A 144,179-nucleotide genomic window follows, 5' to 3' on the forward strand; every position below is an offset into this window, starting at 1 on the left:
CAGCTGTTTTCCAGGATGCTAATCTGCCTGCTAACCTACCAGCTGTTTCCCAGGATGCTAATCCGCCTGCTAACCTACCAGCTGTTTCCCAGGATGCTAATCCGCCTGCTAACCTACCAGCTGTTTCCCAGGATGCTAATCCGCCTGCTAACCTACCAGCTGTTTCCCAGGATGCTAATCCGCCTGCTAACCTACCAGCTGTTTCCCAGGATGCTAATCCGCCTGCTCACCTGGCAGCTGTTTCCCAGGATGCTAATCCGCCTGCTAACCTGGCAGCTATTTCCCAGGATGCTAATCCGCCTGCTAACCTACCAGCTGTTTCCCAGGATGCTAATCCGCATGCTAACCTACCAGCTGTTTCCCAGGATGCTAATCCGCCTGCTAACCTACCAGCTGTTTCCCAGGATGCTAATCCGCCTGCTCACCTGGCAGCTGTTTCCCAGGATGCTAATCCGCCTGCTCACCTGGCAGCTGTTTCCCAGGATGCTAATCCACCTGCTCACCTGGCAGCTGTTTCCCAGGATGCTAAACTGCCTGCTAACCTGGCAGCTGTTTCCGAGGATGCTAATCCGACAGCTAAAGCATCCTGCAGTCAGGTCAGGATGACGGCATCACCACTTCCCTGTCAATGAGAGCTATCTCAACAGAGGCATCACTAGCCTCCTGATGGACTAAAGTGGGTGGGAGAGCAGGTTAGAGACTAAGAGTCATCTTTCATACTCTTTGATTATATCGACTTTGATTTACCCCATATGGCCAATGGAAAACAAATGGAGGCAGATTGAATGGTCATTGACTATGATACGATGATTCAAAAATAATGTATTATTTGTCTCATAATCTTACAGTATGTACAGGTGTAACTAGATGGATTCTCCTCTAAATTGGGGATATATGTCATTTTAATCTTCAAATTATTATTTAATGGATTTAATTCAACTCTTAAATTATATATGGGCCATTGTGGGGTCTAGTAAACAAAGTGAAAAGTATGTGATTATATCACTGAAGGGTCCAACTGCAGATGAAGACACCACTCATTTGTGCATCATGAGCAATCAGTGCATTTTATTTTCCATCACAGTACAAAAATAAATTAAAGTAAGCAGAAACAAACTGGAAAAGGTTCAATTACAGCAAAGGCTTTTTCAAAATAACTAGTAGCCTATCAGTGTAGAGTATCCTCTTTTTCCACTTCCTATTGGTTATAAGAAAACAAACTTCACACATTCTTCTGTACAAATAAACTCTCACACACACACTCACACACTCGGCACACATGCAGTCAATGAAATACCCTTTTGAAGTTCTTTAACACTGTTTCTTTTTTGTTCTACAAAGTACGTAACAAGATACAGAAAAAGTCAACAGAAATGTTCTATCACGTCTTTTTTCTCTCTTTTTGTAAGGTTTTTCAAGTCTTTTTCAAACAACTACTCAGTGATACAATTGAAAAAAATGGCACATTTTAGTGAGTTGGGGCGAGAGGGTCAAGATTCCCTTGCTTTTGACCCTTGACCCCATATGCCCTGCCTTTTCCCCAGAGCAGTAGCCTGTCAAGTGCATGTCCCCCCCCTATTGCACCACACAACACCCAACAACCCATTTCCCATTGCATTTCATCTCCCCATGACAAGGAACAATGTCACAGTACTGCTCCACAACACATGTACACTTGCACCATTCATTTTTCTCTTTGACTCCAACTGATACAGCAGAGGAGAGAAATGATCATATCAACCAACAGTCCCTAAGAACAACCTTCATCACATGAGGAAAGAGAATAGCCTTTTTTTCAGCATTAATTTTTTTTTTTTTAAACCACAACAAAAAAGAATTGTCTGCGTATGACTGTCAACCATTTTGCATTTCCAGAAAGAAATTTGAGAAACAACTATGAAACAAAGCATGCATCATTTCTCAGTTGAGATGATGAAAAGCGGGCATATACTCTTGTTATCATAATTATTATTTTGATTTTTTTTCTTTTTTTCCCCCCAAGGTCCAGTTTAGTGTATGTATACTATTGACAACTTACTCCTGTTAAATTGTAGATTCAATTCCACATCTCTCACAACATATACTATAGCAGGGGTTGACAGAAAAACCTACCAGCTCCCTTTATCTTATTAGTTATTGGAGATGGAGGTACTATCATTCTACCCGTTTCTAGCCTTTACAGTTATTCAATGGAAATGTTAGCCATGTATCTTGACTGCTCCATTTGCTCTCATGTAGATGTAGTCATGGCTGTCATGGTGTTCCTATTGCCCTCTATGCTCGTCCATTTCTCAGAGTGGCTTCAGCTGATTGAAAACCTGATTATATCCATGGAGGTCAACTTGGATATAACCTACAGTTTAACCTAATCTCATCTCCTCCCCAGCTGAATAAATTGTTGTCTTAGATTTGATTAATATTGGCATTGAGAGATTATTCCAGGGGAGGCTACGTGTCATATTCTCTGGTGTGACTGAGTGAAATGGCCTGCCATTGGCTGATGGTTATGTTGTCTTGTTGATATGTGGAGCTGGGTGGTGTGTTGGGTTTGGGATTGCTCTGTGTCTAGGGTTCTAGGGTCTTGATCTTTACTCAAGGTCTCTCTGATGTGGTAGTTACTTTGGCGATGGTCAGACTTTTTTTTTATTGGTTTTTAATCTAGGGTCAATCTATAGCTTATTCCCTGCAACATTCATTTGCAACAACCATTTGATCTTCACTCCCAAGGTAAGCTCACCAGTTACTCACAAAACCCACTCTTTCACATCCGGTTCTTTTAAACAGACCAATTTATCATTCATTCATGATCTTTTGAATACATGGGATGTGCCAAAATAACCAATTGAGTTTCAATTAGTTATAAGATGGAAATCCACCCAATCGCTCAACATGTGGATGTGTTTTCAGACCTACAGGATTTTCATCAAAGATATGGCACTAGCTAAACATTTGTTCAAGTTAAATGTCTTGTAGCAGAATATGGACCTTCATTCCAAAGTGTTTTTAGATACAACCTTTAGACAAAAATACACAATTATTCCTTGGTAAACAAATAGCCTATTTTAGCAAGCATAGCTAAATAAACTAGTTTTCACTTTTCTCACAGCATTCTCTAATGGAGATGCAGTTGGTTTAATTACAGATCAAATGGAAAGAAGTAAAGTAATTATTGTCATCAGAAATTCAAGAAAAATTGCATGGCACACATGCATTAGTTTATTTAAGTAAAAATTAAAAGCTTAAGAAAATCAATAAATAAACCACCCTGGGCTTGAGCATTTGAAGAGTAAAACATCAATTTTTTTCTGAGATGAAAATAAAGTAGGTCTTAACATGAAGTGTGATAATCAAGCCTTGTGTTTGATGTTGTATGTCCTATTGTCTTGTTGTAAAAAATAAAAAAAAACCCACAATGCAATTCAGGCCTGTTGTCAAGTCCTTCTGAACCAATCTTTCTCCACCAAACCCCTCTAGCCAAGTCACAAACAATAAAGACACAACAACATGAATCCAGCATCCATGCCCCCACTTTTCCATTCAGATCAGATACTGTTTGCACCGCAGCAGAACTGTCGAGTCCATATCCTTCCTTGCAGTGGGGGTACATGGGTTTTCACTTCAGTCTAAAGAGCCAGCTTGTCTGTTGATGTGAACACTAGCCCAGTCACGCAAGGGCCCTTGACCATCCCCTTGTAGGCAGTGCATCTCAGACAGTCAGAATAAACAGCAGGTAGTTGGTAGGGTGCTGCAGCCTCAGTCCTCTCCACATTCATAGCTGTAGATGTGTTCCTTTTCTATTTTTTTTCCCCCCCCATTGTCGGTTTTGTATTTCTCAAATGTATTTATACATGTGCGTAAGCAGAGAATGTACCCGAGTCTGGCATTTTTGTTAGGTGTCAAAAGTGAAGTGAAAATGCAATTCTCTTTCCTTCGAAAAATATTAGTTTGGTCTTCAGAAAACTTGAGATAAATAAGATTTTTACCATAAAATGTTAGATTTTTTTTCATCAAACGGCGTTCTGTTGTACCGTTAGCTCTCAAACATGCTTATAATCTAAAATGTTTTGGCTAGATCTGAGCCAAATTAACCCTAAAAATGAATCTCTTCCCATCAAAACTTCCCCTCCCCACTTCCTACTCCCTCAACCAATCTCCCATTTTGAAATACTAAGCTGGTGTAGGCCCCTCTCCCCTGGTTTCCCTCCCCTTCCCTGAGCCCCGGGACCCTCACCGGTCCAGACCAATGAGCAAGCGGCTCCTCTCCTCCTCCTTCTGGCTTTCGTTCTTTAGGTCGGCAAACACCTGGGTGAAATAGTGCGGGTCCGAGTTGATCTGGAGCATCTTAGCGCTCATCAGGTTGATTATGGACAGGCAGCGGTCCCAGAAGGTCTCCTTGGAGCTCTCCACCAGGAAGGGCTTGAGCGGGTAGGAGATTTCATTGCCCATGTATGAGTAGGACAGGTAGAGGCAGGTGAGCAGCACGGCCTGCAACTCGTGCTCATTGGCCACCTCGGAGGAGACCACGTCGCGGCACAGCATGTAGACAAACACCACGTTGGCCGGGGTGATGAACCCCTGATCTTGCCAACCCTGAAGAAGCAGCGAGCGGTCCACGCTCCGCAGCCACAGCACCGGGTCAGTGGGGGGCAGGTGTTTCAGTCGGTAGCAGCGCCGGCACAGGAACTCACCCAGACAGCGCAGGAGCTCGCTGGTGGAGGCCTGGACGATCACCCTCTTGGGCGTGCCGGGGGCTGCATTAGAGTTGGTCAGGGGGGCCTTCTTGACTGACGAGGCGGCATTATTGGAGCTCTTGACGAGGGCCGGGGTGCTCTGGTCCTGAGCGAAGGTGGACAGGTTGGCGCAGGACTGAGACTTCTTCAGGTTCTCGTTGTTGAAATGGGTCACATTGTTCTGGTATGTAGCGTTGGGCTGCACCTTCTTTGAGCTTTTTTTCTTGGCTGACACAGCCACGATCCGCTTCCATGGCAGAACGTTGATGAGCGAGTGACGCTTCAGGTTCTTGTCTTTGGCGTTCTTGCTGTTCTGAACGGCCGCGTAGTGGCCCACTGTGGCTGGCCCATCTTCGCAGAGGGCCGCCTTCCTGTAGCTGGGCGAGAGCGACAGCACGGTTCCCATGGTGACTGAGTAGCAATATCCAGGGGCGTTAGCCTCTCTAGGTTAGTGGATGACCGACCAGAGAGAATGGCAGGGGAGGTCCTGAGGATCTCAATGCTTCTGAGCTGAGAGACCCTGGCTACAAGTGTCAGTTCCTTTCAGGCATCTAATGCCACAGTAGGTCCTTGTTGTCCTGACAGGAAGGTACGTACTGGATGGATCAGGAGTCGGTCTGAGCAGATTCTCTCTTTGCACTTGGCTCTCCTTCTCAGCTAGGTCAAAAGTGCCTGTGGAAAACAAAATGGTTCAATGTTAGCAAAAATTAAATGCATGTCTACAGTAGCTATCAGCTATATTTTACCACTCATTGCGTGTTCATAAATATGAGCAATATACAATGTATTTGATGTTGAGAATGAAATAGGCCTATCTTGATTGTGATAATTAAATAAATGCAAAGATATTTCCTAATTGAAAATAATTATGGATTATTTGGCTGCAAGCATTGTTTGGCTACATTCTGTTTTGGTTGTGTACGTCTGCTGCTGTCCAAGGTCCTGAAATCACCTGTCTGTGTCCTTATAAAAGGAGCATGTCATAAGTGATGCTGTGAAGGCTATTGTGTTGAGATATCTTGGTTGGCTCTAATAATTCACAGGAATTTCCATAACATTCAGATATGCTTTCATAAGCATGGACCCCCTCCCAGGCAAACCGGCAACCCAGGGACCGCCATAATACGTTAGCAAAAAAAAAGTAATCCACATTTTTAAAATGAATAGATTTGGTAACATATCTGTTTTGACATACCCACATTATAATTGGAAGAGGAAGTGTAAACTCTCAATTCCTTTTAGCTAGAAAGGTAACTCCAAACACATTTTCACTCAAAGCAGCTGTTTAGCTGGTTTTAAACAAAGGTTAGCCATGTGTTGGAAAATTGTATGTCCAAGTCAAGAAAGCTTACCAGCGGCACATGCCGCACTGAGGGCGGTCATGCACCTATTATTTTAGAGGGAGCACAAAGTAGGTGGGGGTGATTGGAGAATTCAGATTTTTATTTTAAACACCTGAAACATTTTTCCTGCAATCTAGAGCCATAATAATTATGTCTAATTCTAATGATTTAGTAACTAATTTTACATCTGAACATTTTAAAAACAGGACATCTGAGGGGGCATGTGCCCCCTATGGGCATGACACCTCTGGCACTGGAAGCCTAATCGCTGGTGCTTTTTCAAAGCCTATGTCAGATACTCTAGTAAGTGTAATTTCCTCAATAATAGGATTTGAGAAATAAAGAAATCAGAAACAAGTTATTTTACTATTTTCTACTGTAGATATGTAATTCAAAATTCGTTTATTCTGTTGTTGATAGAGATATTCATAAAAACAATATGACCCTTAGGGGGCAGCGGGCCCTCGGTGGAATACGCCTGGTGTATACAGTAGATTTTATATCGACAAGTGCTCGGTGGTCCAATTTGAATGATCTAATTAAGCTGTATTGTTTTTACTTGGTAAATGAAAAACAGACGGGTGAATCTAGGCATATACCAGGGAATGTTATGGTGCCTTCAAAGCACTCAGCAGTTCTGACAGCAAATAACAACAACAAGTTGGATTAGCAACTACACTGCTTGCTTGTCGACTATCCGCATGGTAAACCACAGTAAACACATCCGAAGGGCCCCTATGCCTTTAATTTGTTTTAAAATCAAACAGCCGTCCAACTTACTCAACTTTTATATTGATCTCAACACATCCAATTCCTCTTGAATTATACATGGACATGCTTTAATTCGATCGAAGCCTAACGAATGATGGATGTATCCATGCTCATACAGTAGTACCGTTTTAAAATGGAAGCCTGAAATGTAAACACCTTTATGTGAAGGTCACATTTGCTATAGCCTACGAAATCATTGAGAATTGAAGACGATGTTTGTAAAATTATATAAACGAATTATTGCTATGCACTGTTCCTTAACTTTTGCATCTATCGGCTAGCCTAATAATAATAGTATATTGTTGAGGAGTCATGTGCGCTGAGAAACATTTCAACGCGATAAGATTAAGCCATAACAAAAAAGTGATTGCGACTCAAAGATTTTAAGTTGATTTCAAGCAGGCTATTCGATTTGTCAGAAAATCCCATATGTTTTGCTATTTTACTTGTTAATTGAAATAAAGACAGTTTGTCTAGCTGCAAGCGTTGGTTTCAAGGCTGTTACATGTGGTTGTGTAGATCGGCTGCTGTCCATGGTTCTGAAATCGAGAGTCCGCGTCCTAATAAAGGCGCAAACTCGACGCTGCGTAATATGGAATTCCAACAAACCCTTTTGACATGACTCCTCATTATGGTGCATATGGGCTTCCTGCAAAAAAAATATAGGATACCTCAAAATCTATCAGTTTAGCCTATTCTCACATGTTGATGTTTACCATTTATAATTCAGTATGTTATCCTTCGAAATAGGCTACAATATTAGACAAATTATACAATCATTACTTACAGTGTGATATTTGTCCTCCAGTAAATGAAAAAATAATGGCACTGCAGTGATGGCTTCTTAAACAGTAGCAGCCAATTCATTTGATATTGTGCACATCAAGGTGAAACCTCAAACCATCTTGGAAAATGCTGATTAAAAAAACAGTACAATCCAAGGAAAGAAAAGGCATTAATCAAGCAAAAGCATCGCACGCCTTGACATATCCTAGTTATCGCCCGTCTCTGGTGCGCAGCCAATGGTAGGCAACTGTGGAATGGATGCTGATATGAAGATGTGTTGTTGGTCCTCACCGCGAGATGCGCTTTCAAGGGTTGCAGTGCACTCCCACTGGCTCCCTGGTGTAAAAAGGGAGAAAGGCAGTGGTCGAGCTCTGTCCGTGGTGCTGTAATTTGCAACTCCGTCCAATCACAACAAAGCTGCACTCAATGAATGGATTTTTCAGCATGCAGCCCAACTGTTTTAATTAAACAAGAAAAGTAGCCAATAAATAAATATCCACAGTTATGAAAGATATTTTTATTTATCAATAACCTACATTTCAGATCACATCTAGGCTGTCAAAATGAGTCGCATAAATCTAAATGTAGGGATAGCCATGGTAGAATTAAAATAAATTACATTTTGCAGTATGAAATCTCTTGAGATGCACCATCCTGTTTCTAAGTGTCCAATTTATCATTGTTCATACCTAGTAAGGGTATATTAATCTCCTTTTCACTTTTTTTTCCATGAACAGACCACTTTAAATTAAATGGTGTAGGCCCAGTGGTGTAGTGGTGCCTGGAGAAGGGGGTGTACTCCAAAGTTGCCAAACATTTCTCAAATGGCCCACCCCGCAAAGGAAAGGCGCCCTGTGTGAAAAATAATTTGAGAATAGTGACATAGACCAATTTCAGAGTGTTTCACAGTCAGGCCAACCGACGCTGTACTGGGTAAGTGCTAATAGTAGGCCGTGTCAGATTCAGTTTTTCCAGATTTTCACTCTCAAAGTCACACTTTTTTAATAGAAAAACAACCTAATTTAATGTTCTAAATCAATAACAATGCTTAAAACACACCAGGAGACCACTTGAGGTCTGGGAAAAATCGAAGGTATTTATATTTTTGAGTGTAGTTACCCTTTAATTCAAGTGAGCAGGCACCTAGTACTGTTGTTTGTTAGTGGTATTTTTGTAGCACATGAAGGAGTTTGCAAAACAAATGGCCACTGGATTGATGCAAATAATCATGATATCATTCTGCCAGGTAGGCATAGGCTACTTTGTAGCTAGTTAACATTTAATTGAGAAGGTTTTTGGGAAAGCCTTTCCATCTACCAGAAGATGGTTAGGCCTATTATTATCATAGCAAGGCTATATTTCCTGTTGTTTGAAACCTGTACATTTTACTTCATATTATAATGAAGTCACCTAGTAAAATACCACTTGAGTAAAAGTCAAAGTATTTGGTTTTAAATATACTTAAGTATCAAAAGTAAATGTAATTGCTAAAAAAAAATACTTAAGTGTGAAAAGTAAAATAATTTCAAATTCCTTTTTATTTAATCATTTACAGTATTTAACTAGGCTAGTCAAATTCTTATCTACCAAAAGGCAAAAGTCCTCCTGCGGGGACAGGGGCTAGGATTATAAATATAGGACAAAACACATAATGACAACACCACATAAAGAGAGAATAAAGAAAACATAGCAAGGCAGCAACACAACATGACCACAACACGGTAGCAGCACAAAACATAGTACAAACATTATTGGGCACAGACAACCGCACAAAGGGCAAGAAGGTAGAGACAACAATACATCATGTAAAGCAGCCACAACTGTCAGTAAGAGTGTCCATGATTGAGTCTTTGAATGAAGAGATGGAGAAAAAACGGTCCAGTTTGAGTGTTTGTTGCAGCTCGTTCTAGTCGCTAGCTGCAGCGAACTGAAAAGAGGAGCAACCCAGGGAAGTGTGTGCTTTGGGGACCTTTAACAGAATGTGACTGGCAGAACGGGTGTTGTATGTGGAGGATGAGGGCTGCAGTAGATATCTCAGATAGGGGGGAGTGAGGCCTAAGAGGGTTGTTATAAATAAGCATCAACCAGTGGGGTCTTGCGATGGGTATACAGAGATGACCAGTTTACAGAGGAGTATAGAGCGCAGTGATGTGTCCTATAAGAAGTGTTGGTGGCAAATCTGATGGCCGAATGGTAAAGAATATCTAGCCGCTTGAGAGCACCCTTACCTGCCAATCTATAGATTATGTCTGCGTAATCTAGCATGGGTAGGATGGTCATCTGAATCAGGGTTAGTTTGGCAGAGGGGGTGAAAGAGGTGCGATTACAATAGAGGAAACCAAGTCTAGATTTAACTTTAGCCTGCAGATTTGATATGTGCTGAGAGAAGGACAGTGTATCATCTAGCCATACTCCCAAGTACTTATGAGGTGACTATCTCAAGCCCTAAACCCTCAGAGGTAGTAATCACACCTGTGGGGGGAGGGGCATTCTTCTTACCAAACCACTTTACCTTTATTTTGGAGGTGTTCAGAACAAGGTTAAGGGTAGAGAAAGCTTTTTGGACACCAAGAAAGCTTTGCTGTAGAGTTTAACACAAAATCCAGGAGGGGCCAGCAGACTATCATCTGCATATAAATGGATGAGAGCTTCCTACTGCCTGAGCTATGTTGTTAATATAAATTGAGCATAACATGGGGCTCCGGATCCAGCCTTGGGGTACTCCCTTGGTGACAGGCAGTGGCTGATACAGCACATTTTCTGACTTTATACACTGCACTCTTTAAGAGGTAGTTAGCAAACCAGTTCAAAGACCCCTCAGAGACACCAATTTTCCTTAGCCGGCCCACACGAATGGAATGGTCTACAGTATCAAAAGCTTTGGCCAAGTCAATAAAAATAGCAGCACAACATTGCTTAGAATCAAGGGCAATGGCAACATCGTTGAGGACCTATAAGGTTGCAGTGACACATCCATTACCTGAGCAGAAACCAGATTGCATACCAGAGAGAATACTATAGACATCAAGACAGCCAGTCAGTTGATTGACAAGTTTTTCCAACACTTGATAAACAGGGCAAAATAAAAATAGGCCTATAAAAGTTAGGATCAGCTTGATCTCCTCCTTTAAATAAAGGATGAACCGTGGCTGCCTTCCAAGCAATGGGAACCTCCCCAAAAAGGAGAGACAGGTTAAAAATAGGCTTGGCGATGATAGGGGCAGCAACCTTAAAGAAGAAAGGGTCTAAACCATCTGACCCAGATGTTTTTTGGGGTCAAGTTTCAGGAGCTCCTTTAGCACCTCAGACTCAGTGACTGTCTGCAAGGAGAAACTTTGTAGCAGGGCAGGGGGGAAAGTGGGAGAAGCATCAGGGATAGTCGCATTAGAAGGGGTGGGAGATGAGGAAATGTTGGACAGGCAAGGAGGCATGGCTGAGTCAAATAGGAATCCTAACTTAACGAAGTGGTGATTAAAGAGCTCAGCAATGTGCTTCTTGTCAGTAACAACCACATCAAATTAAGGGACATGGGCAGTTGTGAGGAGGAGGGTTTAACAGGTCTTTAACAGTTTTCCAGAAGTTCTTGGGGTTAGACCTAGAGAGAGAGAACTACTCCTTAAAGTAACTAACTTTGGCCTTCATGATAGCTTGGGTGCACATATTTCTCATTTGCCTAAACGAGAGCCAGTCAGCCTGAGTATGCGTGTGCTGAGCCTTTCGCCAAATGCAATGCTTGAAGTGGAGTAACTGTGCAAAATCACGGTCAAACCAGGGGCTGAACCGGTTTTTAATTCTAATTTTCTTTGGGTCATGTTTAACAATACCACTGAAAATATCAAAAAAGGTCCAAGCTTCTTCGACAGAGGGGATCAAGCTAATTCGATACAATTTTAGGCCAGTTCATGAAGGAAGGCTAATTCATAAAAGTTTTTTAGTAAGCGTCTATGACAAATCAGGACAGGTCGTTTCACTGAGCAGCCATTACGAACACAGGCTGTAAAACAGTCATTCATTCTGTAATGACTAAGGTCATTACAGAAAACACCAGATGGATACCTATCAGGATAATTGTGAGGATAACATCGAGTGGCCTTTTCTGGGTGTTAAACCAGAAGGCACAATTGTCTTGTTTTTTATTTAAGGATAGCCAGGGGCACACTCAGACATAATTTACAAATCAAGCATTTGTGTTTAGTGAGTCCGCCAGATGACCAGGGATGTTCTTGATAAGTGCATTAATTTGACCCTTTTCCTGTCTTGTTAGCCATTCAAATTGTAACGAGTACTTTTGGGTGTCAGGAGAAATGTATGGAGTAAAAAGTACATTATTTTCTTTAGGAATGTAGTTTGGTAAAAAATACAAATTGTCCAAAATATAAAGTAAAGTACATATACCCCCCCAAAACGACTTAAGCAGAAGTACTTTACACCACTGATTGAGGCATGTCTTACCTTGCTTCAAAGTAGCCTATAGCCCAAATTCCACCATAGCAACTTGGACGCAATTATTTATAGACATCCTCAAATGCGTTTTCCTGTTTCTATTAGTTTTCTTTAAACTTTCTTTCATTTGTCAAGCAGCCAACATGGGGATGAAGAAGTGAATGTATAGCGTACCCTCGCTACACAACTGTGTAGGCCCTATACTAAATGCTGATGATTGGGCCTAAGTGAAATTGGCATCACATTCTGCTCCTACAATTTAATTGATTGGGTGAGTCAGTCAGCACGGCAAAATATAACCGTAATATAACCATATACTGTTTACTATAAATACTGAACTACAAATCCCCAAAACGTATATTTGGCTCCCTCTCCCGTGATGTAGCTGCGTAGTCCTTGACGTATTTCCTTATGGCATTGTTGATTGTTGTAGGCAGGCAGCTTTTGAATCGGTAGCTGGCTAGCTAAGATGGCGGCTGCGGCAGTGGTTGAGTTTCAGAGAGCTCAGTCTCTCATTAGCACGGATCGTAACGCCTCTATTGATATTCTGCATTCTATCGGTAAGTAATGGTGGTGGGCATTTAGACGAGAAAGACCCGTATTGTTGTTGTATTTATGTTCGAATTAAGTCACCGCAAAGTCAGTTTTATACACTGACGAGAGCCGGTTTGTGTGCGGTGCTGACTCACTGTAGACTTGTTGGGTTGCTAGCTAGATAGCTAGCACGGTGGTCGTTGGGATGACTGGTTAGCTACAGTAGGCCATGATGATCTGGAACGCCCAGACTGACTGCAAAGACGTTAGCTAGTTATTATGTTGTTTTGTATGCAACATGTTTGTAACTAACAGTTATCACAATATAATTCAAAGTCGCTAGATAGCTAACGTTAGGTAGCTAGCTAGTGTTGTTGGCTAGCTAGCTAGCAGCCTTGTAATAAAAGCTAGTTAGCCAACTATAGTAACCAGTCAGCTAGCTAACTAGCTACCTCAATGCACCTGCTAATTGAATTAATCTTAGTTAGGTATGTAATTTGGTGTAGACAATGTGGCTACTGTTAGACACTCTAAAATTAGTTACTAAGTTTGCTTGCTTACGTTGCCAAATGACCAGTGAGGTCAAATATATCGCTAGGTAGCTAATTAACTACCAACCTGTTGTTGACAGTTCTGTAGCTAGCTTTGTAGCATGCTATTCCCTGTGTTGTAGTTGTCATCAAATTGCATTAGTCACAGTGCCCCAGGTAGCTGTTGACTTGCAAGCCTAGTAGACCCAGATAAGCAGTAACTAAGACAGACAAGGAACACAGTAGTGTTAGCTAGGACTAGGAGACTGACATTGTCAGTGTATGAAAAGACAGAGCCAATCTGTGCATTATTTTCCTTGTCGAACAGTGAGGAGAGATATCCAGGACAGTGATGAAGAAGCCGTTCGGGTTAAAGAACAAAGCATCTTGGAGCTGGGGTCACTCCTGGCCAAAACAGGACAGGCTGCAGGTGAGCCTCAACACAAACACCATATCTGGTCTATTATCCTGGCTGCTGACCTAGACTAACTTGGAGTGTGTAATCCATTAGCTGCACAATGATTCACAGTATTGCTTAACTGTTCAGTAGTACCCAATAACAGATTATTTCCAGTTATGAAGCTAACATCACTATTTTGACAGACACAACACAGTCTTGGATAGATAGGCTTATTGGCTAGACAAGATAGGCTTACTGTTGTAATTCATTTAGCCCTAATTTCTGCGGTGGTCATTCCTCTACCCCAGAGTTGGGGGGTCTGCTGAAGTTTGTGCGGCCATTCCTCATCTCCATCAGTAAGGCTAAGGCAGCCCGGCTGGTCCGCTCCCTGCTTGACCTCTTCCTAGACATGGAGGCAGCTACAGGCCAGGAGGTGGAGCTGTGTCTGGAATGCATTGAGTGGGCCAAGGTGGAGAAGAGGACCTTCCTCAGACAGGCTCTTGAGGTAAGCTGGCCTCCTTCACCTAGAAGACGAGCTGTTGTAGACTGACGATTTAGTTTGAAGACCATATGTGATTTAGTCTCTCTCAACATGTTTCCCTACCATCCCAAAGTGATATCATTCATATTTTTACACTATGATGTGTTTCAATGGTAATCAATTACACATTACTCTTCCCCTCTCCCCAGGCCCGTCTGATCTCGCTCTATTTTGACACCAAAAGATACCAGGAGGCCTTGGCGCTTGGTGAGTGACAGTTCTATCTGTATGGACTGACAATATTATCCCTGCTCCATGAGCTCAGCATCTGTCTGAGCGTGGAGGGCTAAGCATTGGATATGATCACCCATAGCTGTATCCAACGCTATGTAGCGTGACTTAGTATCCCATTCACCCCCGTCTCCTGGACGCCTTATAATGAGCTGTCAAACAGGTCGAGACTCATGACATTGAGTTGATCTTTAATATTCCACAACACCAAGATTGTGGGCCACACACGTATACTAAAGATATGTTAACTAGAAGGCACTTTAGATAAGTGTCCGCTAAATTACTATATGACCATTATATTATGTTTTTCTGGTGTTCAGGCACCCAGCTGCTCCATGAGCTGAAGAAGATGGATGACAAGGCGCTGCTGGTGGAGGTGCAGCTGCAGGAGAGCAAGACGTACCACGCGCTCAGCAACCTGCCCAAGGCCCGTGCCGCTCTCACCTCAGCCCGCACCACGGCCAACGGCATCTACTGTCCCCCCAAGCTGCAAGCCGCCCTGGACATGATGTCAGGTCAGTCCCAGTGAACGAGCCTCCATCCATAGCCCCCTACAGTTGCTAAGCCATTGAGGAACACTAATGGCAGCTTATGTTGTCATTTTGTCAGAAACATCAAAGTTATACAACAGAATAGAATACACTCTGAGCTCTTGTTTTCTTCTATCAATAAAATAAGCAATGAAGCTGTCAATTCATCAGAAAAATTGCCTATATTCATTGTGTATTAATTTACAAAGGATTTCAATGTCAATACCTTACTCATTTGTAACACCCAGAATTAGTTTATTGACCCAAATTTAAGAAGTTGAGGTGGTGAAGTGCCATGCTTAGTGTGGATGACTGACCATGCTTCCTCCCTGCAGGGATTGTCCACGCAGCTTCGGAGAAAGACTGGAAGACTGCCTACTCCTACTTCTTTGAGGCCTTTGAGGGCTACGATTCCATCGACCACCCTAAAGCCATTACCGGTCTCAAATACATGCTGCTCTGCAAGATCATGCTCAGCCTGTAAGTGATACTACCTCCTAGCTGTGTCGCAATGATATGAAGCATACAGGTATGGCTTGGGGTAGCGTTGATGTGTTCTGACTTGGTTGACCCTCTGGTGCTGGTCTCTTTCAGACCAGAAGAGGTGCAATCCCTGATCAGCGGTAAACTGGCCCTGCGGCATGCGGGCCGACAGGTAAGAACCCACCATTTGCGTGTGTGGGGGTGGTTTTTCCTCAACTTGCATTGTGTAACAAGTTTAAATTGGTTGGTACCTGGCTGACCGTAGTCTCTACCTCCCTTTGCAGACAGATGCACTGAAATGTGTTGCACAAGCCAGCAAGAACAGATCATTAGCAGACTTTGAAAAGGTAACAACTCTCTTTTGCCCTCATTGTTGGTGCAATGTTTCTTTTTTTGTGTGTGTCTGTCTGAGGACCTCTATTGTGACGGGCCCATTTGTATCCTCCCTCGTCTCACCTTCCCTCTCCTCCCCACTAAGCCTCTTTCTTTTCTCCCTCTTTCTTTCTTTCCTCTCTTTCTTTCCTCTCCGTCTCCTCCTATTTCCCCCCCTCCATCTCTAGGCCCTTACAGAATACAAAGCAGAGTTGAGAGACGACCCCATCATCAGAACCCACCTGGCCACACTGTATGACAACCTGCTGGAAGGGAACCTTATCCGTGTCATCGAACCCTTCTCCAGAGTACAGGTATGTACATCCGGGGACGGTAAATATGGCTTGATGTTGGATTTCTAACTAACCACTCTTATCATAATCCTTTATGGTGTTTCTCCTTTCCAGATTGAACACATATCAGGTCTCATCAAACTGTCAAAGGTATAGCGGTTTCTGCTTTTCTACCTTAATTTCTTTGGTATTTGAGAAGGGGGAAAATCGGCAAGCATTTAGTCCTGTGTTATAATAGTCACACATCTTATTAATCCTATATGCCTTGATGTATTGTCAGTAATCGGTGGATATGTGTTTGTTTTTTTCCCCTTAGGCGGATGTCGAGAGGAAATTGTCACAGATGATCCTGGACAAGAAGTTTCATGGTAAATCAATTCTCTACTTGCTTGATACATGTCTGGTATAAACTACTGTATCACACCTCTACTTGTATTCTGTTCAGTGAAATGTTGTTTAGTCTAAATTGCCTGTATGACTCATTATAGGGATCTTGGACCAAGGTGAGGGTGTCTTGATCATATTTGATGAGCCACCAGTTGACAAGACTTATGGAGCGGCCTTGGAAACTATTCAGAACATGAGCAAAGTTGTGGACTCGCTTTACAACAAAGCGAAGAAGCTAACATAGGTGGGGCTCTTCAAGAGCGACACATGCACACTTGCCACATGTTCTGTCAGATTGCATAACTCACTGCATCCTTCCAAACAGGAAAGGATGACTTTTCAAACCACTGTGCTTACTGTAGATCTTGTGTATTTTTTGTCCTCAGAACAAATGTCGGGACCACAGCAGCACAGTGGCGGGTGTGTGTGTGTGACCAGAGTGTGTAACGTTTTAAGAAGGGGACATGGGAGAGCGACCAAAAAAGTCAACAGGATTCCCGGTTCCCCCTCAACGGACAATTCCATCACCCCTCTAATTCGCATTATTTTATTTTTTGATGTTCTTTCAGGATTCTGTTAATCTCATCGGCCACAGCAGGCCATCAGGGAATATTGTACAACCACAATAAAAGTTTAAGAAAGAGAAATACATGTTTATCTCCTGTAGAATAAAGATTGGGCTTACAAAGCCTACAGCTGACTCCGTTGCCACAGGAAAAGATGCAATATCGAGCGCCACCAACACTGCTTCTTTTACGGGCCCGGGACAAGGCTTTTGGTCAAGGTGGTCTCTTCATTTCTCTCTGTTCATATCTTTCTGAAGCAGATGGGGTTTTAGCTAGTTGAAGGTAGGTTAGAAAACATTGGGATAGCCCAGCTGTTAAATTTGCATGTTGACATTTCTCTTGAGTCTTGTCCTGGAGGAAGAACTGTGCAATTTCCCATTAGACGCGCCAGCTGAAAAGTCAAAGGGGGGCTATACTGTAGGTATTCATGAAAACAGAAATTAGCTTTTTGGTCATAATTTAAGGTTATGCATTAGGGTAAGCATCGTGATTAGGTTTAAAGTCTGAATTGTGCGAGCTAGTGACCACTCAGAGCTGCCTCCAGAACAAGATTCATGATGACAAATGCTAACCTGTGTTAAATTTAGTCAAACTAGCTCCCTCTAACTCTTGCTGTGCTCATCATATTCATGCCAAGAGTCAGTCAATAACCCTTCATGAAATTTCAAATGGTTGTCAACATCACTTTATTTGGTTTGCATTTTGTTTTTAACTCAAATAAATCGGACACTTTTGTCCCCTTCATACTGTGAGTACATAGTGCAGAATGGATGCCATTTCACACAACTAGTGCCCTCTTTTGGCCCTCTATGCCTCAACGTTTGGCTACATTTATATAATTTAGGGGTGCAGAAGTGGCGATGTATTGATTGCCTCTGAGCGTCTGTCTGATCCCGAGTGACCGATTAATCCATTGTTAGATCCTGGTATGCTAATAACCAAACAACAATTTGTATGGTTTAGATTTTTTTTTCATTTGTCATTTTCAGAAATAAACATTTTTGTATTTTTAAGGATTTCTGTCTGCCTCTTGGAAAATATCCCTGACCCTGGCAGTTCGATTGGGCCAGTTTAGCCCAATGATGTGCTCTTGTGCTAAGGCCATTTGGGTTGGGTGTCCCTTGTTGGACAAGTGACTTCAGTTGATTTGGACGCCAGTGTAGAAATAAAGGTCTAATAGATGAAGGCCTGCGAAGTAAATGTGTGCTGGGACTAGCAGCTTCAACTGGGTGGGGAAGAATGAATCTCTCCAGTTGCTGACTGGGTGGAAGTAAGGAAGAAGGTCAAAGGGAAGAGCTGTGTAGGAAAAATCCCTGTCAAGTCAACTCTGGGATTGCCATGTTGTGAACTGCAATTGGAGGGTTATGAATACTTTGGCATTGTGTATTGTCTATTCTCCTGCTGGGCAAATATTCCTGTGTTGGAAAATGGCCTTGTTCCATCAAAGGGCATTAAACCACAATTTCAATGACATCTTTGGATTGTTTTTTACAGAAGGCAATGTAAATATTTTATGAACCTGTTTGTGTAATGAAATGTAGTCATTGAGTTAAAAAAGGAAGGATCTGTATTCTGACATGGTGTTTATACACTAAATAAGACCATTATATTCCGTTTTAGCCCAGTCTTGGTTCAGAGGGTGCATCGTTGCAAAGAGTTCATGATTTCTGCACCAGAGTTCTCCAATATTGTGCCATAAACTGCACTGAACTGACTTTCCCTCATTTTTTGTCAGTGAAGCATTTGAGTTTTTCAGTATGTTAACAAGGAGCAGTCACTAAACATTAGTGGGAGTCCCATTTCAGGAATGTCCACATCTACATTTATCTGTTAGGTAGGTGCCAAATGTGTAAAACCATACATTTTGGGACAAAGTCTGAGGTGAATAGATGTAATGCACAGTACCAGTCAAAAGTTTGGACACAGCTACTCATTGAAAGGTTTTTATTTTTTATTATTTCTAGATTGTAGAATAATAGTGAAGACATCAAATCTATGAAATAACACATATGGAATCATGTAAGCAAAAAAGTGTTAAACAAATCAAAATAAATGTTTTTTTGAGATTTTTCCAACTAGCCACATTTTTCCTTGATGACACCTTGGCACACTCTTGGCATTCTCTCAACCAGTTTCACCTGGAATGCTTTTCCAACAGTCTTGAAGGAGTTCCCACAAATGTTGAGCACTTTTGGGCTGCTTTTCCTTCACTCAGCGGTCCAATCCACCTCACACAATCTCAATTTGGTTGCACTCCATCACAGCCGGGAGGTGTGTTTTGGGTCATTGTCCTGTTGAAAAATAAATCATAGTCCTACTGAACGAAAACCAGATGGGAAGGCGTATCGCTGTAGAATGCTGTGGTAGCCATGCTTGTTAAGTGTGCCATGAATTCTACATAAATCACTGACAGTGTCACCAGCAAAGCACCATCAAACCTCCACAGTGGGAACCACACATGCCGAGATCATCCGTTCATCTACTCTGCCTCTCACAAAGACACTGCGGTTGAAACCAAAAATCTTAAATTTGGACTCATCAGACCAAAGGACATTCTACCTGTGTAATATCCATTGCTCGTGTTTCTTGGCCCAAGCAAGTCTCTTCTCCTTATTGGTGACCTTTACTAGTGGTTTCTTTGCAGCAATTTGACCATAAAGGCCTGACTCATGCATTCTCCTCTGAACAGTTGATGTTGAGATGTGTCTATTACTTGAATTCTGTGAAGCATTTATTTGGGCTGCAATCCTCTGCAGCAGAGGTAACTCTGGGTCTTTCCTTTCCTGTGGCGGTCTTTATGAGAGCCAGTTTCATCATAGTGCTTGATGGTTTTTGCGACTGCACTTGAAGAAACTTTCAATGTTCTTGAAATGTTCCGGATTGACTGACCTTCATGTCTTAAAGTAATGATGGACAGTCGTTTCTCTTTGCTCATTTGAGCTGTTCTTGCCATAATATGGACTTGGTCTTTTACCTAATAGTGCTATAATATGTATACCCCCCCCCCCCCCCCGTCACAACACAACTGATTGGCTCAAATGCATTAAGAAGGAAAGAAATTCCAACAAATTAGGGTGTCTACTTTTGAAGAATCTCAAATATAAAATATATTTAGATTTGTTTAAGACTTCTTTGGTTACTACATGATTCCATATGTGCTATTTCATAGTTTTGATGTCTTCACTATTATTCTACGATGTAGTACATAGTACAAATAAAGAAAAACCCTTGAATAAGTAGGTGTGTCCAAACTTTTGACTGGTACTGTAAATCTACAGGTAACTTCCAAAATAAAAGAAACACCAACATAAAGTGTTTTAGTAGGGCATTTGATCACCACGAGCAGCCAGAACAGCATAAATGTGCTTTGGCATAGATTCTACAAGTGTCTGGAATTCTATTAAAGTGGAAAACCACACTACAAGCTCATCCAACTTTGATGTAATGTCCTTAAAACAAGTCAAAATGAGGTTCAGTAGTGTGTGTGGCCTCCACGTGCCTGTATGACCTCCCTATAACGCCTGGGCATGCTCCTGATGAGGTGGCGGATGGTCTCCTGAGGGATCTCCTCCCAGACCTGGACTAAAGCATCCGCCAACTCCTGGATAGTCTGTGGTGCAATATGGCGTTGGTGGATGGAGCGAGACATGATGTCCCAGATGTGCCCAATTGGATTCAGGTCTGGGGAATGGGTGGGCCAGTTCATAGCATCAATGCCTTCCTCTTGCAGGAACTGCTGACACACTCCAGCCACGAGGTCTAGCATTGTCTTGCATTAGGAGGAACCCACGGCCAACCGCACCAGCATATGGTCTCACAAGGGGTCTGAGGATCTCATCTCGGTACCTAATGGCAGTCAGGCTACCTCTGGCAAGCACATGGAGGGCTGTGCGGCCCCCCAAAGAAATGCCACCCCACACCATGACTGACCCACCACCAAACCGGTCATGCTGGAGGATGTTGCAGGCAGCAGAACGTTCTCCACGGCGTCTCCAGACTGTCACGTCTGTCACATGTGCTCAGTGTGAACCTGCTTTCATCTGTGAAGAGCACAGGGTGCCAGTGGCGAATTTGCCAATCTTGGTGTTCTCTGGCAAATGCCAAACGTCCTGCACGGTGTTGGGCTGTAAGCACAACCCCCACCTGTGGACGTCGGGCCCTCATACCACCCTCATGGAGTCTGTTTCTGACCGTTTGAGCAGACACATGCACATTTGTGGCCTGCTGGAGGTCATTTTGCAGGGCTCTGGTAGTGCTCCTCCTGCTACTCCTTGCACAAAGGCGGAGGTAGCGGTCCTGCTGTTGGGTTGTTGCCCTCCTACGGCCTCCTCCACGTCTCCTGATGTACTGGCCTGTCTCCTGGTAGCGCCTCCATGCTCTGGACACTATGCTGACAGACACAGCAAACCTTCTTGCCACAGCTCGCATTGATGTGCCATTCTGGATGAGCTGAACTACCTGAGCCACTTGTGTGGGTTGTAGACTCCGTCTCATGCTACCACTAGAGTGAAAGCACCGCCAGCATTCAAAAGTGACCAAAACATCAGCCAGGAAGCATAGGAACTGAGAAGTGGTCTGTGGTCGCCACCTGCAGAACCACTCCTTTATTGGGGGTGTCTTGCTAATTGCCTATAATTACAACTAACATTGAGTGGCTGCTGCCAACACACTGACTCAACTCCAGCCACTTTAATAATGGGAATTGATGTAAAATATATCACTAGCCACTTTAAACAATGCTACTTAATATAATGTTTACATACCCTACATTATTAATCTCATATGTCTATGTATATACTGTACTCTATATCATCTACTGCATCTTTATGTAATACATGTATCACTAGCCACTTTAAACTATGCCACTTTGTTTACATACTCATCTCATATGTATATACTGTACTCTATACCATCTACTGCATCTTGCCTATGCCGTTCTGTACCATCACTCATTCACATATCTTTATGTACATATTCTTTATCCCTTTACACTTGTGTGTATAAGGTAGTAGTTTTGGAATTGTTAGTTAGATTACTCGTTGGTTATTACTGCATTGTCGGAACTAGAAGCACAAGCATTTCGCCTCACTCGCATTAACATCTGCTAACCATGTGTATGTGACAAATAAAATTTGATTTGATTTGATTCATTTCCACCTGTTGTCTATTCCATTTGCACAACAGCATGTGCAATTTATTGTCAATCAGTGTTGCTTCCTAAGTGGACAGTTTGATTTCACAGAAGTGTGATTGACTTGGAGTTACATTGTGTTGTTTAAGTGTTCCCTTTATGTTTTTTGAGCAGTGTACTTTGTATCCCTAATTTACTCATGTGTTGTCTTTATTTTGGCAGTTACCTGTGGGTATGACGTTGAGCAAAAACATGATGGACCTGTTTCACTAGAGTGTTTACAGAAATACAGTGTCCACCAATATTCCACCAAAAGCAACTTGTGTATTTAGATTTTATATATTTTTTTATTGATATTTCGCAGCATCCACAGCTTCACACAGTTTTCCAAAACCCCAAAAGTATTTCTTGTTTTGGTTTCTATACACATCAATATCAAATGTGCAGACGGTTCTTGCTGACTAACAATTACCAAGTATATCTGATGTTCAGATAAATTCAAATAAATATGTTTTCAAAAGTGTTTGCGTTCTCTTTTCTGTTTAGTATTTTTATGATCGGCCTATTTGCAATACAGTATTCACTTTTCCATTTGACTTCATAAAATAATCTCTCTGACCATTTGTATACTAGCAAACTTGGAAATTCACATATTGAGAATAGGCATAAAAAAGTAATCCTGATAATGTACAATATATTTTTTTAGTTTATGAGCGTGTTAAAAACAACTACTTATGCTCATAGTATTGAAGCAGTTTATTAGATAGTTTTATTGTGCAGTTTCCGAAATATGTACACACCTGGAATAAATTTACCTGCGGAGTGCATATTTATATGCTGTCCCGCTGGCAAAAAATTCCAACAGTTTGGGTAATCTGTAGCTTGTCCAAACATTGCAACACCAAGGTGTGCGTGATGACATCACTTTGTAAGTCACGTCGATCCCGCCCACTTAGCCTGTGTAGCATTAGTGGAGTTCAACGATTGTGCTGTCAGCAGTGCTGGGAACATTTACGCTGAATTGTATTTGAAAAACGACAACAAACAGCAATATGGCCGGCCGGGTGAGTTTCCTTTAAATAAATGGCTTTAGGTAAACATATTTAGTCATAGATGAGAATGATAACAATGCTGTGTTTTAAGGATGTTTCAGCTAATACTAGCTACCGTTAGCTAGCTAGCTACCTCCAACACACACACACACAACCTACTAGCCTGTGTGGCAGAGTACGTCATTCAAACCTCGGCCCGGAAGACGAGTGAGTATTTTAGGGATAGTGTCCACTGCAAGCCATGTAATATCAAGCTAGCTACACAATACACTCAAATAGTATCTCTCTATGCTGTATCTCTAGTCAGTCTCGAACAGGAAACCCCTTAGTGATAGTAGCTTGCTAGTTAAGCCAGCTCAGTATGAAAGGATACATCTAGCGAAACAAGTTTCATCTCTACTGCCAGCAAGGTTTGACCGCTGACCAACTTGTTGACTAGCTTTCAATGCCACAGGCAAGCTAGATAGATAGTCCAGTGCCCACACACACACTAGTCCCACCAGGGAAGTGAAATTGAAATGTCCGACTGCTGGGAAAGAGGCACAACAACAGAAAACGAACTCCTTTTTAGTCCTAATATAATTCAACATTAGCTAGAGCTTTCCACTTTCAAGATACTTGAACAATGTGGACTAGCTAGGTATCCACTGGCTGACAGTGGCACTGTAGCACAGATAAAATGGGTTTCATTCATCTTTGACTGTAGAGTGTGAAATCTGTGATTGACACAATGTTATGATGAAGTAACTGGGGCCCCTATAATGCAAAGGCTGCAGCTGTCAAACAGTCTTGCTCACGTCTAGGGGTTGTTTTTCCTATAAGTATTTTGTGTACATTTAGACCGTTTGAGTTGATTACATTTGGATAGAATGTGAGGAATTCCCTTAAAGGTAGACTTAGTGATTATGACTCACTACAGGTCAAATGTTTTAGAACAGGGTTTTTCTTTATTTTTACTATTTTCTACATTGTGGAATAATGGTGAAGACATCAACACTATCAAATAAAACAAATGCAATCATGCAGTAACCAAAAAAAGTGTTAAACAAATCAAAATATTTTTTATATGATTCTTAAAATTACCACCCTTTGCCTTGATGACAGCTTTGCATACTCTTGGCATTCTCTAAACCAGCTTCATGCGGTAGTCACCTGGAATGCATTTCAATTAACAGGTGTGCTGCCTTAAGGTACAGGTATGCCAGCAGCATACCACCCTGCATACCACTGCTTGCTTGCTTCTGAAGCTAAGTCCCTGGATGGGAGACCCAGATGCTGCTGGAAGTGGTGTTGGAGGGCCAGTAGGAGGCACTCTTTCCTCTGGTCTAAAAAAAAATATCCCAATGCCCCAGGGCAGTGATTGGGGACATTGCCCTGTGTTGGGTGCCGTCTTTCGGATGGGACGTTAAACGGGTGTCCTGACTCTCTGAGGTCATTAAAGATCCCATGGCACTTATCGTAAGAGTAGGGGTGTTAACCCCGGTGTCCTGGCTAAATTCCCAATCTGACCCTCGAACCATCATGGTTACCTAATAATCCCCAGTTTACCAATGGCTCATTCATCCCCCTCCTCTCCCCTGTAACTATTCCCCAGGTCGTTGCTGCAAATGAGAACGTGGTCTCAGTCAATTTACCTGGTAAAATAACGGATAAATAAAATAAGTTTATTTGTGTTATTTCTTTTCTGTGTTTGAGCCAATCAGTTGTGATGTGACAAGGTTGGGGGGTATACAGCTATTTGGTAAAAGACCATGTCCATATTATGCCAAGAACAGCTCAAATAAGCAAAGATTACTTAAAGACATGAATGTCAGTCAATACGGAAAATTTCAAGAACTTTGAAAGTTTCTTCAAGTGTAGTCGCAAAAACCATCAAGCTCTATGATGACATTGGCTCATGAGGACCACCACAGGAAAGGAAGACCCAGAGTTACCTCTGCTGCAGAGGATAAGTTCAATAGAGTTACCAGTCTCAGAAATTGCAGCCCAAATAAATCCTTCAGAGTTCAAGTAAAAGACACATCTCAACATCAACTGTTCAGAGGAGACTGTGTGAATCAGGCCTTCATGGTCGAATTTTTGCAAAGAGACTTGCTTGGACCAAGAAACACGAGCAATGGACATTACACCGGTAGAAATCTGTCCTTTGGTCTGGAGTCCAAGTTGGGGATTTTTGTTCCAGACAGCGTGTCTTTGTGTGGGTGAACGGATGATCTCTGCATGGAGGTGTTATGGTGTGGGTGTGCTTTGCTGGTGACACTGTCTGTGCTTTATTTAGACTTCAAGGCACACTTAACACAGCATTCTTCAGCGATTACACCATCCCATCTGGTTTGGGCTTAGTGGGACTATCAATTATTTTTCAACAATGACCCATCACACCTCCAGGCTGTGTAAGGGCTATTTGACCAAGGAGAGTGATGGAGTGCTGCATCAGATGACTTGGCCTCTACAACCCCCTGACCTAAACCAAATTGAGATGGTTTGGGATGAGTCGAACTGCAGAGTGAAGGAAAAGCAGCCAACAAGTGCTCAGCATATGTGTGAACTCCTTCAAGACTGTTGGAAAAGCATTCCAGGTAGCTAGTTGAGAGAATGCCAGGAGTGTGCAAAGTTTTCATCAAGATAAAGGATGGCTATTTGAAGAATCTCAAATATTAAATATTTTTGGATTTGTTTAACACTTATTTGGTAACTAACATGATTCTATGTGTTGTTTCATAGTTTTGATGTCTTCACTATTATAATGTAGAAAATAGTCTTATAAATAAACCCTTGAATGAGTAGGTGTTTTAAAACTTTTGACCGGTAGAGTAGATGCAGAAAGTAAACAGCATAGTAGGTACATTTCCCCTAACAACTCAGAGCGTTGAAGCACTAACCCGTGCACATGCGCAGATATCGTGTGACTGTGTGAGAGCAAAGTCTTGCGTCTCATTCATCTCAATGTCATGAGCAGCACCACAGACAATCTCATTTTATTGAGTCTACCTTTAAACACAATCAGCAACTTAAAACAGCTGCTTAGCTAAAACTGTGCTTGCAGTGTTCCACAAATCATTTGAAAGTATTTGCCTTAGAGTGGAAAAGCTCCAGAGATTTGCTCCGGTCAGCCCAGTATCCAACTCAGTTTTCCATGAGGTTTATTAGCATAATTGGATTAGTTCCAAAATATAGACCTAAATAACAGTAGTATCTTTGATGTTGGTTGGTAACAGGGCAGCTCAAATGTACTCAACCTAAGCTTTTTTTCTGGCTACTTTTGCACCAAAGTGGTTTCTCAGAAAATCACTGACTGTAAGCATCACATTTTATTTTGATTTCAGTAATAGCATCCTAAAAATATAAAAGATTGAGTCTGTATTTGGGGAAACAGCGCCGCTGTTCACCCCAGCACCTTTGTTATTTTTGGGGGGGTTGTTGAAATGGAAGAGAGTAGCGTGTGTGTTCCCCCCCCCTCACAAAAAGGTGTTATTATTAAAATAAATTATAGTGGCCCTTGTGTGCACATCAAATAATACCGTATACCCCGGTATGGTACAGTATGACGGTATGAAAATCTGTATACCGAAAAGAAAATCTGTATATATTTTCACATGGACAGGGTGTAGTGGAGCGGGTTGAAAGATTCCTTGGTGTCCACAACACTAAGGATCTATCACGGTCCAATCACACCAACACAATCGTGAAGAGGTCACAACAATGCCTCTTTCCCCCTCAGGAGTCTACACCCATTGTTTCTCCTCTTAATTTATTGGTGGGACGCCACAGTTAATGGCGCCGGAGGAGATGGCTGCCATTTTAATGGGCTTCTAACCAATTGTGCTATTCTGTGTGTGTTTTCATGTTTCACTTTTATTTGTACATAATGTTTCTGCCACTGTCTCTTATGACTGAAAAGAGCTTCTGGACATTACAACAGCGATTACTCACCTCTGACCAAACAAAGATGTTTTATTTAATGAATCGGTGGTGAGAAATGTACGGCTCCTCCCGGACCAGGCCCAAATCCCCATCATTCGCATGAAGAGGAGATGCCGATACAGGGGGTGCATATCTGGGTGCTTGGTAAGAATTAGTTGGTGAGTGGATAATCTGCCTTTACCATCCGTCCTACTGGCAACCGTGCAATCCCTGGAGTATAAACGGGACATATCTTCTGTTTCGCATACAAAGCTCTCCCTCGCCCTCCATTTGGCAAATCTGACCATAATTCTATCCTCCTGATTCCCGCTTACAAGCAAAAGTAGGAAGTACCAGTGACTCGCTCATTACGGAAGTGGTCTGATGATGCGGATGCTAAGCTACAGGACTGTTCTTTTGCTAGCACAGACTGGAATGGGTTCCGGGATTCATACGATGGCATTGAGGAGTAAAGCATATCAGTCATCGGCTTCATCAGTAAGTGCATCGACGACATCGCCCCCCCCCCAGTGACCGTACGTACATATCCCAACCAGAAGCCAAAGATTACAGGCAACATCGGCACTGAGCTAAAAGCTATAGCTGCCGCTTTCTAGGAGCAGGAGACTTGTAAGAAATCCCCATATGCCCTCTGACGAACCATCAAACAGGCAAAGCATCAATCCAGGACTAAGATGGAATCTTATTACACCGGCTCTGATGCTCGTTGCATGTGGCAGGGCATGTAAACTATTACGGATTACAAAGGGAAACCCAGACGCAAGCTGCCCAGTGACGCGAGCCTACCAGACGAGCTAAATGCCTTTTTTATGCTCGCTTTGAGGAAAGCCACACTGAAGCATGTATAAGAGCACCAGTTGTTCCGGACGACTGTGTGATCACGCTCTCCGTAGCCGACGTGAGTAAGACCTTTAAACAGGTAAACATTCACAAGGCTGCAGGGCCAGATGGATTACCAGGGCACGTACTCGGAGCATGCGCTGACTAACTGGCAAATGTCTTCACTGACATTTTCAACCTCACTCTGGCCGAGTCTGTAATACCCGCAATGTTTCAAGCAGCCACCACCATTGTCTCTGTGCTCAAGAACGGCAAGGTAACCTGCCTAAAGGACTACCGCCCCGTAGCACTCACGTCTGTAGCCAAGAAGTGCTTTAAAAAGCTGGTCATGGCTATCGTCAACACCATCATCCCAGAAACCCTAGACCCACTTCAATTTGCCCCAACAGACCCCAACAGATCCACAGATGATGTAATCTCCGTTACAATGCCCATTCCCACCTGGACAAAAGGAAAACCGACAGCATTCTCACATAGGTTGACTACAGCTCAGCGTTCAACACCATAGTGCCCTCAAAGCTTATCACTAAGCTAAGGACCCTGTGACTAAACACCTCCCTCTGCAACTGGATCCTGGACTTCCTGACGGGCTGCCCCCCCCAGGTGGTAAGGGTAGGCAACAACACATCTGCCACACTGATCCTGAACACTGGGTTCCCTCAGGGTTGCGTGCTTAGTCTTGTCCCCCCCCGTACTCCCTGTTTACCCACGAGTGCGTGGCCATGCATGTGCATGACTCCAACCCATCATTAAGTTTGCTGATGTCACAACGGTGGTAGGCCTGATCACTGACAATGATGAGACTAGATGTCGACCGATTTATCATTTTTCAACACCCTTTACCGATCGGAGGACCAAAAAAAGCCGATACCGATTAATTGTCCGATTATTGTTTTATATATACACACACACACACACAGTTGAAGTCAGAAGTTTACATACACTTAGGTTGGTGTCATTAAAACTAATTTTTCAATGTCAATGTCTTGTTAACAAACAATAGTTTTGGCAAGTTGTTTAGGACATCTACTTTGTGCATGACACAAGTCATTTTTCCAACAATTGTTTACAGACACGTTCAATTTTACGTGAAAGAATATATCACAATTCCAGTGGGTCGGAAGTTTACATACACTAAGTTGACTGTGCCTTTTTAACAGTTTGGAAAATGTCATGGCTTTAGAAGCTTCTGATAGGCTAATTGACATAATTTGAGTCAAATGGAGGTGTACCTGTGGGTGTATTTCAAGGCCTACCTTCAAACTCAGTGCCTCTTAGCTTGACATCATGGGAAAATCAAAAGAAATCAGCCAAGACCTCAGAAAATAAATTGTAGACCTCCACAAGTCTGGTTCATCCTTGGGAGCAATTTCCAAATGCCTGAAGGTACCACATTAACTTGTACAAACAGTGCGCAAGTATAAACACCAATGGACTACGCAGCCATCATATCGCTCAGGAAGGATCACAAAGTCAGCTAATTTCCACTCCATTCATATGCAAATAATTTTGATTCATACACTGGCTTTTCTTTCTGCCATGTTTTTATTTTATACCTGCCCTTCCCTTATCCCTTACCTTCCCTTATCTACACTGAAATAATATAATTTCAGTAGTCTTCTATTTACCATGGATTTTTTTGTTTTATATTTCGCATTGCTCATTAGTACACCCTTGTGGTAGAATTCATATGTATCTATCGTAGGTCCTAGGATACAACAAAGAATAATGTGGAACAAATAAATACCACCAAAGGTTTACCTTCCAATAATGAACACCTTGTGAAACAGCTGTAAAATCCAACCTGGCATTTAAGATTAAGACAAACTTTTGATATGTTTTGGTACAGTTGTGTTATTCATTTGTATTTCTAAATCGATATATAGCATTAGAATTGTTTTATAACTGCAGACGTTCAGGTTATTTCCAAGGACTTTAAGTAAAATGACTGCCATGAAGACAAGAATTCTCACGAGTAGAAATTGATGATCCCATAAAAGTTGATCCCATTGATGCTGTTGACCCGGATCACTGGTTGCTGCGGAAAAGGAGGCGGTCAAAGGGGGTGAGAGTAACCGGTGTGAAATGGCTAGCTAGATAGCGTTGCTCTGCAAGGGCCGCGGCTTTTGTGGAGCGATGGGTAACGATGCTTCGATGGTGACTGTTGTCGATGTGTGCAGAGGGTTCCTGGTTCAAGCCCAGGTTGGGGCGAGGGACTGAGGCAGTAAGTACTGTTACAAAGTCTGTATGATAGCGCCACTAAATGTGAAGGATATTTCGCACTGGCCAGCTATAATTCAACTATTTGTGTGATGAACGGATGTACACTGCAATAGTGTTGCAAATACAGAGTAATCTTGAGCTTTCAATTATTTAAGTTGGACATACTATGGTTATGTATATGATTAACTCTTGGAACTCTAGGGGCAGTATTTTAATTTTTGGAAAAAAATGTTCCCGTTTTAAACGGGATATTTTGTCAGGAAAAGATGTTAGAATATGCATATAATTGACAGGTTTCTATAGAAAACACTCTAACGTTTCCAAAACTGTAAAGATATTGTCTGTGAGTATAACAGAACTGATGTTGCAGGCGAAAGCCTGAGAAAAATCCAATCCGGAAGTGCCCGTGACATGTCACTATATCAGTGGAGGCTGCAGAAGGGAGGATGGCTCATAATATTGGTTGGAATGGAGTCAATGGAATGGTATCAACCACACCACTTGCTTGATACCATTTCATTTACGCCATACCTTATTATGAGCCATCCTCCCCTCAGCAGCCTCCACTGAACTGTATAGCTGTAACTGTATATGTATAGCTAGCAACATGTAGATGACCAACTAGCTAGATAGAAAATGGTTGAAAGATTGTTGTACATAGACAACTGGACAGATTTAGCTAACAGAAGTTAACTTCTTAACGTTACCCTGAATTGTGAATTTCTCCGAATGTTGCGCCTCTTGTCGAGATCAGTGGTGCCTTCATAGTACTTTGCCTGATTGGAAAAATAGAAGAATCTCAGAGGGATGCCATTTGAAGTGCAAGCTAAATACAAACAAAGCTACAATAAGTTACAGTAGCTAACTAGCTAACGTAATCTAAATAAAACTGTCTAGCTAGCGAGCGACTGTAGCTGGATAGCTGACTAGGCAGGCTGAGGTTAAGTACAGTAGCTAACGTCAATCTAAAAACAGATTAAATTATTTATTCCTATTTAAATCAGATTTTCTTGAAGCAGCAGGTTGTCACTGTCAAAAACACTGTTTTTGGAGAGCTATTTTTTGATAGAACCCAGCGACTCCCACTGTGACGTGGGGTTGGGGGGGGCACTTTTTGACAGGGGGACACTATTTGGCATGACAGGACACCATTGATTGTGTTATGTTTGAGTCACTCGGACAACATAGGGACACAGTATAAGCTGTTGAAGGAATTGCAGGAAATCCCCCGGCATGATAAAAAAAATCAGACTGTAGCTGGCTCGTTGTCAGTTTAAGCTAGAGACCTTTGCATGGGCTGCGTCTCAATCCACTGCATCCGCCGATGTCGCTCTTCCACATCTGCGGTGAAAGGTGGCAGAACTAGTGTCGCAGACCATGAGACATCCCAAAATTCGGTCTTCTCACAAAAATGATCCCCACAATTGTTGGTACATCCGATCTGCCAACTTCTGTCTGAACAGTTTGGGATACACGCTAATATATGACCCCTCTATGGAAAGGTGACTCTCACGAAAACGTATAGTGCATTCGAAAAGTATTCAGACCCTTTGACTTTTTCCTCATTTTGTTACATTACAGCCTTATTCTAAAATTTATGAAATTTAATTTTTTTCCCCTCAATCTACACACAATCCTCATATTGACAAAGCAAAAACAGGGCTGTAGAAATGTTTGTGAAAAATAAATGGAAATTTGACATTTTACATAAGTATTCAGACTCTTTATGCAGTACTTTTGTTAAAGCACCTTTACAGCCTCAAGTCTTCTTGGGTATGACACGACAAGCTTGGCACACCTGTATTTGGGGTGTTTCTCCCATTCTTCTCTGCAGATCCTCTCAAGCTCTGTCCAGTTGGATGGGGAGTGTCGCTGCACAGCTATTTTCAGGTCTCTCCAGAGAAGTTCAGTCAGGTTCAAGTCCGGGCTCTGGCTGGGCCACTCAAGGACATTCAGAGACTTGTCCTGAAACCACTCCTGCGTTGTCTTGGCTGTGTGCTTAGGGTCATTGTCCTGTTGGAAGGTGAACCTTCGCCCCAGTCTGAGGTCCTGAGCTCTCTGGAGCAGGTTTTCATCAAGGATCTCGCTGTACTTTACTCCATTCATCTTTCCCTCAATCCTGACTAGTCTCCCAGTCCCTGCCGCTGAGAAACATTCCCACAGCATGATGCTAACACCACCATGCTTCACCGTAGGGATAGTGCCAGGTTTCCTCCAGACAGGCCAAAGAGTTCACTATTGGTTTCATCAAACCAGAGAATCTTGTTTCTCATGGTCTAAGAGTCCTTTAGGTACCTTTTGGCAAACGTCAAGCGGGCTGTTATGTGCCTTTTACTGAGTGGTGACTTCTGTCTGGGCACTCTACCATAAAGGCCTGATTGGTGGAGTGCAGCAGAGATGGTTGTCCTTCTGGAAGGTTCTCCCATCTCCACAGAGGAGCTCTGTCAGTGACCTTCGGGTTCTTGGTCACCTCCCTGACCAAGGCTCTTCTCCCCCGATTACTCAGTTTGGCCGGGCGGCCAGCTCTATGAAGAATGTTGGTGGTTCCAGACTTCTTCCATTTAAGAATGATGGAGGCCACTGTGTTCCTGGGGACCTTCAATTCCCCAGAGCTGTGCCTCTACACAATCTTGTCTCTGAGTTCCTTGGACAATTCCTTCAACCACATGGTTTGGTTTTTGATCTGACATAACTGTCAACTGTGGGACCTTATATAGACAGGTGTGTGCCTTTCCATATCATGTCCAATCAATTGAATTGACTAAAATCAAGTTGTAGAAACATCTCAAGGATGATCAATGGAGCAGCATGCACCTGAGCTCAATTTTGAGTCTCATAGGAAAGGTTCTGAATAATTATACAAGGTATTTCTGTTTTTAATTTTTAATACATTGGCAAAAATGTCTAAAAACCCGTTTGTTTTGTCGTTATAGGCTGTTTGTAGATAATCGATTTTACATTAAGGCTGTAACGTAACATGTGGATAAAGGGAAGGTGTCTGAATGCTTTCCCGAATACACTGTACATGTTTGCTCTGGGATGCCTCACAAGACTTGTCTGAAGTCTGTTAAAAAGATGATTGCAAAAAAAGTAATAATTTTAGGCAATAAACTAATTGTTTCCTGCTCTTTCTTATATCGCTCAGATATAGGACAGACACTTCAGAACAAACTTCCTTTAGATTTTTTTAGGGACTCTGTTTATCCATGGATAAAGCTATTATTCAATGGGCTAATGGCAGTGAATCCAAATCCAATGTTTCATGAAATAATTTATATTATTTTGATACCTTGTTTAAGGGGTCCTAAAACTAAATCAAATAGCTAAAGGATCCTTGGTATGACCATCTTAAAACAATTCCATATGTTCGCTTAGTAGAACTGCCATTGGCCATGCCCACTTTGCCGCCGCTGCTTAAAAAGATCCTAGGGAAAACACTGCTGTACTTAGTTCCCTATTGCAATTGCATATCTCTCTCAATATATATGGTCAAGCTTTCTATAGGTCGTTGGTAATAAAACGTCACAATAACTTGCAGTGTTCGATTTGCCTGCTGCGTGGCAAGGAGACCCCCCCCCCCCCCAGCTCCAATAAAACCATTGACAGCTACGTGCCGTTTTCAAGGGATTGTTAAATAAATGTTATCTATTTGGTTGTAATATCATCACCTCTTCAGTGATTCTCTGGTTTACACAGGTGTGAGTGTTGATGAGGACAAGGCTGGAGATCACTCTGTCATGCTGATTGAGTTCAAATAACAGGCTGGAAGCTTCAAAAGGAGGGTGGTGCTTGGAATCATTGTTCTTCTTCTGTCAAACATGGTTACCTGCAAGGGACATGCCGTCATCATTGCTTTGCACAAAAAGGGCTTCACAGGCAAGGATATTGCTGACAGTAAGATTGCACCTAAATCAACCATTTATCGGATCATCAAGAACTTCAAGGAGAGCGGTTCAATTGTTGTGAAAAAGACTTCAGGGCGCCAGAATCGTCTCCTAAAGTTGATTCAGCTGCGGGATCGGGGCACCACCAGTACAGAGCTTGCTCAGGAATGGTAGCAGGCAGGCGTGAGTGCATCTGCACAAACAGTGAGGCGAAGACTTTTGGAGGATGGCCTGGTGTCAAGAAGGGCAGCAAAGAAGCCACTTCTCTCCAGGAAAAACATCAGGGACTATTCTGCAAAAGGTACATGGATTGGACTCCTGAGGACTGGGGTAAAGTCCTTTTCTCTGATGAATCCCCTTTCCGATTGTTTGGGGCATCCGGAAAAAAGCTTGTCTGGAGAAGACAAGGTGAGCGCTACCATCAGTCCTGTGTCATGCCAACGGTAAAGCATCCTGAGACCATTCAGGTGTGGGGTAGCTTCTCAGCCAAGGGAGTGGGCTCACTCACAATTTTGCCTTAGAACATAGCCATGAATAAAGAATGGTACCAAAACATCCTCCAAGAGCAACTTCTCCCAACCATCCAGGAACAGTTTGGTGACGAACAATGCCTTTTCCAGCATGATGGAGCACCTTGTCACAAGGCAAAGTTGATAATTAAGTGGCTTGAGGAACAAAACATCTATCTTGGGTCCATGGCCAGGAAACTCCCCAGACCTTAATCCCATTGAGAACGTGTGGTCAATCCTCAAGAGGTGGGTGGACAAACAAAAACCCACAAATTCTGACAAACTCCAAGCATTGATTATGCAAGAATGGGCTGCCATCAGTCAGGATGTGGCCCAGAAGTTAATTAACACTCAGAGCCACTGAGTGTACAAAACATTAGGAACATCTTCCTAATATTGAGTTGCACCCCCTTTTGCCCTCAGAACAGCCTCAGTTCATCGGGGCATGGACTCTATGGTGTCGAAAGCATTCCACAGGGATGCTGGCCCATGTTGACTCCAATGCTTCTCACAGTCGTGTCAAGTTGGTGTTATGTCCTTTGGGTGGAGGACCATTCTGGATTCACACAGGAAATGGTTGAGTGTGAAAAACCCAGCAGCTTTGCAGTTCTTGACACACTCAAACCTGGCACCCACGACTATCCTTTGTTCCAAGGCACTTTAAATATTTTGCCTTGCCCATTCACCCTCTGAATGGCACACACAATCCATGTCTCATTTGTCTCAAGTCTTAAAAAGTTTCTTTAAATCTACCTGATTTGAAGTGGATTTAACAGGTGGCATCAATAAAGGATCATAGCGTTCACCTGGATTCACCTGTTTTAGTATGTGCCATTTGAAAGAGCATGTTCCAGTTTATACTGTGAATCGCTAGGAAAAAATTTAGATGATTTTTAGGCCATATCATTCAGCAGAAGTTGGAGAGTGGAGGCATGGGTATTTGAACTCTTCAAAATATATTTTTCTGGAGACTTATAACATGTTACACTTGTAGCTCTTTGCACTGTGAGAGGCTATGGCTTGTATAAATCACCATCATCCCTGTGGAGAACTTATAGCTGTGATATATTACAAGGTTACTATCAACCGTTATGAGAAAGTTGCGTAGGCCTGGAAAATAGCCTGAAGTCAGAGGTGTCACGTTGCTAGAATTTTACCATAGCTCCTCAAAGAAGTAGCTAGGAGTAATGACTTTATTCTCAGGAAGATGCAAAACAACAACCCCGGCCTAGACAGTTGATTTCTTTCTTGAAATGTGCAATAGTTTGAGGTACACTGTTGGTTTAAACAGAATCCCTCAAGGGAGAACTTTAGCCTACACTTTATGAAATGGGGTCCATTTTTTGTTTGTTTTTTTGGTTAACAAACCTGAGTTGTTTTGCATCTGTATGAGGCTTGTCAACCATCCTACATGTCTTCACTACCTACAAAGCCCTATTCCTCACTTGTTATCTCTTTTCAGTTTACATCAATATATTTTCAATGCTTCCCTCCCACTTCTGGGGATATGTATGAATGGATAGCCAATAGCAGGAAAAGCTTTTCCATCCAATCAAATTAGCTGGAGTGGAGGGACAACCCCATTCACTGCCTAGGCTAAATTGAATTCGTCTTAGACCCACTAACTCGCACAGAGGCAATATGGGAAGTTTGCCACACAGGCAAAAAAAACAATGTTTATTTGAAAAGAAGCGATCTGGTTTTTAAGGAGCGTAGGTTGACAATCGACATGGGAATGCAGTTTGTCCCACATGTAGCCTAGGCCTATCTGTTTGTTTGCTATACGACTCAAATACACTTACTTCAATATTTTATTTAACCTGTAACTAGACAAGTCAGTTAAGAACAAATTCTTATTTGCAATGACAGCCAAACCCGGATGACGCTGGGCCAATTGTGCGCAGCCCTATGGGACTCCCAATTGCGGCCGGTTGCGATACAGCCTGGTTTCGAGCCAGGGTGCCTCTAGTGAAGACCTCTAGCGCTGAGATGCAGTGTCTTAGACTGCTGCGCCACTCGGGAGCAATGTTGAGGAAATGACGCAGGTCCTTTCTACTTAACTGGATTGGAGCAGCCTTTAGTAGTACAATCTTTTCAAATAGCTGAAACTTACTAACAGGCATAGGCCATGTGATACCACAGACAAGGGGTGTGAAAGAGGAAATATTTTCATTACACTATATCAATTGCAATTGGTATGTCAATTGGTATGTTCCTTTTTAAAAACAATTTTTATGGTTATTGAGTCTCTTTTTTTTCTGTTATTCTCCTTGCCAGACTATGCAAGCGGCGCGATGCCCAACAGACGAACTGTCACTTACCAACTGCGCAGTCGTGAGTGAGAAGGACCCACAGTTTGAACAGTAAGTAATGTGTGTGTGACCACTATATGGTTGTATGCTGTTTGTGCATGTACGTGTGTTTTGATCCCCAGCCCTGAGGTGCCTCTGCCACATCAAAGGTGTGTGTGTGTGTGTGTGTGTGGCGGTAGATCACAGTGGATCACTGGGGCTCAGCTCTCTAGCCAGGATGCCAAAAGCCCCAGGGCTGTCACATTCTGTCTGTGGCTGCTCTGATTTCATTCTCTATCACCAAATAATGTTGTTCTGTCTTTTCATCTCTGGCCTTGCACCTGTCCCTCTGGGGCAGGTGTGGGACTCACCAAAGCTCTTACCTGGTGAAAGAAGTAACCCACCCCAGCAGAAAAATGTCACCATGGAACATATGGTCCCGCTGTGTCTCACTGTCGGGTCTTGACCCAATAAAGAGGATTCAAAAATTCTCTCAATATCATGCTTGCTATCCATGTAAACATACAGTGGGGCAAAAAGTATTTAGTCAGCCACCAATTGTGAAAGTTCTCCCACTTAAAAAGATGCCTGTAATTTTCATCATAGGTACACTTCAACTATGACAGACAAAATGACAAAATAAAATCCAGAAAATCACATTGTAGGATTTTTTTGGAATTTATTTGCAAATTATGGTGGAAAATAAGTATTTGGTCACCTACAAACAAGCAAGATTTCTGGCTCTCACAGACCAGTAACTTCTTCTTTAAGAGGCTCCTCTGTCCTCCACTCGTTACCTGTATTAATGGCACCTGTTTGAACTTGTTATCAGTATAAAAGACACCTGTCCACAACCTCAAACAGTCACACTCCAAACTCCACTATGGCCAAGACCAAAGGGCTCCACGCAAGATCTCACCCTGCGGGGTAAAAATGATCACAAGAACGGTGAGCAAAAATCCCAGAACCACACGGGGGGACCTAGTGAATGACCTGCAAAGATCTGGGACCAAAGTAACAAAGACTACCATCAGTAACGCACTACGCCGCCAGGGACTCAAATCCTGCAGTGCCAGACGTGTCCCCCTGCTTAAGCCAGTACATGTCCAGGTCCGTCTGAAGTTTGCTAGAGAGCATTTGGATGATCCAGAAGAAGATTGGGAGAATGTCATATGGTCAGATGAAACCAAAATATAACTTTTTGGTAAAAACTCAACTCATTGTGTTTGGAGGACAAAGAATGCTGAGTTGCATCCAAAGAACAACATACCTACTGTGAAGCATGGGGGTGGAAACATCATGCTTTGGGGCTGTTTTTCTGCAAAGGGACCAGGACGACTGATCCATGTAAAGGAAAGAATGAATGGGGCCATCTAGCGTGAGATTTTGAGTGAAAACCTCCTTCCATCAGCAAGGGCATTGAAGATGAAACATGGCTAGGTCTTTCAGCATGACAATGATCCCAAACACACCGCCCGGGAAACGAAGGAGTGGCTTCGTAAGAAGCATTTCAAGGTCCTGGAGTGGCCTAGCCAGTCTCCAGATCTCAACCCCATAGAAAATCTTTGGAGGGAGTTGAAAGTCTGTGTTGCCCAGCAACAGCCCCAAAACATCACTGCTCTAGAGGAGATCTGCATGGAGGAATGGGCCAAAATACCAGCAACAGTGTGTGAAAACCTTGTGACGACTTAAGGGTATATAACAAAGTACTGAGAAACTTTTGTTATTGACCAAATAGTTATTTTCCACCATCATTTGCAAATAAATTCATAAAAAATCCTACAATGTAATTTTCTGGATTTTATTTTCTCATTTTGTCTGTCATAGTTGAAGTGTACCTATGATGAAAATTACAGGCGCCTCTCATATTTTTAAGTGGGAGAACTTGCACAATTGGTGGCTGACTAAATACTTTTTTGCCCCACTGTACATATCATAGTTTTCTCTGTATGATATGATAGTCCTCTTCTCTATGCAGTCACGTGACCGTGAGAACCACGCCGACCCACAAGTTTGTGTTCACAGTGAAGACCCACCAGAGTGTGGTCCCGGGGACCATCGCCTTCAGTCTGCCACAGGTAGGAGACATCATCATGGCCTTCATAAAATAGGCTACACACACTGTGTTCAAAGCTATCCTTACTTGATAGATAAATGATACATTGACCAAGTCGAACCCACATATTTTAGGGCGTTATAACTAAAGTCATCATCTAATCGATGACGATGATAAAGTTGGTTTCTACAGGTGCAGCGCAGTCACAATGTGTGGATGATCGTCTGACTGTATTTGACTTTAGCTGTCTGGCTTACTATGGCCGTCCTGTGTGCATGCTCCTCCTCTTTGTTGTCTTCTATCATGTCTGTCGCTGCTTTTGACCTTTGCCTGTCTCTGCCTGCTCTTTCTCCTTCTATAAACTCTGCAGCCACAGCCGGCACTCAGGTACTCCAGCAACGTCCTCCTTGGCCGGTCTTATTTCACAACTAGATTGGAGTAATGAACAGAAGCAGTTGTAAATAGGACCGTAGAGACATTTTATAAGATTGTAGCAATGCGCTACATGATAACTCTTGGCTGGACATGTATCAATGGCCTAATGCGCCTTACAGTAGCGTAGAGCTTCGGCCGCCATGTAAAGTAGGTGACACGTGGGTTCAACTATCAGTCAAAAACCCTTAGCCCGGTCCGGACGTTTTTTTTTAACCTGTTGTGGGACTAATGTTCTTCTTGAAAGATGTTGTAAAATAAGACCGTGTTTAAGAGACAGCCTACATCACTGTCTTTGTCAGAACACCCTAGTTATCACTGATGGTTCATTGGAGGTGTACTGTCTAGTAGTTGCAAAAATACAGTATCAGTCAAAAGTTTGGACACACCTACTCATTTGACGTTTTTTCTTAATTTTTTCGACTATTTCCTACATTGTAGAATAATAGTGAAGACAGACATACTATGAAATAACACACATGGAATCATGTGTGTTATTTGGCACCTTTGCCTTAATCACAGCTTTGCACACTCTTGGCATTCTCTCAACCAGCTTCACCTGGAATGCTTTTCCAACAGTCTTGAAGGAGTTTCCACATATGCTGAGCACTTGTAGGCTGCTTTTCCTTCACTCTGCAGTCCAACTCATCCCAAACCTTCTCAATTAGGTTGAGGTCGGGTGATTGTGGAGGCAAGGTCATCTGATGCAGCACTTAATCATTCTTGGTCAAATAGCCCTTACACACCCTGGAGGTGTGTTGGGTCATTGTCCTGTTGAAAAACAAATGATCGTCCCACTAAGCACAAACCTGATGGGATGGTGTATTGCTATAGAATGCTATGGTTGCCATGCTTGTTAAGTGTGCCATGAATTCTAAATAAATCACTGACAGTGTCACCAGCAAAGCACCATCACACCACCTCCATGCTTCACGGTGGGAACCACACATGCGGAGATAATTTGTTCACCTACTCTGCGTCACAAAGACACAGTTGTTGGAACCAAGCATCGCAAATTTCGACTCCAGACCAAAGGACTGATTTCCACCGGCCTAATGTCCATTGCTCGTATTTCTTCTTCTTAATGGTGTTCTACCATGAAGGCCTGATTCACGCAGTCTCCTGAACAATTGATGTTGAGATGTGTCTGTTACTTGAACTCTGAAGCATTTTTTGTGGGCTGCAATTTCTGAGGCTGTTAAGTCTAATGAACTTATCCTCTGCAGCAGAAGTAACTCTGGGTCTTCCATTCCTGTGGCGGTCCTCATGAGAGCCAGTTTCATCATAGCGCTTGATGGTTTTTGTGACTGCATTTGAAGAAACTTTCCAAGTTCTTGAAGTGTTCCGGGTTGACTGACCTTCATGTCTTAAAGTAATGATGGACTGTCGTTTCTCTTTCCTCATTTGTGCTGTTCTTGCCATAATATGGACTTGGTCTTTTACCAAATAGGGCTGTCTTCTGTATACCACCCCTACCATGTCACAAAACAACTTATTAGCGCAAACGCATTAAGAAGGAAAGAAATTCCACAAATGAACTTTTAAGGCGGCACACCTGTTAATTGATATGCATTCCAGGAAGCTGGTTGAGAGAATGCCAAGTGTGCAAAGCTGTGATCAAAGCAAAGAGTGGCTACTTTGAAGAATATAACATATATTTTGGTTACTATGTGATTCCATGTGTTATTTCATAATTTTGATGTCTTCACTATTATTTTACAATGTAGAACATAGTAAAAATAAAGAACCCTTGAATGAGTAGGTGTGTCCAAACGTTTGACTGGTACTGTATGTTAGAATGTCTCTTTTTCCTGAGCCTGTTTGTACCTTGTTGCTGGGCAACTGGATTCTATAGATAGTGATGCCCTTTTTATATGGTCTTTGTTTGCATAGTTTATACAAAAGAAATGTGTCAACTGTACACTGACTAGGATACAATACTTGTTTTCCCAGAGAAAATGGGCAGGCCTCTCCATTGGTCAGGATGTGGAAGGTAAGACTAAAACATGATGGTATTGAACTGTGAGGTGAATGCAGGAAGACAAAGTGCAGTCTCTCTCTGAATTATTCTCATTGATTGCCATTGTATAATTGCTGTCCTATCATTAGCCACCAGATGGGGCGGCAGGTAGCCAAGTGGTTAGAGCATTGGGCCAGTAAATTAAAGGTTGCTAGATCAAATCCCGAACTGACAAGGTAAAAATCTGTCGTTCTGCCGCTGAACATGGCCGTTAACCCACTGTTCCTAGGCCGTCATTGTAAATAGGAATTTGTTCTGGCTAGAAAAAATAAATGGCTAGCTATGGTCTGTATCTTCAATAAAAGCTTTGTTTTGACAATAAAACCCCAACATCTCTCTAGCAAAAACTCTAACTTAATCATGTTTCACTCTAAAGGTTATAGAGGTATTTCCCCTTTGCCAGACAAATGCCAATTATCCCATGGTCCTTTGCTGCAGTGATAGAGGTTCAAATGCCACCCCCAGCCTGTTGATTTGGATTTATAGGTTGTTTCTCAACACCCATGCTACCGTGCACGCAAATTGGAGCATGGGAGGGTATGTATGAGTTAAATTCAAGTTTTGCGAAACGGAGCATTGAGGGCACTTCTCGGATGTACGTATTTTGAATGGAGTAGCCAAGGATATAGAGTTTCTGTATCTCAATTGGCCCAGGTAAAACATTTGGAAATCGGGGCATGAACTCCAAGGTGTCGAAAGTGTTCCACAGGGATGCTGGCCCATGTTGACGCCAATGCTTCCCACTTGACACAACTGTGTGAAACAGGGCTAGCCGCCCTGTGGAACACTTTCGACACCTTGTAGAGTCCATGCCCCGATGAATTAAGGCTGTTCTGTGGGAAAAAAGGGGGTGCAACTCAATATTCGGGAAGTGTTCCTACTGTTTTGTACACTCAGTGTAAGCGTGACACAAATAACCACTGTAGTGTGCGTAGTCTGTTAGCCACGAACAATTAGCAGCTAGCTACCCACAAAGAATGTATATCTACCTTGCACAACATTTAGTTTTAGGTCATTTTTACCAAGCTGGCTAGCTAGATCATTACGATTCACATATAGTTAGCTGACAATTATGATGGAAAACCTTTTGCTTTGTGGATAACTTGTTTAGTCTCTAATGTTGCAATTGTCCACGCTGGAAGAAGGTTCAGTGAATGGGGAGGTGCAGTGTGAGGTAATACAGTAGGGGCGAGTGTTTTATGCGTTCTCCACCCTCTCGTCCTCACAAGAACGTACTCAAGAGAACGTCTTCTGAGAATGCAATCCGAACATGTGTGTGGAGCACGGTAGTATACATATTGAGAAACACCCATAGTTTCAGGAGGAGGGGGTTGGTCTGGCCACCTATATAGATGTGATCTATGTGGACGCAGTGAGGGGGTGGTGGAGGGGAAGTGATTGATCTAGCACATGGATCGCTTCAGAGATCGTGGTGGTCTTGAAGCTCAGCCAGGTTATCAAAGCCCTAGCCAGTGTACACCCATTGTCTGATAATATCTATAGCGACGATGCTTGCGGTAATAGCCTAAGTCCTATAGCTCTGCTTTACATCCTTCAGAACAGCTCTGCTCCGCGAAGCGCAGGAAGTATGAATGCTCTGACTTGAGCGTAGGCCGCATGGCAGTAAATGGTATACGGCCGCTGCGGATGAGGGATTGACCACGCAGAGCCTTTTTTTTTTTATCCTGGTGGTCCAGATCTGTTTAGAACTTTGGCCAACTCCTCTCTGTGTCCGTTCTTTGTCAAGCCAAACATGTATGGATGACAACAACACATGTAGTATGGGACCAGACTAGCTCTGCCTAGGATAACAACATAATATTAGTTGAAATATGCCCATCTGAAAGTGTTTATTAGCAAAGTGTCACTATGTAAAGACACCCTGATCTGGAATAGAGCTGGTAATTGGCTAATTTGCATAATTACGGTACTGCTTAGGTGGCTGTGAACAGATGTTGAAAGAACAGCTAGTTCCTTCATCAAATGCAGCCCTGTGTTGCAGACTGCGCTCTCTCAGGTGTGAGGTCCTGAACAACAGAGGCCTGTTTGAACTCGCTGTAACGTGTTAGTGTGCCGTTCACGTGGTCATTGCATTATTGAACCAAGTGATTCAATATGCAAAATCCATTAGAAAACAGTGATGCTAAAGGTGTTTGTCCTTGATTAGGTTGTTCATGGAATATGCTGCAAAGTGAATAGCACTATTGAGCAAGGTACTACAAATGAACACCGATCAGACTTTTGACATTGTACTTGAAAATGAAAACGGAGTGAAGGGGTGAAAAGCTACCGGGCTACTCTTCTGCTATCTGTTTCCTTTCCATGTAGTGACCAACTACAACTTTGACAAGTCCAAGCAGTGTGTGGGCACCATGATGGTGGAGATTGATTTCCTGCAGAAGAAGAGTGTGGACAGCAGCCAATACGACTCAGACAAGATGGCTGCAGAGTTCATCCAGCACTTCAACAGCCAGGCCTTCAGTGCGGGCCAGCAGGTACGGGAACTGTAGAACTATAGAAGGACGCTGGGGTGACAGGGTGGGGTTACTTGCGTACCTCTTAGAAGACTTTGGTGGTCTTGAGGCTCTTGGTAGAAGTTGCCCTTAGAAACCGATCTAGGATCAGCTTAACCATTGCAAAGTGGCAAAACTGACTGTGGATCATTAACATGGGCTGTCTTTGTCATACTCTTGGCTTTAGGTTGAGGGGTAGCATCGAGCGAACTTCTCCTCAAATGATTTAATAGCCCAAACATTTTTGTTGTGTTCTTAGATTGTGCCAAGTTGCCACGCTTTTGTATTTGTGTTCTGCATGCTGATGACGCCTTACGTTATTCTAACCTTCTAACATTGTCCACTCTTCCTCTTTCTTGATGTCTCTAGCTGGTGTTTAGTTTCTGTGACAAGCTGTTTGGCCTGCTGATAAAAGACATTGAAGCCATGGACCCAAGCATCCTCAAGGGAGAAGCAGGCTCTGGGAAGAAGCACAAGGTACCTAGAGCACCAATCAACCTACCTTAGGACCTCGATTATCACCAATAGATATACCATTTTATATATGATTAATACACTTTACATTACATAGTAATGTTCATACACTTGAACTAATCGTTGTTACAGTAATAATCTAGTTACACTAGCTATACAGTAGTTATAGTTTATATAACATGGTGAAGTCACACCCAAGGTGCTTGATGGTAACGTAAATTCTCGTGAAGAATGGGCACAATTCTCTGTCCACCATCTACTCACTCCTAACTGTCTTCTGTCTCTGTGGTCTATACAGATTGACATTGGCTTGTTGCTGGGAAACAGCCAGGTGGTTTTTGAGAAGGCCGAGAGCTCTTCTCTTACCCTCATTGGTAAGTGTCGTCCCTGGCTCGCTCCGATGCAGAAAACTGGCCATGTGTGACACTGTCTTGTATTACGTGACTACAGCACATCGATTTAGTCTCAATCCATTACAGTATGTGTAAATCAGGGTCATATATATCTGACAAGTTGATGTGCTCAAATCGTGTTCCTCAGCATAATACAATTTGAATTACTAAGGCTTGAGATTTGTGTAATTAACTAAAGTAGGTTTGCTTACAAGGCTAAACTAAGTGACATTCGGACTCAATATACAACACGCTAAACCACCCTGACTGACTTTATCCATTTGTGGCATGTGCTTGTTGTTACCCAATACCGCCACAAGGTGGCACCCTGTCCACAGTTTGTTGGCCTTTCATCTTGCTCTCAGAAGTTTTGAGTGATGACATTCTAGATGGCCCTAGAGAGGAAAGTGTATTTTTTTTTTTTTTTTCAATGTTAAGTACTTTTCTTTGTCATTGATGGAATATTTAGTTAAAACATTAAAAGCTTTACCCCGTTCCCCCGTCTATGAGCTAAGAGTTGCCACTAGTGCCAGGTTTCAAAGCAAATTGTATTTGTCACATGCGCCGAATTCAACAGGACCTTACCATGAAATGCTTACTTACAAGCCCTTAACCAACAATGCAGTTCAAGAAATAGAGTTCAGAATTGTTCTACTAAATAAAGTTGTAAAAATTAACACAAGAAAATGACATAACAATAACGACGCTATATACAGGGGGGTACCGGTACCGAGTCAATGTGCAGGTTAGTCAAGGTAATTTGTAAAGTGACTATGCATAGATAATAAGCGAGTAGCAGAATTGTAAAAACAAAGGGGGGGGGGGGGTGAATGTAAATAGTCCAGGTGGTCATTTTATTAATTGTTCAGCAGTCTTATGCCTTTGGGGTAGAAGCTGTTAAAGAGCCTTGTGGACCTAGACTTGGCTCTCCGTTACCGCTGGCCAGGCGGTAGAAGAAAGAACAGTCTATGACTTGGGTGACTAGAGTCTTTGACAATTTTTTGGGCCTTCCTCTTACACCGCCTAGTATATAGATCCTGGATGGCAGGAAGCTTGGCCCCAGTGATGTACTGGGCCGTACCCACTACCCTCTGTAGTGCCTAATGGTCAGATGCCGAGCAGTTGCCATACCAGGAAGTGATGCAACCGGTCAGGATGCTCTCAATGTTGCAGAACTTTTTGAGAATCTGGGGACCCATGGCAAATCTTTTCAGTCTCCTGAGGGGGGAAAAGGTGTTGTCGTGCCCTCTTCCCAACTGTCTTGGTGTGTTTAGACCATGCTAGTTCGTTGATGTGGACACCAAGGAACTTGAAACTCTCGATCTGCTCCACTGCATGTTAATGATGTTAATGGAGTCCTGTTCGGCCCTCTTTTTCTTATAGTCCACGATCAGCTCCTTATCTTGCTCACATTGAGGGAGAGGTTGTTGTCCTGGCACCACACTGCCAGGTCTCTGACCTCCTCCTTATTGGCTATCTCATTGTTGTCGGTGATCAGGCCTACCACTGTTGTCGTCAGAAAACGTAATGATGGTGTTGGAGCCGTGCTTGGCTACGCAGTCGTTGAACAGGGAGTACAGGAGGGGACTGAGCACGCACCCCTGAGGGGCCCCAGTGTTGAGGATCAGTGTGGCAGATGTTGTTGCCTACCCTTACCACCTGGGGGCGGCCCGTCGAAGTCCAGGATCCAGTTGCAGAGGGAGGTGTTTAGTCCCAGGGTCCTTAGCTTACTGATGAGCTTTGAGGGCACTTTGGTGTTGAACGCTGAGCTGTAGTCAATGAACAGCATTCTCACATAGGTGTTCCTTTTTTCCAGGTGGGAAAGGGCAGTGTGGAGTAAGAATGAGATTGCATCATCTGTGAATCTGTTGGGGCGGTATGCGAATTGGAGTGGGTCTAGGGTTTCCATCATGATGGTGTTGATGTGAGCCATGACCAACCTTTCAAAGCCCTTCATGGCTACTGAAGTGAGTGCTACGGGGTGTTAATCATTTAGGCAGGTCACCTTCGCTTTCTTGGCCACAGGGACTATGGTGGTCTGTTTGAAACATGTAGGTATTACAGACTCGGTCAGGGAGAGGAAAATGTCATTGAAGACACTTGCCAGTTGGTCCGTGGATGCTTTTGAGTACATGTCCTGGTAATCCGTCTGAGCCTTGACCAGCCTTTCAACTGTAATTGGCCTTGGATAAAAACATCTGCTAAATGCCATTTTATTATTATTATAATAATATATTACATTTTTCCCTCTATGTACAGTGCCTTCGGAAAGAATTCAAACCCCTTTCACATGTTACTTTACAGCCTTATTATAAAAGGGATTAAATAAATAAAAAATCCTCAGCAATCTACACACAATACCCCATAATGACAAAGTGAAAACAGGTTTTTAGAAATGCGGGTAGAGGAACAATGGTGGCCATCTTGATGCAAATGTGGACAGCAGACTGTCATAGGGAGAGATTGAATATGTCCGTAAACACTCCAGCCAGCTGGTCTGCACATGTAGTGTTTATTCTGAAAGTATTCAGACCCCTTCTCCTTTTCCACATTGTGTTACATTACTGCCTTATTCTAAAATCGATTTAACCAAAAAATTGTCCTCAATCTGCACAGAATACCCCATAACGACAAAGCGAAAACAGGTTTTCAGACATTTCTGCAAATGTATTAAAAAGAAAAACATACCTTATTTACATAAGTATTCAGACCCTTTGCTGTGAGACTTGAAATTGACCTAAGGGTGCATCCTGTTTCCATTGATCATCCTTGAGATGTTTGTACAACTTGATTGGAGTCCACCTGTGGTAAATTTAATTGATTTGGACATGATTTGGAAAGACACACACCTGTCTATTTAAAGTCCCATGGTTGACAGTGGATGTCAGCGCAAAAACCAAGTCATGTGGTCGAAGGAATTGTCCGTAGAGCTCCGAGACAGGATTGTGTTGAGGCACAGATCTGGGGAAGGGTTCCAAAAAATTTCTGCAGCATTAAAGGTCCCCAACAACACAGTGGCCTCCATCATAAATGGCAGAAGTTTGGAATCACCAAGACTTCCTAGAGCTGACTACCTGGCCAAACTGAGCAATCGGGGGAGAATGGCCTTGGTCAGGGAGGTGACCAAGAAACCGATGGTCACTCTGACAGAGCTCCAGAGTTCCTCTGTGGAGATGGGAGAACCTTCCAGAAGAACAACCATCTCGGCATTACTCCACCAATCAGGCCTTTCATGGTAGTGGCCAGACGGAAGCCACTCCTCAGTAAAAGGCACATGACAGCCTGCTTGGTTTGCCAAAAGGCACCTAATGGACTCCGACCATGAGAAACAAGATTCTCTGGTCTGATGAAAACAAGATTGAAATATATTTTTTACATTTAACCTTTATTTAACTAGCAAGTCAGCAAGTCAAACCCTCCCCTAATCCGGACGATGCTGGGCCAATTGTGCGTCGCCCTGTCTCCTGAATGCCAAGCGTCATGTCTGGAGGAAACCTGGCACCATCCCTATGGTGAAGCATGGTGGTGTTAGCATTATGCTGTGGGGATGTTTCTCAGCGGCAGGGACTGGGTGACTTGTCAGGATCGAGGCAAAGATGAATGGAGCAAAGTACAGAGAGATCCTGCTCCAGAGCGCTCAATACCTCAGACTAGGGCTAAGGGTCACCTTTCAACAGGACAACGACCCGAAGCACACAGCCAAGACAACGCAGCAGTGGCTTCAGGACAAGTCTCTGAATGTACTTGAGTGGCCCAGCCAGAGCCCGGACATTAACCCGATCTAACATCTCTGGTTTATACCTGAAAAATAGCTGTGCAGCAACACTCCCCATCCAACCTGACAGAGTTTGAGAAGAAAGGGAGAAACTCCCCAAATACAGGTGTGTCATACCCAAGAAGACTCCAGGCTGTAAATCACTGCCAAAGGTGTTTTGACAAAGTACTGAGTAAAGGGTCTGAATACTTATGTAAATGTGATATTTAAGTTTTTGAAATTAGTTAACATTCATAAAAATAAACTGTTTTTGCTTTGTCATTTTGGGGTTGTGTGGGTGTGGATTGATGAGTTGAAAAAACAATTTAAATCAATTTTAGAATAAGGCTGTAACAAAATGTGGAAAAAGTTTAGGGCCTGAATACTTCCAGAATGCACTGTATGTTTGTAACTGTGTCTGTGTCCCCTACAGGGAAGTCTAAGACCAGAGAGTCTCGCCAGTCTATCATCAACCCAGACTGGAACTTTGAGCGCATGGGCATCGGTGGCCTGGACAAAGAGTTCTCCGACATCTTCCGTAGGGCCTTCGCCTCCCGAGTCTTCCCTCCAGACATTGTGGAGCAGATGGGTGAGCTTTTTCTCTATCCTTCTCTCGGTCTCTGCCTCTCTTTTGCGTTCTCTCTTTCTCACTCTCTCTCTTTCTCTCGCTCTTTCACACGCACTCTTTCTTTCGCACTCTTCCTCTCTCTTGCTGTCTCTTTCTCTTCATCCATATTTCTTTCTCAACAGAAGTTTCTCTTTCTCGACTTTCACTCAATCCATCTTATTCACTCGTACTTTCACATGCCTGTTGTCTTACACACGTGTTATTTTCGCTCTCTTTCTAGTGCTTTCCTTCTCTCATTCTTTTTATAGCTCACACTATGTGTATTTGTCTCTCACCACATCCCAACGGTAACCACTTTTTGAGGTCCCAGGGAGCCTCTGTTCCAGCCTAGCGTTAGACAGACCGAACCATTCGCCACTGTGAGGGGGGGGGGCTGCCTGCCAAAACAAATCACTCAATCAGTCTCTGGAAGGAACACCATGACATGAATAAGCCTCTGTGTTCAAATGGCATTGATTCTCAGACCAGTACTGCACTTTGTGACAAACACGTCAGACTATTTTCGGGGAAAAGCCTCTAACAAATGGACCCAATGGGAATAATATTATTGGACTGACAATGTAGTAGTGTCAATCTTTTCTCTTTGTTTGACAATACTACTGCACCCTAGACTGAAACTAGTTATTGAAAAATAAATCGTTGTCTGACTCCCACGGTTAGGCCCAAGAGGTCTTCCATCATTGGACAGACAATGCAGTGTCCTCTCAGGATGCCGCTCTCAGTCGTCAGTGAGTGAGTTATGACACAGACACCCCCCCCCCCCCCCCCCCCCCAAAGCGTACACTCGTAAATAGTTGTTTGACATGTCTCGGATTACAATGCTGATTCCCATCGCTAAATGATGGCTCATAGTGAAAGCAAGTTAGGTGCTCTTCTGCACACACGCAAACACACACAAACTCTCTCACACTCACACACACACACACACAGAGCCCCAGTCCTATCCTCATGGCGTCCAGTTTGAGAGGAGCTGATACGTCGGGATTTTGGCAGCGAGGCCCTTTATCTACTTCCCCAGAGTCAGATGAACTCATGGATACCATTTTTATGTCTTTGTCCCTAGTATGTCGAAACTTAGTGGTGCAGTGCCTTAAGAAAGCAGTCATACCCTTTGACTTATTCCACATTTTGTTGTTACAGCCTGAATTCAAAATCAATTGATTGATTTTTCTCACCTATCCACACACAATACCCCATAATGACAAAGTGGACATGTTTGCAAATGTATTAAATGAAATTCAGAAATATCTCAGTTGAGTCTATACTTTGTAGAAGCAGCGATTTACAGCTTTGAGTCGCCATGGGTATGGCTCTATCAGCTTTGCACATCTGGTTTTGGGGATTTTCTCGCATTCTTCCTGGCAGACTTTTTCAGGCTGTGTTAAGTTATATGGGTAGTAGCGATGATCAGCAATCTTCAAGTCTTTCCACAGATTTTCAATAGGATTCAAATCTGAGCTTTGGCTGGGCCACTCAAGGACTTTCACGTTCTTGTTCTGAAGCCTTTCCAGCATTGCTTTGGATGTATGCTTGGGTCCATTGTCCTGTTGGAACGTAAATCTTCAACCCAATCTTAGGTCGTTTGCACTCTGAAGCAGGTTCTCTCAAAGGATTTGCCTGTCTTTGGCTCCATTCATTGTTTCCTCTATCCGTACCAGTCTCCCAGCCCTTGCTGCTGAAAAGCATCCCCATAGCATGATGCTGCCACTACTGCGCTTCAAGGTAGGGACAGTTTTCTACAAACATGGTACTCTGCATTAAGGCCAAAGAGTTACATTTTTGTCTCATCAGACCACAGAATCTTTTGCCTTATGCTCTGAGTCTTTCACATGCCTTTTTTTTCAAACTCCAGTCGTGCTGTCGTGCCTTTTTATCTCAGGAGTGACTTCCATCTGGCCACTCTCCCATAAAGCCGAGATTGGTAACGTGCTGTAGAGATCGTTGTCCTGGCAGGATCTCTCAACTCAGCCAAGAAACTCTGACAGAACTACAGAGTGGTCGTTGGTCACCTCCCTGACCAAGGTCCTTCTTGCCCGGTTGCTTAGATCGGTCGGGGAAAATGTGTTCCATTTTCCAATGATGGCGACCGCTGTGCTCTTGGAAACTTTCAACACTCTCTAGAAATTGTTTTATACCCTTCCCCAGATATATTCCACCTCACATTTCTATCTCGGAGATCTACGGACAGTTCCTTGGACTTCATGGTATATTTATTTAGTATTCAAGGCACACTTAAACCAGCATGGCTACAGCATTCTGCACCGATACGCCAACCCATCTGGTTTTCGCTTACTGGGAAGATCATTTGTTTTTTAACCGGACAATGACCCAAAAACACACCTCCAGGCTGTGTAAGGGCTATTTGACTAAGATAGAGAGTGATGACCTGGCCGCCACAATTAGGATGAGTTGGACTGCAGAGTGAAGGAAAAGCAGCCAACAAGTGCTCAGCATATGTAGGAACTCCTTCAAAACTGTTGGAAAAGCATTCCTCATGAAGCTGGTTGAGAGAATGCCAAGAGTGTGCAAAGCTGTCATCAAGGCAAAGGGTGGCTACTTTGAAGAATCTGAATTTAACATATTTTTTGCTTACTACATGATTCCATATGTGTTATTTCATAAAAGTGGTGTCCGCAAGTTCATCTGGCTCCGGGGAAGTAGATAAAGGGCTCCATGGCCAAAATCTTGAAGTATCTCTTTAAGTGGGACTTCTGGGTGCTACGGTGTGCAGGAGTTGGCCCCTGGCTGTGTACAGCTGGATGGTCTAATAAGATGGCGAGCCCTGATAGACGAGAGTCTAAAGGTGAGGGTGTAATTGGGGAGTGTCAGGGAGGGCAGGTGCTGATAGAGTTTTTTTTTTTTTTTTTTTTTTTTTTTTTTTTTTTTTACCTTTATTTAACCAGGCAAGTCAGTTAAGAACAAATTCTTATTTTCAATGACGGCCTGGGAACAGTGGGTTAACTGCCTGTTCAGGGGCAGAACGACAGATTTGTACCTTGTCAGCTCGGGGGTTTGAACTCGCAACCTTCCGGTTACTAGTCCAACACTCTAACCACTAGGCTACCCTGCCGGGGGGGGGGGGGGGGGGGGGGGTGTGGCCTCTCACTCCCTCCATGTCTCCCCACGTTCTCGCAAAGGTCGGGCAGACAGCAAGGGGTCACACACACAAACACACAAATACTGCAATGCTTTACCTGCAGCCCCTCCTCACTACCTCTGTCTTCCCTTCAGCAGGTCTAAATGGGAGGGCTGACGTTTATCTCTGGCCTCTCAATGAGTGTGGAGCAAATTTCACTGAACAGGTGCAATAAACAGGACCAACACAGTCTGGTTTTCAATCGAGACCCAAAACTGCTCTAAATTGGTTGGGTCCAATAACACAACTTCAGAGTCCACTTGTATTGAATCATAGCAGTAATTGCAGTAAATCTAGGCTTTTTCATCTTGTTTTTCCGCCTCATTTTCCCAAATTGAACCTGTGAAGTTTGAGTACCTTGGGGATTTTTCATACTCGGGTATCTATGTATGAATCAGAGATGAGATCAGACAATGACGTAAAGGCAAAAGTCACCTCATACAATGCATTGTAGATATAGCACATGGAAGTGTACTTAACGTAGAGTGCTACAGTGGCCTAAGGGCTTTTCTCACCAACTGATACGATCGTGACGCACGTAAACCATTCGATCTTCTAACATTTTTGACGGCATCCCTCCCCTGCAGGTTGTAAGCATGTGAAGGGCATCTTGTTGTTCGGGCCTCCTGGCTGCGGTAAGACTCTGATGGCCAGGCAGATTGGGAAGATGCTGAACGCCCGAGAGCCCAAGGTGGTCAACGGCCCCGAGATCCTCAACAAGTACGTGGGAGAGTCCGAGGCCAACATCAGGAAGCTGTTCGCCGACGCAGAGGACGAGCAAAAGAGGGTGAGAGGGACACGCAGGCATACTCTGTAACACGCATGAAAACTCTAAGAGACATGCGCACACACACACACACACACACCAGTAAATACACCCAGTACCTTCATTGCAATTACTCCTGTGGTTATCAAGCACAACATACATGATAACAAGTCAATGAAATAGATGTCAGACTAAAAGGATTCCTTACCCTGAGGCCAATATGCAGCCTACGCCACGAACCAAAGATAAGCATCACACAAATCCACACAGAGAAGCAAATTTCTTCTGGAGAAGATTGATTTGCCCTTTTTAAGGAGGCATATTAGTAATAATAACGGTGGTAAAGTCATTGGGTTTCTCCATACCGTGGGGGGGGGCAGTTGTATATTGAACACCCGTAGTGATGACGGTGTGACTGTGACGGCCTCACTCTTCACCACCTAATGAGGTTCTGGGTTATCTCGAACCCTCCCCTTGCCCAACCTCTCTCACCGAGCCCATAATAAGCCCAGCTCCTCACCTGCTTTAAATGCTACGTCTGGAGACTGACAGGGCCAGAGATGGACGGAAAAACCCCACTCTGCTCTCGCTATCTCTAGTTTTTGGTCACTCACTCACTTACTTTTCTCTGTTTGGGCAGACTCTTTCCCTCCATGCCATAGCAGAGGGAGGATGAAGAGACTTTGAAAGGTTTTTAGTTTTCACTCGGGTCACACCAAGGAGAATTTAGCCCAGAATAGCCATGGGTGTGAGGGGTTGACATTCTACACTGAACAAAAATATAAATGCAACAATTTCAAATATTTTACAGTTCATACAAGGACATCAGTCAGTTTAAATAAATTCCTTAGGCCCTAATACACTGCTCAAAAAAATAAAGGGAACACTTAAACAACACAATGTAACTCCAAGTCAATCACACTTCTGTGAAATCAAACTGTTCACTTAGGAAGCAACACTGATTGACAATAAATTTCACATGCTGTTGTGCAAATGGAATAGACAACAGGTGGAAATTATAGGCAATTAGCAAGACCCTAATAACCCCCAATAAAGGAGTGGTTCTGAAGGTGGTGACCACAGACCACTACTCAGTTCCTATGCTTCCTGGCTGATGTTTTGGTTACTTGAATGCTGGCGGTGCTTTCACTCTGGTGGTAGCATGAGACGGAGTCTACAACCCACACAAGTGGCTCAGGTAGTGCAGCTCATCCAGGATGGCACATCAATGCGAGCTGTGGCAAGAAGGTTTGCTGTGTCTGTCAGCGTAGTGTCCAGAGCATGGAGGCGCTACCAGGAGACAGGCCAGTACATCAGGAGATGTGGAGCAGGAGGAGCACTGCCAGAGCCCTGCAAAATGACCTCCAGCAGGCCACAAATGTGCATATGTCTGCTCAAACGGTCAGAAACGGACTCCATGAGGGTGGTATGAGGGCCCGACGTCCACAGGTGGGGGTTGTGCTTACAGCCCAACACTGTGCAGGATGTTTGGCATTTGCCAGAGAACACCAAGATTGGCAAATTCGCCACTGGCGCCCTGTGCTCTTAACAGATGAAAGCAGGTTCACACTGAGCACACGTGACAGTCTGGAGACGCCGTGGAGAACGTTCTGCTGCCTGCAACATCCTCCAGCATGACCGGTTTGGCGGTGGGTCAGTCATGGTGTGGGGTGGCATTTCTTTGGGGGGCCGCACAGGCCTCCATGTGCTCGCCAGAGGTAGCCTGACTGCCATTAGGTACTGAGATGAGATCCTCAGACCCCTTGTGAGACCATATGCTGGTGTGGTTGGCCCTGGGTTCCTCCTAATGCAAGACAATGCTAGACCTCATGTGGCTGGAGTGTGTCAGCAGTTCCTGCAAGAGGAAGGCATTAATGCTATGGACTGGCCCGCCCGTTCCCCAGACCTGAATCCAATTGAGCACATCTGGGACATCATGTCTCGCTCCATCCACCAACGCCACGTTGCACCACAGACTGTCCAGGAGTTGGCGGATGCTTTAGTCCAGGTCTGTGAGGAGATCCCTCAGGAGACCATCCGCCACCTCATCAGGAGCATGCCCAGGCGTTTTAGGGAAGTCATACAGGCACGTGGAGGCCACACACACTACTGAGCCTCATTTTGACTTGTTTTAAGGATATTACATCAAAGTTGGATCAGCCTGTAGTGTGGTTTTCCACTTTAATTTTGAGTGTGACTCCAAATCCAGACCTCCATGGGTTGATAAATTTGATTTCCATTGATGATTTGTGTGATTTTATTGTCTGCACATTCAACTATGTTAAGAAAAAAGTATTTAATAAGAATATTTCATTCATTCAGATCTAGGATGTGTTATTTTAGTGTTCCCTTTAATTTTTTTTAGCAGTATATATGTATTCCACATGACTGAGAATACAGAATAATGTAAGGGCGTGGATCAGTATCTGGTATGACCACCATGTGACTCATGCAGTGCGTCACATCTCCTTTGCGTCGAGTTGATCAGGCTGTTGATTGTCGACTGGAATGTTGTCCCACTCCTCTTCAATGGATGTGCGAAGTTTCTGGATATTGGTTGGAACACGTTGTTCGTTGGAATTGTGTACAGATCCTTGCGACATGGGGTCTCAGGATCCCGTCACATTATCTCTGTGCATTGAAATTACCATCTAATAAAATGCAATTGTGTTTGTTTGACCGTAGCTTATGCCTGCCCATACCATAACCCCACTATCACCTTGGGGCACTGTTCACAACGTTGACATCAGAACACCGCTCACCCACACGACATCATCTGCCCGGTACAGTTGAAACCGGGATTCATCCATGAAGAGCACACTTACCCAGCTTGCCAATAGCTATCAAAGATGAGCATTTGCCCACTGAAGTTGGTTATGACGCCGAACTGCAGTCGGGTCAAGACCCTGGTGAGAACGACCAAACACGCAGATGAACTTCCCTGAAATGGCTTCTGACAGTTTGTTCAGTAATTCTTCGGTTGTGCAGGCCAACAGTTTCAACTGTCCAGGTGGATGGTCTTGGATGATCCCGCAGGTGAAGAAGCCGGATGTGGAGGTCCTGGGCTGGCGTGGTTACACAAGGTCTCCGGTTGTGACGCCGGTTGGGTGTACTGCCAAATTCTCTAAAACGACATTCAAAAGGCTTATGGTAGAGAAATTAACATTCTATTTTATGGCAACAGCTCTGGTGGACATTCCTGCAGTCAGCATGCAAATTGCATGCTCCCTCAACTTGAGACATCTGTGACAAAACTGCACAAGTTGCACCTGTGTAATGATCATGGTGTTTAATCAGCTTCTTGACATGCCACACCTTTCAGATGGATTGTCTTGGCAGCAGAGAAATGCTCTCTAACAGGAATGTAAACAAATGTGTGCACAACATTTGAGAGAAATGCGCTTTTTGTGCATATGGAAAATGTCTGGGATCTTTTATTTCAGCTCATTTGATTTGATTTGGATCTATTTTAGTCCCTATTTGGACTAATCTTCCAAGAGTCCTTAAACATTAAAATACAAAAAAATTATAATACGAACGCATTTCCACATACAACACACTATTACAAACATACATAATGCACTAACCTAATAACCCAATAAATACTCAATCAAAAAAATATTGATTCTTCATCTACTATAGTCCCACAACATTTCTATGTATTATATTTAAATCGTTTTAAAATAATGTTTAAATGTATATATTGAAAGGTTTCTGGTTCGCTCAGTTAATTTATTCTATTTCTTTATTGCTCTAAATCGAAATGTTGTTTTGCCTACTTCTCTTTTCTGTCTGGACAACGCATAGATGGTGGACAATCTATTCCTAGTATTTACGGAATGTCTGTCTCTTACCAACTGAATACCATTGTGAATAGAACTTGGCCGTTTTAAATTATGTACAGTGGGGCAAAAAAGTATTTAGTCAGCCACCAATTGTGCAAGTTCTCCCACTTAAAGATGAGAGGCCTGTAATTTTCATCGTAGGTACACTTCAACTATGACAGACAAAATGAGAGAGAAAAATCCAGAAAATCACATTATGGTGGAAAATAAGTATTTGGTCAATAACAAAAGTTTATCTCAATACTTTGTTATATACCCTTTGTTGGCAATGACAAACGTTTTCTGTAAGTCTTCACAAGGTTTTCACACACTGTTGCTGGTATTTTGGCCCATTCCTCCATGCAGATCTCCTCTAGAGCAGTGATGTTTTGGGGCTGTTGCTGGGCAACATGGACTTTCAACTCCCTCCAAAGATTTTCTATGGGGTTGAGATCTGGAGACTGGCTAGGCCACTCCAGGACCTTGAAATGCTTCTTACGAAGCCACTCCTTCGTTGCCCGGGCGGTGTGTTTGGGATCATTGTCATGCTGAAAGACCCAGCCACGGTTCATCTTTGCAGAAAAACAGCCCCAAAGCATGATGTTTCCACCCCCATGCTTCACAGTAGGTAGGGTGTTCTTTGGATGCAACTCAGCATTCTTTGTCCCCCAAACACGATGAGTTGAGTTTTTACCAAAAAGTGATATTATGGTTTCATCTGACCATATGACATTCTCCCAATCTTCTTCTGGATCATCCAAATGCGCTCTAGCAAACTTCAGACGGGCCTGGACATGTACTGGCTTAAGCAGGGGGACACGTCTGACACTGCAGGATTTGAGTCCGGCGTAGTGTGTTACTGATAGTAGGCTTTGTTACTTTGGTCCCAGCTCTCTGCAGGTCATTCACTAGGTCCCCCCGTGTGGTTCTGGTGAAATCTTGCGTGAAGCCCCAAATCGAGGGAGATTATCAGTGGTCTTGTATGTCTTCCATTTCCTAATAATTGCTCCCACAGTTGATTTCTTCAAACCAAGCTGCTTACCTATTGCAGATTCAGTCTTCCCAGCCTGGTGCATGTCTACAATTTTGTTTCTGGTGTCCTTTGACAGCTCTTTGGTCTTGGCCATAGTGGAGTTTGGAGTGTGACTGTTTGAGGTTGTGGACAGGTGTCTTTTATACTGATAACAAGTTCAAACAGGTGCCATTAATACAGGTAACGAGTGGAGGACAGAGGAGCCTCTTAAAGTAGAAGTTACAGGTCTGTGAGAGTCAGAAATCTTGCTTTTTTGTAGGGTGACCAAATACTTATTTTCCACCATAATTTGCAAATAAATTCATAAAAAATACTACAATGTGATTTTCTGGATTTTTTTTCTCATTTTGTCTGTCATAGTTGAAGTGTAAAATTACAGGCCTCATCTTTTTAAGTGGGAGAACTTTCACAATTGGTGGCTGACTAAATACTTTTTTGCCCCACTGTATATTATGAAATAAAATAAGCATGTTCCTTTCAATTATCTTATCGATTGATGACCAACCAAGAACATTGCGCATGACTGCAACAGAATAACCATATCTCCGCCTTAAAACAATCCTTGCTGCTTTGTTCTGTGCATTCTGCAGCCTCCTAACTTCACTTGATGATGCATTTCCCCAGAATAATTTTTCCTGGTAAATATTTAGCTATCCTTCTGATTATGCGTGCTGTTTCAATTCATTTTTAAAAAATTGAGTTTTTTTAATTTTTTTTTTTTACATTAGTTATTTGAGACGACCATGATAAGCAGTTGTCTAGCTGCACTCCCAATAGTTTGGTTTCTGCCACTTCTTCAATTTGTACTCCTCCCATACTTAATTGTATCCCATGCTGTTTTGGCCTTTTCCTAGTGGAACAGACCAACATGACTTTGGTTTTCTTGGTGTTTAAAACAAGTTTCCTTTGGCAAACCCACTCCCTAATATTCTCCAAATCTCCTTGTAAAGCTTGCTGTACTTGTTGAACCGATTGTCTTGCTGCATAAATTGTAGTATCATCTGCAAATATAGTAGCTTGAGTTTCAGCTAAGGCATAGGGAAGGTCGTTGGCATATATTAAATAGAGAAGTGGCCCAAGGCAGCTGCCCTGCGGTATTCCACAGTTTAACACATGAGGGGAAGAAAATGAACCATTGATATAGGTGGACTGTTTCCTGTCAGTTAGATATGACTGTACCCAATTCAATGCTACCTCCTTAAAACCATAATGCATTCATTTTGTCAATTATTTAATGATCCACTAAATCAAATGCTGCACTAAAATCTAAAAATAGTACACCCACAACCTTGCCATTATCCATAGCATTGAGCCACTGGTCAGTCATATCAACCAATGCAGTGGTTGTGGAATGTTTTTTGCGATAAGCATGCTGTTTGGCTGTAATCAGATAATTATTTTCCATGTACTCCCATATTTGTTTACTCACAATACCCTCCAATATCTTACTGAGTGTAGGGAGTAGACTAATTGGTCAACTATTGGCAGGAGTAATGGGTTCTTTGCATCCCCTTTTCCAGTGACCAATTAAATATGTATCTCAGTGGAGCTGCATTCTGGGGAGCAGCACAGCGAAGCAAAAAATTGTCCATAAGACCATAACCTGTAGATTTACCATCAGGTAATGACTTCAATAGGTTTAACACCTCCTCCATTGACACTGTTTGTAGACTAAAAGAGCAGATCTTATTGCTCATAATATGATCATCAATCCATTGGACAATAGCTTGTTTGGAAGAATGTATGTTTACATTGTTGCTCAGTAAATTAATTTTCTTTGTTATTATTCTCCTGTCAACCTCCACACTAGATGGGCATCAGATAGATGTACCAAGTAAGCCCTTAACTGTGTTCCATACCTTAGAATAATTTTTACAATCAATAAAAGCATTGTTGTAAAATAACTTTTTTTCGATTCAATTTAACTGCATAATTACGTAATGTTCTATAATTCTGTTCATCAATTTCTAATTTTGACTTGGCTGCTAAGACTTTTGCCATATTTCTTTGAGAAAAAGCCTCACCCAGTTCACCATCAATCCATGGAGAAGGACGGGCACCAACTGTTCTCTTTCTTATAGGGGCATGATGGTCCATTACCTCAGTGAGCAAATCAATAAAACACTCTGTAGCGTGATTTAAATCATCCTCTAGATGAATCAGCTCCCAGGGTACAGCAGCCAAATCATTTTGAAATAGCTCATGATTAAATGTTTTAACATTTCTCTTAACCACAATCCTAGGGGGTTTCTTTGGAACCTTGGTGTTCATGGTTATGGTCACAATATTATGGTCTGTCCAGCCCACTGGCATTGATCTGGCTTTTAAGCATTGCAATGGTATATTACAGAAAATCAGATCAATGCATGTGTTTGAACGATGACCCAACTTAATTGAAGATCTAGTAGTATCATTAACCATTTGTTTCAAACCACAGTTCTTAGCATATCTCATCAATTTTGTTCTATTCGAATTATTGTGATCCTTCCAATTTATATGAAAATCACCCAAGAAAATACATCTCTGTTGCCATCTGTGGCCTGGTCAAACTCAGTACATAAGTTATCCAGATAGGACACCTTAGAGCTAGGAGGTCTATACACACATCCTACCAATATGGCTGCCTGGTGAGGCAGATGTACCTGAGCCCATAGTGCCTCTACTTGACATACATGAAGGTCATCCCTTCTCTTAAAAGGTATATGATTCTGAATGTACAGTGCTCCACCCCCACCATTCCTATTCCTGTCTCTTCTCAGTCGACTATATCCATGAATGTTCATTTGCCCATCATTTACAGATGCATCTAAATGTGTTTCGGTCAAAGCCAAAATATGAATATTATTTATGTTGACCAAATTAAAGACTTGATGTATTTTGTTAGGAAGGCTACATACATTAACCTGAGCCATATGCAGCCCTTATCAAGTGAAGATCAATAGAGCATGTATTCGTTATATTTGAAGTTGTCATGATACACTACAACACACAAACTCAAATTTGAACATTAAATTAAAATAGCCAGGGACTCCAGAGTCCTGATACAATTGCCCATTGATGTAAAGTTTATCCATCACCATGGAGATATTTTTTTTTCTCCTTTCATTGATCTTGGTGGGGAAGTGATCATTCATTCCAAAATCAGTGTTTCTGAGTTCTCTCCCCATGTTCTTTGTCATTTCCTTTTGCTTAAATTTGTCAAAACATGCAATAATAGCCTGTGGCCTAGCTCATGAAACATGGGACCAACACTTTACATGTTGCGTTTATATTTTCGTTCAGTGTAGATACTGACCCTATGTAGCGCTGCATTGATTTTGTGAGGCCATTGGTATCCTCCTCCATCATTCACCCATATCTCTCCTCCAATAGCTGGGCGCCAACAGTGGGCTGCACATCATCATCTTTGACGAGATTGACGCCATCTGTAAGCAGCGTGGCAGCATGGCGGGCAGCACGGGCGTCCACGACACAGTGGTCAACCAACTGCTGTCCAAGATAGACGGAGTGGAGCAGCTCAACAATATCTTGGTCATAGGTACACACACACACAGACCTTCTGCAGGACTGCCAACGGAGTATAATTATTTTTGCTGGGGGGTTGCCCACGAGCGGTCTTTCAATCACTGTAAAGACTGCTCTTTACAGATCAGAGCTTAAGTCGCACATTTGTTGATATTCTTAGCTAGTTGGCGCGTTATTAGCCAAATTATAGATACGTATAGGCCAGCAATGGGGAGTTGCTGCTTCCTTCAAGAGGACTGAACTTGTAGGTTTACATTTCAAGCTGGTTTTGAAAAGCCAGTCAGGTAAAAAGCTTATGTTTTAAAGGGGCAGTGTTGTATTTTGAGACAGGATTGAATATGCCAATAGGCAGAGGGGTAAGCCTACATTGTCTAAGTCTCTGTATGGTAATGATAATTAGTTAATGATAATTAAAGTGGTTTCTTGTGTCATACTACACAATACAATGCAATTTACAGTCACCTATTTGGCCCATGGTGTTACAGACCAAGTTACAGACCAATACCAAGTTAATGTCAAGCCCTTCATGTAATTTTTTTTTTTTTTTTAAATAAATAAAAAAAAAACATTTTTAAAAGTCTCATGCAGTGTCGGCCTGCATTGAACACCACATGTAGGCTACATCATAGAAATCAAAAGCCACTTCCATGTGAAAATGTTCTGGGATTTGTTCCATTTGGTTTTGTTGGTTGGTTTACATTGTGCTCAAATGCTGCCATCTGAAACTGTAAGGGTACAGCCTCAGTGTGCACTGTAAACGTGCTCCAGAAGTTGCACAAAGTTCTCAACGTTCAAGTTTCCGCTCACAAGACCCAAAATTTGCTCAGCAGCCCAAAATATTTGAGGGAACATTGACACACACGCATACTTTTCTGATTGACTGACAGGTCAAATTGTGGTCTGAGAAGATCATTTGGGCGCTGCCTTTCTCGTTCTCCCTCTCTTCTACCTCTATCTCTCCATCTGTGCCTCACTCAGGAATGACCAACAGGCCTGACCTGATAGACGAGGCCTTGTTGAGACCAGGCAGGTTGGAGGTCAAAATGGAGATCGGTAAGAAACACCACAAAGCATCCACTCTAACCAATGGCCTTGCTTAATTTCTTTTAGGTTAATATATTCAGGTATTAGGTAGTTTATTTCCTTCTGTGAAGGACATTGTTATTCATAGATGTTGCACCTTTTACATGACAAACACCCAGGTATTTCTACTTTTCCAGTTCTGTCTCCTGTGCAGTATGTAGTGACATGGTGACGGCAGCAGATTAACATACAGGATATACAGAAGATGTTTCCCTTCTCTATTCCTCCCCTCAGGTTTGCCTGATGAGAAGGGGCGTGTCCAGATCCTCAACATCCACACGGCCAAGATGCGTCAGTTCCACCTGCTGGGCAGCGACGTGGACGTCAGCGAGCTGGCCGCCGAGACCAAGAACTACAGTGGAGCTGAGCTGGAGGGGCTGGTCAGAGCTGCCCAGTCCACCGCCATGAACCGACACATCAAGGTCACTGTCACACACAGGCGGACATTTTTATTAGTCTATGTAGGCGCGGGGGGGGGGGGGGGGACTTATCCTCAACATTAACTCTACAACCGACAGTCGTTGTGTGTTAAGGGGCTGTAGGTCCCTTAGGTATTGTGCAATTAGTCATAAGACAATGTGCTCCCTCAGAGTGGAAATGTCTGACAACTCTCGTCTGGGAGGAAGAGAACGAGTGACTAGGATAGAGGGAGGGAGGGACTGCTCCAGCCATTCCTCCTGTGTAAGCCCTCTGTCCATGTTATCGCCCTCCAAAAGATGCCAAGAGTGTGGCGAGCTGCAGACCACTTAACAGACTTTACCTGGCCGTGTGTGTGTGAGAGAGTGAAACACTCTCCTCACCTGATAAAGCACTTAGGGCAGACACTCCTGGACTCTCTAAGCCTGGCTTCCACAGACACACAATTTCACACTAACGGTACCCACTTCACAGTGGGCTAAACAACAGTGTTTCAGTTGATTGAGTCGACCGAGGAGGTGGAATGTTGTAAACTTTTCACTTGACCAAGCTAGATCAGTGACACCTAGAAGTCCAAACCATCACGTCAGCATCATTACAGGACAAAATAAAGCTCTGTACTATACTGTGAGTGGTTTGCTGGAACAACGTTAACTTATTTGGGGTCATTTTGTCGACACTCCTCGACATCACAGTGCCATAAATCTTCTAGGATCAGGGATGAAGCTAGTGGCTAGTTAGTCGAACAGTTTGTTGATAGTTAGTTGAACATCTATTAACCGTCTGTATTGGATCGTCCTAATGACATGTCCCCCTTGTCCTCTGTCCCCCTGCAGGCCAGTGCCACGGTGGAGGTGGACCTAGAGAAGGCTGAGAATCTGCAGGTCCACAGAGACGACTTCCTGGCCTCGCTGGACAACGACATCAAACCTGTGAGTAGATCCCCTTCCTCCCGCCATCTCTTTATCATTCTCCATCTCCATCATTCTCCTCTCTCTTTACCATTTGCCTACATCCAAGAGTCCTCTTTCCAACATTTGGGTAGACTTTCAACAATTCTGCCATCTACTCGATATGATGATAATGTCCATTTTCTACTATATGCAGGAAATTGGCCAATAAATCTTGGATAGCATTTTGAGATGTTTCTAAGAAGCGATTTTAATTAGGGACCCTTTTTAAGGCAATGATTTAATGGGTCTGACGCTCTCTCTTTCCGTCCACCTATGTCTCTCTCGCTCTCTCGCCCCCCTGGCCAGGCATTTGGTACCAACTCCGAGGACTATGCCAGCTACATCATGAACGGCATCATTAAGTGGGGCGACCCGGTGACAGCCGTGCTGGATGACGGGGAGCTGCTGGTGCAGCAGACCAAGAACAGCGACCGCACACCACTGGTGTCTGTGCTACTGGAAGGTAAGGCACACACACTCAAATACACTAAAATGTGTATATTTTAGTCAGTTAGCAGATGCTCTTATCCTGAGCGACTTATAGTGCGTTCGTTTTAAGGTAGCTAGTTACGTCCACCACAAGTCATATTAATAATGTTATTTCATTTGTAGAGCACATTTCCCACGCAATTAAGTGAAACGTACCTCAACAAAGCAGATATCAGCGAAGTCCGTGCTAGTAAGAAAATGCTGGGGTTAATTTTAAGTGCAATACACACAAAAAGATGAGCAAGGACACAAACAACTTATACTATTTTAATTTCCTTTGGTACAAATAAAATACCATCACATTTTATTTGTCACATGCGCCGAATACAACCATACAGTGAAATGCTTACTTACAAGCCCTTAACCAACAATGCAGTTTTAGGAAAATAAGTGATAAGTAAAAACATTTTATTTTATTTTTTATATTTTTTAAGTTATAAATAATTGAAGAGCAGCAGTAAAATATCAATAGCGAGGCTATACACAGGGGGTACCGGTTCAGAGTTGATGTGGTTAGTTGAGTTAATATGTACATAGATTTAAAGTGACTATGCATAGATAATAAACAGAGTAGCAGAAGCGTAAAAGAAGGGGGGCCAATGCAAATAGTCTGGGTAGCCATTTGATTAGCTGTTGAAGCCTTTTGGACCTAGACTTGGCCCTCCGGTACCGCTTGCCGCGCGGTAGCAGAGAGAACAGTCTATGACTAGGGTGGCTGAAGTCTTGGACAATTTTTAGGGCCTTCCTCTGACACCGCCTGGTATAGAGTTCCTAGATGGCAGGAAGCTTGGCTCCAGTGATGTACTGGGCCATCCGCATTACCCTCTGTAGTGCCTCGCGGTCGGAGGCCGAGCAGTTGCCATACCAGGCAGTGATGCTCTCGATGGTGCAGCTGTAGAACTTTTTGTCAGTGAAGACACTTGCCAGTTGGTCAGCGCATGCTCGGAGTTCACCTCCTAGTAATCTGTCTGACCCTGCGGCCTTGTGAATGTTGACCCGTTTAAAGGTCTTACTCACGTCGGGTATGGGGAGTATGGGTTTTTAAATGTTATGCTCTCTCACCTAGGTCCCCCCAACAGTGGAAAGACGGCTCTGGCAGCTAAGATCTCAGAGGAATCCCAGTTCCCCTTTATAAAGATCTGCTCTCCAGACAAGATGATTGGCCACTCTGAGATCGCTAAGTGCCAGGCCATCAAGAAGGTGAGGAAAGGGATACACACACACACACACACACACACACACACACACTGTGTCAGTACCTGTGTCTTCACCACCCTTAACCCTCTTTGTTCCAGATATTTGAAGATGCCTATAAGTCCCAGCTGAGCTGTGTAGTGGTAGATGACATTGAGCGCTTGCTGGGTAAGGTTCTGCTTGCATTGTGGTAACACCATTCTTATTTTTTAAGTCTCCTTTTAAATTCAGGGTTATAACAGAGAACAAAATGCTCATAAATCTAAAACAGCGTTCTCCTTCTGATAACCCTGCCATGACCAGCTAAAAACACCATTCTCCTTCTGATAACCATGCCATGACCAGCTAAAAACACCATTCTCCTTCTGATAACCATGCCATGACCAGCTAAAAACACCATTCTCCTTCTGATAACCATGCCATGACCAGCTAAAAACACCATTCTCCTTCTGATAACCATGCCATGACCAGCTAAAAACACCATTCTCCTTCTGATAACCATGCCATGACCAGCTAAAAACACCATTCTCCTTCTGATAACCCTGCCATGACCAGCTAAAAACACCATTCTCCTTCTGATAACCCTGCCATGACCAGCTAAAAACACCATTCTCCTTCTGATAACCCTGCCATGACCAGCTAAAAACACCATTCTCCTTCTGATAACCCTGCCATGACCAGCTAAAAACACCATTCTCCTTCTGTTAACCCTGCCATGACCAGCTAAAAACACCATTCTCCTTCTGATAACCCTGCCATGACCAGCTAAAAACACCATTCTCCTTCTGATAACCCTGCCATGACCAGCTAAAAACACCATTCTCCTTCTGATAACCCTGCCATGACCAGCTAAAAACACCATTCTCCTTCTGATAACCCTGCCATGACCAGCTAAAAACACCATTCTCCTTCTGATAACCCTGCCATGACCAGCTAAAAACACCATTCTCCTTCTGTTAACCCTGCCATGACCAGCTAAAAACACCATTCTCCTTCTGATAACCCTGCCATGACCAGCTAAAAACACCATTCTCCTTCTGATAACCCTGCCATGACCAGCTAAAAACACCATTCTCCTTCTGATAACCCTGCCATGACCAGCTAAAAACACCATTCTCCTTCTGATAACCCTGCCATGACCAGCTAAAAACACCATTCTCCTTCTGATAACCCTGCCATGACCAGCTAAAAACACCATTCTCCTTCTGTTAACCCTGCCTTGACCAGCTAAAAAGTGCCATATCTACGTTTATGTATCTACAATACTGTGGCAGGTGTCGAGAGCTGTGTGTAGCTTGAAAGTGTATACGGTTGGTGCTGCTCATTTCAAATGGTCTTTCATTGAAAATGTAATACAATTATAAATGAAATAGCTAGAGCTTCAATACAAGGGGTTATTGCACGGTTTCTGCAGAGGTTAGAACGCATACATTGAAGATGGCCAAATAAAGATCTATAAAGTCAAGTTAGTTATTTGACCACATTTGGCATTATATGCTGAAAAATATATTTAAGCGTACTGATAATGATGTATAATACATTATTACATACATACGCAGCCTAAAAGAAATATGGGAGCGTTTATGAGTGTCCTTGTTCTCAGACTATGTCCCGATTGGCCCTCGTTTCTCAAACCTGGTCCTTCAAGCTCTGCTGGTCCTCCTCAAGAAACCCCCTCCCAAGGTGAGTGCTCTGTGGGCTGCGGCTCTTCTTGAATGCGTGCGTGTGTTGGTTACTCTTTAGCGTTTGACATTTTCTGTGCTCATGCTCCGGTTGTTATTTTGGCAGTGGCAGAAAGATGGCAGCAGATCATGCCTATGGCCTCAGTTGTTTCCATGCGGAGTGAATCAAAAAGTGTTTCCTAGCTGTGTGATCGTATATATAGCTTTACCACTGTGCGTGTTCATGTGAGCTCTGTCTCCTAAATATAGCCGCCAGGCCTCTATGGCATTTTAGGCGGTAGGGCCCAAGTCTAGGCTACGTTTAGCTGTGAATGTGTTTCATGTGTATGAGAGTGTTTTGGTCAGGCTGTTGTTTTGTGCTGGGTGTGAATGGGGAGCTGAGCTGTTTCTCCTGGATGTGTGTATGTAAGGGAGTATATGGCAGTATAGATGTGTTTGTGATAATGTATTGGTCTGGGCAGGCTGTTATGCTTGGTGTGAATGGGAGCCGGGGCTGTTTCTCCAGGGTTGTAAAGCTCCAGGCCCAGCGGGGAGCCCGGGCTAGGGGAGGCCTGTCTCTCGAGGTGGGGGGGGGAGACAACGGAAGAGAATGGGCTCTGTGAGAGAGCCGGGGGGACCTGGCAGCACCGCCGCCTGTGTGGCACCTCATCTGCATGCAGGGAAACACCCCCTCAGCATCATGGGGGGGCAGCCGGCCCATAATCCCCCTCTCTCCTCTCCTCTGGCCCTGACTGAGCGACCAGGGCCTCTGGGGAAAGAAACAGGCCACTTCCCTGATTCAAAGTCAACTAGACTAGAGCAACTAGATAGATGTGGTCCACCTCTGACAGAGACTGAGCAGAAGCTTTATAAATAGGCACAAGGCTCATATACTGGAGGAGTTGACCCCACCTTACCCATACACATGTCCCCATACCCTTTCTCTGTATTTTAATGCTGTGAAGCATGCTGTTTGATGAGGGTTTTATACACTTCCGCACATCATTTAAAAAGTTTTTTTAAAGTTTTTTACAGGATGGTCCTATCTGTCCCTGAGCTAAATATCCATCTCCATCGTGTGTCTCTGCGTCATGTCCCCCCCCCCCCCAACACAGGGCCGTAAGCTGCTGATCATCGGCACCACCAGCAGGAAGGACGTGCTGCAGGAGATGGAGATGCTGGACGCCTTCAGTACCACCATCCACATCCCCAACATCTCTAGAGGAGAGCAGCTGGTCGAGGCCCTGGAGGTAGGCATAGACACACACACACGAACACACACACACACACGCGCGCAGACATGCACACACAGGCAACATGTGAATGTATGTGCCTCACTCTCCAGTTTTGAAGTTGGGATGGTGATATGTAGCGATGCATTCGTCGTGGGTTTTTCACACTGCTTTTCTGTCTGTTGCAGATGCTAGGTAGTTTCCAGGAGAAGGAGCGGGCAGACATCGCCAAGGCGGTGAAGGGCCAGGGGGTGTGGATCGGCATCAAGAAGCTGACGATGCTTATCGAAATGGCCGTGCAGGTGAGAAAGACCTGTTTAGTTGACATGTCTCAGCACGAACCATCAAATAATCACCTAGTCATGGCCTCCTTCAATATGGACCACGGTTAGTGGTTTCAGGTGTGTTACTGCTGTGCTGGAGCAAAAGCCTGCACACACCCTTTAGCTCTCCCAGAGTGGGAGTTGGAGAACCTTGGCCTAGACAACCACAGTCTGGGGAGTCACGGATTCTCGTCTGGTTTCAGTCAAAACAGACCGCCATTAATTACGAGCTTTTTTAATTAAAAGCAGTTTGGATTCAACAATGATTTGTGTGGTGAGCCCCAATAATGTCATCGCTGTACTTTCCCGACCATTCTCCGCATTCTTCCCCCTGTCTTATGTGCTCACATGCTGTGAATTGTAGAGGAATGCTAGCCACACACAAACACCACGTAGCGCCTTGGAAAGGTCTTATCTACTGTTGTGAGGGTTGTTACTCTCTTAGGCCCTGTCCAGAAACAACCCTAGGGTGCAAAGTTTTCACTGATCTCCAATAGCTACGGGCAATTCAAAAGATAGGTTATTGCATAAACTGACGTACATTTTCTTGCCCAATCCTACCCTTTCATATCCTCTTTCCTCAATACGAAAGCATGAACACGAGGGCCTATTTGCCACCACTGGGAATGTACAGGTAACTGCCAACATAGTGTCTTAATAGTGCGTTGGGCCACCAGAACAGCTTCAATGTGCCTTGGCATAGATTCTACAAGTGTCTGGAACACTTTTGGAAGGATGCGACACTGTTCTTCCACTAGAAAATAATTTGTTGTTTTGTTGATGGTGGTGGAAAATGCTGTCTCAGGCGCTGCTCCAGAATCTCCCATAAGTGTTCAATTGAGTTGAGATCTGGTGACTGAGAGACAAAAACGTTAAACCCCCTATGCTCCATTGAGGCCCCTCTTTCAAAGTCACAGATTTCTTCTTCTAGTAATAATAATAATAATGGGCAACTGGGAATTTTCATACATGACCCAAAGCATGATGGGATGTTGATTGCTTAATTAACCACACCTGTGGAAGCACCTGCTTTCAATATACTTTTATTTAACTTTTATTTAACTAGGCAAGTCGGTTAAGAACAAATTGTTATTTACAATGACGGCCTACCCCGGCCAAACCCTCACGATGCTGGGCCAATTGTGCGCCACCCTATGTCCCAATCACAGCCGGTTGTGATACAGCCTGGAATCGAACCAGGGTCTGTAGTGACGCCTCTAGCACTTGAGATGCAGTGTCTTTTAGAACGCTGCGCCTCTCGGGAGCCCAACTTTGTATCCCTAACTTCTCAAATCCCAAACTCAAGTGTTTTCTTTATTTTGGCGGTTTATACCTTTTACACGCAATGTATGACATTCCACTTCTTTCATGGAACACAGCTAATCGTGTTTAGGCATATCTAACCCATAGTCAAGATGACCGTAGTTGAGTGCTACCATGTATTTTGCATTGTCTCCTTCTGTCTGTCTCTCGGCCTGTCTCTCTCTCCATCTCTGTTTGCCTGTCTCTCTCTGTTTGCCTGTCTCTCTCTGTTTGCCTGTCTCTCTCTGTTTGCCTGTCTCTCTCTGTTTGCCTGTCTCTCTCTGTTTGCCTGTCTCTCTCTGTTTGCCTGTCTCTCTCTCTCTCTCTCTCTCTGTTTGCCTGTCTCTGTCTCTATCTCTGTCTGTCTGTGTCTCTGTCTCTCTCTCTCTCTCTCTCTGTTTGCCTGTCTCTGTCTCTATCTCTGTCTGTCTGTGTCTCTGTCTCTCTCTCTGTCTCTGTCTGTCTGTCTGTCTCTCTATCTCTGTTTGTCTGTCTGTCTCTCTCTCGCTATCTCTGTTTGTCTGTCTGTCTCTCTCTCGCTATCTCTGTTTGTCTGTCTGTCTCTCTCTCGCTATCTCTGTTTGTCTGTCTCTCTCTCTCGCTATCTCTGTTTGCCTGTCTCTCTCTCTCGCTATCTCTGTTTGCCTGTCTCTCTCTCTCTCGCTATCTCTGTTTGCCTGTCTCTCTCTCTCTCGCTATCTCTGTTTGCCTGTCTCTCTCTCTCGCTATCTCTCTCTCTCTCTCTATCTCTGTTTGCCTCTCTGTCTGTCTCTCTCTCTCTGTTTGCCTGTCTCTGTTGCGACTATTCAGATTATTCAGATTGCCAGATGTATCACTCCCTCCTGTCGCCCTACTGTTGATTCACTTCCCTCCAAGCCCGCCCGCTCAAACCTTCCCAGCCAATTACAGACAGCCCTGCAGGCACCTGTGCTGTGCTGGCCCTAGGCCCACTGAGAAACATCTGCAGTCTACTTTTAAACAAGTTGTTGGAAAGGAGCTTATATAGAAAATGTAGGCAAAGATGGGCACATGCCCAAAGAGCGCTAACAAGCGTGTGTGTGTGTCTTCCAGATGGATCCTGAATACAGAGTTAGTAAGTTCCTTACCCTGCTGAGAGAACAGGGAGCGTAAGTAGAACACTCTTCTGTTCCGTCCCCTCACACCACCTAGTTCTTGTTTGGGTTCGTTGTTGGTTGACGGATTTAATGAATGCATGTCTCCTTGCTCCCCACAGGTTGGGTTCTATACCCATCTAAGTCCATGGTGGAGCTGCATTGCCCAGCAGTTAGCTGCCTCTCCCAGTAAGTACTTGAACAAAGCGTAGAGCAGGACTGTGTTTAGAGTAGGGTTGGAATCCAAAAAATATGCAGATTCTCCCTCTTTCTCTTCCTTCCTGTTCTTCTAACTCCCTCTCACTTTTACCCTCAGTGGCTGAGGAGCGGAAGCCTGGGTGCTGTCCATCCCCAACGCTCCCCGTGTAATCTCTGTACCTCGTGTTTCCATGGCAACACCGAATGACCCAGCCTCTTCCTCATCAACACGACCTCTCTGTGTGTGTACATTTAAGTGAGAATTAAGCACTTGTTCTGTGTACAATTTTTATTTATGATTCAAATGGCACTCTATTCCCTATATAGTGCACTGCTTTTTGACCAGAGCTCTATAGGTCCTGGTCAAAACAAGAGCACTGAATAGGGTGCCATTAGAGACGCATCCAAAGTGTTATGATCTGTGCTGCTAGCACTCCGTGGGATTTTATGTATAAAAAGCAAAAATAAGGTGGTTGTATGTTTATAACTAAGTAGGTATTAGATGAGGAAAGTGTAAGCACAAACATGTATACGATGACCTATTGTGTGTTTGATATTACGCACGTAGATCTCTAATCATTCCAGGAAATGATGGTTCCAAGCCTTTACCCTTAGCTCTGCTCACTTTTTGGTTTTTATTATGTTTTCATTTTTGACTTTCTTTGTTTTATGAATAATTGTCATGGATACTTAATCATGTTACAAAAAATATTGATTAGATAGTAACTGGAAAAACGGATCCATTTTCAGACCAAGACCGTTTTAGAAGGGAACCCCCCCCCCCCCCCAACCACGCCTGATATACCTGTTGAAATTAATTCTGTATCATGCTGTTCTCTATGAATGACCTGTGCCTTTGCCTGCTGGTGGATGGCCGTGCTGTTTCTCTGTGGACAAGAGGCGAGGGGGTGATAAGTGGAGGTATACTAGGTTTAAAGCATATCGTTGTTACTCTCTGCCGTTACTGGTGGTGCTCTCTGTGTTTCTGCGGTGTTGTGAGCTGTCGTTCAGCCTGTGTAGCTAACAGAAATAACATCCTATGCCAGAAAGTGTCTGCCTTATAGAACAGGAGAGATGTGGTTCTTTTTCAGGATGGCACTACCCTCTTTTGACTGTTATGAACCCATGGGCCTTATCTCTACCTCCTAGTCCTGATACATCAGAGTCTCTGTACACTGTTCTGTATAAAGGCTATATGCCCGACATTATAACTCGCCTCCCCCCGTCCCCCATCCGTGTGCATGCCTAACACACTGCCATTTATTTACAGAAGTACACTATGCAGGTTTGTTTCAGATAAACACAATTCAAGTGTAAATGTATGGATATATCAACCAGATGTATACATTATTTGCAGTGACCAGTGTGCTTTTTTTTCTCTAAATCTATTTGTAATGAAGTCTTGAACGCTGTAAAACTTATGACAAGTTGCAATTGTATTATCGCAATAAAATTGGACACATGAACATTTCGTACAGTACTTTTCTAAGTGTGTGTGTGTGTGTGTGTGTGTGTATTATTGATTGATGCAGATGCACTTGTCATTCACCTATAGATTTTATCAGGGAGAAATGGACTTGATCGAGACAAATTGCAGACGTTTCACAGAGTTCTAGAGCAGATTGAGACATTATTTTGAGTTATAGTGAGGATCGGACTATTTATTAAGCATGGATAACTGTCTATCACAGTTTGGAACACCATCGCAGCTTGCCATTTAAAAATGAGTTCAAAAGTGTTATGTGCAATGTCTATATACATGATTTGGTAAGGAAATGTAGAGGAATCGATGCTTACAAACTGAAATGATTAGAAAAGTACCTCTGGCTAAGAAGCAAAAGCATGAGACAGTAATTTGTTCTTCAAATATATAATCTTAGTTCAGATATATACACATTGTATAATAAATAATATTTATAAAAACATAACATTTTCAGATTATAAAATAAAAAGGGAATTATTAACTTTAAAACCTTTGTACAAAACTTTGGATATAGCGGGCAGGAAAGGAAGGAACGACAAAGTGCCCTGGTAGGGAGGGCTTTTTAGAGGGTGATGCAGTTGCTAAACTGCCGTATGTCACAGAGAGGAGCCTATACTACCTGGGGTAAATTGTATTTTTGTTAAATATAATTAATAGGAAGCACGTAGCACTGTCAGAACATGTTGTGTGGAAACCTCTATCCCACGTGCCTGCCATCCCTAACCCTTACACCCCTGTCACTGGCAGTCAGCACATCAGCTGTATCCCAATAGTCTTACATAACCTTCTTACCCTCGTCTCCTCCATTTGTCTCCCACAGACACGTCGTCTCTGAACAAGTTTCCAACATATTGCTTCTATTGTCAAGACGTTTCACATCACTGGCAATTAAGGGAAGGAGATGAGGAAAGGGGGTTATTGATGACTTGACACTTTCTGCTTTCTCCACTTGTCATCACCTTTCACTGGTGAGCAGAGTTTCGCTTAGAACAAGGACCTCACAGCACTATCAGGAACCTAATGAAATGGACCGTCCGAGTGTTCGATACAATTATAATCTCATTGTCGTAGTATGACCCGCTATTAGTATAATTATTCATTAGCATTGGGCCTATTGCGAGTGCAAAATGACCTGGTGATCCATGAATTCAATGTTAATCCAATGACGTACGACCTCTTAAACCTGAACCCTCTACCTGTTGTTTGTCGTGAACGTTTTCTTCTCTATGACATATCGTTATAATTTCCTGGACTGTAAAGGGAAATTCCAGAAAAGTGTATCTGATCTTGAGATCAACAAGAAGAATGCATTTGCTCTCATAAATAACAATTGCTAAAGTTTCACCTCCTCCAGACAGTTCGTGTACAGCTGAATAGTGCATACATGTGCAGAAATGTCCGTGAGTGGAAACAAGCATGTTTGGTTCGTGCACATGTCCCTTCCTGCATACCACCTCCAGTCCCGGCCCATTGCTAATATTTCAGAAATGTGGGGCTATAAAATCACGCTCTAGCACATCTTCCAGGCGTCTCATCTAGGTGACTGCTGCAGTACAGTACCAGTACAGGGGTTGAGAAAGTGGAGATTTCATCCGCTCAGTAGCTTAGTTTAGAAGGGCAGGGTCCAGTAACAGCCCGCTCAGTAGTTAAAAGTGGTAGGTTCCTGGGCTGCCGCCGTGTGTTCAGTACGGTTTGGATTGACGAGTGACGTTGGGGAACTGCTTTCGTTCACAATAGTCCACCAGCCAGGTGATTGACTGGTGAAATCAGGTGTTAGTTAAAAAGGATGTCCATTCGATAGCAATAAATAAAGAAGGGGTCATGGCCCAATGCTGCAGGAATGTGAACTGGTCAAACTGACTGAGCTTGTTCCAATGGAAATGGGCTTTCCCATATGGAGGATGCAGGGCTTGGAAGAAGGATATGAGGGACATTTTTATCACAAGGAGTATGGAGTTCTAGTACAGAAATGCCACTCCCCAGAAATGCCACTCCCCATTGGTGTCTGTCTGTACTTAAGTCTGTATGCATGCGATGACTGCAGTGTGACTGCGATGGCCGCTGTGGTCCATCATTCTGTCCGAGCGAGCGCACAAGGCTTTCACTTGCACGTGTGCACGTCGTAGACGCGCACACACTCCTGGCAGCTGACGTAGCAGCACCAGTGGAAGATGCAGTGGCACTTCTCCTTGCGCTTCTCAGTCCGAGTGTTGTGGCCCCTGCCGCAGCAGAGCAGGTCGCAGCCCTCGATGCCGTGCGAGGAAACATTGCAGGCGCGGTCGCGCGTGCCGAATGAGCCCGTCTCCGGGTTGGGCTCGCAGAAGTTGGGCGAGCCCTCGTAGTAGACCAGGTCGCGCTCCGTGGGGTGCTTGAAGAAGGCGTACTTGGCGCGCAGCGTCTCCACCCAGCCGCGCGACTCGCGGTGCTTCTCCACCACCATCTCCGAGGCGCTGTCGTACTTGTCCTTCAGGTAGTCGCCCAGCATGCGGAAGTCGGGCTGCGCCCACCAGCATGTTTTCACCTCGCAGCTGCCCGACAGGCCATGGCATTTGCAGCGCAGGTGCATGTGGTCCAGGATGGTCTGAGAGAAAAAGAGGGATTAATTCACCACAGTGTACAGTAAATGTGATTGGTAGCTTGTCAATATAACACATTCTGTCTGATGGTGATTTGTTTAGTCTGGGTGTCAGTTTGTTTAGTCTAGGGGCATGTTTGTTTTGTCTATCACCCATATTGTTTAGTCTTTCACCAGACAGCCCATTTTTGAACAACTATTCTTATCAATAACCTGAGTGACTACTGAGTACCGACCTGTAGGTTGAGAACAACATGCTACCTGGCTCGGTCTACAGCTGTGGTTCAGGCAGCTGTGAAACAGAGGCAGGCATTTGTAGCGTGCAGCCGCTAATTCATTCTGAAGTCACTGCGTTTACGTGAGCAAAGCGCTCTTCACCTTTGTTTAGATTTGTTTTGCTTTAATTCCCCAACTATATTTAGCTGCAGAATTCCCCCAGCTGCGGCGGAAGGCAGGTGTGTGTGGCACCTTTGGGCGGTGAGGGGTGGAAAGGTTCTTAGTTCTGACATCATGTCCTGGGCTTGTCAGGCCCCTGGCATCTCCCAGGGGCCCCGAGGTAAACAACGGAGCGTGAGAGGGCCAGGTGGGGCGGCTGGGATCAGGGTTGAGAGAGAGAAAGGGGTCCTGACTGGGCTGCCTGCCGTTTTGCAGCTCCTGTGGTCTCCCTGCTCCTGTCTAGTCAGATCAAAGGACTACCTTGTTGCCGTTGTGGTCTCTCCAATTGCCCTTCAGCATGTTGGTGAGGAGTAGCTCACCAGATATTGCACTGAGCAATGACAGCAGCGAGTGATGGTTTAAGTCCGAGCTGATTCCCTTCTTTTCCCCCTCACACTAACTCTGGGTATTTGTCTCTCAGGGAATTTCGGTTAGGAAAGGCAGGGGCATTTCTTTTCTCTTTTTTTAACATCAGATAATTACCCAATCATTCAAGCTGAAGTGCTACTTTTCAGGCAGGAACTCGCAGAAATGTGGACTGAACTTAAGTCAAATACCAAAATCCTTCCTGTCATAGAATTAGTAATCTGGTACTGTAATGTTTACTGTGGATAATTCCATCCGATTGCCAAACAAGCAGATCTTTGTTCATTGTATCTTTGCTACTGTGCTTTTATATCTTTCTTTAGTTACAGGCCTGGGTGTGTTCAGGGTGTGTCCTGTATCATTGTCTACTGATATATGTGTACTGAATATACTTAAGTTTATACACTGCATCCCGCTTGGCTGTGTAGTAAACTGTGGTACATATGTGTATTTACATTACGTGCATGCCTTTGTGTTACCAACAGTTGTATACTTAACTGTATAGCGTGTACTACCAATATATCCATGCTAGCTGTGCAGTACAGTAAATCCTCAGTGTAGGTCTATTTACCGTGCGTCCTGCTTCGTTGTTGTGCCGATTCATAGCCGAGCGCGCGTCGGGGCGGTTCTCTCTGGCATCGGCAAACTCTCTGGACACCAGCACCCCGAACTCGGCGTCCTCGCTGCAGCCGCCCCACTTCCAGCCCTCCCCCGGGGGACCCTTGTGGTGGGAGTCACAGCCACACATGGTGGACGTGCCCTCGGCGCAGGACCGAGTCACAGCAAACGCCACCCCCGCTGAGGCGACGGCGTGGACGAACGCCGACTCTCTGGTCGCTGGAGAGAAAAACATAAGAGGACATTAAAGGAATCAATCTTTAGTGCCCCATCTTCTTAACGCAGCAAGTTTCACTGCTGCCAACTTCAATACGGCAGGGTCAATGAAAAGGATACTGCAAGAATTTAAAAAAAGATTCTGAGACATGTCCGTGAGAGGAGTTAAAACATTAGACTCTGATCACTACCTATGATTTTGGGAACACGTCGTAGTGATGGCTACAGTAGACAGTGTCCCCTGGCTGTGACATCAACCTATTGTGGCTGGTGTCAGTCGGGCCTAATGCTCAGTGAGATCTCGGTGACCTCCTGTCATCCCCGAGGTGTGCTGTTTTGCATCTGGATAGTGTTTCAGGAATGTTGTCCCCCTCCGTCAGAGCCCACAGGGCCTCTGGGTAGAAACTGAGCAGGCCATCTGCTCTGCTCCGCTGCCGTGTTCGTGCTGAGAGATGGAGTTACGCCTCCTTTGAGCGCAACCGCTTATTATGTAACCAGACACCATTGTTTCGCAATCACAGCACACTTACTGTGGGCTCATCCATTTCTCTGCTGCACCACCTTAGACTGCACACACACACACACAGGCAGGCAGGCAGGCAGGCAGGCAGGCACGCACACACACACACACACACAGGCAGGGACGCACACACAAACACACACACACACACACAAACCCGGAGGGTAAGGGGAGGGCCTACTCCCTGCAATGGATTCACTGTTAAATCTAGGGAGGCCTAGCCCCCCTAAAACTGACTGTAGTTAGTAGTGTTCTCTACTACATACCTGCAGGGACGTTAGTTACTCTACAGTGTAAGCTGATCTACAAGTCTTTGTAGTGCTGATTTGCATTAAACAGAGAGAATCATCATTGAAAAAGGTGTAGTCTGGGTTGCCAGGGGACATTTCATGCGTTCATAAAGTGAATTAGAGTTCACAGCCTTTCATGAGGTTACCCTTTTTTATTTGAGCATTTTAAGTTACACATCCTTTGTTTGAATGAAACCTTCACGTGAACGGCTGAATAGGGTCATAAGTTCATAATAGGGTGAGAGGTCATATGGCTGCTCTGATGGGAAATCCGGGGAAGTGGAAACGTATTAAAAGTCACTAGATTACCACTAAACATCACCTCCTATCTACATGAAAGCATGTCACACACTATCTAATCAGTTAATACATCTTCTAAACGTATAGTCACAAAACCATGACTAAAGAAATTTTCTCAAGTGTCCACAATCTACATTTTTTCCCCCCCCAGTGTGCTTCATTCTAAGTGAACAGCTATAAAGCAACATTTTTGTGCTAAAACCTGTGAATGTTTGTTTGATTGGATCACATACACCTCTGGTTGGGAGGCGACCGGGAGTCCCAGCTACCCTGGCAAGCCCTGCTGAGCTCTCCACAACAGGGGCCTGTGAGCTGTGGGCCCCTGGAGCTCTGGTTGTCAGCCAAGGCTAGCGCTGCTCCTGCTACCTGCTGGGCCCATCAATCCGCCTTTGTTTCCCTTGTGTCACACTGTATTACCCACACAAAGGGCCCAGCGACTCGCGCCCCCACAACTCCGCTCTGCCCAGAGCTGGCATTCCCTTAACCCCCCCAACACCCTCCCTCTGCCACCACCCTGAAACACCATCCTCCAATACCACCACCACCTCCACTCCCCATTTCCCCCATAGTAGTTAAGGTGGTGGTGGACTGGTATAGCCACCCTGGTCTGGGGCCCCTTCCATCCTCGCCAACCCCTTGCCCGTCACTCCGACTCAGGCCTCCCCCCTCCCTCGCCAGCACCCCCTGCCTTCCTTCCACTTCACCCCCAACGTGCCGGCCCGGGGTAGGTTGGGAGATTCCCTTTCAGCCTGTTTTCATGACAGAGTCAAAAGGGCGTGTGAATGGAGCGTCCGTGGGAGCCGGGCTGTGTGAGGCGCGCACTGGTCTTCATGCACAGTAGGGGTTGAGCTGAGCCCCCCAGCCCTTTTATATTGCCTGTAATCTCATTTGGCCTCCCCTTCTCCCTTTTTATTTATTTTATTGAGGAGAGCGAGGGAGGTTCACACTGCCCATTCCTGCCCAGATCCCTTCCCCTCTGACACACAGGCTAATTCATTTCCAATCAGCAGCCTCACTCCACAACACAAAAACCCATCTTCATCATTAGGGATTTCAAGGCGTACTCCGAGCACCCCCGGGTTCTGTTTTTGTGCGTTCTGTGTTTTTGCATCAGATTGTTTAAAGCAACCAGTCAGTGTCAAGACCGTCGGTGCTTAGTATTTAGTGTGAAAAGCCCGATAGATGATCTCCAGTGTGTCAACTGTAACAACTGCGTATCAAATTGAATTGCGTGAGCTAATCTTGAGCGATTCACAACACCGACTAACCTTCTTTCACTGTCTAAAAACGTCAGCGAGGTTGGGAAACCCGGGAAGAAGACACACAAACTCAAAAGACGTGATGTTGAAGGTAGAGCGGTGGATTGACGTTGAATCATCTGTCCCTCCTTGTCTCGGCGCTCATTTCTCACTGCAGTAAGGAAAGGTGTATAGATAGTACTGTTATTACCCTGCGAGTCATTTGTCAGCCGGAGCACAGGGGACAGGCAGTGCTCAGCTGCAGAGTAGCGGGTTCTTCTATTCCTATGTCAGCTTGCTGTACTTTCCTCACAATTGTTCACACTGTTTGTTTCCCGTTTTCTCACTGACATGTCCTTTAATGTTTTTATCACCGCCATGAAAAAAAGTAGAACCTGCAAACCCCCTAGAACCTGCAAACCCCTGCTGAGGTCAGATTATCTCATTTTTTTACAGAGTCCAATATCATTCTTGTTGTACATCAATTTGTTTTTTTGTATGTTTTATATGATACTTGGCTGTCATTCATATATCCCCCCCAAAAATATAGAAATTATATCCCTCATATAAATACCTCATTAGTAGTATTCGGCCATTGGGGAGAGGAGTATATTTGTATTCTTTAGACAAACAGTCCTGTTAGAGTAAGAAGCCTACCCTTGTCCAGCACAGGGCCAAAGATGGCTAGGTTGTCCTTGATGGTGGTACAGTTCCAACGCCGGCCCCTGAACTGGTGCTGGCACTCCTGGATGCCCAGCTTCACGCCCTCGGCCACGCTGGGCATGATCTCGATGTAGTTGCGACAGAAGCGCAGCTGCTTGGGCACCAGGCCAGGGATGGAGCCGCACAGAATGGGTTGGGAGCCCAGAGACGAGTACTGCTGCCCCAGGGCTAGGGACCTGCAACACACAGAGAGAGGGGGGGGGGGGGGAGTATGTCACGTACCACCCCAGCCAGACATAGTATCACTACCTAGCGCCTACGCTACACAGTCTCCCACAGTCTCTCCATACAGCTTTCTAAGGAGAAGCTATCTATAGGATCTGCTGCCATTGAGTAAAATAGAGTGCCCTCTCTGAACTCACTGCCTCAATGAGAGGGAGGGTTATACAGTATATGCCAGGGGAGGCCCTCCACAGAGGCAGATTGTCCCCAAAAAGAGGATTGCCTCTCAATATACAAATGTAGCTTTTTTGTCCCAGTGGTTTAAAATATTCTGTGCTCATAGTTGGATTTGCAGCCGGTGGCGTTGATTTGAGTTTTTCTGTGGGGAATGGTTTGACTTGGTGAGTGTTATTGACTTTATGAGCGCTTAATGCAGTGGAAGTGAGTGCCCCCCCCCAGTAACAGAAGCTAATAGCCCCTCTTCAGGGAAGGGATATGACCTATTCGTATTGACTTTTCAAAGTGCTCCCTCTTGTTAGCCTCCAGAGACCCTGATGATTCGAAAGATAACACACACACGAACCTGTCTGTTTGTTTCTCCTCTGGGGAAGGCCCCATGTACAATAATAAGACACAAACACACCAGTGGCTAATTTCTTTGTTATTCGTTTGTGGTTTACCTATTGATGATATGTGATCTGTGTCTGTGTGATTTAAGATTGACTGGGTGTGTGTGTTTGTGTACAGTTCAGTGTGTGGTAATGGACATAAGGCATTCCTAAAACTCCCGGTGCCTCACTTTGGGCTGGCATATAAACTCAGCCATAAAAGAAACGTCCCTTTTTCAGGACCCTGTCTTTCAAAGATAATTCGTAAAATTCCAAATAACTTCACAGATCTTCATTGCAAAGGGTTTAAACACTGTTCGCCATGCTTGTTCAATGAACCATAAACAATTAATGAACATGCACCTGTGGAACGGTCGTTAAGACACTAACAGCTTACAGACGGTAGGCAATTAAGGTCACAGTTATGAAAACTTAGGACACTAAAGAGGCCTTTCTACTGACTCTGAAAATCACCAAAAGAAAGATGCCCAGGGTCCCTGCTCATCTGCGTGAACATGCCTTAGGCATGCTGCAAGGAGGCATGAGGACTGCAGATGTGGCCAGGGCAATAAATTGCAATGTCTGTACTGTGAGATGCCTAAGACAGCGCTACAGGGCGACAGGACGGACAGCTGATCGTCCTCTCAGTGGCAGACCACGTGTAACAACACCTGCACAGGATCGGTACATCCGAACATCACACCTGCGGGACAGGTACAGGATGGCAACAACAAATGCCAGAGTTACACCAAGAAAGCACAATCCCTCCATCAGTGCTCAGATTGTCTGCAATAGGCTGAGAGAGGCTGGACTGAGGGCTTGTAGGCCTGTTGTAAGGCAGGTCCTCACCAGACATCTCTGGCAACAACGTCAGGAAACACTGGGCACAAACCCTCTTTCGCTGGACCAGACAGGACTGGCAAAAAGTGCTCTTCACTGATGAGTCGTGGTTTTGTCTCACCAGGGGTGATGGTCAGATTCGTGTTTATTGTCGAAGGAATGAGCGTTACACCGAGGCCTGTACTCTGGAGCGGGATCTGATTTGAAGGTGGAGGGTCCGTCATGGTCTGGGGCGGTGTGTCACAGCATCATCAGACTGAGCTTGTTGTCATTGCAGGCAATCTCAATGCTGTGTGTTACAGGGAAGACATCCTCCTCCCTCATGTGGTACTCTTCCTGCAGGCTCATCCTGACATGACCCTCCAGCATGACAATACCACCAGCCATACTGCTCGTTCTTTGAGTGATTTCCTGAAAGACAGGAATGTCAGTGTCCTGCCAAGGCCAGCGAAGAGTCTGGATCTCAATCCCATTGAGCACGTCTGGGACCTGTTGGATTGGAGGGTGAGGGCTTGGGCCATTCCCCCCAGAAATGTCCGGGAACTTGCAGGTGCCTTGGTGGGGTAACATCTCACAGCAAGAGAGTTCATGCAGTTCATGAGGAGGAGATGCACTGCAGTCCTTAATTGGTATTTTTAAATCACTTATGAATGATCTTGATACTGATTCCCCGACCTGTCAATGTTTATAATTAGCTGTTTTTGATTTTGTTATACTCTTGTGAATTCTATGTTTTTTACTAGATTACTTGTAGTTTTTCATGTTATTTGTCTGTTATTTTTGTAATGACTTGGTGCTGCCTATCTTGGACAGGACGCTCTTGAAAAATAGATTTTAATTCTCAATGAGCCCTTCCTGGTTAAATAAAGGTTTAATAATATTTTTTTTAATGCAGCTGGTGGCCACGCCAGATACTGACTGTTACTATTGATTTTGGACCCCCCCCTTTGTTTTCGGCGACATATCGTTCCATTTCTGTTAGTCACATGTCTGTGAAACTTGTTCAGTTTATGTCTCAGTTGTTGAATCTTGTTATGTTCATACAAATATTTACACAAGTTAAGTTTTCTGAAAATAAACGCAGTTGACAGTGAGGACATTTCTTTTTTTGCCGAGTTTAGATGTGCCTAAACATGGATTAATCACCACAACGAGACAGCCCAGATCAGCCAGGGATGCCAGAAACCATTATAGTTTCATTGAAGTAATTAATTTTAATTGACAGATTTTTCTCCTAAGATAAGGGGGGGTGATGTTTGCTATGTCCATGTTTTAACATGCTTACTATGATGACAAGCTCAAACAAAACTGCACGGCGTCTTCCAGAAGTTGTTATGTTTGCCATAAAGTAGTTATGGGATTTTGTAGTTTTATTGTTTATTTATTCAAAGTGTATGCCACTTTCATAAACACACAAACATGCCCTTACCTACCTACAGATATAGGACATGTTGAGGTTTTTCCTGCACACCAGGAAATGCAAACTTGTGTATTCAAGGTTGAGAAAATACTAATGAAAAATGTACCAACCCCTACAAAAAATGTCCATTAATTATAATCCACATAATAATTCACATTTATTGTAGTCTAAGGCACTGCATCGCAGTGCTAGAGGCATCACTACAGACCCGGGTTCGATCCAGGGCTGTATCACAACTGGCCGGGATGGGGAGTCCCATAGGGCGGCGGACAATTGGCCCAGTGTTGTCCTGGTTAGGGGAGGGTTTGGCCAGGGGGGCTTTACTTGGCTCATCGAGCGCTAGTGACTCCTTGTGGCGGGCCGGGTGCCTGCAGGCTGACCTCGGTCATCAGTTGAACAGTGTTTCCTCCGCACTTCTTAACACCAGCTCGCTTAACCCGGAAGCCAGCTGGACCAATGTGTCATTGGTACAGCTGGCTTCCGGTTTAAGCAAGCTGGTGTTAAGAAGTGCGGTTTGGTGGGTCATGTTTCGGAAGACGCATGACTCGACCTTCGCCTCCCAAGCCCATTGGGGAGTTGCAGAGATCAAAATTGGGGAGAAAAGGTCGTAACAAATAAATAAAAAAATTATAATAATAATAATTCACATTTCCTGTTGCTGCAGGATTATTTTCCCGCTGTAGCAAACTGGCTCAAATTAAGATCCTACATCTATCTGTATGCGATGTGGCGCAATCCCCCTTGCACCACATCTGCATTGCTGTAGATTTTAAAGTGATGCTCCAGAGTTTCAGGCAGATATTTTACAAATTCCAATTTATACAATATGTTACGAATTTGTAAGTGCTTAAGATCCCAGACTGCATCTTTACATACTGTAAGCTAATTCACAATCCTTATCTGTTTTATGACATTGCTAAACTTTACTGCTTTTTTTTATCAGCATACATAGACATTTTTGAGTTTGATACAGCTGGAACACAGCATTGGATATTATGTGTGTAGTTCCCTGGCCCATTTGAAGTACAACTGTGACTGTGTGTTTGAGTGTAAGATGAGAGCTAGCTTGTGTGTGTGTGTGTGTGTGTGTGTGAGAGAGAGAGAGATAAAGAGAAAGTGTACTGTCAGTGCTGTAAGACAGAGAATCCAGGGGCCCCAGACAGGGCCAGCGACACCACACTACACGGCAGCAGGATCAGCGAGAGAGGCCTTGCCAATGTAACTGCAGACACTCTGACACTCTGCCGAGCCTGGGCTGTCTGAGTGCCGCTGGAGGCCTTGAGACAGGGAGAGAGAAAGAGGTAGGCAGAGGGAGAGAGAAAGAGAGAGACAGAGAGGGAGAGGATCATGGAGGAACAATCGCTGCTGATCAGATCAGAGTGCCACTCGGGATGACCTCAGGCCCCCCGCGGGGCGCAACCCTATCACGGCAGCCTCTGACTCTGACAGATTAGTGCGCCGCTGCACCCCACCCCACCCTGACACAAAAGCCATTGAAGTGAGGGGGGGGGGAATTCCCCCCTCAGAAAAGTTCACAGCTCATGTGCGCTTTGCTTTCTCCCCCCCCCCCCCCCCACCTCCTGCCACACACTTTTGTTTTTTGATCTCCTTTGGAGTGCAGGTGAGCATTGTTACAGCAGGCTCCCATGTATCACTGCTTGCCAATGGGGCTTACCCACTGAGACAGCAGGCTGAATGGCTTGGCTATTAATGCAGCTGAGCTGACGGAACATGTGAGGCCGTCAACAGCCATCAATGCCTGGTCTGCCACATGTGGTACTAACTGACCTATAATGTTCAGAAAGCTCATGCAATTTCTGGACTTAATAAAGATGTGAGGCAAGACTGGTGACGATATCAAGGTCCATTATAGTAAGCAGTCCTATCTCAAAATACAAAAATATGCCAGCCAGGTAAAGCTACAGTAATTTCGCCTGCATTGACCCAGGTTTCAGACCGCTAATTCATTTCAATGCTTGGGGTTGTTCTTTTAAACCACACCTGAAATATGTGTTCGTATTCACAAATACCTATCCCAATGAGATCAACTGAATAGTTCCCTAACATTTCATGTTCCCTTGCACGAAAACTGACTTCTGACTGACTTGCTGGTCATTTGGGAGTAATCATTATTCATCTATCCATTTTTTTTTCTGTTATCCATAAATTTAAGGTCGTATTTACTCGGGCGGCGAGCAAAAAACGTATGAACTCATCTGCCAATCCCAGAAATCCCACTGAATTCAAGTGTTGCTGACTTCACTCTGTCTGGAGTGACTGAGTGACTAAGTAGCGTAATTACACAGTCTGCTTGCTGTGCTACTGCCCATCAATCACCCAGTCTGCCATGGGGCGGACCTGAGTGGATGCCCTGGCCCTGCATGGAGTTGCCTGCAGTGTTGGAGCCGATCCCTGGCAAGGCAATAGCCAATCGGCTCGCCTCCCCTCTCCCTGGTGTGTTTGCTGCAGTGGTGACGCACCAGTTTCGGAGGCAACGTGTGGATGTCTTGATGAAGTCGATTACTTAACCACACGGGGCTTACTTGTGGACATAGCGTGTTTAGACTACATGCTGAGGCTCTGCGTGTCGATTTTATTTTGTTTATAAAGGATGCGCCTCACTTTGTCTGTGACGGTTTGAGATGAAAGCAAGGGGTGTCTTTGGCTAGGTGCTAATGAGAGTATTAGACCTGAGGGGAAGTCTGTGGGTGCCAGGTGTATCGCGCGCACACAGAGCGTTGTGCGTATATCACGCGGAGCCTGCCTGCTTCGCCTCGCTTATTGGAAGCCAGGAACGACGTGTCTGAACCGAGTGGGAGAGGAGCACGAGGCAGAATGCCGGGGGAATCCGCTGTAGGGGAGTAGACGGAGGAGCAGAAACTGTGGGGCTTGGCAGGTGCATGCCTAGGCAGGTCTATGACTGTGGGGCCTCCTCTGGCCTTGGGGGGTTTAGTGCTGCTGGTTGGGGGGTTTCTCAGTATCAAAACCAACCTGACGTGAGCACATGGGCCACTGTAAACCACAGACACAAAGAAGAGGAAACAAAGGGATTCTACCACACACTGTAGAACAGTTGAAATGTGGACATATCTATGAAGGATATTTTCACAGGGGCAAAGCCTCTGGGAAGGTTGCGATTCTGCTCCATATGTCTTCTATGAAGGTTTGCTCCACCACTCCCGTTGCGGCTGAATAACCTTTGATTCAATCACTGTGTGGCTGGAATGTTTTGCAGCCATTTCTGTTGGAGGTCTACACCACAGGGGGTCAACATGTTGTACTTGTCTAAGAGCAGACAGATGAACTTTCCCTTTGTGACAGGTACTCCATGTCCAGAGGCACAGAAAACACTGTGCCCCTTCTGAACTAGCTAATGCATGACATCTGACCTCACTGCCTTGGGCTTGGTGGCCTGTAAGAGTGGGTTTGAAGTTTGTGACCAGCTAGAACTCCTATCCTATCATCACTTTGACCTCCCAATCACGCGTTCGGCTCACCACCAGTCAAGGATAATCACGTAACATGTGTAGCCCTTCTCATCTCCAATAGTATGAGACCAATGTCAACTGTAACATGTGCCACATCATTCAGTGGTATTAGGCCTATAGGCTGACTTTGTATAGGGAGTAGGCATAATCCTGACAATGATGTCATTATGATAATGCTATTATATACCTTTCTTCTCTCAATATGCCCATTCTCTTTCCTTTAAAGTTAACTAGGCAGGCTATCACATGGCTATCTAAATTCACCAATATTGCTAGTTCGTCACCCATCCACCCCTACTACCACAATACGATCCATCTAATACAAGAACAGGACCCTGATAGGCGGGCCTACTATGTCATTTGGTGTTTTAAATGGCTTCAGTCCTTATATTAGTAGCCTAGACACATTTCAACTAAGCCGATTTAGGATTTCCAAGAAAAGTTTTAGGTTTTTGTTGATAACGTCATAGCTCAACTCACTGTTTCGTTGGAGCCCTCCCCATGAGGAACACTTGTGGTTGCTCGGTCCATTATTGCCTACTTTACTTGTTGATGTAAATAGCCTGCCCTAACACGTTTCACTCTGTAGGAAATGTCCGTCAACGAGTTAACATAACGTCCATCGTCATGGCGCCACATTTAGGTTAGGACGAACGTGACAGGTTAGGATGAACGTGACAGGTTAGGATGAACGTGACAGGTTAGGATGAACGTGACAGGTTAGGATGAACGTGACAGGTTAGGATGAACGTGACAAGTTAGGATGAACGTGACAGGTTAGGATGAACGTGACAGATTAGGATGAACGTGACAGGTTAGGGTAATTCGATTAAGGCTAGGAAAAGGGTTAGCTCAAATGCAAAAATGATCCCGACGCAAATCGAAAATATCTAGCTACAACCGGGCCTTCCCTGAGAACAGTCTTGGTTTCCACTAATGGCAATGGATTCTGCTTAATTTAGGCAGCATTTGTAAGCTAGCGGTTTACCAAATCATGTAAGCATGCAAGCAAGCAGTGTTACAGTGTTGAGGTCGATTCAGTTTTCAATTATTAGATCGACAATGAATTTAAGCTAATGCTCTCTGGCAAGGATAGGCCATTTGGCTCGAGGCTCTGCTAGGGGTTTTAAAACGTTTCTTACCCAGGGACCCCTGCCCAGGTAAACCTGAGACCAGGGACCCCGATCATATGTTCGCAACAACAAAAAAGTCACATCTTATCATCAGGCGAATGATACTAGTAAGTAGGCATAGAAGTCATCAGCATTGGTAGACAGTTTAATTATTTTAACTTCACAGTTCAATAAACACAGTCTATTAAGCTAGAAAGGTATCACGGAGGCATAGAGAGCATGTTTCTGTTGTAGGCCTTTAAGCAAGTTTTCTGCAATTCTACACTTTTGTCCATTGAGCTGAGAGAAAAACTTGAGAAAAACATTTTTGATGCACATTTCAAGCAATTCTACACACTTTGGCATGGAGCTAAGAGATCATTTTGAAGTTCTAATTTCCTGCAATTCTATGCATTTTGCTTTTGCTTAATGCTGTGTTCCTCTGCTCAAACGTTATAACAAACTCAATGGGCATGTACCATGAATGTCTGTTTTTTTTTGTATTTAGTACTCTTCCTGACTTTCTATCTTTTATTTGATTGATAGTAATTAAAGATGGTTATTCAAAAATATTTATAGTTCAACATCTTTTCTGCATGCGTTCTATCTGGTTTTGGTTACTTATATTGACACTGAAACTGTTTTTCCATCCTGAAAATGATCGCTTAGAAGGCCCACATAAGAATTATATATACAGAAAACCCCCTGTAAGTAGCTCCAATGACTGTAATGACCTCCATATTAAATTATTTTGATTTTGGCAATGAAGCCCTTTATCCACTTCTCCAGTGTCGGATGAACAGGAACAGCTAGCATGCTAACTGTTCCTGTAGACTTCCAGTCATTGCGCTAACACTGGTTTGCATTGCCGTGTGAAAATAGCTCTAACTTCCTTCATACCGGACATAAAAATGGTATCCATGATGGTATTCTGTTGCAGCTAGTGATAGTCTTAAAATAATCATTTTTCATTTTCACATAAAAAATAAAAAATCGTTTTTAAAAAATAAACAAATACGGACCTCCAGACCCCTGTTTGAAAAGCCCTGGGCTAGGCCACACACATGACGCTACACACATGCAACAATAAAGACTTTTAATGAAGAGCAGAAACTGTAGGCCCTACAAAACTGACAAACTCACCTTAGCTTGAGTAAGGTGCAGGCAGCAAACAATATTGTCAGGAGGGGTAGCCTATTACTGTCTTCTGAGATGACTGTGAGTATATTTAAAGTTGACTTTTTTTGTCGCAATCTTGCATGTCCAATGTGTTATGGAAAATGCTATGTTTTCCTAGGAAGAGAGACAGAGTAAGAAAGAGGGAGAGGAATTAGAGAGAACCAGCCTGTCACAATCCATCCTCAGGCACTGTTCATAGCTCCATGGAAAGTAGGGTGCGTGTGCGTGCCCATGTGCACGTGTGGACGAGAGAAGCAGGAGGGCGGGGGGGTTTGCTCTGTTGCTACTTGTACTCAAAAGTCTCACTATCATGCCATGCATTTATGTGCACACATGGCAAGATACCCTGTCCTAGTTATTGTACAGTTTTTTTTCTGCATAGAAAAGTAGGGGAGAGTGGGTTAGGTTAAGGGTTAGTTGAGCCACCCCTTGTTTCTAGGAAACAATACACAAAATGAATCAGGTGACCAAATATTTAAGAAGAGCCTGTGAGGAACTAACAACATGGAAAAAGTGGTATATAAGTTAGGTCCAAAAAAACTTATTTTCACAAAGTCAAATAAATGTATTGTGTTATAGTATTCATGATGCTTGTATCTAAATCAAGGTAGATAGTTGTAAGATTGTTTTATTCATCAGTTGGGGTCTCTGTACACTACAATATGAGATCCTAAACCTAGCATGAAAGTGCATCCTTGTATCTGTGTGGGGTAATATAGTCAAAATGTTTGCTTTGGGGTTAGTTGAGCCAATGGCCACCGCACTCCATATACACAGTGGGGCAAAAAAGTATTTAGTCAGCCACCAATTGTGCAAGTTCTCCCACTTAAAAAGATGAGAGAGGCCTGTAATTTTCATCATAGGTACACTTCAACTATGACAGACAAAATTAGAAAAAAAAATCCAGAAAATCACATTGAAGGATTTTTTTATTTATTATTATTATTTTTTTGTGTGACTTTTACCCCTTTTTCTCCCCAATTTCATGGTATCCAATTGTTGTAGTAGCTACTATCTTGTCTCATCGCTACAACTCCCGTACGGGCTCGGGAGAGACGAAGGTTGAAAGTCATGCGTCCTCCAATACACAACCTAACCAAGCCGCACTGCTTCTTAACACAGCACGCATCCAACCCGGAAGCCAGCCGCACCAATGTGTCAGAGGAAACACCGTGCACCTGGCAACCTTGTTTAGCGCGCACTGCGCCCGGCCCGCCACAGGAGTCGCTGGTGCGCGATGAGACAAGGACATCCCTACCGACCAAGCCCTCCCTAACCCGGACAACGCTAGGCCAATTGTGCGTCACCCCACGGACCTCCCGGTCGCGGCCGGTTACGGCAGAGCCTGGGCGCGAACCCAGGGACATTGTAGGATTTTTAATGAATTTATTTGCAAATTATGGTGGAAAATAAGTATTTGGTCACCCACAAACAAGCAAGATTTCTGGCTCTCACAGACCTGTAACTTCTTCTTTAAGAGGCTCCTCTGTCCTTCACTCGTTACCTGTATTAATGGCACCTGTTTGAACTTGTTATCCGTATAAAAGACACAAGCGTCCGTCCTAACTCATTTACCAGAGAGGAAGGAAACCGCTCAGGGATTTCACCATGAGGCCAATTGGTGACTTTAAAACAGTTACAGAGTTTAATGACTGTGATAGCAGAAAACTGAGGATGGATCAACAACATTTTAGTTACTCCACAGTACTGACCTAATTGATAGAGGGAAAATAAGGAAGCCTTTACACAATAAAAATATTCAAAAATATGCATCCTGTTTGTTAGCAGCAAGGCACGAAAGTAATACTGAAAAAAATGTGGCAAAGCAATTATCACTTTGTTTTTCAGGACAAAAAGTTATGTTTGGGGCAAATCCAATACAACACATTACTGAGTACCACTCTCCAAATGTTCAAGCATAGTGGTGTTTGCATCATGTTATCTGTATGATTGTAATCATTAAGGACTGGCAAGTTTTTCAGGATAAAAAATAAACATCTGCTTTCCACCAGACACTAGGAGATGAATTCACCTATTCAGCAGGACAATAACCTAAAACACAAGGCCAAAATCTACACTGGAGTTGCTTACCAAGAAGACAGTGAATGTTCCTGAGTGGCCGAGTTACAGTTTTAACTTCTGCTTGAAAATCTATGGCAAGACCTGCAAATGGTTGTCTAGCAATGCGGATCAACCAATTTGACATAGATTGAAGAGTTTTTTAAAGAATAACGGGCAAATGTTGCACAATCCAGGTGTGGAAAGCTGTTAGAGACAGAAAGCTGTTAGAGACTTACCTAGAAAGACTCACAGCTGTAATCGCTGCCAAAGGTGCATCTACAATGTACTGTCTCTGTAAATTAGATATTTTTGTATTTCATCTTCAATTAACTTGCAAACATTCAAATCAGATCAAATTGTATTAGTCATATACACATATTTAGCAGATGTTATTGCGGGTGTAGCAAAATGCTTGTGTTCCTGACTCCAACAGCGCAGTAGTATCTAACAATTCACGACAATACACACAAACCTAAAAGTAAAATAATATAATTAAGAAACATATAATATTAGGACGAGCAATGTCGGAGTGGCATTGACTAGAGTACAGTATATACATATTACATGACAAAAACAGTATGTAAACATTGTTAAAGTGACTAGTGTTCCATTATCAAAGTGACCAGTGATTCCATGTCTATGTATATAGGGTAGCAGCCTCTAATGTGCAAGGTTGAGTAACCGGCTGGTAGCCTGCTAGTGATGGTTATTTAACAGTCTGATGACCTTGAGATAGAAGCTGTTTTTCAGTCTCTTGGTCCCAGCTTTGATGCACCTGTACTGACCACGCCTTCTGGATGATAGCGGGGTGAACAGGTTGTGGCTCGAGTGGTTGATGTCCTTGATAATCTTTTTGGCCTTCCTGTGACATCGGGTGCTGTTAGTGTCCTGGAGGGCAGGCAGTGTGCCCCCGGTGAGGCGTTGGGCAGACTGCACAACCCTCTGGAGATCTCTGCGGTTACAGCCGGATTAGTTGTCGTACCAGGCGGTGATACAGCCCGACAGGACGCTCTCAATTTTGCATCTGTAAAAGTTTGTGAGGGTCTTAGGGGCCAAGCCGGATTTCTTCAACCTCCTGAGGTTGAAGAGGAGCTGTTGCACCTTTTTCACCACACCGTCTGTGTGGGTGGACTATTTCAGATTGTAAGTGATGTGTACGCCGAGGAACTTGAAGCTTTTCACCTTCTCCACTGCGGTTCTGTTGATGTGGATGGGGGCGTGCTCCCTCTGCTGTCTCCTGAAGTCCCAATCAATTCCTACGTTTTGTTGACCTTGAGGGAGATGTTGTTTTTCTGGCACCACTCTGCCAGGGCCCTCATCTCCTCCCTGTAGGCTGTCTCGTCATTGTTGGTAATCAGGCCTACTACTGTCGTGTCGTCAGCAAACTTGATGATTGAGTTGGATGCGTGCGCGGCCACGCAGTCATGGGTGAACAGGGGGTTGAGTCCTGTGTTGAGGATCAGCATAGTGTTGTTTCCTACTTTACCACCTGGGTAAACAGAACTATGGTCAGAATGTGACAGACCCCCCCCCCCCCCCCCCCCCCAAAGGTGCGGACTCCGGCCGCAAAACCTGAACCTATAGGGGAGGGTCTGGGTGGGCGTCTGTCCGCGGTGTTGGCTCTGGAGGGGGACTCCGGCATCGCCGGACAGGCGGGAGCTGCCTGTCAGGAAGTCCAGGACCCAGTTGCACAGGGCGGGCTTCAGACCCAGGGCCCCGAGCTTAATGATGAGCTTGGAGGTTACTATGGTATTGAAGGCTGAGCTATAGTCAATGAACAGCATTCTTACATAGTTATTCCTCCTGTCCAGATAGGATAGGGCAGTGTGCAGTCCGATGGCAATTGGTTAATCTGTGGATCTATTGGGGCTGTATAGGGCCACAAATCTGTATAGGGCCATAAGCAATTAAGAAAATGGCTCCTACTGTAGTGGCCAGTGATTTTAATGAAGGAACACTAAAATCTGTCTTACCTAATTTCTACCAGCATGTCACTTTGCAACTAGAGGGGAAAACTATAGATCACCTTGAATACACACAATCAAACACATACAAAGCTCTCCTTCACCCTCAATTTGGCAAATCTGACCATCTCTATCCTCTTCATTCCTGCTTCAGGAATGATTCAATCTCTATTGCACTACACACTGCCCTTTCTCACCTGGACAAGAGGAACACCTAGGTGATAATTCTGTTCATTGACTACAGCTCAGCGTTCAACACCATAGTGGCCTCCAAGCTCATCACTAAGCTAAGGACCCTGGGACTGAACATCTACATCTGCAACTGGATTCTGAACTTCCTGATGGGCCGGCCCCAGGTGGTGAGGGTAGGGAACAATACATCCGCCACGCTGACCCTCAACATAGGGGACCCCTAAGAGGAGCGTGCTTAGTCCCCTCCTGTACTCTCTGTTCGTCCACGACTGTGTGGGTGCACATGACTCCAACACCATCATTAAGTTTGGCGACGACACAACGGTGGTATGCCTGATCACCGACGACGATGAGACGGCCTATAAGGAGGAGGCCAGAGACTTGGCAGTGTGGTGCCAGGACAACAAACTCTCCCTCAACGTCAGTGAGCACGACCCCATTCACATCGACACAGTCATGAAGAGGGAACAACAATGCCTCTTCCCCCTCAGGAGGCTGAAAAGATTTGGCATGGGCCCTCAGATCCTCAAAAAGTTCTATAGCGGCCTCCCGAGTGGCGCAGCGGTCTAATGAACTGCATTTCAGTGCTTGCGGTGTCACTACAGACCCGGGTTCGATCCCGGCTGTGTCATAACCGGCCGTGACCAGTAATCCCATAGGGCGGCACACTATTGGCCCAGCGTCGTTCGGGTTAGGGGGGGGTTTGGCCAGGGGGGCTTTACTTGGCTCATCGCACTCTAGCGACTCATTGTGGCCGGACGTGCGCCTGCAGGCTGACTTCGGTCATCAGTTGAACAGTGTTTCCTCCGACACATTGGTGGGTCTGGCTTCCGGGTTAAGCGGCATGTGTTAAGGAGTGCGGTTTGACCTTCGCCTCCCGAGCCCGTTGGGGAGTTGCAGCGATGAGACAAGATCGCAATTGGATATCACAAAATTGGGGAAAAAAAGGGGGTAAAATACAAAAAATGTAATCAAAATAAATCAAAATAAGTTATACAGCTGCATCCTTGAGAGCATCTTGACTGGATGCATCACCGCTAGGGTAGTGCGTACGGCCCAGTACATCATTGGGGCCGAGCTCCCTGCCATCCAGGGGTTGCAGCGATGAGACAAGATCGCAATTGGATATCACAATGATGTACTGGGTGTACTGGGTCGTACGCACTACCCTAGCGGTGATGCATCCAGTCAAGATGCTCTCAAGGATGCAGCTGTATAACTTATTTTGATTTATTTTGATTACATTTTTTGTATTTTACCCCCTTTTTTCCCCCAATTTTGTGATATCCAATTGCGATCTTGTCTCATCGCTGCAACTCCTGGATGGCAGGGAGCTCGGCCCCAATGATGTGCTGGGCCGTACACACTACCCTAGCGGTGATGCATCCAGTCAAGATGCCAGGCGGTGTCAGAGGAAAGCCCATAAAATTGTCAGAGACTACAGTCACCCAAGTCATAGACTGTTTTCTCCGCTACCGCACGGCAAGCGGTACCGATCCACCATAAAACGCTATATAGACTGCTAAATAGTTAGTTAACCAGACTATCTGCATTGACCCTTTTTTGCAGTAACTTATTTGACTAATCATCACATACTCAACTACTATTCATAAACTGTCACTTATTCCTAGTTATATGTACAGATATACATCAATTACCCCTGCTCGACTCAGTACTGGTACCCTGTGTATATAGCCAAGTTATCGTTAGTCGTTGTGTATTTATTATTGTGTTTAACTTTTCTATTATTTCTACATTTTCTTTCTCTCTGCATTGTTGGGAATGACCCGTAAGTAAGCATTTCACTGTTAGTCTACACCTGTTGTTTATGAAGCATGTAAGGAATAAAATGTCATATGATTTGATTTTGTTATAATGTTTGAGTCATTCAAATGGCATAATGTGTAGAATTTCTGGAAATGAGCTTTAAAACAGCTCAAAACATAATGTTTTGGATTAGCAGGAATTTACAGTTGAAGTTGGAAGACGACATACACTTTAGCCAACTACATTTAAACTCCTGACATTTAATCCTAGTAATAATTTCCTGTCTTAGGTCAGTGTAATGGCATTCAGAGGTGGAAGAAGGATCGGACCAAAGCGCAGGGTGGTAAGTGTTCATGATGATTTATTCACTGAACACTGAAATACAAAAACAATAAACGATGTGAACCAAACGAAAACCGAAACAGTACAGTGTGGCCCAAACACTCACATGGAAACAAACACCCACAAACCAAAAGTGAAACCCAGGCTACCTAAGTATGATTCTCAATCAGAGACAACTAACGACACCTGCCTCTGATTGAGAACCATACTAGGCCGAACACAAAAAACAACCTAGAAATACAAACATAGACTGCCCACCCCAACTCACGCCCTGACCATAATAAAACAAATAATAAAATAACAGAACTATGGCAGAACGTGACAGAACTAATCCCCCCCCCCCCCCCCCCCCCCCCCAAAGGTGCGGATCCTGGACGCAAAACCTGAACCTATAGGGGAGGGTCTGGGTGGGCGTCTGTCCGCGGTGGCGACTCTGGCGCGGGACGTGGACCCCACTTCACCACAGTTTTTGTCCGCCTCCTCAATCGCCCCCGTGGCCTCTTACGAGCGGTGACCCTTGCCGCCGACCTCCGACTGGGGACCCTAGCCATGCGTCCCGAATGGACGGGAAATTTCCGGCAACGCCGGACAGGCGGGAGACTCCAGCAGTGCCGGACAGGCGAGAGACTCCGGCAGCGCCGGAGTGAAGGACGGCTCTGGCGGCTCCTGGCTGGCTGACGGCTCTGGAGGGAGACTCTGGCGGCTCAGGACAGACGGGAGACTCTGGCGGCTCAGGACAGACGGGAGACTCTGGCGGCTCAGGACAGACGGGAGACTCTGGCGGCTCAGGACAGACGGGAGACTCAGAACTATGGTCAGAACGTGACAGTCAGTTAGGATCACCACTTTATTTTAAGAATGTGAAATGTCAGAATAGTAGTAGAGAGAATCATTTATTTCAGATTTTATTACTTTCATCACATTCCCAGTTTAGATACACTCAATTAGTATTTGGTAGCATTGCCTTTAAAATATTAAATCCTATGATGTCAAGCAAAGAGGCACTGAGTTTGAAGGTAGGCCTTGAAATACATCCACAGGTACACCTCCAATTGACTCAAATGATGTCAGTTAGCCTGTCAGAAGCTTCTAAAGCCATGACATACATTTCTTGAATTTCCTAGCTGTTTAAAGGCACAGTAAACCTCTGACCCACTGGGATTATGATACAAGTGAAATAATCTGCCTGTAAACAATTGTTGGAAAAATGACTTGTGTCATGCACAAAGGAGATGTCCTAACCGACTTGCCAAAACTATAGCTTGTGGTTGAAAAATGTGTTTTAATTACTCCAACCTAAGTGTATGTAAACTTCCGACTTCAACTGTAGCTTTAAAACTGTAAATGTTTCTCTCCGTCCCATTTCAAAATGTGTAGAATTGCAGGAAATGTGAATTAAAACAGCAACATTTCATTTTCATTTACTTATCTTTGATGTCCTTTTGTTGTTTGCAGGTGCACTATCCTTTTGACCCTATGCAGCCAGGCCCCATCTACTTTTTAACTCTTCGCAGCTGCAGTGGTCAAAACAAGAAGAAGTTTGTGCTCTGGTATTGTGCCTGGCGGACCATGCACAAGCTCCACCACAGTCTGGACCTTCACTTCCTGATCACAGGCCACACCAAGTTTGCCCCCGACTGGTGCTTCGGCCTCATCAAGCAGCGCTTCAGAAAGGCCAGAGTGAACACTTTGTCTGAGATTGCTGGTGTTGTGAAGGACAGCACTGTGACAGGGGTCAACATCCCACAGCTGGTTGGACTGGAGGATGGTACGGTGCTGGTGGAAAGCTATGGCTGGCAACAACACCTGACTCTGTACTTCAGGCCGATGCCACAGGTCAAACAGTACCAGCACTTCAGGTGAATATCATTTTCATTGCATTGTAAGGGGTTATTCTTTTTTTTTAAACTTAGGAGTTGAATTGATGATGTGCAAGGTTGTAATGTTTTCTCAATTTCCTGTTTTACAGCTTCGATGCTCTGGAGCCTGGTGTTGTTGTCGCTGAGGAGAGTTCGGACTCAGTCGGGACCGGGTTTCAGCTGCAGCGCAACACTGACATCCTTCCTCCCATATATGGTCTGCCTGTACAAGCACCACCTGCACTGGACATAGCTAAACAAACGTATGTTTTTGAAAAGATCAGGGAGTTTTGCGACGAAGAGGCTATGGACATCACATGCCCTGCACCAAAGTCAAGGGCAGGACAGAAACAGGCTCTCCGAATATAGATTCCTTTGTTCATGCGTGGTTTGGACGGACCAGTCATCAGCAGTATCTGCTGTGCCTCTATTCAAATGACTCTCTCCTAACACAAATACGTTGCTGCTACTATTTTTGTTGTCGAATCCTGCTGCTGCTCTGCCACTTTACCCCTGATTGTACGCATATACAGTGCCTTGCGAAAGTATTCGGCCCCCTTGAACATTGCGACCTTTTGCCACATTTCAGGCTTCAAACATAAAGGTATAAAACTGTATTTTTTTGTGAAGAACCAACAACAAGTGGGACACAATCATGAAGTGGAACGACATTTATTGGATATTTCAAACTTTTTTAACAAATCAAAAACTGAAAAATTGGGCGTGCAAAATTATTCAGCCCCCTTAAGTTAATACTTTGTAGCGCCAGCTTTTGCTGCGATTACAGCTGTAAGTCGCTTGGGGTATGTCTCTATCAGTTTTGCACATCGAGAGACTGAATTTTTTTCCCATTCCTCCTTGCAAAACAGCTCGAGCTCAGTGAGGTTGGATGGAGAGCATTTGTGAACAGCAGTTTTCAGTTCTTTCCACAGATTCTCGATTGGATTCAGGTCTGGACTTTGACTTGGCCATTCTAACACCTGGATATGTTTATTTTTGAACCATTCCATTGTAGATTTTGCTTTATGTTTTGGATCATTGTCTTGTTGGAAGACAAATCTCCGTCCCAGTCTCAGGTCTTTTGCAGACACCATCAGGTTTTCTTCCAGAATGGTCCTGTATTTGGCTCCATCCATCTTCCCATCAATTTTAACCATCTTCCATGTCCCTGCTGAAGAAAAGCAGGCCCAAACCATGATGCTGCCACCACCATGTTTGACAGTGGGGATGGTGTGTTCAGCTGTGTTGCTTTTACGCCAAACATAACGTTTTGCAATGTTGCCAAAAAGTTCAATTTTGGTTTCATCTGACCAGAGCACCTTCTTCCACATGTTTGGTGTGTCTCCCAGGTGGCTTGTGGCAAACTTTAAACTACACTTTTTATGGATATCTTTAAGAAATGGCTTTCTTCTTGCCACTCTTCCATAAAGGCCAGATTTGTGCAATATACGACTGATTGTTGTCCTATGGACAGAGTCTCCCACTCAGCTGTAGATCTCTGCAGTTCATCCAGAGTGATCATGGGCCTCTTGGCTGCATCTCTGATCAGTCTTCTCCTTGTATGAGCTGAAAGTTTAGAGGGACGGCCAGGTCTTGGTAGATTTGCAGTGGTCTGATACTCCTTCCATTTCAATATTATCGCTTGCACAGTGCTCCTTGGGATGTTTAAAGCTTGGGAAATCTTTTTGTATCCAAATCCGGCTTTAAACTTCTTCACAACAGTATCTCGGACCTGCCTGGTGTGTTCCTTGTTCTTCATGATGCTCTCTGCGCTTTTAATGGACCTCTGAGACTTTCACAGTGCAGGCGCATTTATACGGAGACTTGATTACACACAGGTGGATTGTATTTATCATCATTAGTCATTTAGGTCAACATTGGATCATTCAGAGATCCTCACTGAACTTCTGGAGAGAGTTTGCTGCACTGAAAGTAAAGGGGCTGAATAATTTTGCACGCCCAATTTTTCAGTTTTTGATTTGTTAAAAAAGTTTGAAATATCCAATAAATGCCGTTCCACTTCATGATTGTGTCCCACTTGTTGGTGATTCTTCACAAAAAAATACAGTTTTATATCTTTATGTTTGAAGCCTGAAATGTGGCAAAAGTTCGCAAAGTTCAAGGGGGCCGAATACTTTCGCAAGGCACTGTACCTACCTCATCTATCACTGATATCTTTATTGATATGGTTTGTGTACATACTGTATATTATTTTACTTATATTGACACTATCCATTATTGATATTGCTACTATGCAAGTAACCATTTGGCTGTACCGTTTACACCTTCTGTAGAGACCCATCCACTTGGCAAGATGTGGCTGGGATTTCTAGCATTTCTTTCACATGACCCATCAATTTAGACGAGTGCGTCTGGGTAAGCGTCATCTAATATTTATAAAATATTTTTATCTGGACACTTTCTGTTTACTTGGAATGTTTCCTTATTGTAGGCTACTACCACTTTTAGTCTTAAGGTTTACTACACTACTCAGTGTTTAGCACATGACCTCACATGTGAATCCTTAAAGAGATGGGTGGGGTTGGCTTAAAAGGGTGTGAACAATGCTGAATGGGTGTAGACAAAGGAGAGCTCTCCAGTAGGTGCAGTACTAAAACATTCAAAGGCCATTTTCTCGAAAGTGTGTTGACAAGTTTATCAACTTTCAAAGCAGAATTACTTTCCCATTTTTCCTCAAAAATGCAGCTACCATTTTGTAGCTCTCTCTATTTTTATCCCAAGTAAAAAACACAATTTCAAATTTTTCTACATAAGACCGATTTGAGTCAGTCGGTCACATTTTGTCTCTGTAGCCAAGAGGAGGGCCTCTGAAAAATTTGGTCGGTTACCACTTAATTTTCCACACCCACCATCACTCCCACCAGGCTGTAGGGCCTAATCGCTATCTCATAATTCAACCGTATGTCTTGTGCAAATTACTGTATGATAAGTAGGCTTGTTGTAGCCTGAGCCACTGCATTATTCTACTTAAGTGTGTTGACTGGCTACTTCACAAAACACATAAAATATCAGAGAACAGCCTGCTGAAAATTTGGCAGATGACGATATGCCAACCTTTTGACTCATATATCATTTCATTTCAAGGAGATGACTGAGTGTACAGTACCTTGTTTGTTTGCATACAACACTCAGTCGCGTCTACCCTACACACAATGTAACCCATTTGTTATGACTTGCTGATACATTGGTGATGTAGAACAGAAGAAGTGGGATTCATTGAAGATTTCTCCACTACACTTTGGCATAGGGATAGTTGTTGATGAATGCCAATCATTCTTGTGCATGTGTGAACAAGTTTGATTCGAGTCATTAAATTAATCAAATCCAGTTAATGCCGTTCATTTTTGTGCGCATAGCATTACAGTCCCGTATGCACTGCATTACAGTCCCGTATGCAAAGTTGTCTTATCAAACAGAGATGAGAATCAGACTCCATAGAAAGTCCATAGACTCTTCTATCAAACTTTATTCTACATCAATATGTTGACATCAAAAGTTGTCGGTTTTGCCTGTGGGGGGGGGGGGGGGGGGGGGGGGGGGGACTCTGCTAAATGAGGCCTCATGCACTCAGGATGAACACCAAAACATTGCCATCGGAATCTCAATTTGAATCCCACCACAGGAGAGACAAAGACACTCGGAAGAGAGTGTAAGTGGGCCATGGAAAAGTTGTCGGCTTTGCCCCCAGGATGGGATTTTTCCTTGCGGAGGCTGGAATGCACAGCTCCTGTCTGTGTTGTTGTGTTCAGTTTTTTCTTTGGTACACTTTTGATTTGTAGTCCAACAGCTCTGGGCTGATCAGATAAAAAATGACAGGACCCCTGAAAAATGCTTCAACCTGTTTTTGCCTTCTTCCCTTTTCTCACTCTCTTCCTCACTCTTTCCTCTCCCTCCTTAGACACTTTGAGAATGAGTGCAGAGCTGGGACAGGGAGCCCCTGCAGTCAGAACAGAGGAGATCAGGGAGCTTGGGTGTAAACTTGTGAACCTGCCTGTCAAGAAGTGACACTGAGTGAGTGAGAGCAGTGCGGCTTGCAGTTCGCTGAGGGAGCAGACAGAACTCTCTGACTGACTGTGTTCAACACAGTGTAGCAGTGCCAGTCATAGCGGAAGTACCCACTGGGCACAAACTGGTTGAATCAACATTGTTTCAATGTAATTTGACAACATTTTGTGATGTGGAGTCTACGTGGAAAATACATTGGATTTGAAAAAAGTCATCAATTGTTGTTTTGACGGTGAAATTTTAACCAAACAATTATTTCTACCTTTAAAATAACGTCAGATCTTCAACTGTCAGAAAAAATACAATAGCCTGGGCAGCACTTCCTCCTGGAGAATGTATCTATCTACAGCTACCCATTGGTTTTAATCAAGTCCAGCCCTGCATAGCTATGATATTTGTCACTGACCAACGTGCTATCATGAAAATGATTGCTGAGAGATCGCCACTTAAAAACAAAATAGATTCACTGTTGCTATCGAAGTCATTCCAAAGGGTAGGTTTAAAAGAGCAAATGAAATGGAACTATACTTTGTCAATCATATATCATCAAGGTTGCTATTTAGGCCTATATTTATAGCATTTGGGAAGTCATCAACAGCTATTGTTTCAATTCAACCCAGGATTCAACTAAAAAAAGACAATACAATAGGAATTGTACAATAGGGTTTCAAGCTCTTGTTGATTTCAAATGTAATGATATTTAGTGATGTTGTGTTTGGTTGTCAACTAAATACAGTATCAACATTTTAAGGAGATGTATCTTCTGCTTAAATCGTTCCATCTGTGCCTCCGGCTTTAATTCCAGTTTGTCTACAAATGAATTCAATATATGTTGTATTCACGTCTCCATCTCAACCAAAAATCTAAAAATCTAAGTCAAATCAAACTTTATTTGAAGTGCATTTAAAGTTTGATTTGATTTAGTCCTATTCATGAACTTAGATTTTTGGTGGAGATGGAGATGTGAATCCAACGTATAAATTATTTCATTGTAGACAAACTGAAATTAAAGCCAGATTTAGTCAGCGGCACAGATTGAGCCATCCAAGCAGGAGATAAATCTTCTTCAAATATTTGGTGGTGTTGACAACCAATCAAAATTCAATATGACTTTTAGACTTTTGACAAGTTAACAAATGGATTCATGTCTCCAACTCAACCAAAAATAAATAAATAAGTTAAAGAACGGGATTAAACCAGTGGGTCAGGAACTTTCCAAGCAGTAGATAGGCCTACATCTCCTTTAAAGCTGTAATATGTCACTTTTTGGGTGACCAGACCAAATTCACATCGAAATGTGAGCTATAGATCTCTCATTCTACTTGAAAACAAGTCTAAGAAATGATAGATCTGTTCTAAGCGCATTATTTCTATACTTCACATCCTTACGTTTTTTTACTTTGGGTTTTGTACACCAGCTTCAAACAGCTGAAAATACAAAATTTTTGGTTCTGGAAAATATATTTCACAGCGGTTTAGATGGAATAATGATTCTCTACACTATACTTGCCTGTTTCGAACTATTAGAATTTTGTCAACCAGGAAATTACATAGCGCTTTCTGCATAGTGCACTTTTAAATGTTATTTTTGGTTGCATTGTCAACCAAACACAATTCAATATTACTTTTGTAATACATGAAATAGCCTACAGTTAAGTATATGTTACAAACTAATGTAATATTCAACCTTAAAATGAGTAAAACATTCATGGCCACATTTTGAGGTTACTGTAGCTATACATTTCTTCTATAATCATGTAAAGCGTAAATGTTCATGTTAGCATGCATACATAGGTCGTCACAATTGCTGTAATAATCTGCCCAGAATCTTTAACTGCTTTGATTACTGGCCCCATGTTCTTTTAGGTGAATGACAGTGATAACACATGAATCTGTTGTAGGCTATAAATAAACACAATATCCCAAATTGTATTCCCATTTGAACTTTTCTGTGCCTTTAAATGGTTGAAAATGCACTGATATACATTTGGGTGACAACAAAACCAAAAATCGCACATTGTTTTCCCATTGGTGATACCACATTGGAAATTCAACTTTTGACTATAATTTTGAGTGGGTTAATATAGTTTGCAATTTCATTGATCAACGTTTCAACCAAATAATGCCCAAATATCCACGTTGAAATGACGTGGTGTGCCCAATGGCTAGTCCTTTCTCTCTATGTCAGTGTCAGAGCACAGACACGACGGAAATCGTTCAGAAAGAAAACATTGTGGCTTTACCTATCCTAGTATTGTGAGACAGTGGTGATTGCCATGCAGCAACGGCATAATGCTTGTTGAATTATCTGGAATCTTGTGGTATGCATACATGTACATGTAACTGCCAAAATAATGGAAACACTGGAGTAAATGAGGAATACAATGTATAATGAACCAAAATATAAATGCAAAATGTAAAGTGTTGGTCCCATGTCCCGCGTCCCATGAGCTGAAGTAAAAGATCCCAGAAATGTTCCATACGCATTAAACACTCATTTCTCTCAAATTTTGCGCACAAATTTGTTTACATCCCTCTTAGTGAGCATTTCTCTTTTGCCAAGATAATCCATCCTCCTGACAGGTGTGGCATATCAGGAAGCTGACTAAACAGCATGATCATTACACAGGTGCCAATGTTGTGCCATTCATCCGCGGCAATCACCTCATGTTTCAGCATGATAATGCATGGCCCCATGTCGCAAGGATCTGTACACAATTCCTGGAAGCTGCAAATGTCCCAGTTCTTCCATGGCCTCTGTAATCACCAGACATTGAGCATGTTTGGGGACACTCTGGATCGATGTGTAAGTCAGCGTGATCCAGTTCCCGCCAATATCCAGCAACTTCGCACAGCCATTGAAGAGGAGTGTGGGACAACATTCCACAGGCCACAATCAACAGCCTGATCAACTCTATACAAAGGAGATGGAGGAAAATGGTAGTCACACCAGATACTGACTGATTTTCTGAATGGTTTGATGAGCATGAAAACGATGTGAACCATGTGCCATGGCCGTCTCAGTCACCAGATCTCAACCCATTCAAACACTTATGGGAGATTCGGGATCCGTGCCCAAGACTGCGTTTTCTACCACCATCAAATGATGGAATTTCTTGTAGAAGAATGGTGTTGCATCCCTCCAATAGAGTTCCTGATACTTGTAGAATTTATTCCAAGGTGCATTGAAGCATCCAAGGTGCATCAAAGCCTATTAAAGGCCAAATGCAGCCATTTTTATCTCAGTATCAAATGATTTCTGGGTAACAATTATGTACCTTACTATGATTTGTTTTCAATTAAAATGGTCAAAAACAAAAACAGCTTTTTAGCAAGATGATAACTTTCTCAAGCAAGAGTTTTGCTAGGACTGTCTGAGTGGGGAGGGGAAAACTGAAAATGTGCTGTTATTGGCAGAGGTTTGGAACTTTATTTCTAATTGATCTATTAATTAATTTACTACCTGGTGATGTCACCAGGCAGGCCAAAACTCCATCCCACCAAAACAGGCTGAAATTGCAAGTGGTCTTTTCAAACAGCTCTTACAGTAAAGGGCATTATCATCATTTTAACAATGTCAGTGTTATTCCAACCTCATAGTGTGGAAATATATATTAAAAAAACACATTTTTGACTGCACTGGGCCTTTAAGACACTTTATGTTGATGTTTCCTTTATTTTGGTACTTACAAATATAACTACGACATACAGGTATGATGTAGGCCTAGTTCAAGTGGCACACGGCTTCCCTCTTTTCTCATTCTTTGGCTCAAAAACCACTATTCACCCTGCAGTGAAATTATTTCTACAAAGTTATGCTTTTATACAGTGGAGTAGTAGCTTGTATTGCCTTTGAATTTATCTCCCTCTCTCTCTTTCTCTCACCCTCCCTCCCTTCTTCCTCCCTCCCTGGGTAATGGTATAACCTGGGAAGGTTTGACTAGCCTATATTTAGGGTGCACAGGTGTGCTTCTTCGGGTGCACAATGCTTCTTCGTCTCCAGACACCAAGCCAGGCAGTGTGTCTTAAAAAATGAAGCTTGTTGTTTAAAGATTACTTGTTGTTCACAATTAATTGCTGCCCAGCAGCGGATTTGCAAACAGGAGCTACAGAAGCTGGCAATTAAGACTTATAAGGTGCGTGTGTGTGTGTGCGTGCAAGTGTGTGTGAGTGAGTGTGTTGATGTTTCAGTGTGAATGTGTTTGTTGCTTCCCTCTCCTTTTCTCTCCCCTCTCCATCTCTCTCTCCTTCTCTCTATCTCTCAGTCCACGTGTTTGCCCCCGAGGACCCCTGTGCCTCTGGGCGTTTGGGCCAATTTTCCTTTGAGGAACTGTCCTGACCTGTGTTTTAGTGCAGGTAATAGCTGTGAACTGTGGGACTTTGTCATTTCCTACACGAGTAGTTCATCACGTTCTTTGATGATGGGCTGAGATTAGGAATTTCCTTTACTGCTTTGAACTACCAGCCTCCTTTGATCCTCTCTCCCAACCGGCTGGTTAGGCTAGATAATGTCATGCCACTGGTTTGTTTTGTAGAGCTGGACAGTAAGGGTGTCAGGCTCCTTTTGTATTAACTGTATGTGATAACGTACATCGATTGCAATTCAAGCAGTTAGCTAGGTAGTAGTTACCACTGTTGCAAAGGAGACAAAGAGCATTGTAATCCAAACTGGGGCACAAATAGGGAACCTCATCCACCTGCTCAACTGACGTAGGCTAGGCCAATATCACTGTACTGAATGGAGGTTAACCAAATGGGAAAAAATGTACATGGCACAGATCTCTGTCTGGTGAAGTCACTACACTCTCCTTAGATATTTCTCACAGGCATTAGGGATGTCTTTGACTCCTGCTTATATGGCAGCCGCTGCCATTGATATGGAACCCTACCGGTCTTAAGAATAACATTCTTTAGGGCTTTCCCCTTTTCTTTCCCCTCCCCCCTCCCTTTGCACTGTTCAATATGATGCCTGAACATCCTTGATCTTTTCACACTAGGATTGCAGACGGAGGATTTTCTCGACTAAGAATCATTATAGTGATCCTTTTGCTAAAGGGGGGTTGAGGGGAGAGGTAAGGGGGGGGGGGGGGGGGGGGGGGGGTGTCACAGTCAGATAATAACATTCCTGAGACCCAGAGATGAACCCTAGAGCCCCATTTAAGCCACAAGGGTTGTCCAGCACATAGAGAGTAGGGGTGGCCATGACAGGGCAGGACAGGGGATGGGTAGGCAAGAGAGGATTGACCTTTTCATTTATTTTGCTACCCACATGTCACAGAGGGAAAAAGTGTTCAGATTTCACAAATGTCCCTCTCTCACTCTACCTGGCACATTCTCAATGCCCTGCCATTCTTCTACGTACTTTCTCTTCCTCAATCTGAAATTGCTTTATGGTTTTATTTTCTTATGGTAAAACTTTGCTTTCACTACAAAGAGACATGGGAAGTACCACAAAGTATGACATGTTACATGGGAATATATGTTATGATATGTTAACAGCATATCATATTTCTGCAATTTCCTGTGTTCTATGTATGCGGTATTGACCCATGTCTTGTATTGGGCTTTCGCAATCGTAGCAAATAGATAGTTTTGGTGCTCCATATATCTCTACTCTGACCTACAGGAAGTGGATTCCCCAAATCTGATGTGATTATGCTCACGGGGTCGGTGGGTGCCAGGTAGCCTAGCGGTTAGAGCGTTGGGCCAGTAAACAAAAGGTTGCTGGTTCAAATAAGCCAAATACCCAAGCTGACAAAGTGAAAAATCTGAGCAAGGCACTTATTCCTCATTTTCTCCAGGGGTGCTGTGCTACTATGATAGACCCTGTAAAACAACACATTTCCCTGCACCTATCCAGTGTGTGACAATAAAACATTATTATTATTTTTGGTGCTAGCATAGGCCACACTGATCTGATAAAAACGGCAATTCACCAGAAGTCACCAGAAACTCCGGCATCAAAAGCTAAAGCCACAACTCAGTCAGTTTACATAGTAACATACAGTTCCCATAGGTTACATCCTCTCTCTGGTTCCCCTCTGGAACTGAACAGTGGTCTAGATTAAGAGTATAATATTCTGTTGGATTTAAATGTTTAGTGGTTCTGTGGCGATGTTCTGGGGCCACACCACAAATCTTGGTTCCTCCAACGTTGGTATTTGAGGAGTTTCTAATGGGTAAAGACGTAGGTTTGGCTGACGTGGAGTGTCGGCATTCACTCATCATGGCCATTGTTTATAATATGAATATAAACAGAAATGGCTGGACCGGCTGACAGGTTGTCTTTAGCGCTTCCATTAAGGGATTACCTGTGTATATACCGATCGTTGACTGTATTTTAATGTGTGATGGGCTCATCCTAAACTACTTATGATTTGTCAAGATCTTTTTAAGTTGCTGTTGTCATCATACTAGCATGATGACAAACACGTAGGCCTATTGTCGGTACAGCGTAGAAAACAGAAGCTTGTATAGAATACACTTTTAATTCTCCAATCGCTTTATTTATTTTAGTTGAGCTGCACTAATTGCATTATTTGATTTGGATGCAGGAGTGCAAAAAATTCCCACGCAAAAATATTCTCTGCATTATACATCCCAGTATTGTAACCTGACCTACGGCCTAGAGAGATCACATGGAAACAATACAGGGCTTTGTCACAATTTTTCCCAAAATACTTTTATTTTAAAGATGAGACTCATGCGATGTTCTATATTTATGTACAGCATAAGAGGTGAGAAAAAGAGATACAAAGTTTTAAAAAACAACAAATTTTTCCAAAAACCTCACATTTATATTAGAGATGGGCATCGGGCTGCCAAAACCTTTATCAGATGGCTCTACCGAGCCCTCTTGGAACATACTGGTATGTTCTGTCTTTTATCTGCTTTTAAATCTTTCCAGATACTTATTTTCCTCTGTCTTATGAAACTATTCTAGCTACTGAACCAAACATTTGAGCATTTTCAAGTGGGGTCTATTTAAGTGACACTCTTATAGGGAATCTATTTTCTTGGCAGTTCCAGCTCCTCTCCAAACTCCTCATTAGCCAGCTATTTCACTCTACCTCGTCCTCCATGCATACAGTATGCACATCTCCAAAGTTATTTATGCTCTTTTGTTTTCGACACCCCTTGTGATTGTGTGACTGACTGCCAGGCATGAAGCAGTCAAAACTCCTTCGCCTCTCCCTTCCCCACTTGGCTGGAGAATTTATAACCAAGTCATCGCCCCTGAGACAGAAGCTGAGAGGAGCCCTGGCTCGCTGAAACTTATCACCCTCTCCCTTGACGCACCCCCGTACCCATCTTGTTATTTTGTTCTCCCTTGGATATACTCGACACCGTGGGTGACGACAGTGACAGCGCTCTATGACATCCATTCCTTAGCGTCTGCCCGGTCACCTGAAGCTACGCACGGCCATTTCATCTTTCTCCATCTCCCACCTCCCCCGCCTCCACTTCAAATGTGTTATCCAAATCAAAGGTGGCGCGCATTGTCCAGGCTGAACATTACACCGGTGTCATGTAAGCTCCTTGAGCAAAGAACAGCTGCAGGTAATTCAGACAGAGAATCCATGTTGTGTGTGGTGTGGTGCTGAACCCAGAGAGTGGGTGTAAAGCCCTCGTGCCATTAACACTTCAACCCTTTGGCCTGTGTGTTTGGCAGCTCCCCTCTCTGTAAATGAAACCAGAAGATGCTGGCGGTTTGGATAGCACTGCTGTGGGACCACATGCTAACCGGGCTACTAAAAGTGTACTGGCTCTGACAAGTATTGTGTCGGGAGCCAAAGAAGCTTTGTCATACGCCTACTCAGAAATATATCCAAAATAAAGGCTTTATGTTACCAAAGAGCGAGGCCTATGAGGTCAGATGCATGTAGCTGAATTTGTAATGAGATGAACCTAAAAATTTCACGTGAGGGTGACAGACAAGGTCTGGAATATTTCAACAAAGACACATAAAGCCCTACAGAGCCTAACCTGACTAGCCCATGACACTGACAAATCTCCCAGAAACAGCAATATTGCAATACTAATTGAATGACAAAAGTGTATGCTTAATTATTGTTAATATTAAGCAGAGCAAAATGAATTCAAACCAATTATGTTTAAATTAAATCTGACGCTGTGGCAGTCTTTCACAAATGTGTTGATTGATCGTTGATTTTGAGAATTTCAAAACGCTGACTATCTGACAGGGATTTTAGTCATTTCAAAGAGCATTGATGCAACTAGACAGTACACACTTCAGTTTGTGATAAGCTCCCTCGAAAACAAACCAATAAAGAACATTCAGCTAACAATGAAGAGTTACACGGCATGATTGGGGGCCGGCAGCCTGAACGTAGAATATGGACACACAATAGCAAACAAAAATGACGCTGACTTAAAAGGTCCTGATCGTACGACTCCAAATATCAAATAATAGAAGCTTATTTAACAAAATAAACTATGTCCTTAGAAAAGTGGATTCCCAAACGAGGGGTTGTGGTTATATAAAATAAAGGATTTGGGGAGTTTTCATGAAGAGGTTCAATGTTGTCATTGTCCTTGGAGGATGGAGACGTTATCCAAACCAATAATTACACTAATTCCAACCGCTATCTAGAAAAGCTCCTATCAGCCTAACACCAATATTTGGAGACAATTTACCTAGACAAGCCATCCATAAGGTCCTTTCAAAAATCCCTATAGAGATTGAATAAGTTTAATGCCCAAAACTACAATTTCAGCCTCCTTAGCATCACAACATTTGTCTAATAAGATAAACGGACCAGAGTGTAGAGGGGGAAAGAACGGCCAGCCTTTTCCGTTACACCAGAATTTGAGGTTAAGATTCTTTGGACTGGGCTGAAGAACATTTTTCCACGCAGTCAACTGAAAGTGCACTTTATTCTGCCCTCTTCAAATGATCAATGACCGAAAGTCTCCCTATAGCAGCTCTAGGATTTGATGCTGAAACTCTAGATTGTACTCACCACCAGATGGGATAGCCTCCAAGCACCCGCCAGCTGGACAACCACACACACATCATATATCCAATCAGGAACAAATCCATGAGGTATGCCTTGTGGTGGTAGAGTGGAAATGGATCAATACATAGAATTTCCAATTGGGAATGAAGAACAGACTTCCTGGAGGAGAAGCTTTAGGAAAAGCTTGATTGTTGAGGGACGGGAAAATTGAAATCAAATTGAAGCAAAAAAAAAAAAAACTTCCTCCTGTTTTCCCCCTTCTTTGAGTCTGGACAGGAAAATGTGTCTGTCTCCTAGTAGTTAGGAGAGTAAGTGTCTCTCTCTCTCTCACACATATACAAACGCACACACACACACACACACACACACACACACACGCTCCTACCCGTCCTCTCCTTCCCTCCCTCTCTATGAGGTTCTTTCCTAAGGTAGATATGTTTTTCTCTCCACTTTTTTCTCTCCCTCAGGATGCCTCATCCACAGGCCCAATATTAAAGGGGGGAAAAAAGAAGACGAGCGAGGTTTGGAGATGTCAGCTGGCAAGCCAATCACAGAGGATGGCCTTAGGTTACGAGAAAAATTATTCGTTCCCATCCGTCAATCACACACCACCCCCTGGTAATGTGGAAAAGAAAGAAAGGAGAGAGAAAGAGGGAGGGTGAGAGGGAGGGAAAATGAGAAGAGGTGTAAGGGAGGGACAGAGCAAAAAGGTAGAGTTCTTCTTATTCAATCTATTTCATCTCTGATAATTCAAAGCAAGCACTCCCCGAAGTGGCTCAGGATAGGTGAAGGGGTTTAAGGCCTGCCTCTTCATGGAGGCTTTGGGATTGGCGGCGGAGCGGAGGACATGCAGGGGGGGAGGAAGTGTTGACTTCATTTTTAGGGGTTGTGCCCTGACTAATTGAGCCGGATATATATGCATACAGTGCATCCACACCCTTTCTCTCTCAGGCACACAGGGAGACATTTACAGTGAATTTTATAAATTGTTGTCCTCCCACCCTGAAGAGAGGACATAAAAGACGACACAATAAAGCCATAAAACGTGGTGGTTGGGCCAGGCACACAAGGCTATATTCTCTAATGGCCCAAAGGCGACACATTTGACATCAATACCATTGTCATTTTGATGGGCTGAGGGGCAGGCAGTAGTTGGTGAGAGAGGAGAGAGAAGGGGACATACCAGTAAAGGGACATTATTTCTAGAACTAACCGAAAGTCAATTTAAGATGTTGGCAAACTGATTTGATACAATGACAAACTGCACACTTTTGTTGAATCTCGGGGTTAAATGCTATTTTATTTATGTCAAGACATAGGGAAAAGTTAGATTTTCAACAATGGTTTATATTGGGTCTACTGTACCACAACAACAAAAACATAAATTAACCCATTAAAAGACTGCAGTATGTTTACGGAAATGAAATGTTCATACATTTATTTTACGTTTCCTCTATAGAGAGAAAAACGTCTTGGTTGGACAGCTTGTTATTGGAGTGTTGCAAGTGGTTTGCATCGTGTCTTTGGAGAGTCATATCTAATGCTCTTAGCGGTTCCTCTACTATGTTATTAGGGTTCAGATGGTGTTTTCTTTGTAATAGAAACACTGCACAATGCAGACATACATGACATAATGCAAAGCCTTCATCTGAGTCAAAAACAAAATCAATATGAGTTATTTAAAGTTATTTACCGTGAAATGTATTAAACTGTTATATTTCTTACCAGACACACAGCTATTCAGCCACTGAAGTAATCATACTTTTGAGAAACTTCCCGCTGGGCACAAACTGGTCGAATGATTGTCGTTTCAATGTCATTTGTCAACACATTGTGACGTGAAATCTAACGTTTGAAAAAAGTAATTGAGAGTGAAATTTCAACCACAGGATTACATCATCATGGTAATCACATTTCTATATAGACACACCTTGTATAAAGGATGTTGAATTTGTACCTTTTAAGCAACGTCAGATCTTCAACATTAAATCCATTATCAGAAAAAAAACAGCACCTCCTACTGGAGAATTAATCTATCTACTGTACTGCTACCCTTTGGCTTCCCATCCAGGGTTTTAACCAAGCCAAATCCTGCTTAGATATTTGTCACTGACTATTACCAATGTGCTATCGTGACAATTTTTGTTGAGAGACCTCCACTTAAAAACGAAATAGATTCACTGTTGCTATCAAATTAAATCCAAAGGGTAGGTTTAACAGAGCAAATGAAATGTGGCCATAGTTTATCACTCATTTAAAATCAATTATACTATTTAAGCCTATAAAGCAGCTATTTAATCATTTCTATGCTGGATTCACATCTCCATCTCAACCCAAAATCAAAATGAAAGAATAGGACTAAATGAAATATTTAAAGTGCATTTAGTCGTATTCTTTAACTTAGATTTTTGGTTTCGATGGAGACATGAATCCAACATATCAATAACTAATTTGTAGACAAACTGAAATTAAAGCCAGACAAAGCCAGTGGCTCAGATGGAACTATCTAATGAGTAGATCTCCTTTAAATGTTGATATTGCTTTTGTAATACAGTAAACAGACTAAAGTTAAGGCTATCTTACAAATGAATGCAACATTCCACCTGAAAATGAGTAACACATTCATGGCCACATTTTTAGTTGACCGAAACGTTTTTGGGCCGTGACATTATTTTCGTATGATTCTTTTTCGACCCCACGATGTAAATAAATTATGTAATCAACAGACAATGTTTCCTTTTTTGGGGGGGACAGTCTCTTACAAATCAGTCTGACTGTGTTTTTGAAAGTATTTCAATCTGAAGGAAGTATGCGTTGAAGTGACTGAAATGCATCAGAAAGGTATTCGGAAAGTATTCAGACCCTTTGACTTTTTCCACATTTTGTTACATTACAGCCTTACTCTAAAATGGATTAAATAAATCTATGTCATCAATCTACACACAATAGCCCATAATGACAAAGCGAAAACAGGTTTTTACAAAAGTATGCACATTTATTAAAAATAAAAGGGTAAAAAGGTATTCAGACCCTTTGATAATGGACTCAAAATTGAGCTCAGGTACATCCTGTTTCCATTGATCATCCTTGAGATGTTTCTACAACTTGATTAAAAAAAAAAAATCATTTAACTAGTCAAGTCAGTTAAGAACAAATTCTTATTTTCAATGATGGCCTAGGAACAGTGGGTTAACTGCCTGTTTAGGGGCAGAATGACAGATTTGTACCTTGTCAGCTCAGGGATATGAACTTGCAACCTTTCGGTTAACTAGTCCAACGCTCTAACCCCTAGGCTACCCTGCTGCCCCAAAATTGTATTGGAGTCCACCTGTGGTAAATTAAATTGATTTAGACATGATTTGGAAAGGCACACACCTATAAAAGGTTCCACAGTAGACAGTGCATGTTAGAGCAAAAACCAAGCCAAGAGGTCGAAGGAATTGTCCTTAGAGCTCAGAGGCAGGATTGTTTCAAGGCATAGATCTGGGGAAGGGTACCAAAAACATTCAATGAAGGTTGAACAAGCATTGAAGGTCAACAAGTTTGGTACCACTAAGACTCTTACTAGAGCTGGCTGCCCGGCCAAACTGAGTTCATCTGTTGAGATGGGAGAACCTTTCAGAAGGACAACCATCTCTGCAAGCACTCCACCAATCAGGCTTTTGTGGTGGCCAGACAGAAGAAACTCCTCAGTGAAAGACACACGACAGCCTGCTTGGAGTTTGCCAAAGGGCACTTAAAGGACTCTCAGACCATGAGAAACGCTGCTGTAACTATACCTTTCTTCTTATGTAATCATATAAAGCATGTATTTTCAAGATAGCATGCATACAGTAGGTCGTCACAGGTCTGTGGAGATCTTCACAATTACTGTAATAAATTCTGTACCGAATCTTGAACGGCATTGATCCCTTGCACCATATACATTTAATGTATATGAACTTTTTGCTGTGATTTTATAGAAAGCATAGTGAAATTCAACTAACTTTTCGCTGTCTTTTTGAGTTGGTGAATATAAGTTGTAATCTCATTCATCAGCGTCCCAACCAAATATTACCCAATTATCCACTTTAAAATGATGCGGTGTGCCCAGTGGGAGAGGCCCACATTTATTAATTGACTGATCTTGTCTTATGCTGTATATTTCCTTAACGATCTGTTGTAGCTTTTGGACTGATGTAGACATAGTGGCACAAGCGCCTCAAAGAGGAACTGACCAAGGCTGTAATGTCCTACTAGCTGTACCCATGGGGATCTTGTCAGCCTTGCATCCAAACCTTGTCTTTTTTTTTCTTTTTTTTTTTCTTTCTTTTTTTTAACCTTTATTTAACCAGGCAAGTCAGTTAAGAACAAATTCTTATTTTCAATGACGGCCTGGGAACAGTGGGTTAACTGCCTGTTCAGGGGCAGAACGACAGATTTGTACCTTGTCAGCTCGGGGGTTTGAACTCGCAACCTTCCGGTTACTAGTCCAACGCTCTAACCACTAGGCTACCCTGCCGCCCCAGTAGTCTAAACTACTACCTCTCAACATCCTTTAGATAAACCCTATTGGTGACCACAAATCAAATACCTCTTATCTTCTCTGGTGTGGCTGTGAAATGTCACCCACTGTGGGTTTGTCTGGTGACAACTGATGTGTTTCCTGGTGGTGGTGGTCTACCTCAGGCTGGAGTGAGTGAGTGCCGGAGGGGCTGAAGGAAGGGGCTGTGAAGAGCTCCCTACCTACCAAAGGGAGAGAACCCAGTGACCACAGCCTAGAGGTCAGCCACAGAATACACCCTTCTCCTGTTTTATTCACCACAACAAAGAAGTAATAAACTGTGACCGATGCACTTTGGGACCAAATATCGGCCCGTTTGACAAAGAAAAACATCAGTCACTATCCCCCAAAATGTGAGAGTAATATTGACATTAATGACAAACATCCTTGTGGAATAATGAGCATAAATCTTTTGGTTATAGTCTCGATAATACTTTCCGTCAAGATGGGGTATGTATCTGTGACGTTCACGACCAGGAACCAAGGTCTGCTTTCGATCACCGACATTGTCGCGCGCTACAGTGCAGGCATTTGAAAATGTGCCGAGCTCAGCTCCATTTGGACTCTAGGCATTCTTGAGGAGTGATCAACGCTTCGCGGGGCCAGGGATGGATGGATGGGGAATGTGAAGGGAGCACAATTTACGAGGAGAGGCGATGGAATGGTCTGCGGTCTGCATCTAAACAACGTTGAAACCACGTTTCCCTGCAGCTCAAAGCCACAACATTAGCAACTGTCTGGAAACTTGACGATTACAATCTAGAACTCTGCAACCTGGTCCTGAACTGTGATTCAGGAAATGGGGACAGTTTCCATTGTAGTATGTCTGATAACATACAGATCTCTCTATGTCTCTATGTCTCTTTTTACTGATTCTGAGATACAGATGCAGTGTAGGCCTACCGCCAGTGCATGGCCCTTCCACGAGCTTGATTGGGCTGTGGTTTCAGGCTCGCTTCGTCAGTGTAGACAGTGGGAGACTTCTCAGAGGCTATGACCTCTAGGTCAGGAGTCTTTCTCCAGTGTTTATAGACGCCACGTCTCTTTAGGAACTGATCTGCAAGGTAACCCGTCACGTTCAGATATTCTATCCAGTGGATTTACTATGTAGACCTGGTTGGTGTCAAAGTCTTTTAATATTTTTCTCACCTTAGATTTCAGGTTCCTCATTGGAGGGATAAGATGACGTCTGGCTCCAGGGCAGGTACAAAGATGACTCTGGAACAGCCTGAAATGTCAGCACTTGTTTGCCCTGTGTTTGTTGACTACGTAGTGTATGTCAATGTATGTCAATAGTGACATAAAACGCATGCGTGTCTATTCTCGTGCATGCGTGTGTGCTTAGGCACGTGTTTGTAAGCGAGAGAGAGACTATGAGCTTGCATCAGTATATGTGCCCAGGAAGGGGGGGGGGGGGGGTGGCACACACAGAAGTCCCCTGCCGTGCTGGTTTCTACGGTGACCTGAGAAAGGCTGTAACCAGGTCCTGCTCTTTCTCAGGCCTGATCAGCGAACTACCACAAAGGAGGACATGTGTTCAACCCCCCACCCCCCCACACCTCCCGCCCCCTTCCACTCAATCCGACCAGCGTGGCCGGACACAGGCAGCCAATAAAACCAGGATTAGGAGGGCGTCTACACACACTGGGCTGTAGCGGAAAACGTTTCTGAACACGCCCAACTACGCCCTCCCCTCACACACTTATTTTCTTTCATTACTTCTTTCTGTCTCTCTTTCTTATACCATCTTTCTCTCTTTGTTTAATTTCATTCGCTCCCATTTTCTCCCCTTCCTCTGCCTCTTTCTTTCAGACCCCTCACTCTGTAAGCTCTTGACACAATGGGGTGTTCAGAAATTACTCATTTTGCCGGGGCAGTTCAGACAATTCTCAATGCCCTTCAATGCCCGCCTCCCCCTGTCATCTGTCTTGCCCTGTTATGATAATGCAATGTGCTCCATCACAATAACAATGCTGTGTGCGTGTGTGTGTGTGTGTGTGTGTGTGTGTGTGTGTGTGTGTGTGTGTGTGTGTGTGTGTGTGTGTGTATGTGTGTGTGTGTGTGTGTGTGTGTGTGTGTGTGCTTCTACATGTGTTCCACAGAGATAAAACTCAATGTCTCTGGTTTATTGTTTCACTCCAGAACAATGCAATAATGTTTGGTTTGCAATATGTCCCATCTGCAAGGAAACCTATCTTGTGTTGTGTACTGTCATGAATGTCTGGCGTACCCCACCAGTAGGCCTCTCTGCATCCAGAGACCGCATCCTCATCCATCTGCTCTGGCTCCCATCTCCCTAACGCTGTAATGCTAACGTGTCCTGGAAATGGGAGCGTTTGGATAATATCGCCGCAGCCTTTGTCAGGGACTTTGTAAGCTGGGGACAAAGAGCGACAAGAACTCTCCCCCAAACAAACCTTTTTCATTAGAGCAGCAAACACTTAGTCCCTTAGCTATGCAGCAGGAGCCTCTATTGGTGTGGGAGGCCGAGCCACTGTCACACAGGGAGGGAAGAAACCTTAAACCCTCGGCTGGCGGTCTTCAGCCGGACACTGAGCCCAAGCCTAATTAAAGGGCACTTAAGCCCCACAATGAGCCTCCGTGCAGGTTTGAGGGCGGCGGGGGTCTCAGAGTGGAGGGGCAGTATTCATGGCACTCGTAAACAAGGGGTATGAGACAGAAACAGAGAGAGAGAAGAGAAGAGGGGCTATGTGAGAGAGAAGAGGGGCTATGTGCCAGAGACTTTGTTCACACAAGATGAAGAGTCAACAGCCAGCCCTCTTGCCATCCCCCTTAATAACCACCAACTTCAGAGGGCCCTGTGAACACAATGTTTCTCCCACTCCCCTCCTCTTGCTCTCAATCACTGATGGGACAATGAGGGAGCCCACCCTACACCCCCTCCCTAGTCCTCTCACCCCCCCCCCCCCCCCCCCCCCCCCCAAACAGACACTTCTTTTATTGAAATTCTTTGGTGTTTTAATCCCCAGCTTCCTCCAGGGGTAATAATGGACTCCCTGGGACAGCCTTTTCCAGCACCGATTGCTATCCTCCTCCCAGCCCAGGTCACAAGTCTACTCCTCCTCTAATGACAGCACTATATGCCTTCCCAGTCAGTGAAAATAAGCTATAGCTAGTACCGAATGTTGGATGGGCGGCCTGAGTGAAAAAGTTTGGGAACCCCTAGTGTAGTGGAGTGCATGAACAATGAGCATACTACACTACCCAACATTATGGGTTTCTGTTACATTATCATACGGCTTACTGTCCAACGTCCCTGTACTACCTTTCACATTCCACTTGACTACATGTTAAATTGGTCCTCATTGCAGGTGTATCATTCACTCCCAGTCAAAAGAGTCCCTAAGGGGGAAGCGACTAGCTGGAAATGGGAGGATGGTGACATCTACTGGTCACACGGGGTTCTTAAAGGCGGTACTGCGGAGGAGACTCCGAGACAAAGGTAGATCATCGCTGCTTATATCAATAAATAAGGCTCCTCCTATCATGACTCTTATGCTATACATTATCCATACTACATTATCAATACCAGCAGCAATGTCAATAAAAAGTATACAAATTACTGTAAATGTGGGCTTTTTCCTTATTATTGTATTATTATATCAATAGTAAATGACAATCATTTTAGACTATAAATGCATTCTATCTGTATGTAAAACGTGGGTTTATGTTACAGAAAGGCACTAGAACAAAAGAGAGACAGTAATGCCAGAAGATAATCTAAGAATGAAAGGTATCTTATCATTAAAAGCTGTTATTACAGGCACGAGTCCTATTAAACAGTGTCATGTTACGTTTGAAAGCCTTACCGGGAGAGCCTTAACGAGAGAGCCTTACCGGGAGAGCCTCGAGCGAAAGAAATGTGGTAGTGAAAGAGGAGGGGAAAAGTCTACAAAGACTTTGAAGCTTCAGTTGATCATCCACCGAAGTAGCCAGTTGTTTTAGGCCAGAAATGAAATTTCCACCCACGTCACACGAAATGTTTTTCAAACAGTAGCTCTACAATAAAACACAAAAGATATCCACAGTGGGCCGAAGATCGAGGCCCATACTTCAGCAGATATATTACATTATTGACTCATCATGTTTCAGAATTTTGTATGACAACAATGTTGTCACCGCTGAAAATGAATAAGGTGAAATCAGTGGCAATGACAGTGAATATATGTATGTCTATGAACATAAAAATTAAGACGATCTCATTTGATTGGAATGGATTGGATTTGATTGCTTGATTTTATTTCAGTGTCATACACCACGGGGCTAATTAGACACTAACAAAACAAAATACATTTGACATAAGAGTCTTAACCATAGCATGATTAACTACCACATTGTCACATTACATTGATTTATACAAACAATACCTTGCTCCTTCTACCCCATCGAATATGCCCTTTCTAAAATAGAATTCTAGCCTGTGTTCGTCATGTAGCCAGACCACATCAGGGTGAGCACTAAAACATGCACAAAAAAGAACATGTCTCAGATTTGGATATATGCAACCTACAGCACAATGCGCTTAGATCATGTCTGACTTTGAAAATAATGACACAAGTATAGATATTCTTATATGGCCATGAGTAGAGACTTGATAGGAGTCTTTGGCACTGTTATGGTTTTTCCATTGATTTCAATGCCAGCTATGATCTCAGAGCATTGTTCTGTATTTGCATGTGACGGTAGATCTAGGTTTACATCTCTAACACACCGCTCTGTAACACCCAGGGCTATAAACATGATAAAATACCTTCTCATCTGGCCAAACACTCACCTTAATGCCACTCAACTTGGGGTACCCTTAGACAGTAGGTATCACATAACCACCCAGGTAAATGGAACATAGCTGACCCCCTAAGCTTTAGGGAATGGCGTTCCCTAAATTAGTGTTTGGACTTATCTGGGGATCTAGAACATGACACTCTTGATCTTCTTTGATTTGTGAGTCTCAGGCATCAACCTCGTCAGTCATTCTCACTGCTTCTACCCTAGAGGAGCCTCCACTATCCCACCACATAAAAGAGCCAAAGGCCTCCTTTTGTGCACAAATATCAAATTATGATTGAAATGATGTCAGAATTATCTAAAGAATGGAGCTAGACTATTTGTTTTGGTCAAATGGAGCCATTAGAAAAAATAGTTCTCTGTTTGATAATACTGTTTTACTGTTGTGTTGGCCTACATTAGTGTTTATCTACAGTGCCTACAGAAAGTATTCAAACCCCTTGATTTTTCCCACATTTTGTTGTGTTACAGCCTGAATTTAAAAAATGTGTCAAAGTGGAATTATGTTTTAAGATTTTTTTACTAATTAATAAAAAATGGAAAGCTGAAATGTCTTGAGTCAATAGGTATTCAGCCCCTTTGTTATAGCAAGCCAAAATAAGATCACAAGTAAAAATGCGTTTAACAAGTCACATAATAAGTTGTATGGACTCACCTCATCTCTGTACCCCACACATACAATTATCTGTAAGGTTCCTCAATCGAGAAGTGAATTTCATACACAGATTCAGCCACAAAGATCAGGGAGGTTTTCCAATGCCTCACAAAGATGGTAGATGGGTAAAAATAAAAAAGCCAACATTGAATATCCCTTTATTAATTACACTTGGGATGGTGTATCAATACACCCAGTCACTACAACGATACAGGCCTCCTTCCTAATTCAGCTGCCGGAGAGGAAGGAAACTGCTCAGGGATTTCACCATGAGGCCAATAAAACAGTTACAGAGTTTAATGGCTGTGATAGGAGAAAACTGAGGATGGATCAACAACATTGCAGTTACTCCACAATACTAACCTAATTGGCAGAGTGAAAAGAAAAAAATATATATTCAAAAACATGCATCATGTTTGCAACAAGGCACTAAAGTAATACTGCAAAAAATGTGCCAAAGCAATGAACTTTTTGTCCTGAATACAAAGTGTTACGTTGGCAAATCCAATACAACATACTACTGAGTACCACTCTTCACCTTGCTTTCCCGGGAACCCCGCTTACCTCCCCCAGAGCGCTTCGATGGAGAGTCGGACACCTGTCAGGCATTTCAAAATCAGTGTTCGCTAATCATCAAGCTGCAGCCCTCCTCCTTCCTCTCGAACCACTCTAAAATAGGATACTTCATCACGCTGATGTCTGGGAAGGCTCTTGCCTGGGCTATGGCAGTATGGGAACGACAGTCTGGTCAGTTTGGAGGAGTAAAGGTAAAGTAGAGGTAAAGAAGGTTTTCGATGCGCCATTGTCCAGGAGAGGCTTCCCGGAAGTTTCTCCAGCTTTGGCAAGGCTCCCGCAGTGTGGCAGACTATGCAGTGGATTTCCGCACGTTGGCAGCGGAGAGTGCCTGGAACCCAGAAGTACTGTTCGACATGTTCCTGCATGGAGTTTCGGAGGAAGTAAAGGATGAGCTAGCTGCCCGGGAACTACCGACGGATCTCGACTCACTCATCGCCTTGACCATTTGGATCGATGGGTGACTATGGGAACAGAGGAAGGAGAGGAGATTCGATTTCACTCACCCGTCCCAAGGATTCCACCTCGCCTCCGAGGTATCCCAGAAGTCCCTGACGGCTCCATTGCCGAGAGAACCCAAGAACTACATTGAGGACTCCCTAGCTGCTGGGTTCATCTGTCCTTCTGCCTCCCTCGCCATTGCAACTAGGCAGAGCTAGGCTGTCTCTAGCTGAACGGCTATACAGGCTTCACATTAAGAGCTGTCTGTATTGGGGGACTACTGGTCATTTTGTCTCCACCTGTCCACTAAAATACCAGGCTCACTGGTATGAACGAGTACTCTGGTGGGCCATACGGAGAACTTTATCTCTCGCCTTACTCGCATCCCTGTTCATGCCAAGTTGCTGTCGGGGAACCAGTCAAAATCTCCCCAAGTCCTCATCGACTCTGGGGCCGATGATAGCTTCGTGGACGCTACCCTGGCTTCCGAGCTGGATATCCCCACTCAGTCCCTCTCCATTCCCATGGACGTTAGAGCACTGGACGGGTCACCCACAATACCACCCCCATTAACCTACGTGGGCCAGGGAACCACAGCGAGACGATCCAGTTACTGCTCATTAAGTTTCTTCAGGTTCATGTGGTATTGGGATTATCCTGGCTCCAGCGACACAATCCCCTCATTGACTGGTCTGCCGGTGCCATCATGGGCTGGAGCCCGTTCTGTCACGCCCATTGCCCGAAGTCAGTTCAGCCTGTCCCGGGATGTCTTCCTGGGGCCTCGGAAGTTGCCCAGGAACTCTCTGCCATACCCGCGGAGTACCAGGACCTCCGGGAGGTGTTCAGTAAGGCCCGGGCCACTTCGCTTCCGCCGCACCGACCAAATGACTGCGAGATTGATCTTCTCCCAGGAACAACTCTGCCCCGGGACGACTGTACTCCCTGTCGGTCCGGAGACCAAGGATATGGAGACCTACATTGAGGACTCCCTAGCTGCTGGGTTCATCTGTCCTTCTTCCTCCCTCGCTATTGCAGGGTTCTTCTTTGTGGAGAATGACAAAATCCTGCACCTGTGCATTGACTACCAAGGTCTCAATGACATCGCGCTACCCGCTACATCTCATCTCCTCGGCCTTCGAGCCGCTCCAGGGGATCACCGTGTTCTCCATGCTGGACCCATGGAACGCCTACCACCTGGTGCGGAAACGGGGAGTAGACAAGTGGAAGTCTGCCTTCAACACGGCCAGCAGCCACTGTGATTACCTGGTCATGCCCTTTGGCCTTACCAATGCCCCTGCTGTGTTAAAGGCTCTGGTTAATGATGTTCTCTGCAACATGTTGAACTGGTTTGTCTTCGTCTACCTCGATGACATTCTAATCTTCTCCCGCTCCCACTCAAGAACACGTGCTACACGTCCGACAGGTTCTCCAACGCCTCCTGGAGAACCGGCTTTTTGTTAAAGCAGAGAAGTGTGAATTCAATCGCTCCACCATCCCCTTTCTGGGTTACATCATCGCTGCAAGAAGTGTACAGATGGATCCCGGGAAGGTGAGAGCTGTGTTGGATTGGCCCCAGCCTACGTCCGGAGTACAGCTGCAGCAACTTTTCACCAACTTTTATCGACGCTTTATCTGGGGCTAAAGCACCCTGGCTTCCCCTCTGTCTTCACTCACCTCTCCCAAGGTTCTGTTCACGTCGTCCCCAGCTGCTGATCGGGCGTTCTGGGATCTCAAACACCGCTTCACCACAGCTTCCATCTTGGTTCATACTGACCCATCCCGCCAGTTCGTGGTGGAGGTTGGAGTGGGGGCTGTTCTGTCCCAGCGGTCTGCCCTGGACCTCAAGTTGCTTACCTGCACCTTCTTCTCCCACCGCCTCACGCCACGGAGAGGAACTACGATGTGAGGAATCGTGAGCTTCTTGCTCACAATTCCAGGCAGGCTAGGTGGGCCCTAATGTTCACCCGGTTCAACTTCTCCCTCTTCTACCGGCCGGGATCCAAGAATGTTAAACCAGACGCGTTGTCACGGATGTTCGTGCCTGACGCGGTCTGCACTGCGGTCCTGGAGTGGGCACACTCCTCCAGGCTTGCCTGCCATCCAGGCTCCCGGCGGACCCTGGCTTTTGTGCGAAAATGCTTTTCGTGGCCTACCATGGTTCCTGACACCTCCGCATTTGTCACCACTTGCACCGTCTGTGCACAGAATAAGACTCCTCGGCAAGCTCTGGCTGGTCTCCTCCAACCTCTGCCTGTCCCTTACCATCCCTGGTCTCACATCTCCCTGGACTTTGTCATGGGTCTCCCTCCGTCTGATCGCAACACCGCCATCCTGACCGTTGTGGATCGGTTTTCTATAGCCGCCCACTTCATTCCTCTCCCCAAGCTACCCTCTGCCAACAAGATGGTCCAGCTCATGGTGCAGCACGTCTTCCGTATCCATGGACTGCTAGTTAACATGGTCTCCGTCCAGGGTCCTCAGTTCTTGTCCCGGTTCTGGAAGGCGTTCTGCACCCTAACTGTCCTCTGGGCTCCACCCCCAGTCCAATGGCCAGTCGGAGCGAGCCAACCAGGACCTTGAGACTACTCTTCGCTGCCTGGTCTCCGCCAACCCATCACATGGAGCCAGCAGCTTGTGTGTGTTGAATACGCCCGCAACACTCTTCCCTGCTCTGCCACGGGTCTATCACTGTTTGAGTGTTCCCTGGGGTATCAGCCCCTGCTCTTCCCTGAGAAGGAAGAAGAGGTCGGCATACCTTCTGCCGCTGTCGTCGTACCTGGAGGAGAGCCCGGTCAGCCCTCCTCAAGACCACCTCCAGGTATCAACGACAAGCGGATAGCCCCTCTGCTGTTCGTCTTCTGTTGCCCCGTACCCTTCATATATATCCAGTTCATATTTTTTGTGAAACCTACCAGCATTTTCCCCCCTGCTCCTGCCTGTTTCTTGCTCCTGTTTTCTAGTCCTTCCCGGTTCTGACTGTTCTGCCTGCCCTGACCCTGAGCCTGCCTGCCATTCTGTACGTTGCCTCACCTAAATGGATTATTAACCCCTGCATGCCCTGACTCTGAGACTGCCTGCCGTTCTGGCCCCTTTGCACCTTCTCTGGATTACTGACCTCTGCCTGCCCTGACCCTAAGACTGCCTGCCATTCTGGCCCCTTTGCACCTTCTCTGGATTACTGACCTCTGCCTGCCCTGACCCCGAGACTGCCTGCCGTTCTGGCCCCTTTGCACCTCCTCTGGATTACTGACCTCTGCTTGCCCTGACCCCGTGACTGCCTGCCGTTCTGACCCCTTTGCACCTTCTTTGGATTACTGACCTCTGCCTGCCCTGACCCTGAGACTGCCTGCCGTTCTGGCCCCTTTGCACCTTCTCTGGATTACTGACCTCTGCCTGCCCTGACCCCGAGACTGCCTGCCGTTCTGGCCCCTTTGCACCTTCTCTGGATTACTGACCTCTGCCTGCCCTGACCCCGAGACTGCCTGCCGTTCTGACCCATTTGCACCTTCTTTGGATTACTGACCTCTGCCTGCCCTGACCCCGAGACTGCCTGCCGTTCTGACCCCTTTGCACCTTCTCTGGAGTACTGACCTCTGCCTGCCTTTGACCTGTCTTTTGCCTGCCCCTTTATTAGTTTCTTCGACACTGTCTGCATCTGGGTCATACCTGAAACCTGATAATGGGTATGCTTGTAATCGGAGTGGGATATTTTTCAGAATAAAAAATAATTGGAATGCAGGCAAAATCTTAGAGGAAAACCTGGTTCAGTCTGCTTTCCACCAGACACTGGGAGATGAATTCACATGTCAGCAGAACAATATCCCAAGAAAAACAAGGCCATAGCTACACTGGAGTTGCTTACCAAGGAAACAGTGAATTTTCCTGAGTGGCCGAGTTACAGTTTTGACTTATCTCTACCGGAAAATCTATGGCAAGACCTGAACATGGATGTCTAGCAATGATCAACAACCAATTTGACAGAGCTTGAAGAATTTCGAAAATAATAATGGGCAAATCTTGCACAATCCAGGTGTGGAAAGCTCTTAGAGACAGAAAGCTCTTAGAGCCTGTGTTGCTGGTTTTAATTCATTCCTAAGAAAACAAATATATTAATAGTTTATTACTGTGTAATTACCATTTACCATGTAATTTCTCAGTGACTACTTGGTGATTTATGCCACTTAATTACCCATGAAAAGTGCCGTCTCACTCCCATTCCTGTGACGCTGCAAGGGGGCGTATCCCCAGCTTTTCAACGCATTCCCTTTTAATTGGTCAGTTTTACCCATGTGATGTAAAGGCATTCATCGGCGCCAAGAGCGACGAATAAAAACATTATCCCAATTTTGGCGCTCTGAAAATTATGACGTTTTATATGAATTGTGCTGTGTTGCGCAAGACGAACAAAGTGGCTCCGGGTGGAACTATTTGCTTGAATGTCGAGCTATGTCCGGAAGGATAACATCGCATAAAGACGCAATAAGAAGGTATGTGAATGAAGAACTAATCGAAATGATATAGCAGTCCAACCTAATAATGTAAATTTCCTAACCAGTGAAGGAGATAGTGTTATATAAACAATCAAATATCAAGCATTACTAGCTGGCCAACGCTCTGGTTAAACCGGATGTCCTCAGATAACTCTGGGCCCAGTGTCCTTAGTCAAGTTTAGAGCCTACGTGCAATAACATGATTATCCGAAGGACACATGGCTGCCATCACTCAAATATACTCCCCTGTAAACTACAAAGAACATCCTGCAACACTAACGAGCTTAGAGTGCCAAACTATTTCACTGACATTGATCCTTGCATGCACTCCTGCAAAAACAGGAAACACCTGAGCTTAAAGCAGACACTGCCAGTTCCCCTTATCTCACGCTTCCTTGACACACAGACATTTCATGAGCACGCACACTCACACTCCACCCCCCTCTACTGGTCGGGTGCCAAGAGCAGACGACTCTGCTGTGCACCAATGGGGCTCCTGCTCTGGCTAGAGCAGGCCCGCCTCCAACTCTTCAGGACCAGTCAGAAGACCAACACGACGAGACTCCACCTACATTATTCTGTGTATACATTCTGCTGTAAACTCTGGCTAAGCAGCCTAATTAGCTGACTCCTGACAGAGCCATATGCTTAGGTCCGTGCACGCTTAACTGCAGGACAAGATATCTCTGACTTTAAATAAACTGCCTTTTTGCTACACTTGATTCCACTCTGTACAGCGTCGTTGTTTTGCACTCCCTCTCCAGTATGTGAACACCAACAATAGCGAAAGAGCAACATAGTGATAACGGACTGAAGATCGGATTGAGGGCCATTTTCTCCTGTAAGTAGGCTATTATCTATTTGTATTTACTTGATTTACTTATTATTATTATCATTATTATTGGAATACAGTAGTGCACGATACAATGTGTTAGATCATAATGTATTATTTCAATTTGATAATGGAAACTTTTGGAAGAACTGATGAAGAAAGTACAATATTTGAGTTGAATCAGCCTGCCCTAGAAATATGATGGGTTATGACTATGTTGTAATTATTTCAGCTAGATTCCCTCCCCAAAGATACACACAACCTAGTTCCCCACATTCCAACTAACTTAGACAAGCCTATTTAGGGACCCCTCCCAATAGGATCTAATGAACAGTACATGGATGGAACAGTCAAGTTGTACCCTTGTTGCATTGTTTGCATTGCGCATAATGATCGGCATACCTATAAGGAATTATATCACACACCCTTCTGTTCTGTTTCTCAGGCGGATGAGGAGTGTGGTGACTGTTGTGTTGGCATCATGAATGTGGGCACGGCTCACAGCGAGGTGAACCCCAACACGCAGGGGATGAACAGCCGGGGCATCGGGCTCTCCTACCTCGGCCTGTTGCACGTCCTCCTGCTCAGCATCCCCTTCGCTAGCGTACCCATAGTTTAGACCCTCACCAACATCATACACAACAGGGTGGGTAGTGGGCGCCCTAGTAGGCTATGCTTAGGGGCACCAGTGAAACCTCACCACTGTATAACCTAAGTACTGTTGGTGGATGGTCCAGTCAGCGTTATCCACACAATGGTAGTCTCTATAAGCAAACTCCTGTACTGTCAATAGGAGAGGGAAGAGTGAAGGTCAATAAAGTCAATTGTTCATGGGGCAGTCTTGAACATTTACCCATTTTTTATGGCAATTGCATTGCTATAAAAGTTACAGAACAGTACTATGTCAGCTTACACAACCTTTCCTAAAAAACATCGATTTGCAGTTGTAGGCTACTGAAAAATCTTTTGCCCATGCAATTTTAAATTTACAGTGCATTCGGAAAGTATTCAAACCCCTCGACTTTTTCCTCATTTTGTTACGCTACAGCTTTATTCTAAAAGGGATTTTTTTTAAAACACGTCCCTCATCAATCTATACACAATGCCCCATAATGACAAAGCAAAAACAGGTTTTTAGAATTCTTGGCAATAAAAACAATTTAAAAAACTGAAATATCACATTTTCGCAAGTATTAAGAAAGACCCTTTATTCCGTGCTTTTTTGACGCACTTTTGGCAATGATTACAGCCTTGAGTCTGCTTGGGTATGACTCTACAAGCTTGGCACACCTGTATTTGGGGAGTTTCTCCCATCCGTCTCTGCAGATTCCCTTAAGCTCTGTCAGGTTGGCTGGAGAGTGTTGCTGCACAGCTATTTTCAGGTCTTTCCAGAGATGTTTGATCGGCTTCAAGTCCGGGTTCTTAATGGGCCGCTTAAGGACATTCAGAGACTTGTACCCGAAGCCACCCCTATGTTGTCTTGGCTGTGTGTTTAGGGTTGTTGTTCTATTGGATGGTGAACCTTCACCCCAGTCTTAGGTCCCGAGTGCTTTGGAGCAGATTTTCATCAAGGATCTGTCTGTACTTTGCTCAGTTCATCTTTCCCTCGATCCTGACTAGACTCCCAGTCCCTAACGCTGAAAAATATCCCCACAGCAAGATGCTACCACCACCATGCTTCACTGTAGGGATGGTGCCAGGTTTCCTCCAGATGTGATGCTTGGCATTCAGCCAAAGAGTCTTGGTTTCATCAGACCAGAGAATCTTGTTTCTCATGGTCTAAGAGTCCTTTAGGTGCCTTTTGGTAAACACCAAGCCGGCTGTCATGTGCCTTTTACTGTGTGGCTTCCGTCTGGCCACTCTACCATAAAGGCCTGATTGGTGGAGTGCTGCAGAGATGTTTGTCCTTCTGCAAGGCCTTTACCATCTCCACAGAGGAACTCTGGAGCTCTGTCAGAGTGACCATCGGGTTCTTGGTCACCTCCCTGACGAAGGCCCTTTTCCTCCGATTGCTCATTTTGGCCAGACGGCCAGCTCTAGGAAGAGTCTTGGTGGTTCCAAACTTCTTCCATTTAAGAATGATGGAGGCCACTGTGTTCTTGGGGACCTTCAATCCTGCAGAATTTTTTTTGTACCCTTCCCCAGATCTGTTCCTCGACACAATCCTGTCTCGGAGCTCTACGGACAATTCCTTCAACCACATGGCATGATTTTTGCTCTGACATGCACTGTCAACTATGGGACCTTATATAGAGAGGTGTGTGTCTTTCCAAATCATGTCCAATCAATTGAATTTACCACAGGTGGACTCCAATCAAGTTGTAAAAGATTCTCAAGGATAATCAATGGAAACAGGATGCACCTGAGCTCAATTTCGAGTTTCATAGCAAAGGGTCTGAATGCTTATGTAAATAAGATACTTCTGTGTTTTATTTGTGGTAAATGGGAAAACAATTCTCAAAACCTGTTTTCGCTTTGTCATTATGGGGTATTGTGTGTAGATTGATGAGTGAAAAAGGCTGTAACTTAACAAAGTGTCGAAAAAAGGAAGGGGTCTGAATACTTTCCGAATGCACTGTTAACAGCTAAAGCTTTCCTGACCAAGTATTCTGTGCTGTGTGTGTTGCAGTGCATGTACTTTGTTGTTACACTTGGTGAAAGGAACTCCATTTGAGACTCCCGACCAGAGCAAGGCCCGCTTCTACACATACTGGGAGCAGATGGACTATGGTGTCCAGTTTACTGCCTCACGCAAGTTCCTCACCATCACCCCCATTGTCCTGTTAGGACTCCCTACAGTACCATACTCTGCACTGTTTTATGTTTATTACTGTTTTATACTTATAAACTAATAGTCTATTCCATCCAGTGGAAGTGGGAGTCTGGACTGCTGTGGTGCCTGCTGTGGTGCCTGCTGTGTGTCCCCGGCACACCGGGGACACCGAGTGGGCATCAAGCCAGGTGCCATGAAGCCGGCTCAGCGCACCAGCCCTACGCATGGTGTCCACGGTTCGCCAGCACAGCCCAGTGCGGGCTATTCCACCTCGCCATACTGGCCTGGCTACAGGGAGCATTCAGCCAGGTAGGGTTGGGCAGGCTCGGTGCTCGAGACCTCCAGTGCGCCCTCACGGTCCGGTCTATCCGGTGCCACCTCCACGCACCAGCCCTCCGGTGGCAACCCCCCGCACCGGGCTGTCTCTCCGTTTCCTCCCTACAGGTGCTGCCGCCTGTCCAGTGCTGCCAGAGTCTTCCTCCTGCCCAGCGCTGCCAGAGTCTCCCGTCTGTCCTGAGCTGCCAGAGTCTCCCGTCTGTCCTGAGCTGTCAGAGTCTCCCGTCTGTCCTGAGCTGCCAGAGTCTCCCGTCTGTCCTGAGCTACATTTGGGATTAACAAGTACTGATGTGACGGAAGGGGACACCGCCATCTCCCTGTGGACTGTGAGCACAGAGTATCAAGCTCCTTGCTGTGGCCCCGGCCCATAGGGATGCATGGTCCTGTCTCCCAATGCTATTTGTCTCCCTGCTGCCAGAGTCTTCCGTCTGTCCTGAGCTGCCAGAGTCTTCCGTCTGTCCTGAGCGGCCAGAGCCGCCCGTCTGTCCTGAGCGGCCAGAGCCGCCCGTCTGTCCTGAGCGGCCAGAGCCGCCCGTCTGTCCTGAGCTGCCAGAGCCGCCCGTCAGTCAGAAGCTGCCAGAGCCGCCCGTCAGTCAGGAGCTGCCAGAGCCGTCCGTCAGTCAGGAGCTGCCAAAGCCGTCCGTCAGTCAGGAGCTGCCAGAGCCGTCCGTCAGTCAGGAGCTGCCAGAGCCGTCCGTCAGTCAGGAGCTGCCAGAGCCGCCCGTCAGTCAGGAGCTGCCAGAGCCGTCCGTCAGTCAGAAGCTGCCAGAGCCGCTCGTCAGTCAGGAGCTGCCAGAATCGCCCGTCACTCCGGCGTTGCCGGAATCGCGTCTGTCCTGAGCTGCCAGAGCCGCCCGTCAGTCAGGAGCTGCCAGAGCCGTCCGTCAGTCAGGAGCTGCCAGAGCCGTCCGTCAGTCAGGAGCTGCCGGAGCCGCCCGTCAGTCAGGAGCTGCCAGAGCCGCCCGTCAGTCAGAAGCTGCCAGAGCCGCCCGTCAGTCAGGAGCTGCCAGAGCCGCCCGTCAGTCAGGAGCTGCCAGAGCCACCCATCAGTCAGGAGCTGCCAGAGCCGCTCGTCAGTCAGGAGCTGCCAGAGCCGCCCGTCAGTCAGGAGCTGCCAGAGCCGCTCGTCAGTCAGAAGCTGCCAGAGCCGCCCGTCAGTCAGGAGCTGCCCGAGCCGTCCGTCAGTCAGGAGCTGCCAGAGCCGTCCGTCAGTCAGGAGCTGCCAGAGCCGTCCGTCAGTCAGGAGCTGCCAGAGCCGTCCGTCAGTCAGGAGCTGCCAGAGCCGCCCGTCAGTCAGGAGCTGCCAGAGCCGTCCGTCAGTCAGAAGCTGCCAGAGCCGCTCGTCAGTCAGGAGCTGCCAGAATCGCCCGTCAATCAGGAGTTGCCAGGGCCGTCCGTCAGTCAGGAGCTGCCAGAGCCGTCCGTCAGTCAGGAGCTGCCAGAGCCGTCCGTCAGTCAGGAGCTGCCAGAGCCGTCCGTCAGTCAGGAGCTGCCAGAGCCGTCCGTCAGTCAGGATCTGCCAGAGCCGTCCGTCAGTCAGAAGCTGCCAGAGCCGCTCGTCAGTCAGGAGCTGCCAGAATCGCCCGTCACTCCGGCGTTGCCGGAATCGCGCCTGTCCGGTGCTGCCGGAATCTCCCGTCCACCGCGGACAGATTCCCACCCAGACCCTCCCCTATAGGTTCAGGTTTTGCGGCCGGAGTCCTCACCTTTGGGGGGGGGGGGTACTGTCACGTTCTGACCTCCGTTCCTTTGTTTTGTCTTTGTTTTAGCACGGTCAGGGTGTGAGTTGGAGTGGGCTGTCTATGTTCCTTTTTCTATAATTTGGGATTTCTGTGTTTGGCCTGGTATGGTTCTTAATCAGAGGTAGCTGTCAATCGTTGTCCCTGATTGAGAACCCTACTTAGGTAGCCTGGTTTCACTTTTGAGTTGTGGGTGATTATTTTCTGTTCTGTGTTTTATTTCACCGTTCAGGACTGTTTGTTTGTCGTTTTATTGTTTTTGTTTCAGTGTTCACTATTCGTATTAAAAACCAAGATGAACACTTACCACGCTGCGCTTTGGTCCTCTCCTTCATACGACGACTGTTACATATCAAGAGAACATCCCTGGTCATCCCTACTGCCTCTGATCTGGCAGACTCAATAAACTCAAATGCTTCGTTTGTAAATTATGTCTGTGTTGTAGTGTGCCCCTGGCTATCCAAAAATAAATGAAAACTAGAACTTTGTGCTGTCTGGTTTGCTTAATATAAGGAATTTGAAATGGTTTGTGCTTTGACTTTGACTTTTGATACTTAAGTATATTTTAGCAATTCCATTTACTTATGATTCTTAAGTATATTTAAAACCAAATACCTTTACTCAAGTAATATTTTTCTGGGTGACTTTCACTTTTACCTGAGTCATTTTCTATTAAGGTATCTTTACTTCTACTCAAGTATGACAACTGAGTACTTTTTCAACCGCTGCTTGTGCATAGATTTGTATGGTTTGTTTAACTTCCCACTATTTTTTTTCATGCATTTTAAAGTGAAATATCTGAGTCTCAGAATCCCTCTGATACCATGGAATTGCCCCTTACAATACATTCAGGACTAATGTTAAAACATTTGTAAAAGTAAAACCTATAACGATGAGGGTTCAAGTTTTTGTTTTGTTTACTTCTTCAGGAGTTATGGGTACCCCTGCGGGACGGTTGATCTAACGTAGGCTAGCATGAGGTTGTAAGGAACAAGAACATTTCCCAGGACATAGACATATTTGATATTGGCAGAAAGCTTAAATTCTTGTTAATCTAACTGCACTGTCCAATTTAAAGTAGCTATTACAGTGAAATAATACTATGCTATTGTTTGAGGATAGTGCACCGTTTTGAACATGAAAAGTTATTAATAAGCAAATTAGGATCATTTGGGCAGTCTTGATATGACATTTTGAACAGAAATGCAATGGTTCATTGGATCAGTGTGAAACTTTGCACATACACTGCTGCCATCTAGTGGCCAAAATCGAAATGCCACCTGGGCTGGAATAATACATTATGCCCTTTCTCTTGCATTTCAAAGATGATGGTACAAAAAAATACAAGAGAACAGTCTGTTTTTTGTATTATCTTTTACCAGATCTAATGTGTTATATTCTACTACATTCACATTTCCTCAAACTTCAAAGTGTTTGCTTTCAAATATGCAAGAATATGCATATCCTTGCTTCAGGTCCTGAGCTACAGATTTGGGTATGTCATTTTAGGCTAAAATTGAGAAAAAAGGGGCCAGTCTTTAATCGGTTTTTAAGAGTAGGCCTACATGAAAAAGCATCACTTTTTCTATTGTTGTTCCTAGACGTTTCCACTTCACAATAACAACACTTAAAGTTGACCTTGGCAGCGCTAGCAGGGTAGAAATGTAACGATCTGACTTGTTGGAAAGGTGGCATCCAATGACAGTGGCATCCAATGACAGTCAGTGTTTGTCTATGGAGATTGCATGGATGTGTGATCGATTTTATATACCTGTCAGCAACGGGTGGGCTGAAATCGCAGAATCCACTAATTTCAAGGCGTGTCAACATACTTTTGTATACTGTAGCTGATGTTGTTGAAATATATCGGGTTTTTTCAGGTTTAGAGGCTACAGTTTTCACCTAAGGTGTTTAAAAAGCTTAGTCTTTTAAAGATCTACTGTATTTCTCAGTATTCGTATAAAGTAGTGAGAGCACAATGGCACATAGGAAAAGTAAGAAATGGATATGTAATTTACAGCAGATCTATTTTCTCTCTGACTGAATATACCATATTTTATTAATAATAGATTTGAGTTAGTACTTTAAACTAGTTTGATTTGTACATTGTTAGGGGGGAAATTCTGATTTATTTGCTTAGGTGACGCTTATTTAGAATCTAGTATCTGAATGTTATCAGAATGGTTTTGTCTAGGCTTCTGTCTGACAATATTACACGATTGTTCATTTGTTGAACACAACATTAAAATTCTATATTCATGTAATCAAGTTGTTCTGTCATTTTTTTCTAGGCCACCTCTCATATTAACATACATTAAAACTTGTATCAGCTCACTAAACTAACACAGGATGGCAGCAAAGTTGTACTGAGGGGAAAATCCTTCAGTAAAGTACACTACTTGAATACTTTGTCCTGACTCCTAACACAACTACTGGCCAGCACTGACCAGCCAACGTCTGGTTAAGCTGAGCTTTTACCATGTATACTAACCAAGTCCAATCAGCCCCATTTATTATTGCGTGAATCCACACTCTGTAAGATATGTGTCTGGCTTTGAATCTGTAATTAAATGTTTGATCAAATCCAGACATTCCATATACAGCAGAAGCCATCAAATCTACATTTCCATCATACAATGCTAGATTGTTATGAGACCAATAGAATATGCCATGTGCTGTATTTATGCTCCGCTACAGTGCTGTTCTCGCTTTAAATACACCTCTCTCCAGTAGAGGGCAGCAAATGTTTGTCACTGATCCTAATCTGAACAGACATTTCCCTCCTAAAAATAGAAATCGCCTCAAGGTAGAGATTGTTGGCCTCTTTTTATCTTTCCAACTTGCATTTTGTACATTTCCAAGGGTTTGTGTGGACTTGTCAGCTCACCCCAACCTTGTCTCTTCCATTGAAATTGCATTTGAAGATTGCTGTTACGGTATAAGTATAAATTGTACATTTCTGCACTATATAGCTCAAATTCCTCTCTCATTTCACCCGTTCTCTCACTGTTCATCATTACAGGACTCTTGACTCCCACATGCTTTCAATTGCTTGTTCATTTTCCCTATCTGAGAGCAGTGACCTTATATTCCCCTGGCCCTCCCTATAGTAAGCTCTTCCCATAGCAAAGTTATATAATATATTCTGTACAGTATCAGTCCGTGTCCTCACTCACTATCTGCACCTTCGTCTGCACTGTTGCCTTGGTGACACTCAATGGTTTCCTGTGTCGTTGTCAGCTAGTGTATGGTGTAAACCGTACAATTATTTCACAATGGAATGGGATTTGTACTTTGATAACATGTTGTCACACTGGCAAGAATAGCAGTGTGACACACCAGGCCAAACTGGCTTGTAAACTCATACAAAGAGACTTTATCAAGAGCAGCAACATCCAATATGAATTCCCAGTTAATAATAAAGGAAGGCCCCATCCCAAGAAAGCCAAACACGTGACGTGTTATCTACTTAAATCTACTTATTCCAAGTTGTGCCTTTGAAATATACATGTGCTGTGTTGTCGGATTCCCTTTGCGTGCACCGCAGCTTTTTGAGGAGGTGACAGTGACAGCAAGTGCAGGGGATTAGGTCAATTAGCAAACACAACAAATCTTCTAGTAGCAGTGGAAAGATTGTCTCCATGTACTTCCCCCTCCTACCCACTGACGCTCACACAAAGTGACCTGAAAGAGGGCAGCAGTGATGAATATCTCATGTGTTCCTTGGTGGAGTACCCTATAAATAGCAGCTTTTCAGAATATAGGTACATTAAATATGAGCTTTGGAAGTCCCTATGGGTCTGTGAACTGAGAACGGAGTGAACTGAGAAACCCAAGGACAGCCACAGTTCAGAGGACAGATCCCTAAAGCGTGTGTTATTGGAAAGAACTTGGAATGAGAGGGAAGAGAGGGACGCTGTCAAACACAGTTAGGTGTAATATGAGAGGATGGTGGGTTCCGGGGTGTGGAGGAAACAGATACAGTATGGTAGCATATTGTGAAAGTATAGTCCAAAGGGAAAGAGGCAAATGCAGTTCTATGTTTGCTATCTTTGCACTGAGCCAAGAGTCAAAGGTCAAGAGTCAAATGTCTGCTGGATTTGATCAAAACTATAATCCCTATTGCTGATACAACAAGAAAACAGATCTTCCCAAAGATCTTCTTAAAAAATTTGGGGGGCAACATCATAAAAGGCTTCTTATACTTATTTATAATCCTTATACATGTTGTCTATACTTTTTTACATTATTTTCAATTACACCCAAATGAACATATTTTGAAAGCCAGACATAATCGTGTCTGGTAGCCTGGTACTTATCTATCATAACCGACTTTGCACAACTCAAAAGCACTTAGATGTGTTTCTTACATTAGACGTTGGCTAATGAGACATTTAAGTAATTGATGGCTGAAGAGGTATTAGTCATTGCCAAGTATGGAAACACAAGCTAACTGATACACTTTACAAAGATTTATCATACATAACATGAATATTAATCGACTCTTTTACATGATTAACATCTGTGGTGCAGTTCGCCTCCACATGAAATACTTAATTGGTAATGAGATTTTAGACTATTATATGACGTTATAGCTGAACACCTGTGAAATGGTTTAGAAGAGCGCAAAGTATTTAGGAAACGAGGGAGAGAGGGAAATCATGAGAGGGGTGAGAAGTCATGAATAAAACACTTATCAGCACTAACAAACGAATAGCCATCCATTCAACATGATTAAGCATCTTAGTGGTGCATTTTCAGTTAGTCATCATACTGATGAATATTGAGCAATTCTTCCTTTGCATTATTAAAGTTATCAGTGGATTCTTTCAAGGTAATGCTCCCGCGAGAGAGTAACGGTTAATGTGATTGGATGTTAATAATTTGACGAGGCTACCTGTATTTGACGTTGTGTTGTTATTTCGCTGAACACTAGATGGTTGAATTTAATTTTTTGCAGTGAAACGAGGTTACTCAGGCGAGAAAAAAACCTCACACAAATGTATAGCCTCGTTGGAAAATATAAATGGACTGTTTGAAAATGTGAAGATTTTTTTATATTTTTTTTATAAAAATGTGAATCGCATATTTATTTGGCGTACCCCCGACGGCATTGCGTGTACCCCAGTTTGGGAATACCTGACCTATTCAATTCAACCTACTGTATGAGCATGGCACACTAAGGCAATTCAACCACGGTTGCTGATGAACCTATTGCCTCACTCATGCAATAATCACTATCCTTTCTTTCAATCAATGGGCATGCAGCAACAGTCTTCCAACGACCTCCCACCTTCCCACACCCACCAGCATAATAACCTTTAAGCCCGTCAATGGAACTAATTTCCATCAGCAGGAGAGTTTTGATGCCAGCTGTCCAGCATAGGGCAACCTGTCATCAGCATCTGGCTCTGAGAAGCATTCCTCGGAGACGAGGCCTACCCTAATCTATTCAATAAAATTATTTTAAACTTTTACTCAAGTGGTATTTTACTGGGTGACTTTCACTTTTACTAGAGTCCTTTTCTATTAAGGTATCTTTACTTTTACTCAAGTATAACAATTGGGTACTTTTTCCACCACTGTGGAGGAGCCGGCCTAAGTTTAATTTACAGTTGTGTGGACTGCACAGCCTGCACGTCAACAGGTACAGTGGGGAGAACAAGTATTTGATACACTCCCGATTTTGCAGGTTTTCCTACTTACAAAGCATGTAGAGGTCTGTAATTTGTATCATAGGTACACTTCAACTGTGAGAGACGGAATCTAAAACAAAAACCCCGAAAATCACATTGTATGATCTTTAAGTAATTAATTAGCATTTTATTGCATGACATAAGTATTTGATCACCTACCAACCAGTAAGAATTCCGGCTCTCACAGACCTGTTAGATTTTCTTTAAGAAGCCCTCCTGTTCTCCACTCATTACCTGTATTAACTGCACCTGTTTGAACTCGTTACCTGTATAAAAGACACCTGTCCACACACTCAATCAAACAGACTCCAACCTCTCCACAATGGCCAAGTCCAGAGAGCTGTGTAAGGACATCAGGGATAAAATTGTAGACCTGCACAAGGCTGGGATGGGCTACAGGACAATAGGCAAGCAGCTTGGAGAGAAGGCAACAACTGTTGGCCCAATTATTAGAAAATGGAAGAAGTTCAAGAAGACGGTCAATCACCCTCGGTCTGGGGCTCCATGCAAGATCTCACCTCGTAGGACATCAATGATCATGAGGAAGGTGAGGGATCAGCCCAGAACTACACTGCAGGACCTGGTCAATGACCTGAAGAGAGCTGGGACCACAGTCTCAAAGAAAACCATTAGTTACACACTACGCTGTCATGGATTTTAATCCATGACAGCGCACGCAGCGCACGCAAGGCCCCCCTGCTCAAGCCAGCGAATGTCCAGGCCTGTCTGAAGTTTGCCAATGACCATCTGGATGATCCAGAGGAGGAATGGGAGAAGGTCATGTGGTCTGATGAGACAAAAATAGAGCTTTTTGGTCTAAACTCCACTCGCCGTGTTTGGAGGAAGAAGAAGGATGAGTACAACCCCAAGAACACCATCCCAACAATGAAGCAAGGAGGTGGAAACATCATTCTTTGGGGATGCTTTTCTGCAAAGTGGACGACTGCACCGTATTGAGGGGAGGATGGATGGGGAGGATGGATGGGGCCATGTATTGCGAGATCTTGGCCAATAACCTCCTTCCCTCAGTAAGAGCATTGAAGATGGGTCGTGGCTGGGTCTTCCAGCATGACAATGACCCGAAACACACAGCCAGGGCAACTAAGGAGAGGATCCGTAAAGAAGCATCTCAAGGTCCTGGAGTGGCCTAGCCAGTCTCCAGACCTGAACCCAATAGAAAATCTTTGGAGGGAGCTGAAAGTCTGTATTGCCCAGCGACATCCCGGAAACCTGAAGGATCTGGAGAAGGTCTGTATGGAGGAGTGGGCCAAAATCCCTGCTGCAGTGTGTGCAAACCTGGTCAAAAACTATAGGAAACGTTTGATCTCTGTAATTGCAAACAAAGGTTTCTGTACCAAATATTAAGTTATGCTTTTCTGATGTATCAAATACTTATGTCATGCAATAAAATGCTAATTAATTACTTAAAAATCATACAATGTGATTTTCGGGGTTTTTGTTTTAGATTCCGTCTCTCACAGTTGAAGTGTACCTAAGATAAAAATTACAGACCTCTACTTGCTTTGTAAGTAGGAAAACCTGCAAAATCGGCAGTGTGTCAAATACTTGTTCTCCCCACTGTATGTGACCTCTCTCTGTATGTGTTCATATAGCAGACTGACCTCCTCTTCATGTGCCCTTCACGAGTCACCTCCCCTACAACTCACTGACATAATAATTCATAAAGGGATAGCATGTAAATGATGAGCGATATAAGTCACCCTGGATGAATCCTTGTAGTCGGAGGGATAATGTAAAGGAGCGGAGGAGCAGGATTCTCCAAGGCTCCATGCTAACTGGAATTATTCAGTATGTTATCCCTCTGTCGGCACGGCTGAGTGTCTGGCAGGTTCATGAATCATGCCACGGTCTGCTACTTCTCTCCGTCTCCCCATTACCGTGTCATGGCAATTTGTTAGAAAGTTTATAACTGCCTTGCTGGAAAATGTAACCCTGACAGTAATCTCTGAAGACGGGGGTACGAGAGAGTTGTACACACTTGTGTTGCTGTTGTTCTTCTGTGGTGTTCAGCCTGACTCTGACCAGGTACTCTGTTCTCTGCTTCTCTGCTTCCCCCACCCCTCTTTACTAAGGACGGTAAAGGCTACTAGAGGTGCGACATTTTGCTGTGTACGATTTTGCAACTGACTATATTCCCCAGGCCATGTTAGATCAATAGCTCCCAGAGAGTGACAGAGAGAGAATTTGAAGTATAAAGTATTGGTTGGCCCAGGCCTTCAAAAAGCGTAGTATGCTATCCACTGCATCACAGACCCCGTTAATTTAGCACTGTATCGTGTGACTCTGCAAGTGTAGTGATGATGACGTCATAATATGTTGCTGCTCTACACAAAAGGTAAAGATCCGTGGGTTACCTTTGTTATTTTTCATTAGGACACGGAAGGAAAGCCACGAGCGTGTGCACACACTGTCACGCCTGCTCCAGCTCTCCCTCTCTGGCGCTCGAGGGCGCCAGAGAGGGAGAGCTGCCCTTCATTACGCACACCTGTCACCGTCATTACTCGCAACTGCGCAATATTGGAATCACCTGGACTCCATTACTTTGTTGATTGCCCTTCTATATCTGTCTGTTCCTCAGTTGGTTCCCTGTGTCAGCATTATTGTTGTTTTGTTGTTTTGTTCCTCCTGTCCAGACGCCGTTCATGTTTTGGTTTGATGTCCGTTTTCCAGTAAATGTTCACTCCGTGTACATGTTTCTCGTCTCCAGCGTCGATTCTCTCACACACACACGCACGCACGCACGCACGCACGCACACACACACCTTATATTCTCTCATGGGTCATGTACAGCTGGCTACTTCAGCATTTTCTCTAACTCATCCTAATCACCTGTTTTAATGTATTAAATCAGACATGGTAATAATGAAGTAATAAGTAAAGACATTCAGCAAACAGAGTCGAGCTGTTTAATGATGAAATAATACCGCAATATTGAAAAAGGGGTTGATAATATCTGAGCCATCAATCACATTGGTGGGATATATTCCACTTCCCATATGAAAGCATAACGTGAGCTAATTTCATTTAGCTTATCAGTCGAACTGCATTAGACCACAGTAACTGTGCAAGATTATTAAAGACACTAAATCCACATTCACTATTCAAATAAAGTAATCTATGATTAGGCTATACAGAACTGAAGCAGTGCCAGGATACAAATTCAACCCCAGAGGCAGGATTTATTAAAGGGTAAATACATTTGTTGAAAGACAGCGTCTGATTCCATCACCATTACTTCAGCGCCTTTCGAAAGCACTCTGCTCATCCCCTATTGGCTTGGCGCTATCTCGCTGACATTGATCAGGGCGAGACGTTGTTTGACATGAGTATCAGCTCAACCGAGAGACTGAGGGACAATTAGCCGGGACAAAGAGACAAGAGACAAATTTGCCTCGCATTTTATCATCAGGAAGGTCCCAGGCACAGGCTGCATTTGCAGGTCCATTAGCGGATCATCCTCAGTCATATTTCTCCAGGCCGTGGCTGGCGATCGATAGCTAAAGACGGGGCTAGATGATGTTGTGGACAGGCCGCTGGTGTCTGGATATGGGGCCCCCGAGGGCCAGCCTCTCTCCCTGGGTGTTCTGGAAGAGCCTGCCTCTGCACTTTGCCTAAGGGGAGAGTTTGAGCCGCATGGCCCCTCTCATGAATCATTTCCCTGGGCTGGCTAATATCAATCAATAGCTTCTCGATGCGGTTGACAGGCATTTCATCTGCACCCTTGTTAAGTGGTCTTCTCATATGTCTGCATGGTCATTTGCATGGGTATGATGATATTTGAGGTGGGCTTGATCTGTTTGTGATGAAGGCTCTGTATACTGGTGAACCAGATGAGAGGATTCAGAGGTTGGAGAATTGGAGAGTTGTCACATGCACAGGTCCATTATTCCTGCTTTTCTAAAGCTTGTCAGTTTACTGGAGGTAACATTTCCGACATGATGTGGAGTGTACTACTCATTCAGGAACACAAGAACAACAGTTTGTGCATCAATTGTGCTTGACTGTGGCATTTCCGTGCTGACGTAGATCCTCTTAAAATGTGAAATGGTTTCTTATAAATGTAATCCTTGGAAGAGCTGCACTTTTCCCAATCTAACGCAATTCTATTCAAATGTAAAGGTCGAGTGGCTTCAGCTCAAAAAAAAGGTGTCCTTGTTACAAACCCAAGAGGAGGTAAAAGAAGAGACTGCTTGCTCAGGATGCAGCACTGTCTGTGTGCTCTTTATACACCTTTGTGTATAAGGTAAAGGAGGGTGAGGTCTCTCACACACACACACGCACTCATGTGTGGCAGAGCTCTCCGCATGGAGAGAGAGAGAGAGAGAGAGAGAGAGAGAGAGAGAGAGAGAGAGAGAGAGAGAGAGATAGAGAGAGAGAGAGCACGGCAGACCCTCCTTTCAAACTTACAGTGACTGGCCCATATGTCTCCAGCTTTTTCTAGTTTTATTGCTCGCCTAGTCCTCTCAACTCTCCTGTTCAGATGGCAGACTGATGTCATCTGTGCCGTGGAAAAATCTTGAAATAAACCTTGATGAAATATCCGTATGTGTAGGCTATGTGCGTCCATGTGTAACAGTATAACCGTCCCCTCGCCCATACCCGGGCGCGAACCAGGGACCCTCTGCACACATCAACAACAGTCACCTCTCGAAGCATCGTTACCCATCGCTCCACAAAAGCCGCGGCCCTTGCAGAGCAAGGGGAACTACTACTTCAAGGTCTCAGAGCAAGTGACGTCACTGATTGAAACGCTATTTAGCGCCCACGCTAACTAAACTAGCCGTTTCACATCCGTTACACATGTATGGAGGTTGAGTGTGTATACAAACACTGTGACAGAAGGAGCCGGTTTGGTCATCTTTACGCTAGGTTACAACAGTACATTCTATGGTAGCCTATATAGTCTGACTTGAAACTATATTTCTTGTAGGCTACTGTAATATGCCATTCACACTCGATGCAGTATGTTAATGCTGACCGTAAGTCAGTCATTTTACAATTTAATACAACCTAATTCAGTTCGGATAATGAAGTCAGAAAAAAACTGATGGCCACAGTCTCTCAACACATGCGTATTTAGTATTAGCTTAATCCTATTGGTTTCATTATCTCTTACTGGAAATGTGTTTTGCAGCTGTGATAGATTGACTCTAGATGCCCAAATGAAGATATACTGTAGCAGCCATCTAGGCTACTGGTTGTTGATCAGATATTTACACATGGAAATAAAATGGGTAAACATTCAAGGGAGTTTTACAGGATGTATTATACTTGTCCAAAAGGGAGAGAGAGCAGAGCTCATGAATGTTTTAGGCCAGAAAAGGGCACAGCTTTAATCATCGACACCCAAGGGTGATGATTCAAGCAAGGCCAGAACCAAAATTCCAAGTTGATGTTTGAGGAAAAAGTTGGGTTGAGTGCTCACACTGGTCTCTTCATCATGTGGATGGAGTATTTGATGGGGTTTGCATTTTTTAACATGCCTTCAAAAGTCAGGCCTCTAAATTAATTCCCGAGGTTTCAGTAAGCTACTGTATAAAATATTAGCCCCCGAAGATAGCAGCACTAGTTTCAGAGGAAATTTCCTTTCAGGCAGTTGGAGGGGAGGATGATTTATGAATTACTTAGACTGACACATGCTCGCACGCATGCAACACATGCACACTCTTCACACTCCCTCCGCAGCCAACGCACACACAGATCCTGCAGATACCGTCAAGATGATTGCATTTATCATTCCCCTTTCTGCCGCTGTCCTGAGTTGTTCCCGTCTCTCTGTGGCCTTCTCCTCCAGCAGTTGCTTTGATACGAGCTTTATAGAATCTGTGTGAACGGCATATGGCTTCCCCACTAATCTAACCGCTGCTGCTAGAGCTTCCTTCATCTCTCTCTCTCTCTCTCTCTCTCTCTCTCTCTCTCTCTCTCTCTCTCTCTCTCTCTCTCTCTCTCTCTCTCCTCGTCCTCTCAGGCTTTAACATGTAAATCTGTCTTCTTTCTTTCTCCTTTTGCCTCTTTTTCTTGATGCTGTTTCTCCTCTGTTACATTGGATGTGAGATGTGTCCCTGTGTGAGTCTGATGACATTTCCTCTAGGTGTCCTGACTGGACTGGGTTGTACGTCCGATCGTCGCCTGGCTTTACCTCAGCTAAAGTCGCTGGTGTCTTGTGTATGTATTGATTTTACTGGGAATTTCAAATCAGAGCTACTTTGACAATATTCGGCTCTTGTGCACACTTCTCAGTCTCTCAGTCATACTGAATGTCTATGGAGTGTTCTTAGATCAATAGTCAATTGGCATCATATATAGCATCCCACTGGACACAGCCGTCAGTTCAACATCTAGTTTTGATTTACCTTTGGTTGAGTTGTCAACTAACGTGAATTCAATGTGAAGTCAAAAATGTCTCCCTGGCATTGAATTTAGGTTCAAAGTTCAGTGAAAAAAAAATACGAAATATCCTTAGGTTGATGACTTTTTGCAAATCCGATCAGTTTTCCACATTGATTCAACGTCATCACATTCCACTTTTACATTATGGGGTATCGTGTGTAGGCCAGTGACACGGAATTAGAATGTAATACATTTTAAATTCACACTGTAACACAAAATGTGGAAAAAGTCAAGGGGTGTGAATACTTTCTGAAGGCAATTTGGGGGCCAAGTACGCCCAAGCCACATTTAAGCCATTTTCATCATGGGGGACAATAAAGCTGGAGTAGTGTTCTATGTGGAATTGATTTATATGTCTTTATCTCGTCTTTTGGTCCCTTGTCTATAATAAAGCCAATTTCTCATGCTGGTGCTGAATTGGCAGGTCCTCAGTCATTTAGCCAGTCGATTACAGCTGTCAAATCACAATGAGCTATCCACTATTTTTTTCCCTATAAAACACTTTAACACACACAAGCACGTGCGCACACACGTGCGCGCGCACCAGGTTGCGCATGCGCGCACACATGCACACACAAGTACACACTCACTAGGTTGCACTGCACACTCTCGCACACACACACACTGACCTCGATATTCTGAGGTTCAGTTTCTAATACTTGCCAATAAAATCTGGGGGCTTACTTCGGAGCTGCGATCATATGAGCTATGAATTGTTCACCGTGTCTTTCCGGCTGCTTCCATGTACAAATGTACACTCCTCTACACAATAATACCCCAATAAAGAGAGGTGGAAAATACCAGAGGG

General features: G+C 44.0%; 4 protein-coding genes across 13 annotated transcripts; 2 read left to right on the forward strand and 2 right to left on the reverse strand.

Moving 5' to 3' along the window:
* Window positions 1-1,044: 1,044 nt before the first annotated feature.
* LOC110499118 (cyclin-dependent kinase 5 activator 1-like) lies at window positions 1,045-12,275 on the reverse strand. Of its 10 annotated transcripts, XM_036955953.1 has the most exons (6): window positions 12,083-12,220; window positions 8,320-8,482; window positions 7,922-7,966; window positions 7,632-7,759; window positions 7,454-7,493; window positions 1,045-5,402 (listed from the first exon to the last, which is right to left on the reverse strand). In XM_036955953.1, the coding sequence occupies exon 6, from the start codon at window positions 5,134-5,136 to the stop codon at window positions 4,228-4,230; it is 909 nt and encodes a 302-aa protein (XP_036811848.1). In that variant the 5' UTR covers window positions 5,137-5,402; window positions 7,454-7,493; window positions 7,632-7,759; window positions 7,922-7,966; window positions 8,320-8,482; window positions 12,083-12,220; the 3' UTR covers window positions 1,045-4,227. The 10 variants fall into 10 exon arrangements, with proteins under 10 accessions (XP_036811848.1, XP_036811847.1, XP_036811845.1 ...); XM_036955952.1 differs by lacking the exon at window positions 8,320-8,482; XM_036955950.1 differs by having other exon boundaries at window positions 7,632-7,966.
* Window positions 12,249-18,411, forward strand: LOC110499117 (26S proteasome non-ATPase regulatory subunit 11B). The gene is made up of 14 exons (XM_021576035.2): window positions 12,249-12,344; window positions 12,507-12,633; window positions 13,466-13,567; window positions 13,846-14,042; window positions 14,228-14,285; window positions 14,630-14,824; window positions 15,175-15,319; window positions 15,434-15,494; window positions 15,607-15,669; window positions 15,883-16,008; window positions 16,102-16,137; window positions 16,304-16,355; window positions 16,476-16,618; window positions 16,761-18,411. The coding sequence occupies exons 2-13, from the start codon at window positions 12,543-12,545 to the stop codon at window positions 16,616-16,618; spliced, it is 1,269 nt and encodes a 422-aa protein (XP_021431710.1). The 5' UTR covers window positions 12,249-12,344; window positions 12,507-12,542; the 3' UTR covers window positions 16,761-18,411.
* A 4,573-nt stretch (window positions 18,412-22,984) lies between these two features.
* LOC110499115 (vesicle-fusing ATPase) lies at window positions 22,985-72,777 on the forward strand. Its single transcript, XM_036955956.1, has 22 exons — window positions 22,985-23,135; window positions 36,781-36,866; window positions 38,773-38,872; window positions 41,236-41,275; window positions 43,631-43,797; window positions 44,185-44,292; window positions 44,588-44,663; window positions 48,869-49,024; window positions 52,787-52,986; window positions 61,195-61,360; window positions 62,326-62,400; window positions 62,665-62,852; window positions 63,684-63,779; window positions 64,107-64,263; window positions 65,356-65,489; window positions 65,585-65,651; window positions 67,087-67,166; window positions 68,260-68,394; window positions 68,565-68,678; window positions 71,073-71,128; window positions 71,236-71,302; window positions 71,430-72,777. Exons 1-21 carry the CDS (start codon window positions 23,124-23,126, stop codon window positions 71,255-71,257), a joined length of 2,235 nt encoding a protein of 744 aa, XP_036811851.1. The 5' UTR covers window positions 22,985-23,123; the 3' UTR covers window positions 71,258-71,302; window positions 71,430-72,777.
* On the reverse strand, window positions 72,497-110,850 carry LOC110499116 (proto-oncogene Wnt-3). Its single transcript, XM_021576034.2, has 4 exons — window positions 110,080-110,850; window positions 80,010-80,251; window positions 76,742-77,007; window positions 72,497-75,375 (listed from the first exon to the last, which is right to left on the reverse strand). The coding sequence occupies exons 1-4, from the start codon at window positions 110,157-110,159 to the stop codon at window positions 74,896-74,898; spliced, it is 1,068 nt and encodes a 355-aa protein (XP_021431709.1). The 5' UTR covers window positions 110,160-110,850; the 3' UTR covers window positions 72,497-74,895.
* Between the last annotated feature and the right edge of the window lie 33,329 nt (window positions 110,851-144,179).

This window comes from Oncorhynchus mykiss, chromosome 20 (genome assembly GCF_013265735.2).
Source record: "Oncorhynchus mykiss isolate Arlee chromosome 20, USDA_OmykA_1.1, whole genome shotgun sequence".
NCBI lineage: Eukaryota > Metazoa > Chordata > Actinopteri > Salmoniformes > Salmonidae > Oncorhynchus > Oncorhynchus mykiss.

Excerpts from the sequence above, each read along its gene's own strand:
- LOC110499118 (XM_021576038.2), bottom strand. The coding sequence starts at position 5,136 with ATGGGAACCGTGCTGTCGCTCTCGCCCAGCTACAGGAAGGCGGCCCTC.
- LOC110499117 (XM_021576035.2), top strand. The coding sequence starts at position 12,543 with ATGGCGGCTGCGGCAGTGGTTGAGTTTCAGAGAGCTCAGTCTCTCATT. Across the intron at positions 15,495-15,606 it reads TGCGGCATGCGGGCCGACAG|ACAGATGCACTGAAATGTGT; the intron begins GTAAGAACCCAC and ends CTCCCTTTGCAG. Across the intron at positions 16,356-16,475 it reads CCTGGACAAGAAGTTTCATG|GGATCTTGGACCAAGGTGAG; the intron begins GTAAATCAATTC and ends GACTCATTATAG.
- LOC110499115 (XM_036955956.1), top strand. Across the intron at positions 44,664-48,868 it reads CTCTTCTCTTACCCTCATTG|GGAAGTCTAAGACCAGAGAG; the intron begins GTAAGTGTCGTC and ends TGTCCCCTACAG. Across the intron at positions 65,490-65,584 it reads AGTGCCAGGCCATCAAGAAG|ATATTTGAAGATGCCTATAA; the intron begins GTGAGGAAAGGG and ends TCTTTGTTCCAG.
- LOC110499116 (XM_021576034.2), bottom strand. The coding sequence starts at position 110,159 with ATGGATTTGTTCCTGATTGGATATATGATGTGTGTGTGGTTGTCCAGC. Across the intron at positions 80,252-110,079 it reads GGAGGCTATCCCATCTGGTG|GTCCCTAGCCCTGGGGCAGC; the intron begins GTGAGTACAATC and ends TGTGTGTTGCAG. Across the intron at positions 75,376-76,741 it reads ACAACGAAGCAGGACGCACG|ACCATCCTGGACCACATGCA; the intron begins GTAAATAGACCT and ends TTTTTCTCTCAG.